This window comes from Mya arenaria, chromosome 2, assembly GCF_026914265.1.
Source record: "Mya arenaria isolate MELC-2E11 chromosome 2, ASM2691426v1".
Taxonomy (NCBI): domain Eukaryota; kingdom Metazoa; phylum Mollusca; class Bivalvia; order Myida; family Myidae; genus Mya; species Mya arenaria.
The window spans coordinates 39,089,324-39,199,506 of NC_069123.1; the positions used below are offsets into that span (position 1 = coordinate 39,089,324).

Consider the following 110,183-nt stretch of genomic DNA (forward strand, 5'->3'; position numbering starts at 1 on the left):
ATGAATAACTATGTAATTAAACAGGTTAATGCTATTTGAATATAAATATTAAAGGAAGGAAGAGAACAAAACCTTAGCACAACTTTATATCGAAATAAATAATAATTTCCAGGATGGCATAACCGTCTTAATACCACCATCACACTAGACGAAGACCATGAAGACTGCACTACGTCCTGGCAATTTCGACGCTGAACCCAGCGAGGGCGCGGTCAAATTCTTAAAAAAATGCCTTTCTCAAGTTCATACTAAGTCTTACTGCGTCTTTGCCAGGCATTCACTGCGTCTCGCTCGTTCCAAAAACGTTCTTACTGCGCACATCTTCACACGCGCACCATGTCCAATGCGTTCTTTGTACGTTCTTACTACGACCAGGAAGATTGCACCACGCGCTTACCAAGTGCTTATCGCGTCCTCATTGCGGTCCTCATTACGTTCTAGTGACTTGAATTTATTTGTAAATGTGATCGGGATGGAATTACCGTGACCTATTTATAACTGGCCCATTTTTAATTCCAATCTAGTGTTGGTATAAAATGAAGTTATAGGGGGAGTTGTTTCCCATTTATACATGATCACTGTTCAGACCCTGACAGTACGTGGTAATTAAGAATCTGATATAAGACGTATTAAGCACCGAAAGAACGTATTAACAACCGAACTAGGTCTTCTACAATGTGGCACGAACATACCATAGTCGTAGTCAACGCGTGGAGAGGTTGTGGTGAGACCTCCATTGACGTAGCAAGAACGCAATGACAACCTAGAGACAACGCGATGAGAACGCCATTCAATAGCTCCCGTCCAGTACCAAGCTTACACTACATGTACATTTACGTCAATCAAGTTCCTGTTAGGTTTTGGGTACGCCGACACTTTGTCCATGCTGTCGTTTTATATTACATGTACATTCATATATTAAGTTCTTACTACGTCCTGATTCGACCACGTGCTAACTACGTTTTTCTAACATGTTCAAAATTCGCATATGTCCTTCACGTCCATAAAGACCATGCCACGTCCTTGTCGGTGTCTACTGTGTTCCTTTTAAGTTGACAAAGTTCTGACTGCGTCTTGCCAAATATTTGAGGACGCATAATTAGAGGGCTGGAGGAAGTGGTCTATAGGCTAGTGTCAATACTTCGTTGGGAGGCTGAGCTGGTAAATAATTATGGCAGTATAATCTGAGGACCCTGAGAGAGGGGGCAGCGTCCATTGTCTGCGTCAAGACAGGATGATAAGGACCTTATCGAACAAGAGCACGAACGGGGAGCTTCGGACATCTGAATATCTAGCGAAGATGGTAGATATTATTCTTCTACTGATGAGAAAGTGTTTTTGAAATATTCTTATTGTGTTATATCATTCACATACAATGTTAACTGCTGTATAGAAAATAAACAAGTTGTTAACGTTATTTCTGTGTTCCAGTATGGTATGCAACTGTTTTTTTTCTGAAATAATTATAACAATTACTAAAAACTTAATTTAATCTTGAAAAATATATATAATCAGGGCCCCGCTTCTATAAGTATATGAAAACAGCATGTTTCAAAGACTGTTATTAGAACTGGGCCTTTCTGGTACTGGGCCTTTTTGGAAATGGGTCTTTTTGACCTGCAGCGCTAAATTTCCGGTTACAGTCGGTTTGTTCTATTTACAAAATGGGTGAGAAATAATTACTTTAAGGTTACTTAAATGCACTGAAGTATTTTTTATCAATTCTGGAATTAAATAAGGAGCTACTGGCGTAAATAAATGTAATGAATGTGTCGTTATAAAACGCAGCGATTTGTGCGGTCTTCGGACTCCATAAAATTAAGCAACCCAACTGCGTTCATACCCCGATAATCCATTCAATCTCATAATTAATCAGGATCATCAATATAACTAAGAACTGTGGCTGAGCCTGGCTGACACAAGGTTTAGGGTCATTGTTGTATGATGCTCCCGGGTGTGGTGGTACACTTCTCAATCGTTTGTACCACAGTCTCAGCTGCTATAGTATGGATGACAACTTTTCAGTGGTCCAGCTTGGCTTTAGGACACCGAATATCTCACAAGTCATTATATTGGGCTTGAAGTGTACATGCAGGTTTTACGTTCATAAATTCGTCTGTTCGCAGCACCAATCAATCATTCACTAAAAGTTCATGGCCCAATTCAACAAATAGTATGACTATAACAAATGAAGATCTTTAATTTCTTCATTTAAAGGCTTTTAATTCTTCTAGCTGTTTATTGAGCCAAACCTACAGCGGTCTTGTTAATGGCACAAGAACTGTAACCAAATAAGAAAAAAAACTTTTGTTGAACAAGCCAGCTATCACAGTTCATAGATACATGTATATGTATATATTCATTATTCAGTGATGTGATTGACCTGGCAGCTGAAGGGCTGAAACCATTTCAGAGAAGTTTTGGGGATGCTTTAGACAAACAATGGGGTGAAACCTTGCCAAGTGGCTAAACTGGCTTTTTCTTTCAATGGCTTTCCTTGCTTTCAGAATCATCCAGTTACAACAAACAGATCTAAATTCGAGGACAAATCTCTGATATTTCTTATGAGGAAATGTTAGGGTTACTCCCTTGGAGTGTTCACTCAGTAGCACTCATACATACCGGTTACATGTATGTAGTCATTAAAACAGTACCTGCCACTGTGCCACATACATGTACAGCATCTCATTCAGGGCTTGTTGATGTCTTGGCACAAGTTTTTAACTTAGCATTTAGGACATCATACTATTTTTTTGTGAAATAGAAGAACATGGCATTCTCTGATTTTTGCACGAATGTGTCATGCCTGCCTCTAATGCACCAAATCAGGGGCATGCAGATCCCGGATTGGACATTAAACTGGGTGCAACTTGGGATACGTTCACCCATTCCCTCATACCCAAGAACCTTTTAGCAAAATCTAGTGGTGCATTTCCATGCTTTTTAAGGATAATATATAAACTCAACAAAAATGAACATGTTTATGTATTTAAATACAAAAATATTGCATATCAAAAATTCTTGTGAGACTTATAAAACATCAACAGAGTAACATCATCATTTTTTATCCAACAATATATCTTTAGATTCTGTAACAAACAGGTTTTTTTGGTATAACAATTATTTGGATATACATTAAATTTAGGAGTGATAGGAATGTATCTAGGTCATTCAGAACAATTACGCACCGTTACAGTACAACCTCTTGAAATTTTACGACCAAATTTTAAGAAGGTTGAATTATGTACCATGTACATTTCATACTACATGTACAGCTGATATTTTATATTGTTTCAGCATGATACACCAAAATGGTCAAGCACTATTGAGTATTGTGTAAGATATTTATAGAAATAGTTTCACTGTCTTCTTTGCTAGCTATTTACAATATATTTTACATTTGTACACTACATATAGCAACATTCAGTCATGAATTTTATAATATCATCAATGACAAACAATCGGCACACAACTTTTCTCAAACATACAATGCAAATTCTATCACGGGCAATCATCTTTTGAATATCTGTTTGACATAAATATATCAACAGCAATAAATTGAGATTATCACGAACAACACTTTTCTGTTAACTGAGTTGAACATTATCTTTCAAGCAGGTTAAAAAAAAATGGTTCCATTTTTCCCCCAAATAAATTTTCATGGCGTTTGCATTGTTTCAAAGGCAGTGGGGACTGCAGATGTTCTGGAATGGACTTGGTAGAAAGACTGGTTACCACTGCCATCTAGTTTGATTGAACGAAATCTGAAGAAGTAAAACAATTTGAATTACTGGGTAAATCTTGCTACTTTGTGATTTTCATTAGATAGTCAAGTGGTTTAAATCTTTACTAGTAATAATAAGGTGAAGCAGTCAGCACATAGAAACAGAGTATTCAAGATAACAAATCAATGTAATATTTTTTGTGGAAGTATTACCATGGTGTACATCTTAGTTCAATAATAAAAACAACTCAGTAAATCCTTTTTTATACTAGTATGTGTTAAAGCTAAACTCATCCAATAGTACTTACATGGCTTATTTTTCATATTCTTTTCATGCCTGAAAAGGATTATGGATATAATAAGATTCACATATTTGTAATCATTTTCAACTCATGGATGCAGTCACTAGTCTAACAGCAGACATAACAACAAACTTTATAATCACCATAGTTAGTTAGCACTTGGGTTATATAACATACAATGTATTTGCCGGTAATCTCCTGATTAAGGGAGGCTTAATCAGAATGTTGATTACGGGCATTTTATGGCACAGATGATCATATTCTTGATCAAGAGAGCCTAAAGGACAATAATGGAATAAAAGTTTTATTTAAACTCTTTTTTTGTGATATCCTTACCTTTACAAATAATTTTGATTGATGTGGCTTTATTAATTCATACATATTGTTTTACAACAGTGTGTCTTAATTCTAAATTGCCATATGAATTGTACAGGTTGAAATAAATCTATACATCTATCTCAATCAAACTATTGATGAAGGGCATATGAAACAGATGATCATACTCTTGGTCAAAGGAGGCTAAATAAGACTATTGAGGGCATATCACACAGATGATCATACTCTTGGTCAAAGGATGCTAAATAAGACTATTGAGGGCATATCACACAGATGATCATACATTAGATTTAGGACTAAATCAGATTACTGAGTAAGCGAATATGTCACAGATGATCACATTCTTGATGAAGGGTGGCTGTGTAATACTGATGATCTGACACTTTATACAACAGAGATAATCATACCCTTGACTTAAGCGAGGCGACTTGGCACTGGCATATATGACACAGATGATCATACTCTTGATTAAAGGGTTGGGTATATGACACAGATGATCACACTCTTGATTAAAGGGTTGGGTATATGACACAGATGATCATACTCTTGATTAAAGGGTTGGGTATATGACACAGATAATCATACTCTTGATTAATGGGTTGGGAATATGACACATATATCATACTCTTGATTAAGGGGTTGGGTATATGACACAGATGATCATACTCTTGTTTAAGGGGTTGGGTATATGACACAAATGATCATACTCTTGATTAAGGGGTTGGGTATATGACACAGATGATCATACTCTTGATTCAAGGGTTGGGTATATGACACAGATGATCATACTCTTGATTAAGGGGTTGGGTATATGGCACAGATGATCATACTCTTGTTTAAGGGGTTGGGTATATGACACAAATGATCATACTCTTGATTAAGGGGTTGGGTATATGACACAGATGATCATACTCTTGATTCAAGGGTTGGGTATATGACACAGATGATCATACTCTTGATTAAGGGGTTGGGTATATGGCACATATGATCATACTCTTGTTTATTAAGGAGGGTTGGTTATATGACACAGATAATCATACTCTTGATTAAGGGGTTGGGTATATGACACAGATAATCATACTCTTGATTAAGGGGTTGGGTATATATGACACAGATGATCATACTCTTGATTCAAGGGTTGGGTATATGACACAGATGATCATACTCTTGATTAAGGGGTTGGGTATATATGACACAGATGATCATACTCTTGATTCAATGGTTGGGTATATGACACAGATGATCATACTCTTGATTAAGGGGTTGGGTATATGGCACATATGATCATACTCTTGTTTATTAAGGGGTTGGGTATATGAAACAGATGATCATAATCTTGTTTAAGGGATTGGGAATATTACACAGATGATCATACTCTTGATTAAGGGGTTGGTTATATGACACAGATAATCATACTCTTGATTAAGGGGTTGGGTATATGACACAGATAATCATACTCTTGATTAAGGGGTTGGGCATATATGACACAAATGACCAAACTCTTGATTAAGGGGTTGGGTTTATGCCACAGATGCTCATACTCTTGATTAAGGGGTTGGGTATATGACACAGATGCTCATACTGTTGATTCAAGGGTTGGGTGTATGACACAGATGCTCAAACTCTTGATTAAGGGGTTGGGTGAATGACACAGATGCTCATACTCTTGATTAAGGGGTTGGGTATATGACACAGATGATCATTTTTTTATTAAGGGGTTGGGTATATGGCACAAATGATCATACTCTCGATTATGGGGTTGGGTATATGACACAGATGATCATACTCTTGATTAAGGAGTTGAGTATATGAGACAGATGATCATACTCTTGATTAAGAAGCACAGGAGACTAGAATGGGCTTTTTTAATAGTCATAAACATAAATATCTATTATACTCACTGTTCAAAGAGGGCAACAATAAGGGCAATCAGGATGATGCAGCAAATGAAGATAAAGATAGCAAAGGCCACAAGCACCCACCAGTAGCTCTCCCATCCCACTGGATATACGCTCTTTGCCGGGTCACACGGCTGAAAATAGGCCAGAAATATTAAACTAGAAAATAAAGTCCAGAGGCATTTGAAAACAGTCTATCAAGACCTAATATGGGTAAGTACTCCCTGCCAGGTCAAGTAGCAATAAATGAAATTAATAAAGGCTATGAGCACTCGCTAGAACATGTTTATACTTCTCTCAATATAAATAAAGTCTGTTTAATTACAACGGGTAATTCTTATGTTTTATTTAAACTTTTATTTCAGGCCATTTCCTGAAGCAGTTCAAAAGAAGAATGTACTTTCTAGCCCTATACTCACCCCAGGGTCTAATGCTTCATATTCATTCAATGCCTGGGTAACACTCCGTTCATTATTGAGTCTTTTTGCAGCATCCAATGATGACATCACATTGTTGTTTCTTACTACCACCAAACATACATCGGTACTGAAAAAGATAAATCAATTCATATGTATATGACATTATATTTCTGTTTGTAATTTAGTATTTATGCTTTGTTCAACTAAAACACATTTTTGTACTGTAGTAGTTTTTTGGTTACTGTGTTTGTCCTTCATGTTCCTACAATGCACGAGTTCAAAGCAACACATACTTAACCCCTTCTATTTTTATTCATAGAAATATCCCTCTCTTTATAAATTGTTATCCTTTGCACAAGTTTTTACCTATTCATTAAGAAGTATAATAAAATCATTGTTCTGCCCAAAAATCTGAAACTTTTTTGTTACGATAACAAATCCATGCAAATTTGACCATACCTTTCAAATGATGGAGCAGCGTCATTGGAGATGACATGGTTGGATATGGACATTACTTTGTAGAAAACGTTGCTCTCTAGGGAGTTAAGACGTTTGAGCAAATTACCAATCTGTGTTTCAACGCCTGTGTCGGCTGGCTTGTTGATGACAACACGGATAAAGTTAGACCTTTCTGTCACGTAAACCTAAAGGGATAAAAGTTTTGAAGAATGATTGTATTAAGTTCATTCTAAATATGCATAATTGTGAAAAATGTATTTGGAAATCAAACTATTCAAGAACTTAAGGCTAAATCAATGAAATTTTAAGGAGCACAGCAAGTGCATACCAATGCTTACCTAGCGGATCAAGGGGCATGAACATTTATTTAAGGCTGAGTTATGGGACTTGCGAATCATATGCATATTGTCTTTTATTGAATGAAACCATTGCTTTCACTGCTACCTCTGACAATACCGAGCCTATGATAATAGCTCAACTTTCTTTATTTTTTAAAAACCAAACCAAACTGAAACTGATACAGCAACAATTTAAAAACTGTTTAACAAGGACAGTGTGCTCAACTATACGCCCCTTTGTCTTAGAAATTACTACAATAATGATGTAATATGTGCCTCTCACAAGCAAAAAAAATCAAATTGAAAAGTAAACAAGAAATGCTGCAATGCGGTGAAACCAGATTTTCAATGATTGTCAGCCTTCGTTGTGAGATCCAGTTTCAACTGTTTTTTCTATTTACAGAAACAGTGACATTGCCCTTGACTAAATTTGACCTTTGACCCTAACTAACTTAAGTCATTCTGTACCAAATGGTTAGCTATTTTAAGTAACAGTGACTCTATAAAAGGTCTCTATAAACTCTTCCTATGTATCAAGTTTGGTCCCAATATGTCAAGCCTTACTAAAGTTTTTTAGTACTAACCATTAACCATTTTCTTTTTTTAGTAACAGTGACGTTGACCCTAGAGATCCTAAATGCAATCCCATGAAAGGTCTGCATAAACCCTTCTTAAATACCAAGTTTGGTCACTATATGTCAAAACTAACTAAAATTATTCGATACTATAGGTGAATTTGACGCTGTCCTCCAACCGGTTGTCGAACAACAACGTATGCCATTCTTATAACCAGGTTTCATTTTGTGAAAACCTGGTTAAAAATTAAAAAATGTGCCTGTCAAAAGCAATAAAAAGTAAAAATATAAAGTAAAATAAAATGTAAAGTCAATAAAGGGCAAGAATTTGTATTTAGGGTTAATATGGAGTAATGTAACCTAATTGTAAGTTGGTCTTCAAAGTGTGTGAAGCATTAAGTCAATTGAATAAAGGGTATAGAAGCTAGAAGGAAAACTCCCAACTTGCCCTAAAACTTAATCCTGACATAATGTGCCCTTAAACTTTAATCTACTGTATGTCAATTAAGTGAATTGAATGAAGGGTATTGAAGTAGTATACTTGCCAACTTGGCTCAAATTTTGACCAGACACAGGCGCCAAGGCCGGGCGAGTAAAAAAGCCTCCTTATTTTTCAAATATTTGAGCTAAGAATACTTACCCTCAACTGCATGTAATCTGTAAGATTATTTTCTCCATTGCGGTCCTCAGCCTTTATCGTAATATCAAAGTAACCATCAATGTAATCAGTGTAATCATTGGTTCCAATAGAAACTGTTCCGTCGTTGGCATTAATGGTGAAGGCAGTCGGGGCTTGCTGGGGTTTGCCACCAATCACAAACAAGGTCTTGTCAATGCTGTATCTGATGTTATTATGTGGGGGAAGGTCCCGATCCACTGCCTCAGCTACATATATATCCACTGATGGGAACTGATCAATAACTGCAAAGAGATTAAGTTATTTTCATACACATTTTTTTTTTATTCAGGCCACACAAAATTAATATTTTGTATGTTAGATTTTTGCACACAAAAAATTGGGAGCGATCCAGCAAAAAAGAATTAACAAAAAATTGTCAATTTTTAAAAAACCTGAAGAGAGCAAAGAGAGAAAATATTTTTTCTTATAACCTATTAAAAAAAAGGTTTAATACAATTGCCCTTTTATCCATTTGAATACAATCTTGAATTTAATCTCTTTTGGTAAATGGAAAAATGTTTGAATACATACTATATCAGTTTTTAGTTAGCACATATATGGATAAACCATATTTCTAAGATAATTACGTATAACAATTATTTTAAGTATGCTGAGCATTCATAATAAAAAAAACCCTGCTTTTTTCACAGTAAAATGATGTTATTTGAAAAATTTCTTTGAAGTAAGTTTTCATTTCAGTGAAAAAACAACATTTCACCTTGGAAATTTACAAAGCATGTTTACCCACAGAAGCTTAACTTTTGGAAATGAAATGTTATTATTGACAACTGTGAGTAGGATTGTTAATTGGTCAGAGTGTGAAGTTCATTAAATGTTCAATTAAATTTCCATCCAGAATAGAATCACTTGCTATGCAATATAATAGCTACCAGTATCAGGTAAATATATTATATTGAATAATAAATGATCATGTTGTGGATGGAATATGATGATCAATGACTTTGAGCATGGTCACAACACATTTATTTTCAATAAAACTGGTTAAACATGAACATTAATTTTCAAAATTTGAGCCACTGTTACTCTGTGTTTACCAGAAGCTGCCATTTTGAAACCTATGCTAAACCACTTGATATACAGTATAAAACGCCACCCATCAATAACTTCCCTTTACAAATCACAATAGAACTGCATAGTAAAGTTATAATTAATTATATTTCATCTTTCAAAAAAGCCAATGACCACAAAAAATCTGGTTCACGATAAAAATATAGGTGCTTGTGCACAATTTTTTTTTTTTAATTTAAAAAAAAAATAGGTGCGGTAAATCTGCAGAATGAAACATCAATCTGGTGTGGCCTAACATTCTAACAGACGAAATGGAGAAGTAAAAAAGGAAAACTTTGAGATAATTCTCATGTCGAATTCATGCATTAAATATATTTTTGTTAAAATAGAAGCAAACCCTATTCTGATATGTAATAAGAAGTGTAAAACAAGTTCCCTTGATAATAAATTGATATCAATTGATTAATTGGTTAACGACATTCATACCAAACTGCTTAAGACTTAACATGAGTTTAACATTATATCATTTAATAAAACAAAACTTTACGATTTCAATTTCAAGTTACATCTACATAATAAACAGCATCTCCGCTCCTAAACCTACCATTTATGACAGAGTGGTTGATGAACTTTGGTCCCTCGTCATTCTCATCAATAACGATAACTTGTATGAAGAGGACAGTGCTGCTGATATTTTTGGCAGTAAGGTCAGCAGTGAGGTCACGTTTTTTCCGATTATTTCCCACTACCTGAGAAACTTGGACACACAGAAGATACTCGTCTTTCACTTCACGATCCAAAATAGCGGCTGTGTGAATATCGCCCGTTGTTGAGTTCAAAGTAAACTTTTCTATGATATCTGGTTTGCCTGTGTGAATAATAATACTAATTTCCATAAAACTGCCATTTAAATATACAAACAGTTGGTAAAAAACACTGTTGTAAACCTTAATCTGTTTGGTTTCATGTAGGCTAGAGCCTTAAAATGATCTGTCACTGAAACAGCACGCTCAACTATTCCACAGCTTTTAAGTTTAAGAATTGCAATGTTTTGGACAATCATGCATGGATCACAGTAAAATTTGATAACATGCTAAACCTGAACCAGAATTTCTAATTCAAACAATAAACTATCATAAATAATGCAAAATAGATTTTAGTCTAACTATGAAGGGCCATAATTTGAATTTAATGCAAAATAGAGTTATCTCACTTAGTTATTCAAGTAGGTTTAATGGTTGAGTACCATTGTATAAAGCCTCAATGCAATACATCAAATAGTAGCAGAGATAATAGGCTATGTGTGCTTACATGCAAAACCTTAACCTTAACTTCCAAATGAAGTAATATTAAGGCCCATATTTGTATTATCTTTGTTAATTAAGTAGGTTGGATAGATTCAATACAATAAATGATGTATTTAATGCCATAATGACTTAAAGGTGCTAACATGCAAGACCTAAACCAAGGAATGACACTGAAGCTAGGGTGAGTAGTATAGCTCTCCTGATTCTTTGAATATTTGAACTAAAAACACATTCCGAAGATAACCTCCATCAGCCAGCATTATAAACTATCTTGAAACAAACTCTAGTTTTTATGATAAAATATATTTTTGAACAGGAATTTAGAGCTTTCCGCCTCATTAATTATTCATATCAACATTTAAAAGTAAAACTAGGCCAACATAGGCCTACATACACAGGACTTCAGCTGCATTCTGAGGATCAAAGTACCAACTGTACTTTATGTCGTCATGGGGTGGCTGGTCCAGATCACACGCCAGTACTTGATACACAAACCTGGGTGGCATCATCGACTCGCTGACACTCGCTACCACTGGGATTGGGTACTATAATTATCAAAAAACAAAAATCAGTATGGCTGAAATGTTGTATTTTATTTTGTTGTCCATTATTGCGCAAAGTATTTGACACTGATCACTAAATTCATTTAGTTATATGTGTATAGTTTTAAGGAATTGCTTATTACTGTAAGCATTCAAGAAATTACCTTAGAATTATGATATACTACTTCTGTTGTGGGCAAATATTCTATATAAAAACACTGTTTTTGTCAAATGTTGATATATTGTTACATGTGGTTTACACTGTGAATTTAAACTAGACACCAAATGGTACCTTGTCGAGCCCATTAAAAGCCTTTGACACAGACAAAATGCTATTCTATGTAAGTGCAACACAGAATAACATGGATTTGTACAATACGTGTACCTGAGAAACTACACCTCTGAATGGTGAACATCCGTGACAAGTTTTTGGAAAATCCTATAATGCATAGTAAAGATACAGCCCTGATAAGGCTCTCAGTTCAGATCAGTCCTACCATTAGTACTCATTTCGACATTTAACCTCTAAGATTGCATGCAAATGACCTTGATCTTTGAGGTACAGACCTGGGTCTTGTGCATGACATGCCACCTCATCATGGTGAATGTTCATGGCAAGTTTTTTGAAAACCTATCATGCATGGTCAAGATACAACCCCAACAAGGATCTTTTCAAACTTTGGCTTTAAGCATGACCTTGACCTTTGAGGTACAGACCTGGATCTTGCGCACTACATGCCACCTCATCATGGTGATCCTTCATGGCAATTTTTTTTAAAATCCTTCAGTGCATGGTCAAGATACAGTTTTGACAAAATTCACTCTGGGTGGCCGTCGGATGCATACAAACACGGATGCACACAGACAGAACAGACAGCTATGTCGCTAACCATAAGCAGGCTAGACATATTCAGACATTTCACTATTCTTGTAAGAACATGGGTTCTTAAGTCCAGGATCAAGCCTGGAATCAGGATTAAGTGCTTTTATGACTTCAGAAACATTTTCAAATGAATTCTAAGCCTCTTTACTAAGCTTTGGACATGCATCTTTCATACCAAAAGAGACCCCTTGCTATTTTCCCCGACATTGCTGGTCATTTTGGACTGAATTTCAAGTTGGACAATGTAATTATTGAGTTTATATATAAAGTGGTTATATATTCTATGAATAACATGATCCCATCATTGGCTTCAAATGAAGGTAAGATGTTGTAGTTAAAGAATATTATGGTTGTCATAGTCTGCATTTTCTTGGAAATACCTTAGATTTTGGTCTTAGATGTTTATTATAGCGTAGAATCGTAAAGGCAATTAATTGTAATGTTATCACATTCTAGCTAGACACTAATCATCTACAAGCTAGTAACTATATTTACTTGTCTTCCAGGACAGTCAAGGAAAGATGGATCATTGTCTTCGATGTCAAGGACTTCCACAATCAGCAGAAACTGGTTTGTCAAAGTATCGTTCATTGAATCTGTCGCCCGAATTTGAAGCTGCAAATAAAATAGGAATGAAGAATTTCTGTAAAACAAATGAATATACAATTTTGCAAATATTTATTAACAAATTTATAAATATCATGCGACTGTTCCATAAATGGCAAACACATGTATGTCAACCGCAACATTTTCTTTTATGATTTTTGTTTTAAAAATAAACGTCATATGATTCATAATTGCTGTTATCCCTTGTATACATTACAATATATTAGAGTTTTAATCTATTGGTTCAATGTTGTTGAAACAGATAATGTTAAAATCAAGGAAATATATCATCTATCTGTTAAACCCTGTCAAAATGGCAAACGCAGTTGGGTTACTGACGGCAAAAATATTTAAGCAAGCATGGCTTTGCATATGTTTTTGATAATCTATTGATATATAAGGCTTACAAAATTTTCTGTTTATTTAGAGAAACAAAACATTATATAATGCATTTAAGCAAACATGGGATAATGACATGGCTAGAAGTAGTGTTCTAAACCTGTAAAATAATATTGAAAGTTCATTACACTTTAAACAATACTTAGCATTTTATCACATGACTTAGGATGTTATATAACTAGATTAAGATGGTCTACTCTTTCATTTATCCACACCAGTATCCACACAAATAACAACATTCCTAGAATAAATGTTATTGTACTTTTTGTAATTCCAATGTTCTAGAAGATGAATTTCAATTATGGTTAATATGTCCTTGTTAAAATGATATCAGAAGAATAGCCCATCTGAAAGTAGAGAGATATTTATTGCAAGGACATAGCAGTAAGAACAGCCCATCTGAAAGTAGAGAGATATTTATTGCAAGGACATAGCAGTAAGAATATCCTATCTGAAAGTAGAGAGATATTTATTGCAAGGACATAGCAGTAAGAATATCCTATCTGAAAGTAGAGAGATATTTATTGCAAGGACATAGCAGTAAGAATATCTTATCTGAAAGTAGAGAGATATTTATTGCAAGTACATAGCAGTAAGAATATCCTATCTGAAAGTAGAGAGATATTTATTGCAAGGACATAGCAGAGAGATATTTATTGCAAGGACATAGCAGTAAGAATATCCTTTCTGAAAGTAGAGAGATATTTATTGCAAGGACATAGCAGTAAGAATAGCTTATTTGAAAGTAAATAGATATTTATTGCAAGAACATAGCAGTAAGAATAGCCTATCTGAAAGTTAACAGATTATCTTTTGCAAGGAATAGAAACAAAAGACCTTGCACACATTATCTATGTTTTGGCAACAAAAACACTTCAGCAGTCTAATTTTCATTGTACATTGAAAGCTTCATCAAAAAAGGAAAATTTAAGAATGCCTGGATTTAAATGCAGAAAGGCTGTTACAGTCTCAGGTAAGCTTTTAAACTCTGCAAAAATAGAATGCATTCACAGAACCATGCAAACATGCAAACATGCAGTCTTATAAACTAAATTGCTATTGGTTGACCACACAAGTAACAATTCATTATTCGTATCAACATAATTTGGGATAATATATCAGCTGGATGGATGCCACCTGAAATGCTTGCTAAAAATAAAACAAAAAAGAGGAGAGCATGCCAACAAGGGAAACTGCAATAAAGCCAGGCTTTAATGGAAAATACGCGAACTCTTCAGTTGGAAACTTGTCCAAGCCAGATAAATATCAATCAAAGACTCAAAAAACAACACAATGCAAAAGCCGAGGGTAACAAATTGATTGTTCACTTTGCTTAGTTTACATCTTGATTGGAGACAATTAATTAAAGTGACAATTATTATAGACTGTTAACATTATTGTGCAGTTCTTTTATCACAAATATATAGTTATGACCTAATTCACTAGGTTTAAATTTCATGATATCATTAGCAAATATATTTTTTTTAATTTTGTTACTTTATTGAACAAACATCTCAGTTATTAAACCATGCTAAATTTAACCAATCTTCATTACTTGTACTACCAAAGGTGAACAATAAATTTACGGGTTCTAGCAGTCCTCTACAAAACAGCTGGACACACATAACTCTCTTTGCAAACCAAAATCAGCTCTACACTTACATTGACCTCCCATTTTTCAGCAAAATAAATACTGCCCTAAATAATGAAGCTCAAACAATTATGCATTATTCAACATGCAGCTAAATTAAGCCAGTGTTAAAATAAATTACATTCATGCAAACATGCTTTTTAATTTTATCTAATATCTTCTTAACTGTTAAATTCTTATCCAGTGTGCATATTATGCTATATTTGATGTATATTATCCATTTCAATTGAAGACACATTATATGTTTATACTACTGTATCGTTTATTTGTTGGCAGTCTTTCTACAATTACCATTCTTTAATAATGTTTTATATTGTGGGCAATGCATTAAACTAAGCCCTCAAAGTAAGATGGACCATTTTCTATGCACAAAATTTTCGAACAGTTACTGAAACATTAAGACATAATAAATATATCAACATAAAATAAACTTTATATACATGTATATATGTATATATATATATATATATATATATATATATATATATATATATATATATATATATATATATATATATATATATATATATATATACATATATATATATTTCAGGAGTATGTAAAAAAACATTTTACTCAATGATATTATATAACACCACTTGATAGTATTTTTAATAAATGACCACTTTTCATTCACAGCCATGTGTTTGTTTAACCTTCATCTATACGAGTCTTTGCAACCTTGACCTTGGACAATACCTAAAAATAATATATATACATAATAAAATCAATCAAGTTATGTACAAGAAACTTACATTGTATACATGTTTTTTCTCGAAATCCAATTCTGCACCAACTGTTATAACTCCAGTGTTTGGATCAATATTGAAGTTTTCGTAGTCTTTAAGAGCGTCTCCAAAGCCCGCAAATGAGTAAATAATACCCGATGTGGCGTTGGCCGCGTAAGCCTTCACTGTGTATACCACATTGCCAATCGGAGTGCCCTGTAATAATGAATTTACAAACATATATATTTGGTTCCCTTCTATACATTTCTGATTTGCAGGTAGCAAATATTTCATGAACTAGTTTATTCAAAGGGAACAGCATACACTTATTAACAAGAGCTCACAGCAAGCTTGACTTTTCAGCTGCTTAAAAGTTTAAGGATTTCAAAATATTGGTGAAACATGCATGGATCACTGTCAAATTAAATTATATGCAAAACCTTAACCATAATTTGTCCAAGGACAAAATTAACAGGGCAAAATCTATATAATGCAAGATAGAGTTATTTTACTTCATTAATCGAGTTGGTTGGATGGTGGGAAGCCTTTGTTCGAATTTTAAACGCAATACAAATTACTTCCAAGTAGGTGCTGGAATATCAACATAAAACCTTTACCATAACTTTTAAATCATGTGGGGGCCACAATTTACATTACAGGGTTAAAAGAGTTATCTTACTTTAATTATTTAGATGGTTGGATAGATGGAAACAGCTGCCTAAATGTCCATTGCAATACATATAGTATTTGCTGAGATATTGACTAAACAGTTAATTTTGAATGGGAGTTTAAACAACATTGCATATCCAGTCTCCATTTTTGGCAATACATGCATATTTTTATAAATTGGACTGAACCTTTGAAACTTTCAAGATGTCATAGTTTACCAATTTACATAAATGTTTATTATTTTTTTATAGAAAACTTTTATTTTTTCAAACTTGTCAAAATTGTGGATTTGCCTGAAAAATATTTTTTTGCTTAACCTAAAATTTTCTCCATAATTATATGAAAAATATTAAATAATAAAGAAAATGAAAAAAATAATTGTTGGTTTTCAGCATGTGAAAAACACCAAAAGTTAAATGTAAGATGCTGTAATAATAGATTTCACAATCTTTCTTAAACAAGTACCTAAACTTAACTAAACTAATGGTTAATTGGTATGAATTCATTGTAAAAAAAAGACGTTTCAACAAACCTCTGGAATCTGGACCTTCGTATTTAGGTTCTCGTCCCACTTAGGTTTCATGTCCTGTACGCCCTTGCTAACTGTGATAATCACAATACATTTGCCAGGATCCAGTGGAGGGCTACCCTTGTCCCTTGCATAAACAGTCATGTTAAAGACAGTGCGATCAGCCAGAGCCTGGAGACTACGACGCACGTAGATACGGCCTCGTTTCAGTTTCTCGTCAGGTCGGGAGGACGGCACATCAACAGTCTCAATGCCAAAGTAGTTGTATCCTATAATGGCATTGTTTTCTTAGTAAATACAATTATTACCCTAGTGATGATTACTATAACGTAAGATTTCCATGACCTTATGCTGTTCATATTTGCTACAAAAATAGCCTCAAAGCAATAAAATATACCACTACAGAAAGTAACAAGAGATGTTTGTCAAACATTATGCCCCCCCCCCCCCCCCATGAGCTCCCTGTTGTCAGGATTATATGGACAATTGAATAAAATATGCATGGACCTAAATGACAGCTGATTTGTTACTGACATTGGATGCCGTTGAGGCAGTTTTAAGATTATAACCATTTAAAGTGTGAGTATAGAGTGTATTATGACCATGACCTTTGACTCTATGACCTTAAAATCAATAGAAGTCATCAGTTGGTCACCAGAAATCTAAATGTCAAGTTTGAGGGCCATGGGTGCAGGTATTGACAAGTTATCACACAGACAAGCTTTTTTTGTTCAAGGTCACTGTGATCTTGACCCGATGACCCCTAAAATCATAAGGGGTCATCTTCAGGTCAGACACAACTCCAAGTCAGGTTTGAGGGCCATTGCTGCAGGTATTGTCAAGTTATCACTCATCACTAACATTTTCGCATTCAAGGTCACTCTGAACTTAACCTTTGACCCAATGACTCCTAACATCAATAAGGGTCATCTCCTGGTCAGGCCCAACTTCCATGTCAAGTTTGATGATCATAGGTTCAGGCATTGTTGAGTTATCACACGGTCAACCTTTTATCATTCAAGGTCACTGTGACCTTGACCTTAGGCCTGATGATAGGGGTCATCTTCTGGTCAGGCCCATCTTCCATATCAAGTTTGATGACCATTGACCATAGTTCCAGGCATTGTTGAGTTATCACTCAGACAAGCTTTAAAATTATTTTACCAATAAAGGTCACTGTGATCTTGACCTTTGACCTGATGAGCCCTAAAATCAATAGGGGTCATCTACTGTTCAGGCCCAGTAGACCTACTGGTCTTCGAAGGGGGGCATAATAATATTTGTAACATGATATAGCATAGGAGTGTCTTTAATGTTTCAATATATTCTAACATACCCTGGTTTGTGGAGCTCACAATGCTGTAATCCACATCTCCGTTAAGCCCAGAGTCCTCGTCCATTGCGAAGACGTACCCAACATCTCGCCCTGTGTCCTGGGTGCCAATGATGCTGAAGTTGTAGATTCTCTCATCAAAGTGTGGGATCACATCATTCTTGTCCCCAATGTTTATGATCAGCTGGAAAAGTTTAAAGAGTATAATGATTTATGTTTTTACTTTACTACTATCAGATCTCTATAGAGAAATACCTTTAAAAGATTTTTAGAACTCACACCAGAAATCAAGTCCAACAAAGACGAAGCGGTCTGACACAAAGACATGCCATAATTATGATACAAATAGAATCCAACAAAGTAATGAGTTTATTTGTTTTGTGTCCATTCTCTGAGCCCTAGCTTAAGTAAAACAGTTAAGGGGATATTTAGGAACTTAAAATTGGTAAAGAATACAAAATATATAGATGATTACTTACTGTAGTGGAAACAGGGAATTGTTTGTCTGTGGCAATCAGTTCGATGTTGTACTCCTTATACGACTCATAGTCCAGAACCGCCGTCTGAGACACAATTATCACTGCCTTTGTTTCCTGTAAATATATACCGTAATATCATTTAGTTAAAATATTTTTCTTCATGTTGCCATTTTTTTCTTTTACTTCATCAAGTGTTAAAACTTGAGAATTGCTATACCGATATATGGTTGCATATTGGTTAAAGATATCAAACTGCAGCCAGTATGCTTTTCAAAGAGAAATTTTCCTATCACTACTTTTCTTTTTAGAGAAATAATCATCAGAAGTCAATAGGAATTGCAGTTAAAGTTTGTACGGTAAATCATGACCTTGCAATTCTTCGAAAATCATGTTTTCAATGTTTTATGCGAATGTTTATTGTTACAATAAAATGTCCTATTTTAACATTTTGTATTTGTTTAATGATTCAATTATTTAAAAATAGCCATTTTAAGATTAATTTGTTCTCAAAGAAGTCATCAATGTATTCCAATATATTGAAAATGCTAGCTGCAAATTGCAAGATATTACCATACAGTTTTAGGCCTATTATTGCAGCCCTAATTGCTACACATGTCTGTATTGTCGTTTGTAGCACTTGCACATTGTTTCATGTAAATGTCTTGAATATAGTTCTCAGCTATGGTCAGGGACTTTGCATGATCTCGCCATCAAGGATATTACAATGCTTCAACCGTTTTGTCTTCAAATGGATGAGGAAGGATTCTCAATGGATAAATGCCAGTGTGAGAATACCACATGATAAACAAGAAATGTTTGTCAAACATTATGTTAACATTATATTAAGCTTTGTTAACTTTTTGTGTTGAACGTCACTGTGGTCTTGACCCGATGAAACCCAAAATCAAGAGGGATCATCTACTGGTCAGGCCCAACCTTCATATCAAGTTTGATGACCATAGGTCCAGGAATTGTCGAGTTTGCCTTCAAGGTCACTGTGACCTTTGATCTGATGACCCTCAAAATAAATAGGGGTCATCAACTGGTCAGCCCCAACCTACAAGTGAAGTTTGAGGGCCATGGGTGCAGGCATTTGTTGAGTTATCACTCGGACAACTTTTTATCGTTTAAGGTCAATGTGACCTTGACCTTTGGCCCAATGACCTCCAAAATCAAAAAGTGTCATCTACTAGTCAGTCCTAACCTCCAAGTCAAATTTGAGGGCCATGGGTGAAGGCATTGTTGAGTTATCACTCGGACAACTTTTTATCATTTAAGGTCAATGTGACTTTGACCCTTGGCCCAAGGGGTCATCTACTGGTCAAACCCAAACTCCAAGTCAAGATTGAGGGCCATGGGTGCAGGCATTGTCAAATTACCAATCAGACAACCTTTTACCATTCAAGGTCACTGTGACCTTGACTTTTGGCCCGATGAACTGCAAAAACAATAGGGGTCATCTACTGGTCCGGCCCAAATTCCATATCAAGTTTGATGACCATAGGTCTAGGCATTGTTGATCAATCACTCAGACAAGCTTTAAAATCCTTTTACCATTTGAGGTCACTCACTAAAATAAATAGGAGTCATCTACTGGTCAGGCTCTATCTTCATGTCAAGTTTGATGACCATACCTCAAGGCATTGTTGAGTTATCATTCGGATAAGCTTTGGTCTACCGACGGACCGACCCACATGATTGTGCAAAGCAATATACCCCTTTTCTTCGAAGGGGGGCATAATTATGTCATATATGCTACGTCGGAAGGCAACATTTGCTTAAAATGAAGACTTAAATCAAAGATAACTTTACTTTTACTGCAGCATTTTAAATGAAACAAAAGGCAGTCTATGCCCCTCAAAGATCCCGGCCTTTCTATTTTTTTCTGAAGTTTGATCAGGTGATTAGTTTCATCAAACACTTCGACAAACCTGTGTCCAAAATACTGTTTTGACAAGCTCCATCAGACAGCCGTATTGTGAAAAGGTCTGTCGAAGTGTTTTAAGAAACTAAACTCTCAATCAAACTCTGGTAAAAGACCAAAGGCGGGGCTCCCTAAGCAGTGTAGACTGCGCCAAGTTTCATAAAAAATGGTGAAGAAATAGTGAAGTTATTTTATTTAAAGTCTTCATTCGAAGCATAATATAGCCTTCCGACGTTGCATTTATGACACAATTTATCACGTGGTATACACACACTGTATCCCCTCACTCCAATACAAGAGCACCACCAGTGGATGTCAATACACATTTTCTTCAGCCAAACAAAACAAGCTCAACAAATATTTTATCCATAGTTATTGACCATGCTGTGCATATTTTCATATTCAAAAAATGGAGAAGATAAATGACTTACACTTCCCACTCGTTCAGTATAGACGTCGAAGTCCTCATTGCGAGATCCGGCAAGAAAGTACTCTATCTCTCCGTAACTTGATGAATCGGCATCCCTAGCAATCACCTCCCCAACAGTATATGGGTATTTCTTGTCTTCAGGAACCGCGAACGTGTAAGACTGAAAAAATGACAATATTACCAGATAAACATTTTGATTTCCAAGTTTATGATTCATTATTCTCATGCAGCACATGAACTCTTTTTTTTTTAATATTACTTAAGATAACATAACTGTAAATCGATTTCTCCTCTTAATTAATTGTTAAAACTGTCAAAGCATTTGTAGAAGTCAAACTTAATAACAGGGTGAGTCTAACTCATTGAGTATACTGTACATGCACCCCCCCCCCTTCATTGTTGTGGTTTGTCCCTTACTTCCAAAGACAGGAAACTGAAATATTTTTTATTAAATTGTACCAGTCTATCAAATTGTGGTTCATTGTCATTAAGATCCTGGACATCGATGATGACAGTTGCGGTGGCCGTGCGATCTTCATTCCTCGAAATAGCAAGCACGACAACAGAGATGGTCTTGTCCAATGCTGGCAATGTCTCATAGTCAATCCGTTTCTTGATTATGACACTACCTGTAATTGTTTAGAAAAGTGTTATAAAATCATTGCTTTACTTCTTAGCCTTCATTTGGAAGAAAATGAGCATCCATAATTGTTTGACATTAACATTTTGATAAGTTAAATTCATTCTAGTACTCAACAGAAAGCATATAAATGTAATATGAAATGCATGTTCAAAATTATTGACCTTTTTCAAGTCTTTACAAAATTGAGATGAGATACCATGTAACCAAATAATCAAATTTGTAAAATAAATAACTTTATGCTTCTCCAGTAAATCATACTTTTAGTAACAGCTATGCAATATTCATATAAATATATCAAAGGGACTTATCTGTAGCTTATATACATTTTGCTAATTTAACGAACGGTAAATAATTTCATCACCATGCAATAATGTTTTTTTTAAGCATGGTGAAGAAAGTTCTTACCATTTAACCAAATATGAAAAAACAATCAAACAGAAATAACTTCACAAGACATTAAAAACAAGCGCCATTGACATATCTGGAATTGCTTAGTTACGCCTGTTCCTGAAGGCAGTGAAAAGTTTTGCTGAATGTGCGAGTGAGTGTACAATGACTATTTCACTTTTCATTAAAGTGAATTTTAGCACAATGGTAACGAGTCAAAATGGCAATGTACCTCGGCCTATGGGGTCTGCAGCAAGCGAGAAAAGCATGTATTTAGTCTATCCTATTTCTTCAAAAAGAAAACAGTAATGATAGATAAAAGAATGAAAGGAAAGGGTTTAAAATCCATGGCACAAACAAGTGTTACAAACATTGAGCTAATTTAAAACATAAATTATAGTCGGACGGAATAGGCACAAACATACCAGTGCAACATTTTTTATTAAAGTAATATGATTTTGAAGATGAACAGATTTAAAATAAATAGACAAACATAAAAGCAATGAAGAAATGATCCTTCAAACTTTCATTTTTTTTTCATAAAACAGTCCTAATGCTAAATAAAATTGTTATATCAAAAGTACAGTTACATATTTTGTTCCACATATATTCTATTACACTAAGGAAATGATGGTCTGAATACGAAAAAATAACAGAAAGGGTCTGACATCTAAATATGTACATGAATAACATGAACTCATACTATAAATACATTCATAGCTCGATGTAACCGCATTATAGTGAGGCTATTTCATTTCATACTACTGTCTAATGGTTGCTTAGCCATACATGCCATATCCCCCGGCGGGGGGAAAAATCCCCCGGAATTTCGATCCATCCCCCGATCTCCCGGCGGGAGATAAAAATCCCCCGGAATTTAAAAAAAAAATATATATATATTTTTTTTTTTTTAAATTTTACATCAGGCAATAATGACAAATGAAACCACAGTATGTGAGTGTAACTCTCCAAAAGGAAACTTTTACAACAAGTGATCAATTAATTTGTAGTAATTATCAAAGGCAAAGAAATATTACTCTTTTGGAAGGAAGAAATTAATAATATTTATTCTATTCTCTTATTGTCTGAAAGTCATCATAGCTGATAGAATTAAGCACAATTTTTGAGACTGGAGGAAGGTAAATTTAATTTAATTGTCTCGAAAACATATTTTTCCAATGACGTATTTTGTTCTTCAAGTGCATTACAGTATGACATGACAGTGTATCATAAAAATATGATAAATCATGACATAAAATAATTCTGTATAATGAAAAAGTTAAGAGGTTTTCAAAGCAAACTATATGTGAATACATTTTTTCATACTTGCGTCTAAAAATACTTTAAAATTTCGCCAACTTAGACCTGCTAAAAAATCCCCCTGAATACAACCAAAATCCCCCTGAATTTTCAGCCTTTTGAACAAATCCCCCTGAATGGTCTCCAGAAAATATGGCATGTATGCTTAGCACCTGTGATATCGAATGAGGAAAAAAGCTTAATGCAAAACTGTTTAATTTAGGCATATGCAATTATGTCAAAACGTCTTCACCTAAGCTTGCGTGTTGCACCCCTATCATTTTAGATTCAGAGATGTCAATAATTATTATCAGAAATTTCAAATTAAAATAAAGAACCTTAATGTCATATTAATATTTTTTCATGCTTCGTACACCACATTTCAGAAGTCACTACTAAGAGAAAAAAAAAATGTAATCAGGCCCCTAGATTGTCAAGATACATACTGTTGGAAATCTCAAAGTAGTCATTTGGATCACTTCCAGACATCTCCCGGTAGATTTGCACAGTTTCTGGGACAGCCGGGTCCGTAGCTCTCAAGACCAATATTTGGTAACCGACGTTGTTTGTCTCGGAGTATGTCTTCCGGATAATAGGGTTTTGTCGTGTCCAGGGTGCGTCAAAGTAGATTCGTGGATCAGGATCAGCCAGAATGAATATCAAAACCGAAGCTGGAAAATTTATTATTTCTTCAGTTTTTGTGTTAAAATAAATATTCATGTTTTTTTTGTGTAATCTTATTTGAGTTTTATTATTCAAATACATTTAGAATGCTAATCCTGAAAAGGAGCTGGGAGTCTGTTTAAGAATAATATAATTAGGATAAATTAATAAGTGGAAAAATGAAAACATGAAAAAAAAAAGTAGGTTTGAACTTTTATTCATATTTTGGAGATAAAATGTAAAACTGGTAATTTTCTGTGTATTCCAACAGCAGTTTCTTTTTTTATTTTAAACTCTAAGGTGAATTACGGTATAAGGGATTTATGCCCCAAAGCAGGGTAAAGAGGCTTAGACCCTTTTTAAATTGTTTCCTAAGGCATTTTCCTTTCAAGATACTGCTGCTTCTTTTGATGCAAAATTGTACAGCAAAACACTTTTTACAACTGTACAATAGTCTGAAGTTAAAAGCTTTCAAATCTTTATTTCATGATTAATCTGGAGCTTAAAAAACCTTTAAAAGAAAGGCACAGCAAGTGAATAACAATGCTTGACCATCTTTCTCAATGGAGCAAGGAACACATGTGAACATCTATAATTCGAGATATGGTTCTAGAAGTACACATATGCAATTTGTCACTTGTAAGAAGGGTACTAAGGTTTCATGTTATGGCTTGAATGTTGTTGTTTTTCTTTATGGCCATCATTAAAGTTGCCATTAATACAAAAGTCTATGACAATACCAGCAAAAAATCTTTAAAAAACATAAGATATATTGCTCTACTTTCTTGACATGATTTTTGTATTACTGGTAGCTTAGTAATCACAAATAATGAGAAAAATCGTTACACCGTCAAGCAGAAAGAAATAGAACCAAAACTATCGTTTTTTTAATAAATGATAATATGTTAGTGCAAGAAGATTGAAAACACACCATTCACTTAATCAACTTAGAACTATTTATAGAATTATTTATTTCATGTACTACAAATTCAACCCATTCATTTTAAGGCCTTGACAGTAAAAGAAGAAATAAGTTTGTTTAACTTGTAAATACTAAGTTGATGATTAAGTTTGACGTCAATGCCCACTCCAGGCTCGTAGCTGACTGTACGCAAATATGCCGTTGCATAATGAACTCTTAACAGGTTGAAGTTTTTGTCATACCAAAACCCCCCAAATTGGAAATAAATATCGAAGGGGGAATGGGGGTGAAGGTGTTAATATGCTATCTGTCATCAATCTCGGTAATCCCAAATTGGCCCTAGCTATTCACCTGCACTATTTAAATCAACTCAGTACACACTAACTTAATGAATTGTATTGCCCTGTTCCTAGTTAAGAACAAAAAGTTACCTGTAGCTGTCTGCCTTGGTCCATTTGCTGGTGCATTAATATCCTGGACGACCACCTTGAAATCCATACCGTCGAATAGTGCTCGATTAATCGTACCAGCTACTCTTATTTCACCAGTAAGTGGCTGCATTGAGACTATTTTCTGTAAAATCATCAAAGACACCTTTCAATTTCTCTGAATCATATAAAATGCTTTTCCTACTTATTATGTCAATGTTTACAATATATATCACGGTGCAATTAATTTTAGTTTGATAGATGATAAAAATTGATATTTTCATTGTTACACACAAATGATGATTTGGGGAAACTTTCATAAAAAACAACTATAAATTCTGGTATACAAATGAAGTAATTAGCTTTAAAGCAACTGTGCACCAGATGATCAATTTGCATGAAAAAAAGAAAATTAATGTGTACAATGCATTGAAACTTACTGACTGAAGTACCAAATAGTTGACAATTTATTTAAGTTTAGCAGTTATTTCATATTTTGCCATTAAAAAAGATTACTGGGTATGTCTACCTAGTACTAATTCATTCCTTATGCGTGATTAGCTGGTCGGTGTTATCATGTGATATTACCGAGTTAGGTGTATAGCTTAATTATGTCACCTGATTAGAGTAAGCCGTCGTAACTCAGTGGATACGATGCTGGACTGCAATTTTGGCGACACGGGTTTGAACCCGGTCTCCGACAAAACTTTTTTTTTTACATTTTTGTACTTTTTTTTTACAATTATGATATCAAGGCGTAACACATTCTATTAAATAATTGTCCTGAGATTTGTTACAGAAAAAATCTTTTTTTGGTGCCAATCTGGTGTACAGTCCCTTTAAAGCAAATTAAAACAAGAGATGTTTGTTAAACATTATGCCCCCCCTGAGCGCCATGTTGTCAGGATTATATGGACAATTGAAGGAAATATGCATGGACCGAAATGACAGCTAATTTGTTGCTGTTTTAAGACCATTAAAGTGTGAGGATAAAGTGTGTTATGACCGTCATGACCTTTGACTCTATGAACTCAAAATCCAGAGTCATCAGATGGTCACCAGAAACCTAAATGTCAAGTTTGGGGGCCGTGGGTGCAGGCATTGTCAAGTTATCAAAAGTTTTTTTTGTTCAAGGTCACTGTGACCTTGACCTTTGACCCGATGACCCCTTAAATCATAAGGGGTCATATACAAGTCAGATGCAACTCCAAGTCAAGTTTGAAGGCCATGGGTTCAGGCATTGTTGAGTTATCACTCGGACAACCTTTTACCATTCAAGATCACTGTGACCTTGACCTTTGGCTCTATGAATCTTAAAATCAATAAGGGTGATCTACTGGTCAGGCTTAACATCCATGTCAAGTTTAATGATCATAGGTTCAGGCATTGTTGAGATATCAGTGGGGGAAGATTTGTTAACTTTTTTGCATTAAAGGTTACTGTGACATTGACCTTGGCCTGATGACCCCCAAAGTCGATAGGGGTCATCTACTGGGCAGGCCCAACCTTCATGTCAAGTTTGATGACCATAGGTCCAAGAATTGTCGAGTTTGCTTTCAAGGTCACTGTGAACTTGACCTTTGACCCCTAAAATCAATAGGGGTCATCTACTGGTCAGTCCCAACCTCCATGTCAAGTTTAAGGGCCATGGGTGCAGGCATTGTTGAGTTATCACTTGGACAACCTTTTATCATTCAAGGTCACTGTGACCTTGACCTTTGGCCCAATGACCCCTAAAATTAATAGGGACAATCTTCTGGCCAGGCTCAACCTCCAAATCAAGTTTGAGGGCCATGGGTGCAGCCATTGTCAAGTTATCACTCGGATAACCTTTTACCATTCCAGGTCACTGTGACCTTGACCTTTGGCCCAATGACCCCTTAAATCAATACGGACCATCTTGTGGCCAGGCCCAACCTCCAAGTCAAGTTTGAGGGCCATGGGTGCAGGCATTGTCACGTTATCACTCGGACAACCTTTTACCATTCCAGGTCACTGTGACCTTGACCTTTGGCCAGATGACCCCCAAAAACCATAGGGGTCATCTCCTGGTCAGGCCAATTCTCCAAGTCAAGTTTGAGGGCCATGGGTGCAGGCATTGTTGAGTTATCAATCGGACAACCTTTTACCATTCAAGGTCACTGTGACCTTGACCTTTGGCCCCATGACCCCAAAAACAATAGGGGTCATCTACTGGTCAGGCCCAACCTCCAAGTCAAGTTTGAGGGCCATGGGTGCAGGTATTGCTGAGTTATCACTCGAACAACCTTTTACCATTCAAGGTCACTGTGACCTTGACCTTTGACCCATTGAGCCCAAAAAACAATAGGCGTCAGCTACTGGTCAGGCCCAACCTCCAAGTCAAGTTTGAGGGCCACGGGTGCAGGCATTGTCACGTTATCACTCGGACAACCTTTTACCATTCAAGGTCACTGTGACCTTGACCTTTGGCCTGATGACCCCCCAAAACAATAGGGGTCATCTACTGGTCAGGCCCAACCTCCATGTCAAGTTTCAGGGCCATGGGTGCAGGCATTGTTGAGTTATCACTCGGACAAGCTTTAAAATTATTTTACCATTAAAGGTCACTGTACCTTGACCTTTGACCCGATGATCTCCAAAATCAATAGGGGTCATCTACTGGTCAGGCCCAACCTTCATGTGAAGTTTGATGACCATAAGTCCAGGAATTGTTGAGTTATCACTCGGACAAGCTTTGGTCTACCGACGGACCGACCGACCGACATACCGACATGCCTGTGCAAAGCAATATACCCCTCTTCTTCGAAGGGGGGCATAACAATAATAACAAGAAAGATATAAAATGAGAGAAAAATTACATATGTTTTTCAAATATTTTCAAAGGAAGATAAATGTACAAAAAGTTTACTTCAGCATCAATGTATGTGTCAAGCTGATTTCCTCCTTTTTCAAAATTGACACTTGTGAAGTCAATGCTATACTCAAGGCTGTTAGTTGAGTCTGTATCATTGGCAATTACATTTCCTATGCGTGTATTAATTGCTGGAAAAAAGGTTTAGAATTAAATTATTATAATTAATGTACCGATATTTTCTAAAATCATTTATTAACTGTGTAATTTCCTTTTGCATCAGTTAAAAGACAAAGATTTAACACAGCTAGTTCCATGTGTTTACAAATGATGATGTTGATAAAAATAATGACAATGAATAAGACTAATCATGATGAAATGACAACGACAATAAAAACTTCATTGACCACCATGTTGATGATGATGATGATGATGATGTTGATGATGATGATGTTGATGATGATGATGATGATGATGATGATGATGATGATGATGATGATGATGATGATGATTACAATGATGACGGGAATGTATGAGACAAACCTGCATTCTCATTGATCTGGAACACATACAACTCTTTTAGGAATCTTGGATTTTTGTTGTTGGAATCAAGGATCTGAATGTTGACCATCACTGATGCATACCTCGGGGGAGTACCTTTGTCACCAGCTTCCACCTGTTAACAATCAAGAGTCACAATTCATTCTAAACCTTAACAATAAACACATTCTCTCCGGTACAACTTCTTCTACCATGTTTAACTCATAAAAAAACTGAACTTTGTTTTTAATTTATTTATTTTGCCATATTTTTTTGGCCAAATTTGGTGAGGGTTAAAACATTCAATGCTTAAATTTCATAGGTGTCAAATTTGTGATATGGTTAATAAACCCTCCCAAAATACAAGCAACCTACAGTTATGTTTCTTACAAATACTTCAATTATGGTAGTACTCTAGGTTTATAATCATAATGCAATCAATGCAATTTTGCTGATTTAGCCTTCATCCACTTTCAAGAGATACAAAAACTTGATTTACACTAAAACACAGAGCATACCTCTATATACCACAGAACATACCTCACTTTAACACAGAACATACCTCTATACACCACAGAGTATACCTTACTATACCACATTTCTCACTATACTACAGAGCATACCTCAATGTTATATCTAGATTGTCTCTCGACATCCAGGGTTGAGGAATCACCGATGATGATTTCACCAGAATCCGATCGGATAAGGAAAACGTCATTATCCCCGCTAAGAATCTTGAACTCTACTTGACCGTTCAAGCCAGTCTCATCCCGATCACGAACATTAAGGTCAATCACAACGTCACCTGTGGATAAGAATTTAAAATTCAGACAAGAGAGACAACAGCTTCATAGTTCCTTGACAAAACAATACAGTGATGCCAACATAACAGAACAATACATTGGAAGTGGTACCAATGTAACTGAACAATACATTGGAAGTGGTACCAATGTAACTGAACAATTCATTGGAAGAGATACCAATGTAACTAAACAATACAATGGATGCATCATCAACATAATTTATAATGTAAATACTGTAAAAATCCTTAAAGACAAGCATGCCCTTATTATAAGACATGCAAGGGCTCTTTTCATGGGTCTATATTCCAATTCTACGACTTGACCTATGTTTACCTTAACTCAATCTAAATTTTTCAAATTGATCTGATTTTAAAGCATAATATCTGCGGCGTTTGTTTATAGTGCATAACGCAGACGCAATGCATAGAAACACACACCCTATCATATAATTCAGGGTACACGCCACCTTTGTTGATTACAGAAAAATGTCTTATCTTTGCCTAAAATTTGCTGAATGCTGTAAATGTTCCTTATTTAGCTAGCAGGGTTGTCAAAATGACACATGCCCAGGGCATCTAACAGGACACTTAAAGTTGCAAACTTTTCTGTATTGTTAATTTAATCAATTCTAAGCCATTTCATCTTCACTTACCCGCAGTGGCATTTTCGTAGATGATGGCACTGAAGGTAGTTTGGCCCAGTGGGAGGAACTCGGGTGCGTAGTTATTCAGATCCTAACAAAAACAAGAAATACAAAAGTTAGAATGATTAAAATATATGAAGGTGTTAACTGTATCCCACAGGCAAGAAGTAATTGAGTGATTTCTTGATTTTGGTTAATGGTCTTCCAATAATATGGTGAAAGTTTAAATTGACAAAAGCTTAGTATATTAAAATTATAAATACCAAAAAACGTTATTGCTGTAAATTTTTAACAATGGTTCTATATGATTGTTTAATAATCTGGCTTTAAATTATTCTACTAGTACAATGCCACTTACAAAGACGACGATAGTTGCAACTGTTTCAGAGAAAAGGGCACCTGTAGTTGCTCTGAAGGTCAGGAAAATTCTAAAAAACAACAAATTACCACATAAATCATAAAATAAATACCAAAAATCCTTATTTCCAAGCATTTCTTAACAACTCACTGAGTCAAGGACCTACAATTCAGACTTGGAACATTAAGTGAGATAAAGAGTGTAATATTAATTTTTATTATAATGTTTATTTTCATAATAATTAGAGTTTATATCTTAAATCATTATTTTAAACTCAGTTTCTAATTCTTCCCCAATTTCCCACATACATATCCACTACAAACAAACCATTATACCAATAGAACTACTTAACATGATCAATATTGTCCCCACACTGTGTGAACCTAATCAATGAATGCCAATATTGGTTTTTTTTACTTATTATTTCAAAAGACAACTGTCAGGCATGACAAACAGATCAAATGAAAATTTCAGCGCGGAAATATTAACAACCGGGGCGATCTTAGCAACAACAAACTACAAGGTAATAAATTGGGCTTTGTTTTTGTATGTTTAAATTGAAAGTGTACATTTTTTTCAAATTTTTTTTTTCAGTCTTTTACAATGTTTTTGTTTATCCAAGTTCCAGTCTGATAACAAACCAAGTTTGAAGGCTCGACACCAGGTGGTTCAAAAGTTATTGATCATAAACAACAGCGTGAAATCAACAATGACTTGGGACAAATGAATTAACAACCTGAAAATCAAAAGTAGTCCTCTACTTACAATGACCATGATGTGCATACCAAGAAAGACTACACTGTGTATTGATAAGAATCAAAATAGTCCTGCTGATAATATCATATATGAAGACACAGCAACTTACAATGATGAATGACTACAGATAAAGTAAATCCTATGTGTCTCCTTAGCATGATAAACAAAAACACAGAGTAAACAAATTCAAAATAAAGTATACAGATAGATATAATTCACATAAACTCACGTTCCATTCTGTGTTGTTTTGTAATCAACATAATTTATTACGGAGACAACCCCAGTTGTTGAGTTAACGCGGATCGTATTCAATGGAATGGTGGCTGGTTCAATCCTCACAAGCGAGTAGATTATGTCCCCTTGAGTTTCAATGTTTACAGCCTGAAAATGATTTGTTTTATTTCATGACCTCTCACATAAACAGTTAATTCTAATCAGATGTCAATGGGGCCAAACTAGAAATTGCTTTGTTTGGCCTTTCTCGATTCACATATTGAGAAGTGGGTAGGTAGTTAGCTTATCTGTCTTACCTGATCCACATTTTGAGAAGTGGGTAGGTATGCAGGTTTTGTTCAGTCTTATCCAATCCACATTTTAAGGAGTTGGTACACATGGGTGTTGTAGGTTTTGTTTAGCCTTACCCGATCAATGTTGTATGGAGTTGGTACCCGTAGGTGTCGTAGGTTTTGTTCAGTCTTACCCAATCCATGTTTTAAGGAGTGGGTACCCATAGGTGTCGTAGGTTATGTTCTGTCTTACCCGATCAATATTGTACGGAGTTGGTATCCGTAGGTGTCGTAGGTTTTGTTCAGTCTTACCCAATCCACGTTTTAAGGAGTTGGTACCCGTAAGTGCTGTAGGTTTTGTTCAGTCTTACCCAATCCACGTTTTAAGGAGTGGGTACCAGTAGGTGTCGTAGGTTTTGTTCAGTCTTACCCAATCCACGTTTTAAGGAGTTGGTACCCGTAGGTGTCGTAGGTTTTGTTTAGTCTTACCCCATCCACATTTTAAGGAGTTGGTACCCGTAGGTGTTGTAGGTTTTGTTCAGTCTTACCCGATCCACGTTTTAAGGAGTTGGTACCCGTAAGTGCTGTAGGTTTTGTTCAGTCTTACCCAATCCACGTTTTAAGGAGTTGGTACCCGTAGGTGTCGTAGGTTTTGTTCAGTCTTACCCCATCCACATTTTAAGGAGTTGGTACCCGTAGGTGTTGTAGGTTTTGTTCAGTCTTACCCGATCCACGTTTTAAGGAGTTGGTACCCGTAAGTGCTGTAGGTTTTGTTCAGTCTTACCCAATCCACATTTTAAGGAGTGGGTACCCGTAGGTGTTGTAGGTTTTGTTCAGTCTTACCCAATCCACGTTTTAAGGAGTGGGTACCCGTAGGTGTCGTAGGTTTTGTTCAGTCTTACCCAATCCACGTTTTAAGGAGTGGGTACCCGTAGGTGTCGTAGGTTTTGTTCAGTCTTACCTGATCCACATTTTAAGGAGTTGGTACCCGTAGGTGAGTAGGTTTTGTTAGTTTTGCCCGATCCACGTTTTAAGGAGTGGGTACCTATAGGTGTTGTAGGTTTTGTTCAGTCTTACCCAATCCACGTTTTAAGGTAGGTGTCGTAGGTTTTGTTCAGTCTTACCCAATCCACGTTTTAAGGAGTGGGTACCGGTAGGTATATAGGACTTTGCAAACATATATTGGCTTTCATACTTAAACTTCTTGGTAAGCGGTGTCATTTACCTCTACATTGCTATATGGTTATGTGCAAGTTTAAAATTTCTACACCATTGCATATGTAAGTCTTATGTTGTTTTTTTCTTATTTCCAAAGCTGATGATAATTTGGTCTACATAATTATGTTTATTAAAAAGCAGTGTTTAGAATTTATACAGTATTATCTACACTACGATTGGAAGGCATAAAAATTTACTATTTAACAACATTTGTCATTTTCACGATTTGATAAAATTCCTCAAAACATGTATAGTGGTTGCCGATTTTGACATTTTTCTATGATATTAGAGGTTTTAAGGTTGTTGTTTTTTTGTTTTGTTTTCTCATATCTTTTTGCTTGTGCCCTATTTATGATAGCGTCTTATTTACAGTGATTTATGGTACCCAACATGCTCAAGACTGGGCTGAAGTAACTGGGACAAACTAGATTTTTTTTACACATTTTCTGATCCATTTGGCATTCCAAAATGTAGCAGGCCAAAAGCCGTTCCAACGCATTAAGAGCTTTGATGAGTCATTTGCTAGAAAACAGGAGTGTCTACAATTTTCACTCTGAACATAGAAATATAGACATTGAGCATGTGACCAGATAACTCCATTTGTGTAAGAGGTGTGATATCAGTTTATATCCTGCAAATATGCTGTATAGTGGTTGGAAAAAGGGCCAATAAAAATTACCTGAAGAATGATTGCTGGCTGCAATTCTAAGGAGTCTTCATACAGAGTAGAGGAGTAGGTTTGCGTGAATTGAGGACCGTCTTCCACTATATTTCCCACAACAACATTTACAAATGCTGTGCCAGATTTTCTATCATCCAGGGTCCCGCCGTCGTAGGCTGTTGCTGTGAATGTATATACTGATTGCGTTTCAAAGTCCAAAGGTCTTTCCAGAAATAAGTTTCCGTTTTCATCAATGGTAAACCTGTAATTGCAAATTCTATTATTAAAACAAATCCATCAGGCAGACAATACAATTTTAAAGCAATGGATGAAGTATAAGTGAAATAAAACCCACCATGCAGACTGACAATCTTTTTACAATATAAGAGAAATATTAAATGAATTATAAAAGTGAAATAAAACCGACCATGCAGAATGACAATATTAAAGCAATCAATGAAATATAAGTGAAACAAAATCGACAAAGGCAAGATCAATTTTGTGTGGCCATCATAGCAGGACTTACGTGTTTGTATTGTCGTTAACTTCATACCCAGTCACTTCACCAAATGCCCCGCTGTCAGCATCACGTGCCTAGGAAAAAATATTCATACATGTTTTATATAAATCTAATATTATATGACATAAAATATAAGAAAAATGTAGTGATTTTTTTTTTATCATTTTTCATTTCAACTTTACATATCCATACCATGCTGGTCTTAATTATTCAAAACGAACGCATATCTCAAGTGTATAAAGGCCAGAATTTAAAAAGTGTTGAGTATTAAAGCTGTGTTGCATGAATATGGGTGTTGATGACATGCGCAAGTTATGTCACTAAAATGACGTAAACATATTGTCACCTGCAGAGCTGCATTTTCATAACTAATACTTCCATATATATATTAATGAATTTGAACAGGTTTCAAATGCTAAATCAGTTAACTACAAAATGCAATCAATAACTTTAAGCAACACCTCAATTAATTTCAATAAATTTGTTGACGTATGGATGGTGAAAAGGAATAATTACATTTATTTAATAAACCATGTAAGTTTAATTGAACATATATATTTATTTTGGTTTGTAAAATAAATAAAACAAGAGCCGTCGTAAGACAGCGTGCTCGACTATGCCGCTTTGACTAAGAATACAATAACGATGTAATAATACCAAGTTTGGTCTCTTTATGTCAAACCTAACTAAAATTATTTGATACATAAGGTGACTTTGATGCTGCCCTCCCACCAGCCCGCCCAAACAATGACGCAAGTCATTCAAATAACTTGATTTCCCATTATGAAAATGTGGTTAAGAATATACAAATATGCCTTTCAAAGGAAATTAAAAAAAAATCAAAAAAATCAAGGGCCATAACTTGTATTTAGGCTTAAAACGGAGTTATATTTCTTGCTGTAAGATGGTCATCAATAATTTTGAATTTATTAAGTGCATTTAATGAACATTATAGAAGTTTTTTTATTAAAATCCCAACTTGCCCTTAACTTTTATTTGCCTAAAACTTTAACCTAAGTCAATCAGGGGCCATAACTTGTATTAAGGGTATGGAGTTCTGTAACCTCATTGGGTGATGGTCCTGAACAATTGTGTGAAGTATTAAGTCAATTGAATGAAGGGTATAGAAGTAATTAATAAATATCCCAACCTGCCCTAAAACTTTAATCCAAGTTCCATAGTCAATCAGGGGCCATACTTTGTATAAAAGATAATATGGAGTTATCTAACCTCATTATGTGATGGCTCTGAACATCTGTGTGAAGTATTAAGTCAATTGAATGAATGGTATTGGAGTTTTAAGTGAAAATCCCAACTTGCCCTAAAACTTTAACCTAAGTCAATCAGGGGCCATAACTTGTATTTAGGATAATATGGAAGTAATGCAACCTCATTGTGGGATGGTCCTGAACAACTGTGTGAAGTATTAAGTTAATTGAACAAAGGATATAGAAGTTATTAATAAATATTCCAACTTGCCTTAAAACTTTAACCCAAGTTCCATAGTCAATCAGGGGCCATAATCTATGTAAAGAATAATATGGAGTTATCTAACCTCATCATGTGATGGCCCTTAACAACTGTGTGAAGTATTAAGTCAATTGAATGTAGGGTATTGGACTTATAAGTGAAAATCCCAACTTGCCCTAAAACTTTAACCGGACGCCGACGCCGACACCGACGCCGACGCTGGGGTGAGTAGTATAACCCACCTATTTTTCGAATAGTCGAGCTAAAAATAAAAATATTTGTTCGTCATATTTTTGAAAATTGTATAAAAGTCAAATTTTGTCTAACAAGACCAAAAATCCTGAAGATGAGGCCCGTTCTTATATTCCATGAAGTGATTAATCCCATTGCTTTCCACGTATAATCTGCTATGCATAATAGCCTAGGTATGTTTTATAAACACTCAAAACTGTGGAAGAAAAGGCGTAACAAAAATAATTCCTAAGTGTTTTCACTAACTCTACCCATCCTGTTGTTTCCTCATGACCCAATACTTTTTTATCGTTGTAATCGTTAGCAATAATTTCCTAAATAGAGAAATGTATTTGTGTTACGGTAACATGATAAAAACTGACCATTTGAAATATACCCTGATAAATGTCATGTGGCTTAGTATAGTTTTCCAGGGAATCAAACAAAATTTAAAAAAAATATGCCTTTCTCAAAACACTATTGTTTTTAGAGATATCAGTTGAAACAAAGAATTATAACTTTTGGCCTAATGAAAAATGAATTCATCAGTTTAAATGTAAATGCCCATTTAAATGATATCATTACTCTCATATTCAAGCCATCATCAGAAACTAAATGGCAACTAACATTCCCGAATATAGAAAATATCGGATGGAAAAAAATATATAATATAATTTATATAAGCTCGAATGATACATCTTATATAAATTCTTACTAAATACATATTTAAATAAAAAATTCTAACTTATGTGATTTTTGTAGCATACAAATTGAGACAATAGATCACTTATTTTGGGACTGTCAGAAAGTTAACCACTATGGAAATTGCCTTAAATGACTTTATTAAACAACGATCGATAAATATCATTATAACAAAAGAAATAGCATTTATTGGTATCCATATCAAATTTAAACACACACCAATATGTAATTTTCTTATTTTATTAATGAAATTTTATATATTCTCAATGAAATACCGAAACACTATCCCATCATTCAATGTCTATTTACAATACTCAACTCTCAGACAAAAAATTGAAGGAGATATCGCAATACAAAACGATAGATATGATTACTACACCCTCAAATGGAAAGTATTAAAATTAGTGTTATCAGACAGAAAAATTACTATCAATAATCAGTTAATGAAACCGATCGATGATCGATGATTAATCAATTTTATTATTATTTAATTATCTTTGCTTATCATATTAAAGGCAAACAGATAAAGTGCATGCACCAGTTTTAAACACCAATGTTCCCTTACAATATTGTTTGTAGATTTCTTTACATCATTAATTCAGAAAGTGAATATCTTTTATCATTTACAAGTTACTATTACAGAACATGAGACCACAGGCTCTAATTATTGCCTTACATTTAGTATTGTATACATGTGTAAAATAAACACAAAGAAAGATATCAATTTCTTTTTAATAATCAGTCAGTAACAAGTACAACAAGCAGCTGAATATTCTATATGTTCTACAAGAACAGTTTCTGTTTTACAGGAACAGTTTCTTTCAGAAAACTGAGAAAACTAAATTCTTCCATGGTTAGAAGTAAACGGTAACATGTTTTAAAAATCACTTTTAAACCACAAACATGAGAAGTTGAGAACCAATCCTTTAGCAGTAAAATTAAAAAGAAAATTTGTTATAAGGTACTGTAGTGACTTATTGACTTGATAAGAATATGAATGCATAACTTAACATAGTAACACCTTAACATTTCAACATAAACTAGCATTAACCAGAAATAAGTAAATTAGTCGGTAGCGGTTATGTCCCTTGTTTCTATAATCGATTTTTCAATTTTCACTATCGATTGTCGCCGACGTAGGCCTTTCCGATCAATTGTCGATTATAATAGATCATCGGCACAACACTAATCAAAATTATAATATTTTTTCTAAATAATTAAAATACTGATTGTATACAGAACCAGAATGCATGTAAATAGTATAGATTCCTTTTTTTCCTTTTTTACACAACCAGATATAGTAAAAGCATCAATAAGTGAAGTGGACGTGTGTGTGTGTGCGTGTGTGCGTGCGTGCGTGCGTGCGTGCGTGCGTGCGTGCGTGTGTGTGTGTGTGCGAGCGTGCATGCGCGTGTGTTTTGTTTTAGTGCGTGCGTATAAAGTTTTTGATATTCTGAAAATATGTAACAATATCGATATGCTTTTGATTTATAATATGTTTGAGATTATTATTCAGTTAATATATTATCTATGTACAAAATAAACGAGAAAAAACCCCTCTCATATTCAAAATAGACAACTGTTCAAAGACAATGCTATTTTGCTCCATGAAACTGATCAATTGAACTTTTTCAAATATTCAAAAACTCGTCAAATTTTGAAATCATTGCACGAGTGTCTCCTGTTAATCTTATTTATCAACTCTGTAATGTTGCATTGATATTTCTTCCTTACAACAGATAGAGTTTTGGTAATAACTTACCATATGTAAAAAAGAAACAACTGAATTAAACGATATAAATAAATATAAGTATATGAGAACTTTGAGCGTGTGGAAATACTTTTATCCTTGAATGACCATAATATTATTATTATTTGTAAAACATATGCTTACAGTAAGTGAGCACCCAGTTTGGGTGAGAATGCCAGGCTCTTGATTCTCTTGCACGTTGCAAACATATGTAGGTTGGCTGAATAATGGGAAGTTATCGTTAGCGTCCAGAATGTTGATGTTCACTATAGCCTCGGATTGCAAATCTGGCCTTAAAATATCTTCTGCTCTGAGCTGAAAAATTAAACATTAGCACCAAGATAAGAAACTGATCATTTGATTAGTTTCTAGCATACATTTAATACCATGATGAAGTTGAATGTTTGTGAACATCAGGAACACTTCTCCTATTTTGTACTTGATTTTGCTATAAAAACACAAGTGACTGTTAACTTGTGATATGCCAGCAATAAAATTAAACTTGAACGTCTATGTTCTAACTGCTACTTGAAATAACATTACTGGCTCCTGATGGTTATCAAACTTATGAGTAATGCTTTGCCCCGATTTCCCATTTATAATTGTACTTGTTCCAGAGTAGGTTTGGTTTTTCCATATTTATATCAAGTAAAGGTCAATACAGGAACGAGGCTGCAACAGAATTGAAATTATTCAATTTTTTTTATTTTTCTTCAAAAGATTTTTTTTTTGTTAAGATTTTTGAAAATTGGGAATTTTTTAGGCTAATTTGAGGAGAAATCAAATTGGTCCATCGCTGTTACTTGCTATGACCCCTGTTTATTTCAGGATGTTTGAATGACAAACAATGTTTGGGCATTACATGTTTTACTGACTTAGCTTTTGTGGACTGAAATTGTAAAAAAAAAATAAAAATTATTTGGACCGTTTTTTTTAGCCATTTGCTGTTACTGAAATCGATCCAGACAAGCAAATTATCATTTTTTTAGAAGGCCTGTAGATTACAAATATGTAAAATAAGTGACCGAAAAAACATTACAGATAAGTTTACTAAGTTCGTATTTTCGTTCTTTATTACAGCTGAAATTGCTGCTTTTTCTACATTTCAAAGACAAAATAGCATGCTTTCATTATTTTGAACAGCAAAATATTTAGATATTCTTCCACTATCCATTAAACCCGTTCCAATGATACCAAAATAATAGTGAGTCACCAGGCATCAAAATTTCAAATTACTGTACATCGTATGCCTTAAATGAAAACATAAGTATGCTGGTACCTTAAGTGAATACTGGTTTGGTGGAACTTCATAGTTAAGTAGCGGTGAGCGCACATAGATGAGGAAGGAGCTAGTTTTCTGTCCTTCTGTGAAGTTCAACAGGGAAAAGTTTCCATTCTGCCCGCCCTCGACAATGCTCACCCGGAATTTGTTGTACAAGAACTGAAAAAAGAGTACAATATATTAATAAAAAGAGCATCACAAACATAATACAATGCTCTACTAATATTTCAAAACACTGATGATGACAATGATGTCGCTACTTTCATCAACCACGCCAAGACAATGAAAAATCTCATATTTTTTCCATTTGAGAGAACAAATGACAGCAATAAGGTTTTGTTAAATCTTATGATTCTCTTGTACAGTAGGTTTTGCAATTCAAACTCTATTATAATCTAACCCTAATCATACATACCGAATCAGAATCGGACACATCTATCTGGAAGTTGCCCGTTAGCTGTCGGTAGTCATTGACTACAATGTTTGTTAGCTCGGTAATGTCGTATGTGTACACATCCTGACTAAACCTTGGTGGATTATCATTAGAATCTATCACACGAACAACAAGCGTGCTTGTTGTGTTCATGGGATTTCTGTTTGCTCGTTGGTCAGGGTCGTACTCAATGGCCTGGAAGGTTGAATGCATAATTCAAATGCAGTGACAAAAACATGTTGCATATTTTATTTTGACAAAGTAAGTACCCTGTTTTTTTCCCACAAAATTTGTGACTTTTAAAAACTTTAAATAAGCAACCATTTTAAGTCGAGATAAAAAGGTCACTTCTTTAGAGTGTAAACAGAGATGTTATCATGTAAGTCAGTCAAGTGTGTTCATTTTGTATAAGTAAAGTTTTAACTCAACTTTGACAAAAGCTGATGGCTAATGAATCACAATTAAGTTGCTTAAGAGGGTAAAAAACACCCAGAGCTTGCGTACATCATTTTTTCAACATCATTTTTAAATAAGCACAATTTGAAAGCTAATTCATATAAAAAAAATGGATTTAAAATATAGCCATGATTTCTCAAAAGTTCTTAAGAAAATTCTTAAGCAATAAAAACCTAAGTAGCTTATTTTATTTAACCAATTTTCTTACTTAATATTGATTTTACTATTCAAACAAGAGCTGTCACAGACAGCGCGCTCGACTATTCTGCCGCTTTTCAGTGTAAGGATTGAAAAGTTTTGGCGAAACATGGATCACTGTAAACTTAGATTTCAATGCAATACATGATGTGTTTGCTGAGATATTAACATTAATGTGGTTACATGCAAAATTTTAACCAGAAATTCTAAGTCCAATAATAAGGGGCCATTATTTGCAAAATACAGTTATCTAACTTGGTTATTCAAGTGGGCTAGGTGGTTGAGTACCATTGTATAAAGTCTCAATGAAATACATGAAGAAGCTGCTGAGATATTAATCTATGTGTGCTAACATGCAAAACCTTAACCATAATTACTAAGTCAAATAATAAAGGGGCAAAAATCATAATATGCAAGATAGTGGTATCTTTCCTGATTAAATAAGAAGGTTTGGAGCCTATGTATAAAGTTTCAATGCAATACATGATGTATTCGAATTTCTATGTCGAATAAAAAGGGTCATAATTTGAATTCAATACAAACTAGAGTTATCTTACTTGGTTATTTAAGTAGATTGGATGGTTGAGTACTTTTGTATAAAGTCTTAATGCAATAATGTTAAGTAGTTGCTGAGATATTAACCTATATGTGTGCGTACATGCAAAACATTAACCAGAATTTCTAAGTCAAATAATAAAGGCCCATTATTTGCATTAAATGCAAACTAGAGTTATCTAACTTCATTAATTTAGTAGGTAAGATAGTTGGGAATGCATATCTTAAGTTTCAATGCAATACATGATGTATTTGCTGAGATATTGACTTAAGTGTGGTTACATGCAAAACCTAAACAATAATTTTAAGTCGAATAAAAAAGGGCAATTATTTTGCATTTTATGCAAACTAGAGTTATCTAACTTTGCTAATTAAGTAGGTTGGATGGTTGAGTACCATTGTATAAAGTCTTAATGAAATATATCAAGTAGTTGCTGAGATATTAAACTATGTGTCCTTACATGCAAAACCTGAACAAGAATTTCTAAGTCAAATAATAAAGGCCCATTATTTGCATTAAATGCAAACTAGAGTTATCTTACTTCATTAATTTAGTAGGTTAGATAGTTGGGATTACATATCTGAAGTTTGAATGCAATACATGATGTATATACTGAGATAAAAATGATGCAAAACCTTAACCAAGGTGTGATGCTGACGCTTGGGTGAGTAGTATAGCTCTCAAATAGTCAAGATTAAAATAGATTACCTTGATAATCCATGAAAATCCTTTACTTTTTAACTCCAAAACCTCTCAAGAATGTGAATATTACATACATTTTACCAAAACAATGATATTTCGAGAATTTGGGGCCTGGGGCCATGATTACGAACAGTCTCAAGTCCAAGTCTAGACTCGGACTAAAACATTTTTATAAAGGAACAAAAAATCATGTTTATTCCATTTCTTTTACAAGATATTATGTAAATACTAATGAAACATTCGATAGTAATATATTGCAGCAAATTTTACCGTCAATGCTCTGATAGAAGGAAAATTACAATAAAATGAAGTTTTGCCATAATAAATATAAATCTTGAGTCTGAACTCAGACTTGAGACTGTTCGTAATCACTGCCTCAGGACTTATCTGCTACACTCACAATGATATCAATGGATAAACTCTTTGCTTCATTTATGATTGCTTCCCGGTCCACGTTATTTTTTAGTTTGAATGGGACTCCATATGCAGACCGGTTTGGTGAGGACATAAACTCAACTCCCAGTTCAAACAGGTCGTTGTCGAAAGCATATGGATCTGAAAAGGAACCATCAGTTTTAAGTTTAAACTCTATTCATTTTACAATGATTGTATAGAAAGTCCAAGGTAGATATACTTATACGTACCATGTCTGTTGCCAAGAGTAAGATCCACTTACCACCAACAAAACTCACAAAAAATCCCTTAACAAGTCATCCTAGGTTAATCAACTAGCCTTCATCTGTATGTGTTTTCAGTCTTATTTTAAAGCATCAGTTCATATAGGTTTAGGCTTTGGGCTACTGTGAAATCATTAATGTTCGTGGGCATGAAATTTCGTGGTTTGCCGAAAATAAACAATTTCGTGGGTACTTGAATTCGTGGATTTTCATTTTTGAAAAAAAAAATCGAAGATGCGATCGTCCTAGATCATCTGCATAATATCCACGCGCTGGCCCGTGATTTCCGTCTTCTACGTCACTCGGTTTATGACACTCGCTAATGTGGTACGACATGCCAATTAGTGCATAAACCCATGTCACTTATGGTTTTAATTGGGAATAAAGGTAATAAAAGAAGATGTACCCTGATCATAAATACAGATAGGGGAAGCCATTGAATGCCAATTAAGAATTTTGCAAACTGTGAAAACACCGAAAAGGTGCGTACATTGTCACGTTCGGTGCTTAGTAACCTTCAATATACTAGTAATCGATTAATTATTTTATTGAATAAAAAAATCGAGTATGGACACTCATCACTCACATCTTGTAAACTTGGAGATTTTCATTAACAGCACATGTTTTAACACGTGCTTATAACTGTCATTTGCTGCATAAAACACATTTAATTGATTTGGTTGATTATTTGTTAAAGGCAGTTATAATATATTAACAGAATAATGATCGTAAGTTATACAGTGAGACAGGTTTTAACACTGTATGCTGCGACCTCTGTAAAGAATATACTAGAGTATGCATGTAACAAGGCAATTGAAAAAGTGAATAAAGGGTTTATATTTCGTGGGATCTTGAATTCGTGGATCACCCAACCCACGAAAACCACGAACATTAATGCCCCACGAACATTAATGATTTCACAGTATTTAATTTAGAATATTTTTTTTTGAAGTAGCTAATTTCCTTTAAGTCAAGTTCATGTGAAATCAGCTTTTTAATACATACGCGGAATAAATTATAACAGGTGTATTAATATGATTTACCATCTGGGTTTCTTCGAAGTTCAAATCTAATAGCGTTTGGATCTCCTCGATCTTGGTCAGAGGCAATTACGTTTCGACCGAATTCAACCTGATCACCCTAAAAGATAAAAAATCATTATTAATAACATATTCTGAACAAACTCAGTTTCTTCTGCATATAGTCTCTGACTTCCATAAAATCACAGATTTCATTTGTTTTTGTACATTTATCTCGAGTTTACATTTTGTTATTAAAAGGGATTTAAGGGACCAGATGATACAACTGCAAGAAAAATAGCCAAAAACTTACATAAAATTGATATTGTTGTGTAAACGCATTGAATCTTAATAACTGATGTATAACATTGCTTACGACGCAAGTATCTTTCAAAGTTTTTGCGTATTTTTCCAATTCCCAAATTTACTACCCGTTAAGTTTGTCTTCCACGTAAATCTAAGTTAATCTCGAAATAGCGTGAGTATGCATCTGTACTAATCACATGCTTTTCACATGCTAAATATACGCACTATAAACTAGAAAACAATTATGTGCTATTTTGAAACGTTTAAACTCAGATGGGACAGTGACAAAATATTATTCTAATCATGTAAAATGATGTACTTTCAGCCTCATACTATCTCGTTTTGATATTTCTAGGCTTGTTTTCAGGAAATACTGTATTATCAATTTGGGACCATGTGGTGTCTGGTCCCTTTAAAGTGATTCTCTCACATATGAGCCGCATCGCGCGACACGGCTCATATTGTAGTTTCAGTCATTTAGCAGTTCAAACAATAATTTCTCAGTTCTTTATAATTTTGAATTATGATAGAAAATATGCTGTTTTGCCGAAACATGTTAGTAAACTTGAAAATCTTATGTTTCTAAGGGTTGAACTTGGTAATTTATAAAAACTAAATTAATATCAGTCAGTTACTGCTGATGAATGAAATAACTAAATTTGAAGCATTTGAAACAAGAGATGTTTGTCAAACATTATGCCGCCCCCTGAGCGCCATGTTGTCAGGATTATATGGACAATTGAATGAAATATGCATGGACCGAAATGACAGATGATTTGTCGCTAACATTGTATGCCGTTGAGGCAGTTTTAAGATAATGACCATTCAAAGTTTGATGATAGAGTGTGTTATGACCATGACCTTTGACTCTATGACCTCAAAATCCATAGTAGTCATCAGCTGGTCACCAAAAATCTAAATGTTAAGTTTGAGGGCCATGGGTGCAGGCATTGACAAGTTATCACACAGACAAGCATTTTTTGTTCAAGGTCACTGTGACCTTGACCTTTGATCCAATGACCCCTTAAATCATAAGGGGTCATCTACAGGTCAGACACAACTCCAAGTCAAGTTTGAGGGCCATGGGTGCAGGCATTGTCCAATTATCACTTGAAACATTTTCGCATTCAAGGTCACTGTGAACCTGACCTTTGACCCAATGACTCCTAAAATCAATAAGGGTCATCTTCTGGTCAGGCCCAACTTACATGTCAAGTTTGATGATCATAGATTCAGGCATTGTTGGGATATCACTGGGAGAAGATTTGTTAACTTTTTTGCGTTAAAGGTTACTGTGACCTTGACCTTGGCCTGATGACCCCCAAAGTCAAGAGGGGTCATCTACTGGTCAGGCCCAACCTTCATGTCAAGTTTGGTGACCATAGGTCCAGGAATTGTCGAGTTTGCTTTCAAGGTCACTGTGACCTTGACCCCTTATATCAATAGGGGTCATCTACTGGTCAGGCCCAACCTCCAAGTCAAGTTTGAGGCTCAGGCATTGTTGAGTTATCACTCAGGCAACCTTTTATCGTTCAGTCACTGTTACCTTGACCTTTGGCCCAATGACCCCAAAAATCAATATGGGCCATCTACTGGTCAGGCCCAACCTCCAATTCAAGTTTGATGGCCGTGGGTGCAGGCATTGTCGAGTTATCACTCAGACAACCTTTTACCATTCAAGGTCACTGTGACCTTGACCTTTGGCCCGATGACCCCCAAAAACAATAGGGGTCATCTACTGGTCAGGCCCAACCTCCAAGTCAAGTTTGAGGGCCATAGGTGCAGGCATTGTCAAGTTATCACATGGACAACCTTTTACCATTCAAGGTCACTGTGACCTTGACCTTTGGCCCGATGATCCCCAAAAACAATAGGGTTCATCTACTGGTCAGGCCCAACCTCCAAGTCAATTATGAGGGCCATGGGTGCAGGCATTGTTGAGTTATCACTCGGACAACCTTTACCATTCAATGTCACTATGACCTTGATCTTTGACCCGATGAGCCCCAAAAACAATAGGGGTCAGCTACTGGTCAGGCCCAACCTCCAAGTCAAGAATGAGGGCCAAGGGTGCAGGCATTGTTGAGTTATCACTTGGACATCCTTTTACCATTCAAGGTCACTGTGACCTTGACCTTTGGCCCGATGACCCCCAAAAACAATAGGGGTCATCTAATGGTCAGGCCCAACTTCCATATCAAGTTTGATGACCATAGGTCTAGGCATTGTTGAGTTATCACTCGGACAAGCTTTAAAATTATTTTACCATTAAAGGTCACTGTGACCTTGACCTTTGACCCGATGAGCCCTAAAATCAATAGGGGTCATCTACTGGTCAGGCCCAACCTTCATGTCAAGTTTGATGACCATACGTCCAGGAATTGTTGAGTTATCACTCGGACAAGCTTTGGTCTACCGACGGACCGACCGACCGACATACCGACATGCCTGTGCAAAGCAATATACCCCTCTTCTTCGAAGGGGGGCATAAATATTGTCGCCAATATGAAGTCAGTGAGAGTGTCCCTTAAAGAAACATTCAAGCCAAGCTGAAAAGATTCATTTAATTGAGGAAAAACTCTAGCAATCAAATTATGTACAAGAAACAATTGCCTGATGATGGTATATTGACCATTCGCAATTACTGAAACTCGTCAAGATCATTTGGCAAGGATTTTAAGTTCTGCCTAAAGGCAATGCAACCATGTGCTTTTATTGATTGATAAAATTATCGTTATTGATAAACTAATTGTTTGAATGATGCCAAAAAAGAAACACAAAAATGGTCCCTTTATTAGCAATACATGCAGTCTGAATGAATGAAATAAGACACTTCTAATTATTGGTATTCAATCCACCTGATTGGGCAATAAGCAGGGGCCAAATATAAAACAGAACAATACTTACAGGCTGTGTGGACTCATTCATGGAGAAAGAAAGGGAGTTTTGGTCGAATATGGGAGGTAGATTTTGGATGTCACGAACATAGATCAAAAAATTCCTGGTCTGTGACTTCAGAGTTTGTTCAGTAACTAAATTTGGCTTGTTCTGAAAGAAAAACAATGAACAATACTGAAACATACCTGAAATATAAAATAATGCTTTTATGTAAAAACTTGAACATCTCCTGGTACAATACCCCATACATGCCATATCCCCCCGGCGGGGAAAAATCCCCCGGAATTGGGACCTATCCCCTAGTCCCCTGCCGGGTTTTTTTTTGTTTTTTTTTCTTTTTTTTTTAAAACTAGCTCAAGGTTGACAGTGGAAAGCATCCATAATATTATGAGTGTAAAATTCCATGAAGGACCGTGATGACGTTAAGTCCAAAAATGATTGTAAGAAGAGTGTGTTTCTGTATTTATTCTTAAATCATAAATGTCCCAGCCTCAAAATCCCAACTTCTTAATCAACTGAAATACACTGTCTAAATCCTGTGAATAATAGATTAATATGTGCAAAAAAAAGTTGAATATAACTTCTTTTTCTTTATTACTCAAGTACATTTATTTTCTCTGAAACAACTTTTGTTCAGTTTAAAAATTTATAAAACTTGTATAATACATTTTTAACATTGATTATTTTGAACCATGCTAGGTTATAGGGAGGTAAAATGAATTTGGTTATTTATTGAATAATTATTTTTGAGAAACTGGGACCAGTTTTTTACAAAACTGTTAAACTGTTCTTAAGACCGAGATATATATGATTTTTTCCCCTAAGACCTTAGTATAACCTTAATCTGAATCTAATCAATGTTACCTGATGTGAAGGATATGGTATTGAGGAAACTTTAACGGTTTTAAAAACCTTTTATTACACAAAAAGATGAAAGAAAGACAGACTGAAGACTAGACAAATATCTGTACGTCAAATTTATTTAATACAAGGATTTAACAAGAGATGTTTGCCCCCCCCCCCCCCCCCCCCCCCAGTGCAATGTTGAGTTATCACTCAGACAAGCTTCGGTCTACCAACTGACCAACCTACCTACCGCCCTGTGACCATCCAACCGACCCACCAACATGTGCAAAGCAATTTACCCCCCTCTTATTCAAAGGGCATAATTATGTTAAGTAGAGACTTGTGATATGTTGGATGAAAATAAACAATTCATTTTTATTTAACAGACATAGTCATTCATGGAATTAATCCCTTACCACAATTTCCACCACCAGTCGTAACGTTGATATTCCTGTAAAAACTCGCTTGATCGTGAATACATCTATGGTCCAATAGGTATATTCCTGATCAAGGGGATTCTGATACGATAAAACTTTGAAACTGAAGTACTTCTCACAGGGCTGAAAAATTAAAAAATCATTTAACATTTAAATTTAATACAAAATTTGACAAAAAAATTTGGTTAATTTGGTAATTTCAATTTAAGCTTAAAACTAATGTTCCATAATCATTATGTAATTCATTGGTTTATGATAAAAAACTTAAGACTAATTCTTGGCTTTGATGAGGATATTTGTTTTATAATATTTAGGAATAAAGAAACAAATTAGTAGCTGCATTAGGCCTCTTGTTTTTTATTAACTTTTCGTCTGATACCAATGTTAACCAAAAAAAATGACTGTGTTCAAAAGTATGTATTTTCACTTAACCTGTAAAACAAATTTATTTTATTTCTAAATTGTGTATGTATTTTTTTTATCAAAACTGTTTTATATTCGATAACTATAATGCTGTAGCTTATGCACCTTTAAAGTGATGTGTTTGGCTAAATTAAAAAACAACAACATCACCTCATTTTTGTTTCCAGGGGCTATCTCAACGAGGGAGCAGTTTGGTGTTATGATGTTATTGTCCACGCCGTCCTTGTCGATGATCAGAATTTGTGTTCTCATTGGCACCTTATATGGCAACTGCTCATTAATTTCCTAAAAGTAACAGGCACAAATAAGTCAATATGGTTTGAATTCTGAGTTTATGGTTTTATGATACACTTATTGAAATAATATTAATAAGGAATGAAAGCATGTTATCAGGAATGAGAGCATGTTGAAGAAATGAGAGCATGTTGAAGGAATAAGAGCATGGTGAAGAAATGAGAGCATGTTGAAGAAATGAGAGCATGGTGAAGGAATAATAGCATGTTGAAGGAATAAGAGCATGTTGAAGGAATAAGAGCATGGTGAAGAAATGAGAGCATGGTGAAGAAATAAGAGCATGTTGAAGGAATGAGAGCATATTGAAGGAATGAGAGCTTGTTGAAGGAATGAGAACATGTTAAAGGAATGAGAGCATATTATCAGGAATGAGAGCATGTTATCAGGAATGAGAACATGTTATCAGGAATTAGAACATGTTTAAAGGAATGAGAGCATGTTATCAGGAATGAGAACATGTTGAAGGAATGAGAACATGTTGAAGGAATGAGAACATGTTGAAGGAATGAGAGCATGTTACCAGGAATAAGAACATGTTGAAGGAATGAGAACATGTTGAAGGAATGAGAACATGTTGAAGGAATGAGAACATGTTATCAGGAATGAGAGCATGTTGAAGGAATGAGAACATGTTGAAGGAATGAGAGCATGTTATCAGGAATAAGAACATGTTGAAGGAATGAGAGCATGTTGAAGGAATGAGAGCATGTTGAAGGAATGAGAACATGTTGAAGGAATGAGAACATGTTGAAGGAATGAGAGCATGTTATCAGGAATAAGAACATGTTGAAGGAATGAGAGCATGTTATCAGGAATAAGAACATGTTGAAGGAATGAGAGCATGTTATCAGGAATAAGAACATGTTGAAGGAATGAGAGCATGTTATCAGGAATAAGAACATGTTGAAGGAATGAGAGCATGTTATCAGGAATAAGAACATGTTGAAGGAATGAGAGCATGTTATCAGGAATAAGAACATGTTGAAGGAATGAGAACATGTTATCAGGAATGAGAGCATGTTATCAGGAATGAGAGCATGTTATCAGGAATAAGAACATGTTGAAGGAATGAGAGCATGTTGAAGGAATGAGAGCATGTTGAAGGAATGAGAACATGTTGAAGGAATAAGAACATGTTAAAGGAATGAGAGCATGTTATCAGGAATGAGAGCATGTTATCAGGAATGAGAACATGTTATCAGGAATGAGAACATGTTGAAGGAATGAGAGCATGTTGAAGGAATGAGAACATGTTGAAGCAATGAGAACATGTTAAAGGAATGAGAGCATGTTATCAGGAATGAGAGCATGTTATCAGGAATGAGAGCATGTTGAAGGAATGAGAACATGTTAAAGGAATGAGAACATGTTAAAGGAATGAGAGAATGTTATCAGGAATGAGAGCATGTTATCAGGAATGAGAGCATGTTGAAGGAATGAGAACATGTTGAAGGAATGAGAAAATGTTTAAAGGAATGAGAGCATGTTATCAGGAATGAGAACATGTTGAAGGAATGAGAGCATGTTGAAGGAATGAGAACATGTTAAAGGAATGAGAACATGTTGAAGGAATGAGAACATGTTGAAGGAATGAGAGCATGTTATCAGGAATGAGAGCATGGTGAAGAAATGAGAGTATGTTGAAGGAATGAGAGCATGGTGGAGGAATAAGAGCATGGTGAAGAAATGAGAGCATGGTGAAGAAATAAGAGCATGTTGAAGGAATGAGAGCATGGTGAAGGAATGAGAGCATGGTGAAGGAATGAGAGCATGTTGAAGGAATAAGAGCATGGTGAAGAAATGAGAGCATGTTGAAGGAATAAGAGCATGTTGAAGAAATGAGAGCATGGTGAAGAAATAAGAGCATGTTGAAGGAATGAGAGCCTGGTGAAGGAATGAGAGCATGTTGAAGGAATAAGAGCATGGTGAAGAAATGAGAGCATGTTGAAGCAATAAGAGCATGTTGAAGGAATAATAGCGTGGTGAAGGAATGAGAGCATGGTGAAGGAATGAGAGCATATTGAAGGAATGAGAGCTTGTTGAAGGAATGAGAACATGTTAAAGGAATGAGAGCATGTTATCAGGAATGAGAGCATGTTATCAGGAATGAGAACATGTTGAAGGAATGAGAACATGTTGAAGGAATGAGAGCATGTTGAAGGAATGAGAGCATGTTGAAGGAATGAGATGGAATGAGAGCATTACTAAGGAATTAAATCATGTTTAAAGGAATGAAAGCATTAATAAGAAATGAAAGCATGGTGTAAGGAATGAAAGCATGTTATAAAGAATGAAAGCATGTAAAAAGGAATGAAAGCATTTATTAGGAAGGAATGAAAGCATCAATAAGGAATGAAAGCATGTTATAAGGTATGAAAGCATTAATAAGAAATTAAAGCATATTAAAAGGAATGAAAGCATGTAAAAAGGAATGAAAGCATTAATAAGGAATGAAATAATGTTAAAAGGAATGAAATCATTAATAAGAAATGAAATCATGTTTAAAGGAATGAAAGCATCAATAAGGAATGAAAGCATGTTATAAGGAATGAAAGCATGTTATAAGTGTTATAAGGAATGAAAGCATGTTATAAGGAATGAGAACATGTAAAAAGGAATGAAAGCATTTATAAGGAAGGAATGAAAGCATCAATAAGGAATGAAAGCATGTTATAAGGTATGAAAGCATTAATAAGAAATTAAAGCATATTAAAAGGAATGAAAGCATGTAAAAAGGAATGAAAGCATTAATAAGGAATGAAAGCAAAATGGTTATAAGTGATTTTAAAAAACAATGATCAAAGCGAACAGAACAATTTGCACTCACACTTGTTATATCATTTGATACAGTATTGTAAATAAATGGGTATATATAATTTTTGTATTTTCTTATTGTTTTTGTTGCGAAGAAATGATAATAAAAATTACAGATATGAGCAACTGTAAACTCTGATGTCTGTGGATGTAACTTACTTCATCAATATTTCCAATATAAACATCATTGATCCATTCTGGTGCGTTGTCATTTATGTCATTTATTTTCAGCTTGGCTTCTATTCTATCATACTGTGAAGAAACACATGAAATATTATTTAACATGTACTGTGCAAGTATACAGCTGAGCATTTTTTATCATCTTTACTTGTAATAGCCTTTTTACAACAAAATTAAACTTTTACTATTATTAATCAAAGATGCAAGGCATTAGTGAATATGTGCCCTTTTTTAGTTTTGGTTAAAAATTCGTGGAAGCCATTACAAGAACATCTAGACAAGCATCAGTAGATTAATATTTCTCCAAGTATTTCTTTAAGTTTTAAATTCTTAAAACATGGTAACTTGGTGAAAATCACAGATATTACATAATACAAATAAACTCTGAAAAAAACATACCACAGAACCACCTTTGGAGCATGTCAATACAACTGACTTTTCATTCTGTTCTTGCTGACTGGTTTTCCCGACCTAAAACATTCAAAAGTGAACTCCTTAATAAAATGAAACAATGTAATGTTAATAAACTATGTTTGCATCATATATAATACAATATATAAGTTACTGATATTATATTTCTTAATATCTGTGGCACAACCTTGCATAGAATATTTTTTTGTTTTTAGTACTGTAGAGAATAAAAATTGTGTCAATTGATATTATTTATTTGTTAAGTCATGTAGCTGGAACACAACTAATTTCAGAACTTCTATTACTTCATGTCAATACTTTCTACAATTGCCTCAAAAGAAAGGCTATTCAGACACGAAAGTATGGGTAACGAAATAGAGTATTTAGGGGATTTGATTCTGGAATAACGTAAGGGTTCAGATTAGGGTTAGTTTGAACCTTTGATTGTCCTGTTAGCACAGTGGTTAGTGCACTCGCTTCTCACCTAGGTGACCCGGGTTTGATTCCCGGCCTGGGCGCATGTGAGTTTGGTTTGTGGTCACCAAAACGAATAAGTGGGTTTTCTACGGGTACTATGTTATCCCCCACAACACAACACAACATTGTGCCAACAAGAGTGATAAATATAAGTTGAAATAACTTGTTTCACAATCATTGTAAAAATAAATAAGTCTAAACTTATCTCCTCCATCAGTTATATAACGGTAAAACATTTCCCACATTATCTTCACCATTTGAGTAAAGGGATAAAACTTACATCAAAATCCAGTGTTTTCACCCTTACTCGTGTAAATGCCCTGCCAGTTGGAGAGATGCTTACAAAATTGCCACCGTTCTCCAACAAAATACTCAATTGATCTTGCGGATTTTCAGGATCAGTGCAGTGAATCGTCATCAGTTCAAATTCTGAATATAAAATAATTTCGACTTTAGTTTATGATCAAAACAATTCAATATTCATAAAGATGAAGCAAAAGTACAACTTCTATAACATTGTCACTTGATATCTTTTCATTTTTTATAAAACTCTGGCAACTCCTTTACTGTACAGTTTAAAAAATATTTGTATTATAATTATTAACACCAGTCAAAATACTTACTCTGCCTTTTATATAAGAAAAAAAAACACTCCACAGGACAATAATAACACTCCATGGGAGCTAAAATAGTGTTAACCAGATGATTTAATATACATACCACGTTGTTCTTCATTAATGCCATACTTTAATTTGTCAATAAACAATTGCTTTTCAGTTGAATTAAATGCTGGAATGGCATCTAAAATAGAACAAATTAAGAATTATTGTAATCCATCAACCTGATTCGGCAATCTTATATTTCTACTTTCAAAACATACAAACAATTTATACTGAAAATCATCTCCAACTACTGGTACATGTACACTATCTCCATTCCTTGACACAGTACGTAACATGTATTTATTTAAGGAACATTATCTCCAAATACCTGTACATGAGGTACATTTATTCATTAAAGGGACATTATCTAAAATACCTGTTCATGTATGTATTAAAGGGACATTATCTCCAAAACCTGCACATGTAACTATGTATTAAAGGGACATTATCTAAAATACCTGTTCATGTATGTATTAAAGGGACATTATCTAAAATACCTGTTCATGTATGTATTAAAGGGACATTATCTGCACATACTGGAACAAGTATGTATTGAAGGGACATCTGCACACCGGCACAAAATTCTCACAGATTGAACGTTTTGACAACTTTTTTAATTTTTGTCTTGGAAAGAGCCAAGTTTAGCGAATATGCATGGAAACCAGTTATATAAGACTAATGATGAAAAAAGATCGCAGATTTTTATATTTGAGTTCAAAAACTTATGTTTTATTCTTTTTTCTTACACCGTTAGTAACGGTTTAAGCCATAAAACATGAAAATATGAAACTCTGCGATCTGATCTTTTGTCGGCAATCTTTTTTCATTGGTTTGCAGATATTTACGCAAATTTTTTCTCTTTCCAAGACAAAAAATAAAATAGTTGTAAAAACGGTAAATCTATGAGAGTGCAGCTTTAAAGGGACATAAGCTCCAAATACCTGTACATGTATGTATTGAAGGGACATTATCTCCAATACACATACATTTATGTATTAAAGGGACACTATCTGAACATACCAATACATGTATGTATTGAAGGGACATAAGCTCCAAATACCAGTACAAGTATGTATTGAAGGGACATAAGCTCCAAATACCTGTACATGTATGTATTGAAGGGACATAAGCTCCAAATACCAGTACATGTATGTACTGAAGGGACATAAGCTCCAAATACCAGTACAAGTATGTATTGAAGGGACATAAGCTCCAAATACCAGTACATATATGTATTGAAGGGACATAAGCTCCAAATACCAGCACATGTATGTATTGAAGGGACATAAGCTCCAAATACCAGTACAAGTACGTATTGAAGGGACATAAGCTCCAAATACCAGTACAAGTATGTATTGAAGGGACATAAGCTCCAAATACCAGTACATGTATGTATTGAAGGGACATATTAGCTCCAAATACCAGTACATGTATTGATTGAAAGGACATTATCTCCAAAACTCGTACATTTATATAGATTAAAGCCATCTTCTTCCTGATTGTTAAAATGTGAAAGAAAACAAAGAATAATATTCTCTACATTTCAAAAAGGACAATATTAAGAATGTTGTGGCTTGTAAATACTTACATGTGGACATGAAAACGGTCACTGAAAAAAGTAAAAAGTTAAGTTAGAACTTGTCCATTCATTGTTCACTAAAGGTTCTTTTTTGTCTTAATTTATACTTCAAATTTTCTTCAATTATTTTAGTCTCTCAAAATTATTTCATATTTAAGCCAAATTGAATTTGGGAAAGCAATAATCAGTAACATTCTTACAACGATAAAATATTATTTTGGGACCTAGGGCATAACATATATAGATACATGTAACTGTAATGATTAGTAGATATATATGTTTAACTGATTTGGTTCTCCGACATACCCAGAACTAGAAAGCTACACAGAAGATTCTTCATGGTGACACCTATCTCACTGTGCCAGCTGAAAACAAAAATGTGTATCGTTATGCACCAGTCAATTGTAACCACGCAGTCTTGGCTCATTCAAAGAAAAAAAGTTGTTAAAACAGTCAATCTGTGAGAGTGCAGCTTTGACACCAGATGATACAATTGCAACCAAAAAAAGAAAAATTGTCAAAAACTTATATGAAATTGACATCATTGTGTATAACACATTGAATCTTACTTACTGATGAATCACACTGCTTACATACCTTGCTATTTTATCAGTTTTTGCGCAATTTTCCAATTCAAAATTTTCTAGGGTTGTCTCCCATGTAAATTCCACTTCAGTTTAAAAATAGCATCGGTATATTTATCTGTACTCTTAACCATATATGATTTAAATTGGAACCATTATGAGAGAGCAAAATAATTTTTGCTGTTGTTATTTAAGCCAGATAAAGTTATGTATTATCGGCCTTCTATACTAGTTCGCATTGACAAATCTAGTCTTTTTTAGGAAACACTATATTTCAAATTTTTGGACCATATTGTGTCTAGCTCCTTTAAAAATTTCCTTTTATATTATGACAAATGATTACACATCAACTTATGAAAATCTTCTTCAAAGTCAGTTCAATTGCCAACATTACATCTAAACAGAGTATGGTGAGCTATTAAAACACACATATTTCTGTACCCCAGAGGCGGTAATCACGTGATACATTGTTTTGATACCAAGCATTAACAAATGGCAGCGCCCAGTGAGACGGTATGTATTTTGTAAAGTTTCTCTCAATAATTAAACAATTAAATTTCGTAACATCGACCATGTTCCAGCACCCAATTTTCCCCGTTATTTGGTACCTTAATTTTGTTAGACAGTTCTGTAGTTTATTTGGAATATGTGTCACAAGTTTTCAATCGAGGCGAAATGTGCTTCGGAAATCTTAGAACCAAGCATGAACTGTCATTTATTTTTAAATGTTGTCCTTAATATACGCAATTTCGTTTACACGTTTAAGATTACGTAGTGCTTGGTTCGAACAATATTTCGTAAGTGCTTGGTTCTAAAAATGATTGTAACATTATTTCGGAAACATACGTACGTTGCTGTGGAAACAAAAGTTAGGGCATACCGATAGGTGTTCATGCAATGTTTTTAAATAGCTCTGTAAACGAAATTGCGTATATTAAGGACAACATTTAAAAATAAATGACAATTCATGCTCGGTTCTAAGATATCCGAAGCACATTTCGCCTCGATTGAAAACTTGTGACACGCATTCCAAATAAACTACAGAACTGTCTAATAAAATAAAGGTACCAAATAACGGGGAAAATTGGGCGCTGGAACATGGTCAATGTTACGAAATTGAACTGTTTTAATTATTGAGAGAAACTTAACAAAAATACATACCGTCTCACTGGGCGCTGCCATTTGTTAATGCTTGGTATCAAAACAATGTATCACGTGATTACCGCCTCTGTACCCTATCTCACCAGAATATGTTCAAAACCTTATAGCATTAAAGATGCATTCCAATCTCAGATTTAATACATTAGATGTGCCATCAGTAAGAACATCTAAATAAGGGAAGAATTATTTCTGCTTTGAGGCCAGTCAGGAATGGAACAGCTTCCCAAAGAAAATAAGGTACTCTCAAAACAACATAGAATTTAGAAGGCTGATCGGCACCTGGACAGGTCCATCTTGCTCAATGTGTCTCTGCTTTTTTTTCTAGCATAACAACTGTAAGCCACAACAGGACTAATAACCTACTTCCAGGCTACAATAATGGGTGTTTAGGGAATTTTTTTTAACATTTGAAATCTTCATTACGTTTCCTAATGCACCAGTCAATGTTACCACAGCCCATCTTGTTTGGGAAATAGCGGGAACTTTGACTTCTCGTTCAGCCAAGCCCCATGCCGAAACAAACTGCTGGTAAAATCCTCGCCAAATGCCCTTCATCCAAGGGACCCTAGGTTTAGGCCCATTCCCCTCTTTTTTTGGGTAAAGACAAAATTAACATCGCATTCACCCGTTACTGCAGGGCCAACTTGAAGGTTAAAACACGGCTGATTTTGCGGGCTATCCCTGGCATACCCCTGGACCTGGGGGCCTTGGTTACAATTGACTGGAGCATTATCGTACGTAGAGTCAAAAAAAATAATTGTCAAAGACCTTGATTGAGGCAGCTCCCTGTTTATACGACTTTATAACACCTGTGACCAAGAAGGCATAATGCCAAAAAGTGTCTCTGTTCTGGAACCCGCACCAAAACGAAAATGGCAAACATTATGCACCAGTCAATGTAACCACGGCCCCCCCCAGATCCAGGGGAATACCGGTAATGGCCAGGGAAATGGGCCTTGTTCCTACCTTCCAGGTGGCCCCGCAGTGCCGGGTGAATTCGGTGGTTTTGTGTTCGCAAAAATATAGCAGGGAATGGGCCTAATCTAGGGTCCCTGGGGTGCGGACGCATTTGTGGGGGATTTTACCATCTGTTCTTCCCCGCAGTGCGGGGATTTTTCCTGGGGTTTGCTGGACCGAAAGTCAAAGTCCCCGCTATTCTCCGGACCTGGGGTGCCTGTGCCAGGCTGTGTTCTTAGCTCCTATTAATTCTAACCAATACATGCATGTAGTTGGCACAATATATAATTATGACAGATTTTAATAAAATGATATCATAATTATGAAAGAAAATCATAACAATACTGTACTGTACCCGTAAGGAATAAAGGTTCTTCAAAATATCAAAAAATCCGAAATGTAGAAAATGAACACAGTTTATATCATTTTACTCATAGTATCCCACCCGAGTATAGTGTATACACATGCAGTAAAACCGGTTTTTCGACTTTAAAAATAGCGCACCTTTCAAGCGTAACAATTTGCTTCGCCTATTATACCTGTAGACTGACAACGATTTTACGTCAGCGAAAATATTTTCTGATTTGACGCTATAATTTTTTAAACCTGGGACAAAATCCTACTTCAAGATGTAACTGACACTGTATAAAATATATCCTTGATGTTTTAAGCAAATAAAGTTGTTCTTTAAACAGTGCTAGGACAAAAAAAAATAAGTATTCTTTGTTGAGGAATACGACACTCAATAATAATTTCCAATCAAAGAAATCTGCTTTCTCAGGTAACTCATTTAAAAATAGCTCACGGGTCGTTGGCGCGTGTCGCACACTTGTTTTGATGAAAACCGGTCCCTTCTAAAAATAGATTTCCTTACACCGTTTCATGAGTTAAAGTTTAATGCTTTCGGAAAGGGTGTAGAATACAATTTTCCTGATCCGAGAAATCTGGAATTCTGGAATTGCACACCTGCGCTAAGTACATCAGGTATCAGTATCTACATGTACAAACTGTAAACATTTTTTATTGACATTGTTTTATTAAATGTATGGTCAATTTCTCTTTTTGGGTGGGAAATCAACCGTTTGTACAGTACTGTATGATTTATATATATATATATCAATATATTAAATATCTTATGTATAACAGGCTAAACAGTTAAAACTTGTGAAAATTATTATCATGTTATAATTAAAAGTACTGACTGAACAATGTGAATAATTCCACTTACATGGCTGTCAACGGGTGTTCTGACAATTTTCTGACTACTGTATGGCAGACAGTGATACATTTATAAGAATTGTCAATATAATTAAAAAGGATCTTTGAAAGCTGATTGTTCTAGCGACTGAATATGTATACAGTCAGTCCTATACTCCAGCCTACAACATACAATTCTGCCAAAGTATTAAGTATAAAAATGTGTAAAGTTGTCATCAATTTGGAAAAGTTCTGTTTTAACAAATCTCACATTTTTCTCACCATTCAGGGCGTATACCAGGGAGGTGACAACCCTTTCACCATGCATGTGTTCGGTGCATTCGTGTTTCTAACTTTCCACACCTTGGGTATGTACATGTATCAATAATGATCATTCAATGTCAATTTGCATTGTTCAAGAATAAAGGAAGAAAAAATGTCCTAAAGGAACAGGACACTTTCCCTTCCCTGGATGGGCACCTCATTAACAGACAGACCCTCTGGAAATCCCCCAAAACAATACTGATTAATAATTATCTGAATGAGATTCATGGATGTCTGGAAACATAACTTTAATGCCCTTCATCATTGCAATAATTAAGTCAGATTATTGCTATTGCCTTGATGTCTTCATATGTGCAGTCACGGATCTACATGTATGTACTTTTTGACCTAGCACCCTGCCCTTTTTGACTTAAGTACCATTATGTTATACAAATGAAACATTATGCACATGCCAGTAATGTCAAGTAAAAATTAGATGACCAAAACCTTTACCACTGGGGCACCAGGATTTATACAGCAGTGATGGATTTTTTTACCTTTTAACAATACATTGATAACATCATATGATAATTTCAATCAACAAATTATGCAACATGAACAACAAAACTGTTAAGTTACCATTAGCTTAATGAACTCTTATGAAAATTGTGCTTTTTCAAGACAATATTTAAGAAAATATCAACATTTACAGAAGGGTTCTAGTTTTAGGTATCTAAATATTTTTAAATCCTCTAATGATTTGCCACTTTATTTGGTCATACAAAAAAGAACATTCTACAAAAACATAAGTAAGTCCGTTCAAGGTCATATTGCATTCTCATACACTTTTTGTGTCGCCTGAAAAGACGACATATAGGGGTTACTTTTGTCGGCGGCGGCGGTGGCGGCGGCGGCGTCCGTGTCCCATTTTCGCTTGTCCGGGGTATATCTCCTAAACTATTAGTTGTATCACCTTGAAACTTCATATGTATATAGATCTAATTGAGGGCAAGTGCAGTGCACAAGAATTGTTGCTCTTGCTTCCACATTTTTTAGAGTTATTGCCCTTTGTTATTTTTCATGCTTAAAGTTTTGTCCGGGGCATATCTTGTACAATATAAGAGTTATCAACTTGAAACTTCATATGTAGATAGATCTCTTGGAGGGCAAGTGCAGTGCACAATAACGGTAACTCTTGCTTTCTTAGTGTTAAAATTATTGCCCTTTGTTGAAAATTTTGTCCGGGGCATATCTTAAAGAATATAAGAGGTATCAACTTGAAACTTCATAGCTAGATAGATCTCATTGAGGGCAAGTGCAGTGCACAATAACAGTAACTCTTGCTTTCTTAGTTTTAAAGTTATTGCCCTTTGTTAATTTTCATGCTTAAAGTTTTGTCCGGGGCATATCTTGAAGAATATAAGAGGTATCAACTGGAAACTTCATAGCTAGATAGATCTCATTGAGGGCAAGTGCAGTGCACAATAACAGTAACTCTTGCTTTCTTAGTTTTAAAGTTATTGCCCTTTGTTAATTTTCATGCTTAAAGTTTTGTCCGGGGCATATCTTGAAGAATATAAGAGGTATCAACTTGAAACTTCATAGCTAGATAGATCTCATCGAGGGCATGTGCAGTGCACAAGAACCGTTACTCTTGCTGCCATATTTTTAGAGTTATTGCCCTTTGTTAATTTTCTTGCTTAGGTTTTGTCCGTGGCATATCTCGTAAACTATAGGAGGTTTCAACCTGAAACTTATTCCGTAGGTATATCTGATTGAGGGTTCAAATGCCACCTACACTTGAAAGTTAATTGGCAACATCATTGTCTATAAATGAATAAAATGCCAATCTAACAGCTATAATGTCGACAGTAAATAATTCGTCAGGCGACACATCCGACTCGCGGAGTTCTAGTTTAAGCTTGTTTTCAATTTGATCACTGTTAGTCTTTTTTAAAGATATCAATTGTTGAGGTTAAGCTGTGTCTAAATTTCAGATAGATATTTTTGAGAAGATATGCAGTGCTCAGATACCATAACTCTGGCTGCAGTATTTTTTTAGTAATATTGCCCTTTGTTAATTTTCCCACTTTATTTGTACAGAGCATTACAACCAAAGTCTTTGAGGTATTGACATCAAACTTCATATTCAGATAGAAGATATTTAGAAAAAGCGCAGTGCACAGGAGCTGCAAATCTGGATGTACTATTATTTTAGTTATGCCCTTCTTCATTTTCATACTTATTTCATTTCTTGTTCAACGACTTTGTGGTATTGACTTCAAACTTCATCAAAAAGATCATATTGAGGAGAAGTGCACTGCACTGAAACCATAATTCTTGCTACAATAATTACTTAGTTATTGCTCTTTGTTTAGTTTCCATGCAAAGGACATACTGTACTTCATGTGGTCGGAATATGGCAGTCCGGGACGGCTCTAGTGTAATGTTTCTGGAATCACGCAGTCCAGAAATAAACATTTCTGTTTTAGTGTATTAATAAAGTATTTGATTTTTTTACGAGTTCTGCTGTTTGTTTAATTACTTCTTTAGGATGTTTTGTGGTTTTAATATTAAAGTCATGGTTTAAGTATAAGCTTGATAAGTTATATTCTTAATGGTTTCTACTTTTTCTAAAGATTAATGAACTTGACACCCCTTGTCTGTAATGTAAGTTATATATAATGGTTTCACCCATAGGGTTTGTTAAAAGGGATCATTCCATTTTTGGTCACGTGATGTTTGGGTATAAAAGCAGCGGAAGACATAGAAATGGTTCGTTCATGTCTTGACGGGAAAACATCACGTTAATATGTATGGAAGCTTTGAAGTATCTTTTTGTACTGTTTAGGGCGGGTTCTGAACTATTGAAGGCTAGGAGAATTAAAGTGAAGCATTGCGCTACAGCTTCTAGTTCGGACATCCGTGGGGTTTCTTTTTGGCCTCTTAGTAAGCCTGGATCATTGCGATACAGACAGAACAGGGTCAATGGTTTGATTCCCTGTACAAGCTATACAATTAGGACTGCAGGTTTTACTGTTATATTGTGAGATTGGTTTATAAGCGTTTTGTATGCTGGTCCTGTTTGAAGTTATAGCATAGGTGTTGTAGTGTTTCTGTTTGTGCGTTCTTGGTTTTGGGATAATTAAACATTGATTCTTGAACCATAATAATTATTTCTCCAATCATTGGTTTTGTAAGCAATCATTATTAATCACTTGTATATATTATTAATTTAATACTTACCCCGGTAATTTTTGGGACAATGTAGTCTGAGAATAGGGTTGTAGTTTAATTTAAGGTAGCGTGTCCGAGCTAGCTAGGGAAGAAACGTTACACTTGTTTCACTGAAGTATTGGTGTTCATTCAGACGGCACTTTTATTTATGTTATGCCTCACTATAAAGATAAAAATTGATCTTAGGAAAACATGTAGGCGTTCTCTTGAATTGCTCTTGTCTTGTGGACAAAATAAAATATTTCAGTGTCCAAATTAATAACGAATACATAGATAAATTGATTTGATGTTGTTTTTCTTTTCCAGTGGCAAGCCAAGATGTCATATGGATAAGAGACATGGATAAATTTGAAATAAATGAAGGAACAGATGGAAGTAGGCATAAGTATTAACTTTTTAAAGAGTTACATGTATATTTATGAAACAATGTGCAAATTAATGCTCCATTAACACTAGAGGTAGTTTTGTCTGATCAAAGATTCCAGCATTTAATAAGACATAAGGAGTCTCATAATAATCTTGAAAGAAAAATGTTTACATTTTCTTTTACATCTTATTTATAAAAAAAAAGTCATCTTCGATTCAAATATACATTTATTTCAAATAATCATAAGTCAAGTATTATGAATCTTTCATTTCTGTGTTTGATTTCCGCGCAATGTTTGTCTAGCATTAGTATGGGTTAACACCTATAAATAATTCTTCATCACATCTACGTAGCAGATTTTAAGACTGTTACCTTTCTTACCATTTCACAGGTGTGTACACGCTTTTAGCAAATTATCAGGGAAGAAGTGACAATATCATTTACGGATTTAATGCTAAAACTGGTGATGACGTAAGCCTCTCAGTCGATAATGACTACTTCCAAATTAATGAACAGACAGGAGAAGTTTTTGTCAAAAGCAAACTGGATTATGAGGTTTGTAAATGTGCAGGTAAAATTTTAAGTTTCCCCAAAAAGATTATGCAAGTAGATTTTTTAAATCCTTCACAGAATTCTTGTCAGCAATGAACAGGTTTTGTGTAGCTTTGCTAGTAGTGCATAAGGGTACCAATATTTTTAATTTTGTTATGTCAGTTGTCTGCTATTACACTACAAGGAAATGCCAATCAAGGCCAGTATCCAATAATATTATTGTTATTCTCATTATTCTTAGATATGCCTCAATGATTCCATTTAGTCTGCTAGTTTTAGAGTCCAGTAACAACACTAGTTTAAGCCTTCTATAAGTGAAACCCCCCATCCCCCTCCCCAAATCAGTGTATAGTACACAACCTCTGTGTATTGATCTTAATCTAATTGCTTGGTGCCTTCTTATCAGATCCCTGATCTGAGTATCCTGCTGTGCAGTTTTGGACATTTTATTGACACCAGTGCAATTAGCAGGAGATGCACAGCAGGGGATTATCATGCCAAACATTACTTAAACTAGGCCTTTAAACTTAAATAAGTAGGTTATTGAATATGGACGGCTGGAATACAATTCTTTTAAAGAGAAATGGACTGCATGTAAGCCAGCTTAACTGATCAAGGTTACTGTATTTATGTGGAGATCTTGCATATTCCCAATAAACTCTTTAGCAGAAATCACTATGATGAATGTTTCATTCAGGCTGCATCTCAGAAGCAGGGTATTAAGATGAGGATGGTGGCTAAAGTTCGTGGTGATGACACAAAGGTGAGTTTGAACATGCCATCAGTTTTTCATGCTTAAAAGGATGGTAATCCTGTCTTATGCTGACTTGAATACCGAAGGTCAAACTTCCAACTGCTTCCGATGAGTGTAATTTAGTTGTCTACGTCGTTGTCAAGCATACATGTACATTTAACCTTGGCCATAACGTACCTCAGGAACTGTTCCAAGATATTTTTAATGAAACTTGGTACACATGTTATGAGTTACAATATGCACATTTATAGCACAGCCTTTAACTGTTGCTTTAATATAAGTGATTGGTTTGTTTGACTGAGATAAAAATCAAGTGAGTGTTGGAATTTGCTTTGTGGCGATCCTGTTGATTTATAAATCAATTATGTTATGATATTCTGACAGTATGCTATATTAATTAAGTTATTATTGAATGATGATATGATATGTAGATACTCTAAGAATATATGACCAAAGATTCTTGAATTACAATTATTTAAGATATATTAAAGTAATGAAGAATCAAATATAATTACTTTTACGCAAATAAAAAAAAATGATATCCCTTTTTTTTCCTGTAATTTCTAGAAGTGATTTTTTAAACCTTTTTCTAATTTCAGTATTCTCGACAAGAGTCGACAGTGATTGTTGTCAACATTAACGATGAGAAACCGGTATTCATAAATGGATCGCTATCTGTGACATTAAGAGAAGTAAGTCGTCCGCAGATTTTTTACAATATTTGAGTATATACTTGATGTACTGAATAGGTCAGTCCAGATCCAGAATATTTTAGTATCATTCTCACATTTATTATTTCTTTTACTTTTAAATATATACATGTATAACAATAATTCCGATCAGAAAACTCTTTCTTTATCTTTGTTGCAGTTTTGAAGAGTACAATATTTATAATATCTTACTTTGTGTTATTTGTAGGAAAATATTACTCTTCACTTTTTACATGTATTAGTGCCATATTAATATCGAAAACTATATATCACAGTAAAAGATGAGATAAACACACTGACCCTGTTTTAAGTTTGACTATTCGAAGAATAAGGAAGCATCCGCGTCTGGTTAAAGTTTTAACGCAAAGTTTGGGCAAGTTGGCATTTTCACTTATAACTCAAATACCCTTCATTCAAATCACTTTATTCTTCACATTGTTGTTCAGGACCATCACATAATGTGGTTACATAACTCAATATTATCCTATATACAAATTATAGCCCCTGATTGACTTAAGAACTTAGGGTCAAGTTCTAGGGCACATTGCGTCAGGTTAAAAATTTAGGGCAAGTTGCGATTTTAACTAATATCTTCTATACCCTTCTATACCCTTTTTTACTAATACCTGCATTAAATAATTTAAATTTGGGAAAAGGCAAAATTTCAGTTCATCATGCTGTTGTGATGTATGGCACCAGTTATAGCAGAAAGGCTATGGTGTGAATGTTTTATTTGACATATATATAAATGATAATCAGTCATTTTCTATTTTCAGAATGAAGTTATTACGGATCCCAATGGCAGACTATTGATAGAAAATCTCATTGTTCGTGACGTGGACAATCTTATGACCCCTCCTCGCAGATACCCTGAAGCTATTGTTATTGGCTGCAGTTCAAATGTTGTAAGTTCATAGCTCATTTCATGGACTGGTTTTCTTTTCTTTTTAATCGAATCCTACCGAAATCAATATAAATTATATAAAACAAGTCAGATAGGCTTGAAGTAAATACTACTCAGTAAATCTAGTGGTTATTTTTTTCACACTTTGCACTGTTTGAAGCAAATTAAATGACATCTCGCTGATAGATATTTGCTTTATAACTGCCCAGACACTCCAAAACACAGCTTGTCATAAAACTTGAGCATTGGAACTCAGATTAAAAATAACAGGTTTTATGGCATGTTTTGTGACATGACTTGTGTTGTGAATTTATCCGGATGTACATGAATGTTTCAGGGTGACACGGATTGCACAGATACGTTTAAACTTAAGCAACACGGTAACACTGTCTCAACAGGGCAAGCGGCCTTCGACCTCTTTGTTTACAAAGCTGTGAACTTTGAAGATTCAGACAAATTTCAAGTTTCCATGGTTGCTATGGTAACATATATTTCTTTCACTATTGTTAAATGCATTTTGGAATTAAACAAATTGGATAGAAATTTATCTTTTTTGGTTTAATAGATATCTTAAAGTGACACTCTTATTCAAAATCAATACACGCACATGTATTTCAAACATGCATTTTGAGTGATGAACCATTAAGTACTTACTAAATAATGCATCTATGGAAAATATTACCTTTCCGAAAATTAGGTACGCAAAATGAATTATTTTTGAAAATAATTGGGGGTGTCCGAATTCTAAGGTGAATTACAGTATCCTTTATAAACACCACTGTTTTCGACATTTATTCATCGTTTTCGGTATATTTAAACAATTGTAATAATTCTGGTAAATCTTATTTGGGGGTAAGAGTGCTTCTTTAAATTGAAAGAAATTTTGAACAAAATAGGGTTGAAAATCATGTCATAGAACAACGTGTAATATTTGCATTAAAATAAATAAAAAAAATAAAAATGCACAGAACAATGAAGAATCCAAATATTTTTCATATTCAGCGTTAAGATCTGTATGTACTTTTAATCTTGTTATAATGTTGTTTCATTGTAATAGATATGGGTTGACAAAAACAATGTCTGCTTTACTTTAGTTTATTGAACACTTTTCAATTGTCAGGATGGTAAAAACAATGGCACCCTTTCCGTGGTGGTGGAAGTTTTGGACATACAGGACATTCCCCCAATCTGGGTGGAGCTGCCTCAGAGAATAACAATCACGGATAGATACAATAAAGTAAGCACTCCAATTTGGGTCCTCCTATCAACATGCTTATCATTAAATCAATTGTTCTGTCTTTTTAGCTTGATTATTTGAAGAATATGAAGAGCTATACTACTCACCCAAGCGTCGGCGTTGGCGTCACACCTTGGTTAAGGTTTTGCATGCAAGCACACATAGGTTAATTTCTCAGCAACTACTTGAGGTATTGCATTGAGACTTTATACAATGGTATTCAACCACCCAACCTAATTGAATAACCAAGTTAGATAACTGTATTTTGCAAATAATGGCCCTTTATTATTAGACTTAAAAAATCTGGTTAAAATTTTGCATGTATCCACATTTATGTTAATATCTCATCACATCATTTATTGCATTGAAATCTAATCTAACAATGATCCATGCATGTTTCGCCAAAACTTTTAAATCCTTACACTGAAAAGCGCCGGAATAGTAGAGCGCGCTGTCTCTATGACAGCTCTTGTTATTCTTGGTGTTAATGAGAAGCACTACCAACCACTGCAGGAGAGATTGCGTCATTGCAAGGATATATTCTGCTACTGCATACTACTTCTGAAAAAAATGCACTCAGCATATTTCCTGCGATATTGAAAATTTGTTTAAGCAGATAAAAATTTATGGTAACAAAAAATTGTGGCGATAAGCAAAATCTTCAACAGTCGTGTAGTTTGTAGTGTATTGAAACAATACAGGGAGTTTTGGTGGAATTTACAATTTAAAATTTGAATTATATTACACTCACTGGCTGTCCATATGTTTTAATTTTTATTATGCCCCCCTTCGAAGAAGAACGGTATATTGCTTTGCACATGTCGGTCGGTAGGTCGGTCGGTCGGTCCGTCCATCCATCGGTAGACCAAAGCTTGTCCGAGTGATAACTCAACAATTCATGGATGTATGGTCATCAAACTTGACATGAAAGTTGGGCCTGACCAGTAGATGACCCCTATTGATTTTGGGGCTCATCAAGTCAAAGGTCAAGGTCACAGTGACCTTTAATGGTAAAATAATTTTTAAGCTTGTCTGAGTGATAACTCAACAATGCCTGCACCTTTGGTCATCAAACTTGGAAGTTGGGCCTGACCAGTAGATGAATCATATTGATTTTAGGGCTCATCTGGCCAAAGGTCAAGGTCACAGTGACCTTGAATGGTAAAAGGTTGTCCGAGTAATAACTCGACAATGCCTGCACCCATGGCCATCAAACTTGACTTGGAGGTTGGGCCTGACCAGTAGATGGCCCCTATTGATTTTAGGGGTCATTGGGCCAAAGGTCAAAGTCACAGTGACTTTGAATGATAAAAGGTTGTCCGAGTGATAACTCAACAATGCCTGCACCCATGGATCTCAAACTTGACTTAGAGGTTGGGCCTGACCAGTAGATGACCCCTATTGATTTTAGTGGTCAAAGATAAGGTCACAGTGACCTTGAAAGCAAACTCGACAATTCCTGGACCTTTTGTCATCAAACTTGACATGAAGGTTGGGCCTGGCCAGGAGATGACCTCTCTTGACTTTGGGGTCATCCAGCCAAGGTCAAGGTCACAGTAATCTTAAACACAAAAAAGTTAACAAATCTTCTCCCAGTGATATCTCAACAATGTCTGAACCTATGATCATCAAACTTGACATAAAAGTTGGGCCTGACCAGGAGATGACCCTGATTGATTTTAGGAGTCATTGGATCAAAGTTCAAGTTCACAGTGACCTTGAATGTGGAAATGTTTCAAGTTATAATTCAACAATGCCTGCACCCATGGCCCTCAAACTTGACTTGGAGTTGAGTCTGACCTGTAGATGACCCCTTATGATTTTAGGGGTCATCGGGTCAAAGGCCAAGGTTACAGTGACCTTGAACGAAAAAAGCTTGTCTGTGTGATAACTTGTCAATGCCTACACCCATGGCCCTCAAACTTGACATTTTGATTTTTGATGACCAGCTGATGACTCCTATAGATTTTGAGGTCATAGAGTCAAAGGTCATGGTCATAACACACTCTATCCTCAAACTTTGAATGGTCATAATCTTAAAACAAGTGATAATTCAACAATGCCTGCACCCATGGCCCTCAAACTAGACTTGGAGTTGGGTCTGACCTGTAGATGACCCCTTATGATTTTAGGGGTCATCGGGTCAAAGGTCAAGGTTACAGTGACCTTGAACGAAAAAAGCTTGTCTGTGTGATAACTTGTCAATGCCTACACCCATGGCCCTCAAACTTGACATTTAGATTTTTGGTGACCAGCTGATGACTCCTATAGATTTTGAGGTCATAGAGTCAAAGGTCATGGTCATAACACACTCTATCCTCAAACTTTGAATGGTCATAATCTTAAAACTGCCTTAACGGCATCCAATGTCAGTGATAAATCAGCTGTCATTTTGGTCCATGCATATTTCATTCAATTGTCCATATAATCCTGACAACATGGCATAGGGGGGCATAATGTTTGACAAACATCTCTTGTTAATTAATAACTTTAACCATAATTGATATCTACTTAAAACTTCCTACATTTGATTGAAATACAATATATTTAAGATTTGTTTTGACAAGTTGCATAACTTAAATATCCGACAGGCCCTGAAAAAATAAATATGGCAAACTCTACAACTCCACTCGCCCTGCACAAAATTTACCTACCCTAAATTTTCATCATTAATATGATAATAATTTAATTATTATAATAATTGATAAGTTGTTTTCTTTGATTCCCTTAGGAACAACATGTAATCAATTGACAGTTTCCGCGTTTGACCACTGTTTACATCTATTATTTTAACTTGAAGTGTTTTTTTGCAATTATTTTGTTTTGGAAAAGAAAAGGATTAATATTTGACTCTCACTTGCCCAAGTGGATGAGTTTTATAGGTTTTTTACTTGACGTCCTCAATATTCACTTGCAATTTTGAGTGGATTTATCGAGGCCTGTCAGATTCATGGCCTTATAATTATTTATTCAAATAAAATGAATGCAATGATCACAACATAAAGTTTTGGAATGAATTGAATGAGACTAAAAGCGACAATTTATCACATTGCATCATTGTCATACAAGAACTTTATCTTTGTAGCCAAATTGCCTCCCTTGATAGGATTTTATTTTATTTTAGTACTATGTATTAAAAGAAGTTTAAGAATTAAAAAGATTGATTATTGGCAATTTAAAGATGAATTGCAGCACATTTCAAGAACCATAACTGTGTAACGAATTCTTCCGTCAATCTCATCCCAATCGCCTCACTTGGCCATGAGGTATTTTGGAAAAAGAATTAACTTTTATAGACTTGATAAGCTTTGCACGTTAGTGTGTACTTGAAGCATTAATTGATGGCAGTGTTGTCTTAACTTTTTAGCTCAACTATTCGAAAAATAAGGAGGGCTATACTACTCGCCCCAGTGTCGGCGTCGGCGTCGGCGTCCGGTTAAAGTTTTGGGCCAGTTGGGATTTTCACTTAAAAGTCCAATACCCTTCATTCAATTGACTTAATACTTCACACAGTTGTTCAGGCCATCACATGATGAGGTTAGATAACTCCATATTATCCTTTATACAAATTATGGCCCCTGATTGACTATGGAACTTAGGTTTAAGTTTTTGGGCATGTTGGGATATTTATTAATTACTTCAATACCCTTCGTTCAATTGACTTAATACTTCACACAATTGTTCAGGACCATCACACAATGAGGTTACATAACTCCATATTATCCTTAATACAAGTTATGGCCCCTGATTGACTTAGGTTAGGTTAGTTTGAGGGCAAGTTAAAGTTAAGGGCAAGTTGGGATTTTAATAAAAAAACTTCTAAACCTTTGGTTAAAGTTTTAGGGCAAGTAAGGATTTTCACTTATAAGTCCAATACCCTTCATTCAATTGGCTTAAAACTTCACACAGTTGTTTAGAGCCTTCACATAATGAGGTTGGATAACTCCATATGATCTTTCATACAAATTATGGCCCCTGATTGACTATGGAACTTGGGTTAAAGTTTTAGGGCAGGTTGGGATATTTATTAATAACTTCTATACCCTTTATTCAATTGACTTAATACTTAACACAATTGTTCAGGACCATCACACAATGAGGTTACATAACTCCATATTATCCTTAATACAAGTTATGGCCCCTGATTGACTTAGGTTAGGTTAGTTTGAGGGCAAGTTAAAGTTAAGGGCAAGTTGGGATTTTAATAAAAAAACTTCTAAACCTTTGGTTAAAGTTTTAGGGCAAGTAAGGATTTTCACTTATAAGTCCAATACCCTTCATTCAATTGGCTTAAAACTTCACACAGTTGTTTAGAGCCTTCACATAATGAGGTTGGATAACTCCATATGATCTTTCATACAAATTATGGCCCCTGATTGACTATGGAACTTGGGTTAAAGTTTTAGGGCAGGTTGGGATATTTATTAATAACTTCTATACCCTTTATTCAATTGACTTAATACTTAACACAATTGTTCAGGACCATCACACAATGAGGTTACATAACTCCATATTATCCTTAATACAAGTTATGGCCCCTGATTGACTTAGGTTAGGTTAGTTTGAGGGCAAGTTAAAGTTAAGGGCAAGTTGGGATTTTAATAAAAAAACTTCTAAACCTTTGGTTAAAGTTTTAGGGCAAGTAAGGATTTTCACTTATAAGTCCAATACCCTTCATTCAACTGGCTTAAAACTTCACACAGTTGTTTAGAGCCTTCACATAATGAGGTTGGATAACTCCATATGATCTTTCATACAAATTATGGCCCCTGATTGACTATGGAACTTGGGTTAAAGTTTTAGGGCAGGTTGGGATATTTATTAATAACTTCTATACCCTTTATTCAATTGACTTAATACTTAACACAATTGTTCAGGACCATCACACAATGAGGTTACATAACTCCATATTATCCTTAATACAAGTTATGGCCCCTGATTGACTTAGGTTAGGTTAGTTTGAGGGCAAGTTAAAGTTAAGGGCAAGTTGGGATTTTAATAAAAAAACTTCTAAACCTTTCATTAAATGCACTAAATAAAATGCTAATTTATTGACGACCATCTTGCAACAAGAAACTTAACTCCTTTTAACCTTAAATACAAATTATGGCCCTTGAATTATTTAATTTTTTTAAAATTGATTTTAATTTCTTTTGAAAGGCACATTTTTATATTCTTTTGACCAAACTTGGTATATAGAAAGAGTTTTTAGAGACCTTTCCTGAGATTGTGTTTTGGGTCCCCAGAGCTATGGTCTAGGTCAAGGTCACTGTTGCTAAAAAAATAATATGGTTAGTACTGAATAACTCAAATAAGGGTTGACGTAGTGTGACCAAACTTGGTATATAGGACAAGTTTATGCAGAGCTTTCATGGATTGCCTTTTGACCCACTAGGGTCAAGGTCACTGTTGCTAAAAATAGATTACTGTTTCAGTTATGATTGACGTACTGTGACCAAACTTGATATGTAGGAAGAGTTTATGGAGGATTTTCACAGGAATGTGTTTTGGGCCCTTATGATCAAGGTCAATGTTACAAAGAATAAATTAAAGCAGTTGAAACTGAATCTCTTCTGTCAATCATTAAAAAACTGGTTTTGTCAAATGTTTCATTGCTTTTGACAGGCACATATTACATCGTTATTGTATTCACTTCTAAGTCAAAACAGCATAGTCAAGCACACTGTCTTCTGACAGCTTTTTTTTTTAAGACCATTTACACTGTTTATTAAGGCATGAATATTTTTTATTGGAATTTTGATTGATGGCAATATTTTCTTGTACCAATTTCAAGAACCATAATTCTATAATCCATTGTCCATAAGTTACCTCCCTTTATATATTAGTTTTTAAGGTCTTAAATCATTTTTTCTGTAAAATCATGTTATTTTTTATGCTTTGTGGTAAAATTATTTAAGATTGAGATTTGACTTGAGTATTTTCGTGATATTGGTTCCAGGGGTTGTTTATCACTTATCCTTAGACATACCCCAGTGGTTCCATTCAGTTTATTGTCCTATTACTTTAACAGTCTAGGACAGATCTACACTAAAAGTTGGTTATTGAATATTGCATCTATACTAATTGTTCTCAAAAGATCATGTCTGATTCGTTAAAATGTACTTAAACATTCATATAAATCAATGTCTGTTGCAGAGTCAGCTGAATGCTAGAATTCTAGCAAGAGATCAGGATATAAGCACAGAGGGGGGGCTACGATCGATCGAATACAAGTTTTTACCAGGTAATGTATAATAGCTATTGTTTGAAATATATGATTTCAAATCTATTTATATGTGACAAAACATTGATGCAAATGACATCAATTAGATTTTTGGTTCCATAAGGAAGTGTTATGTTACAAAAGCAATGGTTGTCTGGTTATTGAAGTGGTAGCGCACAAGACAACCCAGGTTAGATTCCCAGCCTGGGCGCATGTGAGTTTGGTTAGTGGTCACCAAGCTGGACATGTGGGTTTTCTCCAGGCACTCCCGTTTCACCCACAACACAAGCCCACACTCTCACGCAACATTGTGCCAACAAGAGTGACTTAGTATAAGTTTTCATAACTTTGTTCACAATCATTGTTAAATATAGAATGTTTAAACACAATGTTCCAATTTATAACTCTAAACAAGATGGTAAGCCATGACCTTTACTTCTTGGATGCAGGCCAGATTGTAGGAGGGATTGCAGTGGAAAGTGTGTTCAAAATCATGCAGACTTTCTCGCTAGAACCTGCCTTCATACAGAACGATATTGAAATTGATCTTGAAAATCCCACTTTTCGAGACTTCAACACTGGTGAAGTTCGAAATGAATGGCCGCTTGAAATAGAGGTAACTAGTTCTTCATTTCTTTTTTTAATACTTTACGATTCCCATTAACATGACTTGAGGGGTGCCGTCTAAGTAATTAATAACTCATCACAGCATAAATTTTTAAGTTTTTTAAGGGGAAGGGAGGTGGTGGGGGGGAGAGTGGTACAATTCTGATTTCATTTTATTGCTGAATTTTTATTTCCTTATTGTGTCATTGTTATGCAGGTTAGCAGTTACGTATCATTTTTTGTTTCTTTCTTAGGTCAAAATTTATTCATATTTCAGTGTCACATAAAAGAGAACATTTTCTGTTACTGTAAACAATATTATATTACAGGCTTGTGAGATAATTAGCTCAGGTCCTCCGCTTGTGGTGGGCACTACAAGAACTGAATGCACTGACATCGGCACAGTAACCATTCTCATCGTTGATGTAAACGACAATGGACCTAAATTTGAGAATCCCAGTTACGTTTATACCATTTCTGAAGATGCTCCAAATGGCAAGGCGCTTGATATACCTCGAATGGTCATTTCTGATAAAGACACAGTAAGCATGGCCACCTTTTCGAAGAAAAAGATAGTCTAGGTATTGAGATAGCCTTGGTGTTGTCAGCAGAGCCAGTGTGGGCATTGGGCAAATCATCAGCCTCGCCCATTATTCTAAAACCCTTTTAGAAATTTGAGAAATTTCAGAATATTGTTGAGCTAATCCCCTTTTCTGTCTGTAAAATGACTGACAAGTGGTGATGCACATTTTCTCTTTTATGGTTTGTCACTTCATTACATAAACAAAAATGTTGAATATGTTTACTATAAGTTTTAAATTTCATATGTCTTCATGAAGCCGAATGAGTAAGGCAGTTGAAAAATAATAGCAGATTTAGATTTTTTTTTTTGATGTGCTTTAAAAATCAATTTTAACAAAATTTGTTTTCCCATGTCAAAAAAATACTCAAAGTACAATGTAGAAATGAACATGTGCTTACTCCTGAAATTATACTATGTATTTTTCAGGAAAGATTTGCCATCTTCACTAGCCACTTCGTGAGCCCAAGTGCAGAATTCGACCTAATAGGAATAAATACATCATCTCCAATAATCATAGTGAAGAACACAAGCCTTATTGACTATGAAATTGGGCCACAGAGATATGACTTGCAGGTATGACAAGAGTTTTAACTAGATTATGAGAGAGGTCTAGTGATATAGGTTCTCATGGCCTCGTAAAAAAGGCTAGATTTTACTTACTTTATGAACAAACACAGATTTTTGAAAATCCACCCTTAAATTATGATTCAAATTTTAATAGCAAAATGAGCATATGAGCATATAATATATGTCTGACCCTTAAAAAAATAAAGAAGTCCTTATAAGTTATCAGATTCACAAATGTGTGGAATATTGGATATCCATTGACCTTATATTAGCCTGGTATCATTTGAATGAATTTTTGTGTTCTGGAAAATAAATGCCACAACATTATATGTACTAATGATTCAGAAATGTAATAGAGTTTTTATTAGATTACTCTGTGCTGTTATATAAATGAAATACGAGAAAACTGAACAATTGAGCACTGATTCTCAATATATACTGAATGTAATTCAGACTGACTTTCATTCATCCATGCAATGTGTACAATGAATCAATGAAAAAGTTTTATTGATCTGCATGTTAAAAGTAAATTCAATTAAAAAGTTTTCAAAACGGTCATCTGTGAGATTATAGGACTAGCTCATTTGTGGTTAGGATTCCTAAAGAATATGAATAACTGAGCAATCGCATATATATGTATCGCTAGGTTGGTTTTAGGTTTCCCTGGGAATTTAAATAAAAATTAATTATTGAAGGTATGATTACAGAAATTGCAACAAATTTATTAAACAATTCATAAAAATATAGATAAGCTTGTTTCATATTACAATTTTGATCCAAATGTAAAAGATGGAAGAATAATGCTGAATTGAAAGTTAAGAAATTCTTTATGGATTTATCTTGCCTTTAAAGTTATCAATTCAACATTTTTTTCAGATAAAAACATATGACATTCAAAACCCAGCTTTGTTCATGATTGTACCAGTAACAATCCACATTCTTGATGTTAACGACAACTACCCTACGTTTGACCGACTTAACTACACTGAAACTATTCCTGAAAACTCTCAGGAGGGAACCAACGTTGTCAGAATTCAAGTGAGTGGATTTCTTCTGATAGTTCAAGACTAAAATAAGTTTAATAAGATGATATTATTAAACTAATTTAGACACATTGTTGTTGTGTCGCCTGAAAAGGCGACATAGGGGTTGCTTTTGTCGGTGGCGTTCATACATGTAGCTAGATAGATCTTATTGAGGGCAAGTGCTGTGTGCGAGATCTCGTGCATCTATATGTTTAGAGTTGTTGCCCTTTGTTTATTTTCAAGCTTAAATTTTGGTAGGGGCATATATATTGTAAACTATATGAGGTATCAACCTTAAACTTAATAGGTAGATAGATCTCATTGAAGGCAAGTGCAGTGCACAAGATCCATAAGTCTTGCTTCAATATTTTAGAATTATAGCCCTTGAATAATTTTTGTTGTTAATTTTTGTCCGACTTAACGTTTTTACCTTCAGTTCAAATCCCACCTACACTTGAAATTTATATGGCAACATCAATGTCTATAAATGAATAAAATGCCAATCCAACAGCTATAATGTTGACAGTAAATAATTTGTCAGGCGATACATCCAACTCATGGAGTTCTAGTTCATGTATAGTGGTTACTTTGTTGTCAAAGAGCAATGACCTTGACATACATTGAGTGGTTGGCATTAAAATAGCTTTGAAGAAATTCAAATAATTGAACTCTATAAATTAACTACATTTGCCAGTACATTGAGAAATGAAACTTAACATGTTGATAGAGTGACATTAAAAGATTATGCATGACATTTTATACTTCTGAAGGGAGAGAATATAGTTGCCACTTTGTCCAGATATTACCTTTAAAATGACTGATGAGATTTCAATGAAATTTTAATGGCTAATGGGATTTCATTGAAACTTTAATGATTGATGGGATTTAAATGAAACTTTCATGGCTGATGGGATTTTAACAAAACTTTAATGATTGATGGGATTTAAATGAAACTTTCATGGCTGATGGGATTTTAACGAAACTTTAATAATTGATGGGATTTCAATGAAACTTTCATAAATAATGGGATTTTAATAGAACTTTAATGATTGATGGGATTTCCATGAAACTTTAATGATTGATGGGATTTCAATGAAATTTGAAAAATAGAAAGAGGGCAAGTTATACCCTGAAAGCTTAGGGTATCCAAAAATTTCTGTACAAGTGATAAAGGGCCAATTAGATAATTATGCACATTTAAAAATATTCTTTCTATTGAAACAATACTGGTTATTGCTAGCAAAGCTCAGTGATACTGGGGTTTTAAGTGCTTGTTACATGGTACTTTTGTTGATTTTGAATATCCTTGAAAAGCTATGCAGTTTTCTTACATTAAAGTGATTAAAAATGACATGTTTTAATTCACTTTCAGGCTAGAGATATTGATTCCCTCCAATTGGGCACAGCTGGATTGCGTTATTATCTCAGAGAAAGCCCATACTCACCTCTGTAAGTTGTTTTCTAGTGAAGCAAACACCACAGTAACAACCACATAATTATATATTGTCTGTTTCTATTGTTTTGGTATTGCCGCAAACATCAGGATTACAACTACATATACATTTCTGTTTTAATTGTTTGGGTATTGTCACAAACACATGAAAACAAGAGTGTCTTTAAACCTACATACTGGTACATACAGTGTGTTTAAACCTACATACTGGTACATGCAGTGTCTTTTAACCAACATACTGGTACATACAGTGTCTTAAAACCTACATACTGGTACATGCAGTGTCTTTAAACCTACATACTGGTACATGCAGTGTCTTTTAACCTACATACTGGTACATGCAGTGTCTTTTAACCTACATACTGGTACATGAAGTGTCTTAAAACCTACACACTGGTACATACAGTGTCTTTAAACCTACATACTGGTACATACAGTGTCCTAAAACCTACATACTGGTACATGCAGTGTCTTTAAACCTACATACTGGTACATGCAGTGTCTTTAAACCAACATACTGGTACATACAGTGTCATTAAACCTACATACTGGTACATGCAGTGTCTTTTAACCTACATACTGGTACATACAGTGTCTTAAAACCTACACACTGGTACATACAGTGTCTTTAAACCTACATATTGGTACATACAGTGTCTTTAAACCTACATACTAGTACATGCAGTGTCTTTTAGCCAACACACTGGTACATGCAGTGTCTTTTAACCTACATACTAGTACATGCAGTGTCTTTAAACCTACATACTGGTACATGCAGTGTCTTTTAACCTACATACTGGTACATGCAGTGTCTTTTAACCAACACACTGGTACATACAGTGTCTTTAAACCTACATATTGGTACATACAGTGTCTTTAAACCTACATATTGGTACATACAGTGTCTTTAAACCTACATATTGGTACATACAGTGTCTTTAAACCTACATATTGGTACATACAGTGTCTTTAAACCTACATACTGGTACATGCAGTGTCTTTTAGCCAACACACTGGTACATGCAGTGTCTTTTAACCTACATATTGGTACATACAGTGTCTTTAAACCTACATATTGGTACATACAGTGTCTTTAAACCTACATACTAGTACATGCAGTGTCTTTTAGCCAACACACTGGTACATGCAGTGTCTTTTAACCTACATACTGTTACATGCAGTGTCTTTTAACCAACATACTGGTACATAAAGTGTCTTTAAACCTACATATTGGTACATGCAGTGTCTTTAAACCTACATACTGGTACATGCAGTGTCTTTTAACTTACATACTGGTACATGCAGTGTCTTTTAACCTACATACTGGTACATGAAGTGTCTTTTAACCAACATACTGGTACATGCAGTGTCTTTAAACCTACATACTGGTACATGCAGTGTCTTTTAACCTACATACTGGTACATGCAGTGTCTTTTAACCTACATACTGGTACATGAAGTGTCTTTTAACCAACATACAGGTACATAAAGTGTCTTTAAACCTACATATTGGTACATGCAGTGTCTTTAAACCTACATACTGGTACATGCAGTGTCTTTTAACCTACATACTGGTACATGCAGTGTCTTTTAACCTACATACTGGTACATGAAGTGTCTTTTAACCTACATACTGGTACATGCAGTGTCTTTTAACCAACACACTGGTACATACAGTGTCTTTAAACCTACATATTGGTATATACAGTGTCTTTCACCTACATATTGGTACATACAGTGTCTTTAAACCTACATACTGGTACATGCAGTGTCTTTAACCTACATACTGGTACATGAAGTGTCTTTTAACCTACATACTGGTACATGAAGTGTCTTTTAACCAACACACTGGTACATACAGTGTCTTTAAACCTACATACTGGTACATGCGGTGTCTTTAAACCTACATACTGGTACATGAAGTGTCTTTAAACCAACATACTGGTACATGCAGTGTCTTTAAACCTACAAACTGGTACATGAAGTGTCTTTAAACCTACATACTGGTACATGCAGTGTCTTTAAACCAACATACTGGTACATGCAGTGTCTTTAAACCTACATACTGGTACATGCAGTGTCTTTTAACCAACACATTGGTACATGAAGTGTCTTTAAACCTACATACTGGTACATGCAGTGTCTTTAAACCAACATACTGGTACATGAAGTGTCTTTTAACCTACATACTGGTACATGCAGTGTCTTTTAACCAACACATTGGTACATGAAGTGTCTTTAAACCTACATACTGGTACATGAAGTGTCTTTAAACCTACATACTGGTACATGCAGTGTCTTTTAACCTACATACTGGTACATGCAGTGTCTTTAAACGAACATACTGGTACATGCAGTGTCTTTTAACCTACATACTGGTACATACAGTGTCTTTAAACCTACATACTGGTACATGCAGTGTCTTTTAACCTACATAGTGGTACATGCAGTGTCTTTTAACCTACATACTGGTACATGAAGTGTCTTTTAACCAACACATTGGTACATCCAGTGTCTTTAAACCTACATACTGGTACATACAGTGTCTTTCAACCAACATACTGGTACATGCAGTGTCTTTAAACCTACATACTGGTACATGCAGTGTCTTTTAACCTACATATTGGTACATGAAGTGTCTTTTAACCAACACATTGGTACATACAGTGTCTTTAAACCTACATACTGGTACATGAAGTGTCTTTTAACCTACACATTGGTACATACAGTGTCTTTAAACCTACATACTGGTACATGCAGTGTCTTTAAACCTTCATACTAGTACATGCAGTGTCTTTAAACCTACATACTGGTACATGAAGTGTCTTTTAACCAACACACTGGTACATGAAGTGTCTTTTAACCTACACATTGGTACATTCGGTGTCTTTAAACCAACACACTGGTACATGCAGTGTCTTTAAACCAACACACTGGTACATGAAGTGTCTTTTAACCAACACACTGGTACATGAAGTGTCTTTTAACCAACACACTGGTACATGAAGTGTCTTTTAACCAACACACTGGTTCATGAAGTGTCTTTAAACGAACACACTGGTACATGAAGTGTCTTTAAACGAACATACTGGTACATGAAGTGTCTTTTAAACGAACACACTGGTACATGAAGTGTCTTTAAACCAACATACTGGTACATACAGTGTCTTTAAACCTACATACTGGTACATGCAGTGTCTTTAAACCTACATACTGGTACATACAGTGTCTTTAAACCAACACACAGGTACATGAAGTGTCTTTAAACCAACACACTGGTACATGAAGTGTCTTTAAACCAACATACTGGTACATACAGTGTCTTTAAACCTACATACTGGTACATGCAGTGTCTTTAAACCTACATACTGGTACATGAAGTGTCTTTAAACCAACACACAGGTACATGAAGTGTCTTTAAACCAACACACAGGTACATGAAGTGTCTTTAAACCTACATACTGGTACATACAGGGTCTTTAAACCTACATACTGGTACATGAAGGGTTTAGAACTTACATACTGGTACATAAAGGGTCCTTAAACCTACATACTAGTACATGCAGGGTTTTAAACTTACATACTGGTACATTAAGTGTCTTTTAACCAACACACTGTTACATACAGTGTCTTTAAACCTACATACTAGTACATACAGGGTCTTGAAACCTACATACTGGTACATGCAGGGTTTAAAACTTACATACTGGTACAAACAGTGTCATTAAACCTACATACTGGTACATGAAGTGTCTTTAAACCTACATACTGGTACATGAAGTGTCTTTAAACCAACACACAGGTACATGAAGTGTCTTTAAACCAACACACAGGTACATGAAGTGTCTTTAAACCTACATACTGGTACATACAGGGTCTTTAAACCTACATACTGGTACATGAAGGGTTTAGAACTTACATACTGGTACATAAAGGGTCCTTAAACCTACATACTAGTACATGCAGGGTTTTAAACTTACATACTGGTACATTAAGTGTCTTTTAACCAACACACTGTTACATACAGTGTCTTTAAACCTAAATACTAGTACATACAGTGTCTTGAAACCTACATACTGGTACATGCAGGGTTTAAAACTTACACAATGGTACATACAGTGTCTTTAAACCTACATACTTGTACATGAAGTGTCTTTAAACCTACATACAGGTACATAAAAGGTCTTTAAACCTACATACAGGTACATGAAGGGTTTAAAACTTACATACTGGTACATACAGTGTCTTTAAACCTTCATACTGGTGCATGAAGTGTCTTTAAACCTACATACAGGTACATAAAGGGTTTGAACCTACATACTGGTACATGAAGGTTTTAAACCTACATACAGGTACATAAAGGGTCTTTAAACCTACATACAGGTACATAAAGGGTCTTTAAACCTACATACAGGTACATAAAGGGTTTGAACCTACTTACTGGTACATGAAGGTTTTAAACCTACATACTGGTACATACAGGGTCTTTAAACCTTCATACTGGTACATGACGGGTTTAAAACTTACATACTGGTACATACAGTGTCTTTTAACCTACATACTGTTACATGAAGTGTCTTTTAACCAACACACTGTTACATGCAGTGTCTTTAAACCTACATACTAGTACATACAGGGTCTTGAAACCTACATACTGGTACATGCAGAGTTAAAAACTTACATACTGGTACATACAGTGTCATTAAACCTACATACTGGTACATGAAGTGTCTTTCAACAAACATACAGGTACATACAGTGTTTTTAAACCTACATACTAGTACATGCAGGGTCTTGAAACCTACATACTGGTACATGCAGGGTTTAAAACCTACAAACTGGTACATACAGTGTCTTTAAACCTACATACTGGTACATACAGTGTCTTTAAACCTACATACTGGTACATGCAGTGTCTTTTAACCAACACACTGGTACATGCAGGGTTTAAAACCTACATACTGGTACATGCAGTGTCTTTAAACCTGCATACTGGTACACACAGTGTCTTTTAACCAACACACTGGTACATGCAATGTCTTTTAACCAACACACAGGTACATAAAGGGTCTTTAAACCTACATTCTGGTACATGCAGTGTCTTTTAACCAACACACTGGTACATACAGGGTCTTGAAACCTACATACTGGTACATGAAGTGTCTTTTAACCAACACACTAGTACATGAAGTGTCTTTTAACCAACACACTGGTACATACAGGGTCTTGAAACCTACATACTGGTACATGAAGTGTCTTTTAACCAACACACTAGTACATGAAGTGTCTTTTAACCAACATACTGGTACATGCAGGGTTTAAAACCTACATACTGGTACATGCAGTGTCTTTAAACCTGCATACTGGTACACACAGTGTCTTTTAACGAACACACTGGTACATGCAGTGTCTTTTAACCAACACACTGGTACATACAGGGTCTTGAAACCTACATACTGGTACATGAAGTGTCTTTTAACCAACACACTAGTACATGAAGTGTCTTTTAACCAACACACTGGTACATACAGGGTCTTGAAACCTACATACTGGTACATACAGTGTCTTGAAACCTACATACTGGTACATACAGTGTCTTGAAACCTACATACTGGTACATGAAGTGTCTTTTAACCAACACACTGGTACATGCAGGGTTTAAAACCTACATACTGGTACATGCAGTGTCTTTAAACCTACATACTGGTACACGCAGTGTCTTTTAACCAACACACTGGTACATGCAGTGTCTTTTAACCAACACACTGGTACATACAGGGTTTAAAACCTACATACTGGTACACCATGCAGTGTCTTTAAACCGACTTATTCTTGTACATTCAGGGTAAGTTTGAGCATTATTTCTCAAGAAATCTTTTAGAACTGTATACTAGAACTTATATTATATTCTCTTCACTTAAAATAATATGGCTGGTCTAACTTATCCAAGCATCTTTTTGAAATACTTAAAAATATGAAATTTAGATATGAACTTTTGAAGATTTATTTATAGATTTAAAGTTTGTTTGCATCAATGTTAAGACTCCCTACTGTAATTGCAGGTTCGACATTGATGAAATCACTGGTCAATTAATCGTTGCAAAATGTACTGCGGGTAAACACGGCCAGTATCCATGTCTGGATTATGACATTCCACCACGTACATACACACTCAGTGTGAGTGCTGTTGACTCGTTAGGACTTGGCTGGAGCAAGGCAATTGACGTATTTGTGCGGGTCACTGATGTGAACGATAACCCACCAACTGTAATTGACTACACAAGATCAATATTTGAAAATAGTGTTCGATTTGACCCTCCTCTTGAAGTTCAAGTAAGTGGTCACTCCAATACGTTTTTTGTTAACTATTTTATACAAAACAGAAAATAAGCACAAATTTTTTTGAATATATTTGTGTTTTTCTATATTTTGATTGGAAGTATGTTATCAAACGTAGGAGAATAGTCGTACCTGAGATTCTCAACTGTATTGTTGCTGTTTTAAAGTGACATTCTTATCTAAAACCAGTGCAAACATCAATTTTGACTGATAAACCTTGAACTGCTTTAAATACTAAATAATACATTTATGAAAAGTATTAATTACTGATAACAAGATTGTAACTGTGTATTTAATAGCTGAACAGGCTTAAGCATTGTATGATTGGTGAATGCTCAAAGATTTACTGTGGTCTTCTATAGTCTCATAAGGTAGAAATACCGTGTTTTATGCGCATTTCTTTCAAATTAAACTCGGTATCCTTCGTCAGAATCATTGTTTTCCACATTTATTCAACCATTTTGGAATATTAAAACAATATTATTAATTGTGGTAAATCTTATTTGGGAGTAAGAGTGCATCATTAAACAGTCTTTGAATATGGCCCCTGCATTTCAAAACAAGATAACAAAACAACCATTTAGAAACACTGGCCTATGGCATTTTTAGTTTTATAAGTTTCTTTTTCTGGTTGTGAAAAATTTCATTAGTCTGTGAAAGTTACTGCTGGTGAGATCACATGATCTTTCTTGCTACAAGACTGGTTAACTTGCAACAAGAAATGGCCTGTATTCGGGCCATAACAGTCACAGTCTAATGACATCTTCTGAATGAGATTAAATGACACAGTCGCATTCAATTTTAGAATTCAATTGAATATGCCATAGAAAGTCGAATTTTCAAATGAAGGATTTATGATATTATTATTTTTTGTGGGAAGGTAGCATCGTAGTCTTAATATTGTTACGTATGTGTATTACTGTGTATCCCCACAAAGCATTCATTCTATTGATTTGTAACATTTTGTTCTCTTCAGGGCAATGACATTGACACCAACTCGCGACTAAGTTACTCCATACAGACCCAGGCTCCAAACAGTTTCTGGGCAATTGACCCAAACACTGGTGAGATATTCGTCAACAAACCGAATGGTGCAGGAATCAAGTTTGATGATGGGCAGACAGGATTAGGAAGGTCTGTGTTAAATTTACTCTAAAATTAGCCATTTCTATAATGTTTTACATAAAAAGTTTTAATTAAATGAAATATTAAGCCACTACTTCAATTAAAAAAATCTTTACCTATGCTGTTTAACACAACTCATGGTCTGTGAGTATGCACACAAGATAATTAATTACATAATGTTCTGTTTATTATTTATTTATAATGATATGTAGGATATTTTACTGAATCCCTTACTAAATCAGTTTTTGTTGCTATTAGCATTCTAGAGCTATCCTGTAGACATTTTAACATTTTGACATAAAGTTTGTCAGTTGGGATTCATATCTATGCTTTGTTAGGTATATTTATTTTGCTTGAAATGATCTTTTAACAAGCAGATTGATATTATCTAAGTTGAATCTTGCTACCTTTTTACCAACATTTAATGATCAGTGTATTGAGATTTTAAAGTGTAATTTCAAGTTAATTTTAAGAATGAACCCCTGCCTTTTCACAGCCTTGTGCATGCTTCCACCTGTAAACCCTATTTAAGCTTGTCTGTTTTTCCAGACCAAAAGGATTGACAAAACTTGGTGTTATTGATATCTTTTTTAATGTAGAATCATGCAGATATTTTATCATTTCGACATAACCTTAAAACCATTCAAAATTTTCAAATTATACAATTTGTGTAATCAATGACATTATACAGTCATATGTTTAGCAAAACCCATAACTCTGTTCAAAATATTGAATGAGTTATACCCCTTGTTTGACAAAGAAAAACAGACAAGTGATGGCATCCTATCGTGGTGCTTTGTGTTATTTAAAAATGGTTTTGCTAGTAAATAAGGTAGGTAAAATGTGAGTTTTATTTTAAAACCAGTATTTCAAAACTTTGAAACAAAGTTTATCTTTACCCTTCGTTATTATTTTCTAAGTAATAGTCAGTGGGTTTTTTTGGTTTTAAACAATGAAGTTGGCAGACTGTACACAGCCAAGTGCTGTTTAGAAGACCAAAAATAAATGCTAACTTAGCTAGTGTTCAGGTTGATATGTCTATCAAATGCCTCTATGCCAGCCAGTGAACAGGCATAACCTTTTTTAAATATCTCACTGAATAAAACTTATTAATGATTAAGTGGGAATTTGGAGGTTGTTTTCATTACGAAATGGAAATTTGACTGTTGTAATCTGTTTAATAGTTTTTCATTTGTAAGAGCGCTTCTAAATACGAATCTTTCTGGCTATCTCATTGTCTGGGGCATGTGAGCCTGAACGCTACAACAAATGACTTGTAGTTTGTTTTTACTGAATGAGGTAACTACATATATGATAAAAGTTTCTGTTGGTAGGTTTTATTTTATTTCACAAATGAACACTCATGATTTGTTTTTCAGTTTTCCTATTTTACTATTTTATGTAGATAACAGTTTCAGTTTTCCTATTTTACTATTTTATGTAAATAACAGTTAAGCATAACATTGTAAAATATATTTCTTTTCCTTAATATATTATGGTCTTATAGGGTAAATTTTGTTTTACATTAAGTTATTAGGTGTTTGGCACAGATGTTTATCAAATAGTTCATGTTTAAAAGTTAGAAACAATGTTGTTTATCACATAGTTAACTTAAACAAAGTTATGAAAAATTGAAGCATTGTTACAATGATGATAATTGTTCCAGTATGCCAATCAGCCAACATATATCAGTGTGTGTATACCACGTGATAAATTGCGTCATAAATGCTATGTCGGAAGGCAACATTTTGTTACGAATGAAGACTTTAAACAAAGATAACTTTCCTATTTCTTCACCATTTTAAATGAAACATAGTGCAGTCTACACCGCTTACGGAGCCCTGCTTTGGTCTTTTACCATCAGTTGATTTAGAGTTTAGTTTGACAAACCTTTTTACAATACAACAGACCGAGCACGGTCAAAACTTTATTTTGGAAACAGGTTTGTTGTCGAAATGTTTGATGAAACTAATCACCTTATCAAACTTCTGTAATAAAACAAAGGCGTGGCTCTTTAAGCGGCATAGACTGTCCTTTGTTTTATTTAAAATGCTGTAGTAAATGAAAAGTTATCTTTGATTTAAGGCTTCATTTTAAGCAAAATGTTGCCTTCCGACGTAGCATATATGACGTAATTTATCACGTGGTATACACATTCAATGCTTAGTATGATTTCACAAGGGCCATATATAGAGAAAGTCATTTATATTCAAGTGTATTTAAACCAAAATGTTGTGCTCAACTGTTTTTTTGTTGAACCGCTAATACCTTTTTTTAACTGTCTTTATTTTCTCGATCCTTGTACCTGATAGAAATGGAAGCCGGTAAATAGACACCACAGTGTGTTTGTAAAAATTTACGATTGATTTGTAAAGTTGACTCTTTTTACTGGATTCAGTTATTAGGGACAATTATCTCTATCTTAACGGTGCATGTTATTAGCCTTGTTTAAAACGTCAGGGTGTTGTCATTGCCTCTTACAAGATGTTCAAATAATTCTTGGTACAGTTTCAATTCTGACATGTATAATAACGCCCATTACATTATGCCTTTTTTTTCAACTATTAAATAACCGACGGGCGTTTATGTTTAATCTACAGTTATTATCTTGCAATGTTTTTTATAAAGAGCATATTGTCTTATGTAGAATATGTTTTTCTAGTTTGCATCTCATACCTCAGCCCCATTGTAAAATTTATCATTTTAATGTGAAAAAAATGGCAATGACTCATTGATGGCAAAATTATTTCTCCCCAAATCCAGTATCATGAGTGAAGATTACAAATTTGTTTTGTAAATTTTCTGTTTTGCAACATATAGTTTGATGTCACGTAATGCATGTGAGAGTAAATTGCATGTCTGTGCATGTCGTTATATCGGAAAGACTTCTTCCATTAGCGTTAACAGAATACTTGTGTTATAATATAGTGTAGAGATGTGCTGTGTTTGACTAAGAGATTTTTTTGAGTTGTTGCCAAAGGGTAATTTAACTTATTATTAAAATACAACCTACATTTACAGCCAATCAAATTGCAGATAGGCAATCATTAAGTACTAAGCTTAACCATTAAGAATTTAACTTTAGCGGGTGTTTAAATGTCCGCCCACTGCCACTCATCCGATACACAATTGCTACGCTCTCTCCGCCAATTCTTAATCATTAAGATTTTAATTCATGTCATCTAGCTATTTCATAAAGTTTGCCTAATTTAAGACTGACATATTCCTGTCAGTACTTCTGACCAATTCTGAAATTAAATTAGCAAGAAATGAGCCGACCTTGGCAAACACTCGTTGAAAATAAACAAGCTTGTTCCTTAGGGCTGAAGTGCACAGAGTTTGATCAGCCTGCGATTCTTTTTGGTTGTCAACCATAGTTACTCAACCCTATCTGTGGGTTCTGGCTTGTTTTCACGGGCGTCTTACCTTGCCCACTGATGAGGGAATATTCTTCCTTCAGATTTCTAAATGTCTCTTTAAAGCTGCACTCTCACAGATGGACCATTTGACAACTGTTTTTATTTTTTTGTCTTAGAATGAGCCAATTTTTGTGTTAATGTCTGTATACCAGTGGTATAAGACTGCTGACAAAGAATCAGATCGTAGTACCTATTTCAGACTTACGTTTGAATATTGATGATTTATGCTAAAAAAATAACCCCTTAAAAGCGTTACTAAAGCTTTAAACAGAAAATTTCAATTTTTGAATGCAAATATTAAAAACTGCTATCTGCTTTTTTTTCACAAGTCATATAATTTTTTATCACTTGTTTCGAAATATTTATGCAAAGATTGGTTCATTTTAAGACAACAAAAGAAAAAGTTGTCAAAATGGTCAATCTGTGAGTGCAACCACTATTTATGAGGAGTATGTGTGCCACATATGAAGACAATAGGTCAAGCTAACAAACAGAGGTCAATCAACAAAATGACCTATTATCAGTCTGTCTTCAATGTCACTGTCATACCTGGAATGTTCAGAAAGTAAATAAAATGACAGATAAAGGATCTTGGTCATTTCAACAAAGAAACTTGGTTGTAATTTCATGATTCTTGTATCTATTGGATATCACAGACTGATAGCTACACCTTGAATTTTTTTTCATTTCTTTGTTATTGTTTTCAACTTATTATGAATACTTTTCACAGACTTATAGAAAACATGGAACTGCCATTTCATCTTGAGATGAATGGAGACCCTGTGTCTGTAGGAGTTAATGGTCAGCCACACAAAGCTGATGAAAAATGTGTATGATATATAGTTTTGGAATGTCAGTTCCATGTTTTCCATACTATTGTATTTCTTTGATTGTTGTGCTTATTAGAATTCTTATGAGCCAATAAATGAGTGTATGTTTGACAGAATCATGAATTGAGTTATGTCTCCCACCATGAATGGTGGAGACATATTGTTTATGCCCTATCTGTCAGTCAGCCAGTTAGTCAGACAACCAGTCTGTATGTCAAACTTCATTTCTCCTCAATAACTTAAACGTTAAGACCCAGGAACTTCAGACAGACTTGTAATGCAGGTTTGTCATGACCAGTAGATGACCCCTATTGATTTTGAGATCAGAGGGTCAAAGGTCAAGGTTGAGGTGACCTTGAGGTGAACAAATGTTTTTTGCTCAATAACAGAAGATACTTTGGGTCCAGGAACTTCATATTTGGTATGAAAGATGGTCATTACCAGTACATGAACACTATTGGCTCTGAGATCATAAGGTCAACTTCAAGGTCGTGGTGACCTTCAGGTGAAAATCAATAGGTTGGTGGTGACATAAAAATGGTTTCTGCTCAACAACTGAAGAACCCTTGCACCCAGGAACTGCATACCTGCTTTGACAGTTGGTAATGGTTAGTCAATAACCTCTATTGTTTTGAGATCAGTATGTCAAAAGTAAAGGTCGTGGTGACCTTGAGGTGGAAAACAATATGTTGGTGGTGAAAAATGCTTCTGCTTAATAACTAAAGAACTCTTGCACCCAAGAACTTCATACTTGCTTTGCCAGTTGGTCATGGTCAGTAGATAACCACTATTGATTTTAAGATCAGTAGGTTAAAGGTCAAGGTGAACTTTAGGTAAAAACTAAAGAAGCTTGCACAACGGAACTTAACACTTGGTATGCCAGTTAGTCAAGACTAGTTGATGACCCCAATTGATTTTGGGATCAGTAAGTCAAAGGTCAAGGTCGCGGTATAGGTTGCAATGACTGTGTGGTGAAACAATTTACTGCTCAATAAATAAAGAACACTTGCACCGAGGAACTTCATACTTTGTATGCCAGTTGGTCATGACTAGAAGATGACCTCTATTGATTGTCAGGCCAGTAGGTCAAAGGTCAATGTGATCTTGAGGTAAAATAATGGTTTCCGCTGAATTGGTTAAGAGGCCTTGGGCCCAGGAACTTCATACTTTGCTAGTTGGTCTTAAATTGTTGGTAACCAGCCTGTATGTCACACTTTCTTACGCTTAATAACTAAAGAATGCTTGGACCCAGAACTTCATACCTGGACCCAGAACCTCATACTTGGTATGCAGGTTGGTCATGACTAGTAGATGACCTTTATTTTATGTTTGTTCGTCTCCAGTCCAAAAGTACAAATTTTCTGACTATCTTTGATTATTTCTCATGTACAACAACACAGTGGGGGAGACAAGCTTTTTAAAAAAGCAAAAACTCTAGTTTTGAAATAGAACTGTTGGGTTGATAAAATGCATTATTGTCAAGAAGAAAGTTGATGTCAATGTTTTTACACTGTTAAAGATTAAAATATAATTCAGATTATGTTGAAAATTATGGGCACACAAATAGCGCAAATAATAATTATTCAGACGTCTTGTTTTTCTTTCTCTACTCTGTATTTGGAAAACAGAAATGCTTGTATATTCAGAAATGTACGTTGTTTAGTCAGCACTTATGTCATAATAATTGTGCATTGTTTGTGTTTCTAACAATACAATAGTGTAAGATAACCAGTATTGCTGAGGACATGGTGTTTCATTTAAGGTAGAAAAACTATGGTTTCCTTATCAAGCGGCTAAGTTATAAATCTATCTGTTTTTGAAGATATTTTAATGAAACATATTTCAAAAGACTCAAAAGCACTGAATTTTTAATCAAACTATGCTTAAATCTGGTAAAATGAGTTAAGATTGAGATTGAGACTTAAATAGTTTTTCTCATCTTGGGGCCTAATATTTCTTTAAACTTTGGCATCCACTTGCAGTACTTTATGCAAAAAGCCATTCACAAACTTCTGAGTCCGAGTTTGAGTTTCAAGATCTTAATTTATAATAGCTATAAAACTGCTATTTGAGGGGCAACAATGGTAAAGATGACTGCATTTGTTTGTAATAACATGTATTATGGTACTTTACACATCTTTTGCCAAAAAAATAATTGTATCAAATATACTTTGTAACATTCAAAACTCATTTTTCTGAGTCGGAGTATAAATTTCAAGACATTACTGAATATAGGCGTTGAGAAGTTCAAAGACATTTTGATTTTAATACTCAGAATAAGTTGGATTTAGAAAGATATTTGTAAGTAGGTGGAGATCTAGAGCTTTCATGATAAGTTTGTCATGATCGCATGCTATTTAAACATACATGTAGATAATGCTAGATAATGCTGTGTCATGAATGTTATTAAACGTACAAATAGATAATGCTCTGTCATGAATGCTATTAAACGTACATGTAGATAATGCTGTGTCATGAATGCTATTAAACGTACATGTAGATAATGCTGTGTCATGATTGCTATTAAATGTACATGTAGATAATGCTGTGTCATGAATGCTATTATTAAACGTACATGTAGATAATGCTGTGTCATGAATGCTATTAAATGTACATGTAGATAATGCTGTATGTGCAATTAATTCTGCTAAATGTTGTCATTTATTGCATTTATCTGTATTGTGATGCTGTGAATAACACAAGTGTTGAATGGCAACTTTACTACTGGGTATAGCCTTTTGTCTTATGCATTGATGTGTTAGCTTGTTTAATTAACATGTTGTAAATGTTGTACCAACCATGTATTTTTATAAAAACACTGAAGATTTTCTTTTACATTGAAAAAAAATAAATTATGACTACATATTCATTTTGAAGTAAATTAAAAAAAAAATGTGCTAGTCGAGTTGAAAAATCAATCAAGCATATCTGGAGGATGTAAAATAGCTAAGATTCAGGGGTCAACAGCTTCTCTTGGAATAAATCAGATAACACCTGTATTTCATATATCCTTTCAATATTCATTTGGTGTTCATCTCCTTTAAATGAGTCTTTCAGCTCTTGGATTGCATATCAGAACTTCCCAATATAATGGATTGATCCTTTTATTGGTCTTTTGGTAAAAGCTACTGCATGGGAATTTACCTTAAACAGATCTGTTCAGCATGCTGACTGGTGATATATAGTCAGATCCTGTTCTTTGACTGACTGTATAAGGATCTTACCAAGTTTATCTCTGAATATGGGCACCTCATTTGTTCCTTTCTTTCCTTAAAGATAAATTGTACTCATATGACAATTAATGAACTATAGTAACAAGTTATATAAATCTGAAAAATAGGATCAGTGTGTTTCTTATCGAATTTCATGGACTATTGATTTCATTAAATAAGATGTTTAAAATTTTAATGCTTTATATTCATATTACTTTTCAGTCTCTTAATTTTGCTAGTTTTTATACAAGTATAGAACAAAACTGCATAGATCTATTAAACAATTTGCAAGTTTGGTTGCAGATTTCTGCTGGATGTGGCAGTTACAGATGGTATATACACAGTCATATCGAAAGTGACCATCTTAGTCATAGTAAGTATACATTTCATACCTTTAAATATTTTAACAAAATGCTCTAGTAATAACAGTTGAGTGGAGAAAAGGCGGAACATGTTGCAATATAACATTTTATCCCTAACAGAAGTTAAACAGACAGTAGCAATTTTGCCTACTATACTGAGCAGACATTAGCAATTTTGCATACCATATTGAGCAGACCGTAGCAATTCTGCCTACCAAACTGAGCAGATGACAGCAATTCTGCCTTCATTACTGAGCAGACGGCAGCAATTCTGCCTACCATACTGAGCATACAGCAGCAATTATGCCTACCAGCACTTCTGCCTACCATATTGAGCAGACGGCAATAATTAAGCCTGCCATACTAAGCAGACACCAGCAATTCTGCCTACAATACTGAGCAGATGGCAGCAATTCTGCCTACCATACTGAGCAGACAGCAGCAATTCTGCCTACCATACTGAGCATACAGCAGTGATTATGCCTACCAGCACTTTTGCCTACCATATTGAGCAGACGGCAACAATTCAGCCTACCATACTGAGCAGACACAAGCAATTATGCCTACCATACTGAGCAGATGGCAGCAATTCTGCCTACCATACTGAGCAGATGGCAGCAATTCTGCCTACCATACTGAGCAAACACCAGAAATTTTGCCTACCATACTGAGCAGACACCAGCAATTCTGCCTACCATACTGAGCAGACACCAGCAATTCTGCCTACAATACTGAGCAGACACCAGCAATTCTGCAACATTATTAATGCTTAAACATATTAAACAATACTAGATATTTTCGGATGTATTCTATATTGTGTATCAACTTAATATATGTGTCTTAATATTTTTAATAGGTGTAAAATAATACTGTACTTTGCATTTTTTTATGATTTTATAAGAGATTGCTTTTACCAATTACAGGACATCAATGACAATGGTCCCGTATTCCAGCCAAGCTTGTATGAGATATCCATCATTGAAACCACACCTCCTGGTATGCACTACATACCGTACATGTCCTATTAGATGCGCATGCCTTAATAGACCCATATGGTGGTTGTTTCATTACTTTATTTTTGGATCCTACCACTTGTGAAATGTTTACCTTTAATCACAACTTAAGAAATATTTAATTAGTTCTGATAAAAAGCATTACACTGTCTCCATTTATTTATAGTGCATAATGCACCTGGTCATATTGCTGACATCATGCATATGCATCATGATTTATGTTACATACCAACTACCGTATGTTGATAACAGAGCCAAACTTTTCACATTCTTATTACAGTATAGTTATAGTTGTGTAATGATATATTAAAGCCACAATTTCAACGGACTATTTTATATACACTTGAGGATGTAAACGGTTCTGCTGTTGTGGATACTGATCACTGATTGGTAGGTCATGGGCTTTCAACTCTGCCTACTATCTAGGTGATGGGTAATTGTGATAAGCCTCGTTGGTATTTATATTTATGACTCTATACATGACTGGTCATCAAATTTAGTGGATTTACATGCGTCTGGTGCCACTAAAAGGACACTATGGTAGTTATTATAAAGGTCTGTAGCAGCATGCCCAAGGGTCGGATTTTTCGATCCGGGACGGACACACATGATAGATATTTTTCTAGCATACCTTGAATTACACTTTTTTTGTGAAAAATGCATAGAAAAGCGCAGTTTTGTAAATTTCACCAAAAAGCATGTGCGATGATGTTAGCTGACGGCATGACACGCATTAATATTTATTCACTGCATACGTCAAGAAGTTCCTTTCGTATCACGTCTTTTAAGGGTTATTTTGTTTTGTTTTGCAGGTGTCTTTTTGTAAAGTTAATAGTTATGGAACTCATCTATTGAAATCTCATAATTACATTAAATGTAAAATAAAAGAAATGAAAAGTATTACGTCACAGGGCGTGACTCATCTGGCATGGGGGATGCCAGATGGAGTTTTCCAGCATGGCTGAATTTACCAGAAATGCCTATCCAATGTGCTAGAAATAATATTCTTCCTTTTTTGTTTATTTGGTTTGAACAAGTGTGTCTAATGGGGGTCTTTCAAGCATCCTATGAATAGTGTTTATATTAAGAACAGGGTCATTTAAAAGTATTGTCTAAGAATTTATGTTTTCAGAAGTAATACTTTAATTCAGGCAGTTATATATTAAGACAGTACATTTGGGTATTAACTATAAATTGGTGGTTAACAAGAGAATTGTGATCTATAATGGCCTATTTTCAAAGGATACACAGTTTGCAAGGCCTATTTCCAAGGGATATGTGACTTATAATGGCCAGTCTTCAGGAGATATTTGGTTCTTTTACGATGTGTTTATTTGTCAGGGTTGTCCATCTTGCAACTGTTGGCCACAGATAAGGATGATCCCTCCAGCGAAAACGGGATACTGGAGTACAAGATATCGACAGGCAGTTTAGGACAGTTCAGAGTCGATATAAACACTGGAAAATTATATACAACTGACACTGCAGTTTTGGATTACGATAATAATAATCGATATGAAATGCAGGTATTTGTTTTGACTCATGCAGGTGAATTTTCACAAAGCAGTCTTAATTTCATTTTAATAATCTTGTATGATTCTGATAGTATATTGAGAGATTCAGTTGAAAGGACTTCAGAATGAAAATAAAATAAAAAAACGCCAATTGTAAGAGCCTGATCGCATGATCAATACCTGTATTAATCTGTAAATAGACTCTTGTTAACCATTCATTCAGTTTTCCTTTTTATTCAGGTTCGAGTTTCGGACAAGGGCAAACCTCGGCTGACGGCTTTAGCAACAGTTATCGTCAACATTCTCAACGTTAACAACAAAGATCCTTACATAGATCCTTTCTTGCAGAACTTTGTAGTCTATGATAGTAAGTGTTTGTTTACATAATTAAAGAAAGTTTTTAAGTGCTTTAACAAACATTTCGTAAGTTTAAATTTTCAAGCAATGATATACATGTAAGACGATTAAAATGTTATGTTTTAAGGAATAATTTCTTTGTTTTTACAATTATGCAGACTCTTATCAGTGTTTGAATATACAAATACTGTACATGATTCGGTTTCCTTTAAATATCTTATTTCATAACATTGTTTCTGTTGTGCATGAAATCAGTACCTATACTGTGAAAATCCTTGACCAAGTTGTTGTAGTGGGTGAGAGTGGTATAATAAGTGTTAAGGTGTCTGCCTTTCCCCCAAGATTGAGGGTTTGAGCCCCACTGGGTGCACATTCTCTTGGATTCCGAAATCATAGTTGTGTAAAATGTGTTTTTTACATCAGCTTAAAGCTTTTTGTTCACAGTTGAGCTTAAGTTGATAAGTCCTTAAAAGATAACCTGACTGTGTATTTCAGATGCCTTCATAGGACAGAAGATTGGAACCATCAGGGCGTATGACCAAGATGCAGATGCTCAATTCAATTTCACCTTTAACGACCAGAAAGAGGCTACCTCTGACCAGGGATATGTAGTCGACTACAATGTCTATGACTTCAGAGTAAATTTTACAATATTGTACTACTGATTTTCTTTTATCTGTATTAGTTAATTTCCAGTTAATTTTTACATTCAAGTTTAAGTACATACATGATTGAATGTGGATATTTTAGAGCAATTTCTTGTTTTTTCTTTGATAAATATATGTCTGAATATTTTGAGCTCGACTTTAAGTGTTTAAACTGGTTAGTACTGAATAACTTTAGTAAGGTGTTGACATAACGTTGCCAAACTTGGTATATAGGAAGAGTTTATGATGACCTTTCATGGGATTGCGTTTGGGGCCCCTAGGATCAAGGTCAAGGTCAATGTTACTAAGAATAGATAACTGTTTGATACTTAATTACTTTTGTTAGGGTTGAGATGTTGAGACCAAACTTGGTATGTAGGAAGTGTTTATGGAGGGTTAACATTGGTTTGCATTTGGGGCGGCTAGGGTGAAGCTCAAGGTCACTGTAAATAAAAATAGAAAAAAATAGTTAAAACTGAATCTAACATTGGAGGCTGAAGTTTTTCAGTCAATCATTTAAAATCTTGTTTTGTGGCATTGCGCCATTTCTTTTTTTATTATTGCTTTTGACAGGCACATATTACATCATTATTGTATTTATTTTTAAAACTAAGCAGCGTATAGTCGAGCGCGCTGTCCTACGACAGTAAATCGGGTATTCAGACTTATTAACAAAACCTTACTATGGTGTATATCTTTATCAACAAGAGTAAACGTAATGACCCAAGCAGTTCACAACCTAGAAAGATAACACTCAATATCCATAGTAGATTTTGACTCATTTCAACCTGTTATTCAGAACTTGTTCATCATTGACCAAAAGAACGGTTCAATATTGGTGAATGGGAAATTGAATAGTCGAATAACGAATATCGTCACATACGGTGTAACAGTTCAAGATGTCACCCCAAAACCACCCCAGACTGGACTGGGCCAGGCATTCATCCGTATCAAACCATTTAACACCCAACCTCCAGAGTTTGAGAATTTCACCTCGCCGATTTACATTGACGAGGAGCAGCCAATTGGCAGTGTTATCGTCAGTCTTATCGCCCGCGACAATAACGGCATAGAGGAATTCAAGATTATCGAACAGCCTGATGATTTCTTCACCGTCAACCCTAACACTGGTTTGTGTTGTTTTCATTTTTTCCACTGTTCATCATTCAATGAAAACTTGTATCCTCTATATTGCTAATGGAATTGTTGTGGTGGCTTTTTGTACCATTTTTTTGTCTGCTGAAATGGCACATATAGATATGCACTACATTTGTGATCAGTGGAGATGCCAGCTTTATCATCACGATTGTACTGATGCTACATTGACTGTTGTTAATTAACAAATGAAGAAACAGATATGTAATCTGTTGTTAGTAAATAGAGACAAAAATGCTTATGATGTGGTCCATGAACTTTCCAGGTGCTGTAAGTGTGATCAGCCGTGTGGACTACGATGACGTGCGGATGATCAATGACTCATACTTAATTGTTCAAGTTCTTGACACGGGCGAGCCAAAGCTCTCGGCTACCGCTTCCCTATCTGTCATCTTCCGAAATATCAACGACAATTTCCCAAATTTCTTACGCAGGTCTACTAACACACCAGTTGTAAGTACCTTGTTCCATCATCAAGAAATATCTCCCATTTTACTTATTTTCTTCAAATAAATTTTATCAAATTGCTTGAATGTTTTGATAGCAACTTGGAACATTTACAGATTGCAATGTCATGTGAAGCACCTCGCAAGAGTGATAAACTCTCTGCCTTTTTTGTGAAGTTATCTTCCCATGTTTGTTTTGTTATATAGCAACATTTGTCAAGGGCTTTACTCAAAAAGTTTTTTCTGAGGAATTGAGTTAAATTTTGAACATTTGAAGATGAAAATTTGAAGTTGTGCACAGGGCAATAATTAAACTCGTCATAATGTAATTGCAGAGTTATCTCCCCTTGTAATTTGATTGCCTTCAAAAAAAGCTTCTGAAACGCATCCGCTGTAAGGAATTTAAAGAAACTTTAAACATTGATATATGACAATGCATAGATGTGCGCAGTGGAAGAATTATAACTCAATGTCACTTATCATAGAATCATCCTTCCTTGCGATTTAATCATGCTTTGATCAAATGATTGACAAGTACTTAAGTTAATTTGCAAACAGTAGTTTAACTCTTCAACCAAATGTTGCAAAGTTATCTTCCCTTAATCCTAAATATTGTCTTCAAGTTATCATCTGCAGCCTTAGATCCTTATGGAAAAGTGTACATTATAAGAATATGATTTTAATTAGATTTGAAGGACATCAGTTTTCAATTTTTTCATCTAAAAGATTTCATGCATTACTTAAAAAGAGTTTGATGAAGTATTGAATTATTGCTTTAAAGGTTTTGAAAACATTTTCATCTAAAACAGTTTAAAAAAATTTTATTATTGTAGAATGTGTACAATGCCGAAATCTTTGAGAATGCTGCCTTCAACACAACTGTAACAACTGTTTATGCTGAAGACCGCGACAGACCCGATGCAAATGGCTACCATACAGTGCGCTACTTTATGAATGATGACAGATTTAGTGTTGATCAATTCACGGTATGAATCATTATTTGGAACATATTAAAATAATGGAACTTATCAATTGTTTTTATTTGAATAATTCAATAAAGAAGATCGCATAAATTTTTTTTGGAAAGGCAGTAAAAATCTGTACTGGTATTGATTGTTAAGTGACTTGAGTGAGGATTTAAGTAACTGCAATATTATGGAATAGAAAACAACATATGTTTTGTCCTTGTATCTTTTTTTAATTGTATGAACCCAAACTGTCCATTTCGTTATTTTTATATGAAGTATATTAAACACGAGTCTTTTTTACTAGGGTCGTATTTATGTGAATTTAACAAATGGTGCAGTTTTGGATCGTGAACTGAATCCACTCATCCGGACCCAGGTGATCGCCCGTGACAACCCACAGAACAACCCACTTGGTCTCCCTGGTAACCAGAGACAGAGGGCTGCCATAGTATGTTGATAGGGAATATATTCCGTGTTTCACATATTGTAAAACCACCGTTTCTATTTATTAAGCCTAAATTTTGACTTGAAAAATACAAAAAATCAAAATATTGTCTATTTACCATAAATGACTGGTTATAAGACAATAGAGGGTATAAGACGCAGACAAAAAAATCCGTGAAAAATCCGAGATAAAACTTTTAATGTATGTTTTGGGTTAAAGGTCGCATAGAAAAAATGTCAAAATCGTCTGCCACAATTGGCAACCATGTTTGTTAACAGTGACGAAAAAAATGTTTTTCGTGAAAATGAGGATGGTTATTTTTAAAACTGTACAATACTAATACAAAGCAAAATATATTTCTTTGTTTGTTCGTTTCATGTTATATAAAAACATAACAAATTATTTAAAATTTGTATCCGGATGGCACTGAAAAGTACCTTTTATGACAATTTTCGAAGATATCGAAGAAACGGTATATCGTAAACAATAACCTGTCGAGAATGAAAAGTTTAGTAATGCAAAAACGTTAAATTGTAGGGGTTTGTTCTAAAAATGTCAACACCTACAGAATAGAATAAAGAACGTGGCAAAGTGCGAAAAAACAAGACCATTATCGCAACAGTTTGTAGTAGTGGTATGTTAAACAGTTTTAAAGGCAGTGCGAGTGTTTCACACCTTATCGTACAACTGACAAAAAATATTTTGACAGTTCACAGCTTTGCTTCTTTATATGCATTTTTAATTATTGTTATATTCAAAATAATATTTAATAATTTTAATCGTACAATATTTTTTTAAATTATAAACGTCTTTCGATATACCGTATCCAGATCTTCGACTGCCGTTCAAACCCGTATAAACTTGATTTATATGACACAAGTAACATCCCTTTCTACATAAGTCTAAACAAACGCTCGGCCTGAAATTGACCTCAGAAAAATTTTTTAAAAGCTTGTTACTGGTTATTAGACGCTGGCATTTTTTTTTACATTGAAATCTTAGGGAAAAAAGTGTGTCTAATACCCAGTCATTTACGGTAGATTAATAATTTTAAAAACTTTCAGCCGAGTAACTCAGTCAATATATCCCCAAAGTTTTAAGTAAATTGAAAGAAATTTAGAATAAACCAGACAACATTTTTGAGCAGACGACAATTTACCCAGCATGCAAAGGGTTAATTAAATTACATCACAACATTTCAGGTGTCAGTGAGGTTACGTGATGAGAATGACAACCCCCCTGTATTTTCTAGTGCCTCATACTCCGTTCAGATATTTGAAACCATTGGAGTTGAAACTGATATTCTCCAGCTGTTCTCAACTGACGCTGACATAGGAAATTATTCCATCTCTTTCTATTCAAAAGTACCCGGTGTTGGAACTGACTACAATGGTTTGTTTTATTGTTATATGTATAATTATAAAGAAATATTTTGTGTGTCTTCTTCACTTGAAAATGTACTTTAATTTTAGCATGTCTTTTAAAAAGAGACTGTAACAAAGTGCTTGTATTGCATAATTGGTAAATGCATCCTTTTTTCTGTATTTTTCAAAACTATTTCTTTAAATGTTAAGAATTTAATTTGAATATTTTTGTTTAAATGTTCGCCTTTTGCTTCCACCAGTTTCTATTCTCAAAGGCTCGATGAAAAATTCATAATGATTGGGAAATACATACAGCAGGCTTCAAAATATTTTTCATCAGTAATCCATCTTTCATTTTTCCAGACTACTTTGATGTGCGAAGAGAGAGTGGCCGTATCTACGTAAAGAGAAGTCTGCTCCGCCATGTTGGCTTCTACGAGTTTCTCGTGCAGGCCACAGATGACCTTGGCAGGGGTTTTAAAGCAAATGCAACCATATACGTGGAGGTTAAACCCTCCGCAAACTCCCCACCAATCTGGATTATTCCTCCTGTTGACAATATGACCATCTATGTACTAGAGGTATGTCCTCCTGGCTCTTGAATGATGGTACATTATGATAAAATAAGTAATCTTTGTGAGAGCTGTGCTTGCTCAGGCCTTCTTAATTGTAAATGTGTTATACAATATGGTAAATTATGATCTGTCAATTATTGAAAACTTAGTGTCTGAAAGTTGGAGTACACGAGGTTCCGGGTGTTGGATAAATGTTTTGTCAATTATTGAAAATATAAGAAAGTGAAGTGATGTGGGAGTACATAATATTCCATGTGTGATATATGAAAGCTATTGATATGTTAACTGTCAATTTCTTCACCTACTTGAGAATGAGAGTAGTCTAGTGGTATAGGTGTCTGGCTTTCATAATCGGTTAGTTCTCTTCCAGAGGTTCTTTCTCAAGACCTCTTGAAGTGAACACCAGTTCTCTTTTCTACCTAGGAAATGGTTTCGTGGGTATTTTATAGGCTAACAGCTTTGTCACAGTTGAGCTAAAATGATTTTGTATAAACCTTCTCTTTAAACGTCATTGATCTGTGCAATTTACAGGAACAATACAATGGCATGTTGATATACGATGTGCTTGCTCGCGATGAAGATACTGGAAATAACGGTATCGTTGACTACAGCTTCATCTACAATGGTGAGACCGTGCAGGAAACTCCGGAGTTCAAGATAAATCGAGTGACGGGAGTGATCTCTGCCAACATCACGTATGACAGGGAGCGTGTGCCGAGATATGTGGTACGCTATATATCACTGTATACACTGTTTTTTTGTTTGAATTAGAATAGTTCATTTTAAATGCACTAAAGGACATACATTTTGAAAGCTGACCGGAAATGTAAGCTATCTGTCCATCTGACATGCGTTTAAATGTAAATATTTTATTTCATTCCAAGGAAAATGGTGTTCCATATAAATTGCTAACTTTGAGAAGCATGACTATGATTTATTTTGTAAGGTCCTATTATGAATAATTTCATTTTTTTTTAAATCTTGTTTTTTCTTTGGTAGCTGTTACTGAAGGCTAGTGATCGAGGAGAGACACCTCTGGAGACGACCCGCTTCCTTACGGTTATCATCAAGGATGTCAATGACAACAAACCACTCTTCATTAAGGATGAGGTATGAAATCCAATGCATTATAACATCACCTGTAAAATTTGGACCCATTCGATGATTAAGAAAAGTATTGAAATGTAGCAAGTGACCTTGGACTTGTTCATTAATCTTTTCTAGGGTTATCTGGTGTTAACATGTATGTTGTTGGTGAACAATAATAGAAATACTGCTATGTAATACATAGCGCCTACAATCGTCACAATTCTCTTTCCAGGAAGAATTCCGTGTGCAGGAGAGCGCAAATGTTGGCTACCCAATCGGACAGGTCCAGGCCTTCGATGATGACGAGAACCCCGAGATCTTCTATGATATTATATGTATGTAGAGCTCTCGATATTTGAACTTTCAGGTTTTTCTAATATTGTCAGCTTCAGTTCTGAATATATCATTGATGATGCATTTGAGGCGTGTATCTGAATCTTGTCTGTAAAAAATGAACCATATTGTTGCTGAAAAATGATCTTTGATATCCAAAAATTGAAATGCAATTGTGTTCAAAATTTGTCTTTTTTACAAAAATTGGGACGAAAGTTATATTAACTTATGCTAGTACACATTGATACAAATGTTGCCCCAGAATGCCGAATTGTTTTATTATTATTTTTTTTTAAATAACATTGCACAGATATCACATGCAAGACTGACATACCTACCTCAAAGATCAAGGTCTCACATGTGTGATGGTGATCTATCATTTTCGAATGCTGCGTATATGCACATAGAGTATATGCAGTAATGTGTTGGCTGTATCTTTGTCAGGCACAGGGGGATTTTAGAAAAAAATAGCACAAATATTTGACACATAAAGGCGTCCTATCACATACAAGACCCACTGAAAGATGTCTATCATTTTGAAATCTTGCATATATGCACAAAGAATATAGGTGGTGACTGGTGACGTCCTGGCTGGCCAGGTTTTGAAATAACTTTGCACAGATCTTGTGCAAATAAATGAAAAAATATAAATGAAATATAATAGCAGGTGCAACACACAGTTCCCTTTCTCTGGATTCAAAGCTTGCAAGTCCCAGGTCCTCTCAGGTCCCAGGTCCAGGTCCCAGGACCTCTTCACTTTATGTAAACAATGATGGGTTCCTGCTTGTATACTTATATGTAAGCACTTACTAAATGTAGGCATATTCCACTGATCTGTCTGGAACTTAGGAGGGATTCGTGATTGACAGTGAAAGCTATTGATATTTCAATATTTGCCTAAGTCAATTAATCAAATCCTGTGTCAAGGCGGTGTGTGAGGGTAGTCATCACTTCTGTGACAGCTGCTGTAAATGTACTGACTTTCACTATTGATATTTCAATACTTGCCTAAGTCAATTAATCAAATCCTGCGTCAAGGCGGTGTGTGAGGGTATTCATCACTTCTGTGACAGCTGCTGTAAATGTACTGACTATCACTATTGATATTTCAATACTTGCCTAAGTCAATTAATCAAATCCTGCGTCAAGGTGGTGTACGAGGGTATTCATCACTTATGTGACAGCTGCTGTTTAATTTACTGAACGATACATGTTTTCTCCCATTAAGTCACAATCCTTTTAGCAGACAGAAACAAAAATATCATGATATTAATGTTATTTACATATTATATAATTGTTATAGCGTAGTAAAATAATAAAGCTTATTCTTTCAGCGGGTAACGAGGAAGGAAAGTTTTTCCTAGGACGTAGGAATGGGAGCTTATCTCTCTCTGCCAAACTGGATAGAGAGAGCAAAAGCATCTACTACCTTGATATCCAAGCCTCAAATGACGAGGCCGACTATACTGTGATCCGGTACCGAAGGAACATTGATAAGAGCATCATTACGGTGAAGATCTTGGTTGGTGATATCAACGACCTTGCCCCAACCTTCCTCCAAGATCAGTACTATGGCTGTGAGTTATGCCAGCATTTTTATGCTGTAATCAGTTCAAGGCTTTTTTGTGATGAAAAAAATCATATATGTAAATAAAACATATCTTATGTATCTTACTAGAGTATTAAAATCAGCTTTAGTTTAAAGTTGGTAAAATTATTGGATTGAGGAACTGTGATTTCTCTTTGTATTGACCATTCAAACTCTGATATTTTAATGTTTGTTATATATCTTTTGTCAGTTTCCTAATATCTTTGTTTTATTGTTAAGAAAATTAATATGCATGTGAACATAGTTGATCTGTAAAGTAATGTTCTCAAGAGGCGTGTCAACAGAAATGTGAAATAAGTGGGCAATTAATGTTTTTATCTGCAGGTGTGTCCACACGAGCTCCATTGAACAAGCAGATAATGACAGTTCAGGCCATTGATCGAGATGCCGTGGGCTCGGGAGTGGTGCGGTATCGTCTGGTCGGAAGCAATCATATCGCAAACATAAATGGACAGGACAAGTTTCTGTTTTACATTCATCCAAAGTTTGGAATAATGACAAACAAGGTGCTGATGAACCAATATGCGGGACAAACCTTCGAGGTTCAGGTGAATGCTCGCGACGGCGAGAGCATTGAAGAATCCGAGGATGCCAACACAACGGCTCTGGTACGCATACTTAACATGCTGCTAAATGTAAAATTACAAAATAACCCGGTAGATGCAATGAATATTAACAGATGCAGCTAGTTGTTATGTGATGGCCATCTTATATTTTATAGTGTTAAAGATCTCAGTTAAAATGGCATCATTCAGATTTTTTCGAAGATAAATAAATTGCAACATTTCTCATATCAAAACCTCCAACCCATATATTCATATGCATACAAAAAGATCATTAAAACAGCATGAATTTTGAGCAATATTGAACAGAAAAAGATATTTCTTTGTTCATGTTTTAAGCCATTCTTTATGTAATTGGTTTATAGAGAAGAGATGTTTTGGTAGACATGCATATAAAATTCTAAAATATGCATAAAGCTTACCATTATTATTTTGTAATCCTAATTTGCAGGTATTCGTGACCCAGCCAGCAAATGAGGTGAAGCTGTTGATTGGACAGAACACGGGAGAGGTCCGGTTATATCAGACTCAGATACAAAGGTAAGAAATAGTCAATTAGAGGAAAAATGCGAGACTAAGGTTTTTTGTGTTCTATATCCAAGCTAGAACTTCATTCATGAATATATCCCTATTCATTTCAGTGCAACAAGAGAAATAAAGTTTGGTTGTATAACATTCTTTTTTTAAATGAGTAAATTAAGTTATTGTTAGGCCACAATGAATAAATAGTTTGTTTGAGCATTCCCCTGTCAATATTTTAGGTGTATATTGATAGGTAGGCGGTTTTGTTTATTACTTCCTAACTGCATTACGAAAATAAATAAAAATATGACACTGGAGAACTTTCCGGTATATTTGTGAGGCAGTAGGGCAACACCAAACAAAATATTTATTAACTGTGGCCTATCCATATTAAAGGCTAATTCCCTTTCACAGTTACCTTGAATCTGTTGACTACTGCTCTCTGATATCCCAGAAAAGAGCTACAGTTTGTACTAGTATGCTAGTATGCTAAAAGCTTGAAGCCCTATTTCCGTTTTCTCATTTTGAAGTATCCTGGAGGAGGCAAGCGACCTGAGCTATGTGTGCATCAACGAGATCCGGGACCATGTGGTTGATTCCTCGGGCGTTGTTAGTACACTCTGGTATGTACCACCATACAGTTTAAAATTGATGTCTATATCAAAGGATTTTCAGCAGGTCACACTCATAACCATACTGCATATATGTGTATTGGAATTTGTGTTACATTTTAAGGGCAAAGATAGCATGTGGGTAACAGCAGTTTCAGAAGTGAGATGTTAATGCCATAAATTACAAAACTGGTGAGAAATTAGCAGACAAAGGGCGTTAAGACCCTGGACTTTGCGGCTGGTCAATCGCAAATATATTGACATAGTTATGGTTCTGTTCTCAATTTTGACAATACCTAAGAAATATTTGGCATGTTTTAAGAATTATGAAATTAATGTTAGATGCGCCCTTACAATGTCAACAGATCTAGTTTACTTTGCACAGTGTTTTCTTGATAAAAAAATTCTTTCAGTAATTGTCATTTGACGGCTTTTTTTTCTTTTTCAGGTCTGATGTTTACGTTTCTGGCATTCGATACGATCCTTTGACCAAGAGATACACTATTCTCTCGACCACGGAGTTTTCCAATATAATACAACGGGAACGAACCAGTCGCTCTTCAGATTTTGACCTCTTGTACATCAAGGAAGTTGCGGTAAAAACAAATGCTACATGAATACAGTTTAAAGTTTAAAGAGGAATTAGTAGTATGTGTATTGGCTCCTTTGATAGTGAACAATATGGTTTCTATGAGAGTGTAATACTTAAAGATGCAAGTCTTTATAGTTTTATGAATATTGCAAGAATAATCCACTGCAAACATCAGTGCATTTGGTGTTTTGATTTTTTTTTTCATTAAATAAATTATGCAACACTAAAAGGCACTCAAGCACTACCAATTTAACACAGGTGTCTGACAATCAAACATCAATAAACCAACTCGCCTTTTTATGTGTATAAATGAACACTTTATTAGAAGTACATGCAAATCACAGCTTTAGGAGATCATATTTCCTGTTTGTTACAGTGAAACCAGTAACTACCCGACTCACACTATCTTTGTTTAAGTGATATATACAGGGAAAAAACCCTTTCAGGAGTTCAGGAGCTCCCATTAGATAGAACTGGATGATAATGTGGTGCTTATCACCATGATCATCATTGATGTCATTGTAAACATGCTGTGTACCATAATACTTTTCATTGCAGGAGTTCAGCAGCTCCCAGGAGATTGAGCTGGAAGACAGCGCAGTGCTTATTATCATGATCATCATTGCTGTCCTTATCTTCCTCATCATCGTGTTCTGTATTGTTGCCTTCCTCTGTATAAGAGCCAGGTAGGTTCAACTAAGGCTGGACTAATCTTAGGGATTGATTTCTAAAGAAAATTAATTTGAGGTCTTGTCATATCACCATGTCAGGTACATAATCGACAGCATCCAAAAGGGGATGGGTGTGAGCAATTTACCGTACTAAAACATGATTGTGAACATCATCATTCTACTTTGTGTGCATATTAAAATGCTACGCCAGTGTGCATGTATATAGCAAGTCCCTCCACTTTGATATAAACACATTTATTGGCTTATGGGACGTAAGTTATGTCTCGTGGTCATTGGAGAAAAACTGTGGAGCCTCGGCTTTAATTGCAGCACTCTTTAAAATATTTGGTAAGGATATTATCATCATTCTGGAAAAATCTGAATGTACAGATCTAACTGTATACTACAAAGTACCATAATTGTGTAAAACTTTTTTAAATTTGCACGAAAAAAGAAATATAATCTCATGGTCCTTCAGCTTTTTATTGCTGCAACCATTCATGTGTCTTTTCTTTTATCTGTTTAAATAATTAGAATACATATTTATTGAAAGACTTTGGCATGTAGGGAATGTGTGATTCTTTGAAAAGCTAATTTACTTTTTTGTAATGTTTCCATGGTAACAGTACACGGTAAATCATTTTTGTCCCGAGTGTCTGCCTCAATTTCACCATTTGTTACAATTCACTTCAAATAACACTGTTGTGTGCTGTTTGGAATGAAACTTAACTTTTCTTACATTATAGGCATATGAAATGAAATGAGATAAACACTTTGGTATATTATATGTATATGGTAGCCATTCAATCAATTTTCAAAACTGTTCTAAATTGGGTTTGTTTAAACTTCAACCCCTTTAAAGTCAAAGTTTCATTTAAAAATATTTTCATAATAAACTTGAAATAAACTTTTTCCAATACAAAAAATAAAATTGAATTTATTACTGACTTAACTTTTTCCAATAAAAAAAAATTGAATTTATTACTGACTTAATTCTTTCTATTTATAGCAAACGTCAGAAGAAGGCTATGCTCCGTAAGTTTTTATCTTTTATGTTCAATTTTGAAATTATTAAATAAATACATGTAATAGAAGTGGTAAGCAATTGTACGTCTACTGACCTTGAGGTCTTGTTGATCATCATCTTATGTATTCATTGAAAGGATGGCAAAAAAAATATAGTAATATGAAAAATAGAATGTCTTAGAATGTCTTTGCTTTCTCCATAATATGACATTAGCATCAATATTTTTGTGAGAAATGTAGCATCCATTATACACTATCGATTTCAGTACATAAGACTCATGCCACACCCGCCCCTATCCCGGTTGTTATGGCTGCAGTTGAGCCCGAGCCCGTCATCTACGACAATCGGGGCTTCAGCCAGGAGGAGCCTGTTTTCGTGCAACAAGTTGAGGAGAAGAGGGTGATCGAGACAGACCCTGTGCATGTGCAGTATGCCGTCGTGTCAAAACGGTCGTCGTCCCCGGAGAGGATGGAGTATGATGATGATACTGATGCTATTGTTACAGAGATCAGGGATGACGATGTGCCCGCTCAGAGTGCTGTCTACGAGCCCGAGTACAGAATTGAGACAGAAGTTGTATCAGAAAAGTTTTAAAAAATGTTAAATTTTGAACATTTATGCTTGCTGTTAATGATGAGTGTGTAAAATCCTGAAAAATACTCTCAAATTTAATCACAGAAAACATAAAACTGTACATACTTTTTGAAAGTTCTATTTTTTTCTAAATGCAGGGTGTACTTATTAAACAGTTAGCAGTCTCATATTATTTTTTTTGAAAAGCATGTAAAGATTGCATTCATTTAACAATTCTCAATTTCTGTGTAAAAAAAACTCATTGCCATTAGTACAAGATGCAATTTCTCAGTAACTGCTACTTTTTATGAGAAAAACAAATACAAATTGAAGGCATTGGCAGCATTTACGTGACAGGAGTTACTGTCTTCTTTTCTGGCATACCTGACTGAGTGCTCCTTGTTTATATGATTGTGCATTGAGTGCTCCTTGTTTTATGATTATACATTGAGTGCTCCTTGTTGTATGATTGTACATTTTCTTTAAGACAACTATATAAGTTAAGTTTTATGATGATTTATATGTCTCAGATGGCTTTAAAAAACAAAGTTTATTGCACAAATTATTTAAAATATCTTCTTTTTTCTCCTCCAAAAATTTGATAAAAACCTGCTCTGACTAAAAGTTTTAATAGCCATGTGTGTTTATTTGTTGGCATATGTAATACTTGCAATTGAAGGAGAAAAAAATAGAAAATTGATTTTGACAGATATATGATTGTAAAAAAATGTTAAATTTCTTTGATTGTGCTATTTGTAGATGATTGGTTCTATTTTTGTACAGTAAATGCCTTATGCAATGTATATAACTATTATCAGCTAGAATGTGTATATTGGCTCACATATGGAACCATTGCATAGTTGACATTCCATATTTGACAGTGATATATTTTTTGAAAATAAATTATTGTACTACAAAATTATCGTTTCTATTCCATTTCTTTCATTTATTTCACAGGCGATTAAGTACAAGGAATCTTGTTATGCCTTAGTGAAGTGTCGACCTCCTCTGGGCAAAATATGATCCGGTCTCATAAAAGGTTTTTCTTAACATACATCAGTTCTGGTTCTGGCGCAGGACAAAGGAGTCGATAGTGGTTATATAAGCTGCCAGCTTTCTTCGTAAGCAAGCTTTAATGCATTAGAAGAAAGCAAACAAAAAATGTTAGCAGATAATTCTGCTTGTTCTAACTTTTGAAGGTCAAGGTCGAACTTAGCTG

The 110,183-nt window shown here is 34.8% G+C and overlaps 2 protein-coding genes across 5 annotated transcripts; one reads left to right on the forward strand and one right to left on the reverse strand.

Moving 5' to 3' along the window:
- Positions 1 to 2,972: 2,972 nt before the first annotated feature.
- Positions 2,973 to 58,430, reverse strand: LOC128209023 (cadherin-23-like). Of its 3 annotated transcripts, none has more exons than XM_052912833.1 (41): positions 58,287 to 58,430; positions 55,529 to 55,589; positions 55,232 to 55,252; positions 53,702 to 53,782; positions 53,262 to 53,410; positions 52,493 to 52,564; positions 52,073 to 52,165; positions 48,956 to 49,090; positions 48,362 to 48,505; positions 47,109 to 47,249; positions 43,920 to 44,016; positions 42,600 to 42,754; positions 40,270 to 40,482; positions 39,852 to 40,013; positions 38,717 to 38,887; positions 34,426 to 34,493; positions 33,918 to 34,161; positions 31,744 to 31,895; positions 30,759 to 30,828; positions 30,410 to 30,491; positions 29,578 to 29,759; positions 28,958 to 29,090; positions 28,472 to 28,605; positions 25,585 to 25,726; positions 24,015 to 24,239; positions 21,699 to 21,868; positions 21,241 to 21,399; positions 18,886 to 18,999; positions 18,410 to 18,590; positions 17,077 to 17,342; positions 15,903 to 16,091; positions 15,159 to 15,194; positions 12,987 to 13,106; positions 11,461 to 11,611; positions 10,364 to 10,627; positions 8,692 to 8,972; positions 7,139 to 7,323; positions 6,680 to 6,806; positions 6,264 to 6,394; positions 4,033 to 4,061; positions 2,973 to 3,764 (listed from the first exon to the last, which is right to left on the reverse strand). In XM_052912833.1, the coding sequence occupies exons 2-41, from the start codon at positions 55,560 to 55,562 to the stop codon at positions 3,745 to 3,747; spliced, it is 5,523 nt and encodes a 1,840-aa protein (XP_052768793.1). In that variant the 5' UTR covers positions 55,563 to 55,589; positions 58,287 to 58,430; the 3' UTR covers positions 2,973 to 3,744. The 3 variants fall into 3 exon arrangements, with proteins under 3 accessions (XP_052768793.1, XP_052768783.1, XP_052768802.1); XM_052912823.1 differs by having other exon boundaries at positions 55,529 to 55,587; positions 58,280 to 58,425; XM_052912842.1 differs by lacking the exon at positions 15,159 to 15,194 and having other exon boundaries at positions 55,529 to 55,587; positions 58,280 to 58,425.
- Positions 58,431 to 58,753: 323 nt separating this feature from the next.
- On the forward strand, positions 58,754 to 109,883 carry LOC128206903 (cadherin-87A-like). Of its 2 annotated transcripts, XM_052909639.1 has the most exons (40): positions 58,754 to 58,908; positions 59,411 to 59,489; positions 62,929 to 62,997; positions 63,381 to 63,544; positions 64,239 to 64,304; positions 64,895 to 64,987; positions 65,782 to 65,910; positions 66,247 to 66,390; positions 67,030 to 67,146; positions 73,303 to 73,390; positions 73,819 to 73,985; positions 74,305 to 74,517; positions 74,985 to 75,131; positions 76,002 to 76,163; positions 77,523 to 77,599; positions 83,666 to 83,936; positions 84,919 to 85,076; positions 87,380 to 87,391; positions 92,832 to 92,901; positions 93,814 to 93,886; positions 95,245 to 95,429; positions 95,658 to 95,784; positions 96,270 to 96,412; positions 97,221 to 97,551; positions 97,842 to 98,029; positions 98,856 to 99,008; positions 99,295 to 99,438; positions 100,638 to 100,827; positions 101,163 to 101,380; positions 101,906 to 102,100; positions 102,374 to 102,484; positions 102,696 to 102,798; positions 104,131 to 104,373; positions 104,730 to 105,013; positions 105,420 to 105,508; positions 106,021 to 106,113; positions 106,550 to 106,697; positions 107,252 to 107,379; positions 108,374 to 108,399; positions 108,657 to 109,883. In XM_052909639.1, the coding sequence occupies exons 2-40, from the start codon at positions 59,444 to 59,446 to the stop codon at positions 108,983 to 108,985; spliced, it is 5,694 nt and encodes a 1,897-aa protein (XP_052765599.1). In that variant the 5' UTR covers positions 58,754 to 58,908; positions 59,411 to 59,443; the 3' UTR covers positions 108,986 to 109,883. The 2 variants fall into 2 exon arrangements, with proteins under 2 accessions (XP_052765599.1, XP_052765608.1); XM_052909648.1 differs by lacking the exon at positions 87,380 to 87,391.
- Positions 109,884 to 110,183: the final 300 nt, after the last annotated feature.

Bases quoted from the DNA above. Each gene is read 5' to 3' on its own strand.
- LOC128209023 (XM_052912833.1), bottom strand. From the start codon at position 55,562: ATGAAGAATCTTCTGTGTAGCTTTCTAGTTCTGG. The intron at 53,411-53,701 runs GTATGTATATTA...TTTTATATTCAG, and splicing joins CATTAATGAAGAACAACGTG to AATTTGAACTGATGACGATT. The intron at 15,195-15,902 runs GTAAGTTTCTTG...TTCATTATTTAG, and splicing joins AGAAAAAACATGTATACAAT to GGCAGTATTTATTTTGCTGA.
- LOC128206903 (XM_052909639.1), top strand. From the start codon at position 59,444: ATGCATGTGTTCGGTGCATTCGTGTTTCTAACTTTCCACACCTTGG. The intron at 62,998-63,380 runs GTAGGCATAAGT...ACCATTTCACAG, and splicing joins AAATGAAGGAACAGATGGAA to GTGTGTACACGCTTTTAGCA. The intron at 83,937-84,918 runs GTAAGTGGTCAC...TGTTCTCTTCAG, and splicing joins ACCCTCCTCTTGAAGTTCAA to GGCAATGACATTGACACCAA.